General features: G+C 40.0%; 2 protein-coding genes across 2 annotated transcripts; both read right to left on the minus strand.

Moving 5' to 3' along the window:
* Positions 1-3,929: 3,929 nt before the first annotated feature.
* On the minus strand, positions 3,930-60,937 carry C7 (complement C7). The gene is made up of 18 exons (XM_069555810.1): positions 60,689-60,937; positions 54,807-54,862; positions 53,171-53,246; positions 50,286-50,427; positions 48,583-48,730; positions 47,460-47,598; positions 38,271-38,441; positions 36,758-37,001; positions 34,527-34,637; positions 30,945-31,111; positions 29,526-29,754; positions 26,763-26,934; positions 24,501-24,588; positions 19,142-19,274; positions 14,924-15,115; positions 10,550-10,640; positions 7,151-7,335; positions 3,930-5,172 (listed from the first exon to the last, which is right to left on the minus strand). Exons 1-18 carry the CDS (start codon positions 60,692-60,694, stop codon positions 4,991-4,993), a joined length of 2,532 nt encoding a protein of 843 aa, XP_069411911.1. The 5' UTR covers positions 60,695-60,937; the 3' UTR covers positions 3,930-4,990.
* Positions 60,938-83,291: 22,354 nt separating this feature from the next.
* On the minus strand, positions 83,292-98,475 carry CARD6 (caspase recruitment domain family member 6). The gene is made up of 3 exons (XM_069555811.1): positions 98,155-98,475; positions 96,033-96,581; positions 83,292-87,758 (listed from the first exon to the last, which is right to left on the minus strand). Exons 1-3 carry the CDS (start codon positions 98,435-98,437, stop codon positions 85,483-85,485), a joined length of 3,108 nt encoding a protein of 1,035 aa, XP_069411912.1. The 5' UTR covers positions 98,438-98,475; the 3' UTR covers positions 83,292-85,482.
* Positions 98,476-105,878: the final 7,403 nt, after the last annotated feature.

Consider the following 105,878-nt stretch of genomic DNA (forward strand, 5'->3'; position numbering starts at 1 on the left):
AGATCTCAGGTATTTCTGCTTCTCCTTAAGTCCTCTGCCTCATTCTGTACCACCGTTCTCAAATGCAAACATCCTCACCCTCAGTCAGTCCTCCAACAGGGGACATGAGTCAAAATTTCCTAACAATATTCCAAAAAAAAGAAGGGAGAGAATTAGGAGGCCCACACTTTTCACAGCACAAAAAGACAAAGTGTATCTACTTAAATCCAAGTATTCAGAATACCTGCCCTGTGGGTGTTATAAGAGAACACTCTCACACAGCACGTGAACCTGCCCCTGCCTGGCAAGACCCACTCAAACATGGGTTCACAGGACAGTCAAGGCACCAGCACTATATAGAAATGGACGAGTACCACTCTGGGAAGCATAAGAGCCATTTCCAGCCTAGGTCTGCCAACCAGCTATGTGACAGTAGAAAGTAACTGTAAAATGGCCATTATTGAGCATATACAGCCAGGGTCCTGAGCTGCAGGGGGCACAGAACCATATCGTCAAGTCCTTACTCTTACCGGTCCAGAGGAGACTTGGAGACAAGATCTTTCCAAATGTGACTTCCCCTCACATCTAATGAATCTGTGCACCATGTCCTTGGTAAACAGCCAATCACTGCATTTGTAAGAGACTCGAGATACTTTGGAAAGCTTCTCATCTTCCTACCGAAGTATTTAATCCTATGGGGCCACAGTGATCCCATTAGTGAGCATGTCCAGGTTTACATCACACCTGACTTCAAGATTCACGCCCCACTCCCTCGCCCCACGGTGCTCAGCGTCTGTACAAAGAAGAGTTTCTGGAGTTCAGTGGGAGCCCTTTATGAACTACCATCATGGTTCACACTTGGGTTGCATATGGTCTAGTAATACACCAATCCTGGGACCTTCATGTTAATCACTTTCTCCTGAGACTGTCTGGTAAAACTTTCCTTTGATGAGAAAATTCCACTCCACTATTATAGAAAAGCCCTTTGACCTGTCTGTATTCCCAGCCCACTTGGTCAGCAGATTCTTGCATAACACACAGTTATTCAGCAGCACATCTGATTTATTCTGTCAGTGCTTCTCAGTCGTGAGCATCATTGATCTGTTGTATACCTGAGGCCCTTCCCCTGGGATTCAGTACCAGCCCCCTCTTGTAGGTATGCACAAAAATAATAGTGATAACAGAGTAGTACTTAATGTTTGTCCTTTCTCAGGAAATTGTCCTCAGCCTATAAATCAGAAAGCACTTTATTGTTCTTTCTTCTGCCCACCCTTTCACCTTCAGCCCACCCTCTCTGAAACAACAGTCTTCTCATCTAGTCTTGTTAACCCTTGGCTAAAAAAGCAAAATTTTTTTTACATGATTGATGTTTTGAGAATCAATCTGGAGCTTTGCATAAATCTGGAGCTTTTACAGGAATAAATAAAAAGACAGATTGCAAGTGCTTCGGTTGTCACAGCAGGGACTCCTATCATGCCATCAGCTTTCTTGTCCCCAAATGTGTGAACTGCCTGAAAGACCAAGGTAATTGAAAAGCATGCATATACCTCGGGTTTCTCAGATATTAGGAGGAAATTGCCTCCTACTGCGGTTGCTTTCTGGCTCAGTGTTCTGAAAGAGAACAGGTCATTCCATTTCTAGCTAAAGTATTGAATCCACTTTAACTAGTCAGTCAAGGAAGAAAAGTCCTGGTACACTGGTAGGTAGCAGGGTTAATGTGGCGGCTCAGTTCTGCTACTCCTGTACTAAGGATGCTCCAATCTTTTTTTTTTTTCTCTCGCTCTCTCCCCCCACCCTTCCCTCTCTCTCTCCCTCTCTCTTATTTTCATTTCTCTTCTCTCCTCTTGTGTCTCCTCCTCCTAACCTATCTCAGACAAAGAAAGAGTCATAGATACAGTTGAATGCCCTAAGTATAGAGGATATTCATTTATCTTCAAGTTTATGATGACCACCTTCACTAACTATTATGCCCATCTTACAAATAATCCAAATGCCTGTGCTAGGTCAGTATGTGTGCAGGTATGAGGGCATAAGAAATATTGGTAGTACAGAAAAAAATATAGAGCAAATGATAAACTGTGGGGTCGATCCAAAAATATTGATAAATATACATACCTTAACCAAAACAAAAGTAATTAACAGTATGTGGTGCAGCTGTTTCAGGGAACACTGAAAAAACCAGCTGCTCGGTACCTGCAGCTCTGAACAGCTACTCACCAACAGGATGGTCTTGCAGGTCCCATGTGAAGCTGAGATTAGCCATGACCTGCCCTGTTGAGAGGGGGTGCCCTCAATCAAATGAGCCAGTCACCTGGCTTGTTGTTAGGAAACTCAGAGTTCCAGGGGACATTTGTCAGACATCCCCCTTGCCATTCTGCATCCCCACCATACCCCACCTGAATACCAAGAACTTTCCCTCTGTTTCACGGGGATTACAACCATCCTGGACTGTTGCTGCTGGGAGGGAAGTTCCAAACAGAGCAGTTAGGATAGGGCTCATTAAATCTCAGGGCATTGATAAACAGCACTTCTGTTGGCCAATTGTTAGGAAATGTGTGGAGTGTCGCAAGAAGACACAGTCCAGTGCAATTAGGAGAACTTCCAAAGCAGCTTCTCTGCCCAGGTGACTCACAGGGTCCACTGAAATTGTGAGTGATGGGCAGCAGGATGTGAGTGGGCTCCCATGGAGCTCCCTGCAGCGAGTTAATGCCTGAGCCAATTCCCTCCTCTCCTCTATCCCCCAGTAGGTCCAGACAACTTTCACTTCAGCATTTTCTGCCTTCTCCTCCAAGGCTAGATCCCAGCCAGGTGTCCCTCACCTGGTCTGAGGCAGAGGAAGGGGCAGACGAGGGCATTCTCCCGCTGCCTCTGTTCTCATTGTGTCAGTTTTCATGACATAAACAGTCCTTCCAGCTTTCCTAAAACCTTCTCCTTAGATGGTCAGGAACTCATTTTGGAAATCTCAAAAGATTTTTAATGTTGTATGTTACTTTCTTCCTGCAGCCCTGATGCCATGATGCTAATTCTCTCATAGAGAATTGTGAATGGCTCTGTCCAACTAGAGAAAAAGCCAAGGATAAGGATGTTCAGAAAAAAGAAAAAAAAGGATGAAGTTTAGTATTTCAAGACAGCATCTCTGTCCAATCTCATTCACTGGTCCCTGTTTAGCCACCAATTAGTCACTCATCCAGGATAGAACCTGGAGGATATTATGCTAAATGAAATAAGCCAGACACAAAAAGATAAACACAGCATGATCTCACTTATACAAGGTATCTGAAACAGTCAAACTCATGAAGCAGAGAGTAGAGTGGTGGTTGCCAAGGGCTAGGGACAGGGAAAACGGGGAGGTGACGGTCAAAGGATATCAAGGTTCAGTTATACAAGATAAAGGAGTTCTAAAGATCTCCTATACAACACAGTGTATAGCTAACCATGCTGCAATGTATATTTAAAATTTTCTAAGAGGAAAGATCTTATGTTGTGTTCTTTCTGTTCTTATCATGATAATAATTACAATGAGAGTGGGAGGGAACTTTGGGAGGTGATAGATACGTTTATGGTCTTCATGGTGGTGATGTTTTCACACACGTATGCATGCGTGCATGCTACGTCGCTTCAGTCATGTCTGACTCTTTGGACTGTAGCCCACCAGGCTCCTCTGTCCATGGGATTCTCCAGGCAAGAATACTGGAGTGGGTTGCCATGCCCTCCTCCCAGGGATCTTCCCGACCCAGGGATCGAACCCACATCTCTTATGTCTCCTGCATTGGCAGGTGGGAAGCGCCACCTGGGAAGTGTCTCACAGATGTATACTTATCCCCAAACTCCTGTACAGCTCTTTACATGTCAATCATACCTCAACAAAGCAATTTAAAATGCTTTAAATGTAAAAAAGAGCACATTAGCCATCCTTCATGGCAAGATTCTTTAAAATTAAACATAACAGATTTTTTTAATGTCAAAGAATGGTATCTTTAATGAGTTTTTAAATCATTGTCATTTAAACTAAAGTTTTATTAAAATGTATCAGAAAATACAGATATTATTTGTGTATAAATGCATGCTTAAATCCCACTGAATCCCACTCATTTAACCTCATACAGCTGCTATTTTGTTTTGATGAAAGATGAATAGGGGATAAATAGAGAGCTAATGCTTCAAACGGATCTACCTGTAGAGTCCCCGGAAAAATCTAGGTGTGTATCCGTATTAAAGAACACTCTTCACCCAAATATGCAATCATTCAATAGCTCAAACATAAATGATGCTTCCTACCAAAAAAAAAAAAGAGAGAGAGAGAGAGAGAGAAGAGGAAGGCAAATTACAGGTCTTGAATTTGGCACATACTAAAGAAAAGCTCCAGCGTGAAGCCTGAATTGTATTTGTCCTCAGACAAGAAGGTAGCCATCACAGAACGGATTCCACTTTGATGATGGGTGATTTAACCTTCTGATAAGATTAGGGATCTCCAGGTGTCCTGCCTGGGTCAACAGGGTGAAGCCTGGGATTACCACTTGGGATGGAATAATTGTATGTCTTCCTCCATTCCAGATCCCCTTCCTATTCGGTTTTACTGAGTGAAGACAGCCTCTCTAATCTTTCTGTTTTCCTAATCAATTGTAGAATGTATTCTGGCTTATGAGTGGAGTCAATCATACTTAAAAGAATCATAGAGCATTGAAATTTCTCTAGTCTAACCCTCTAATTTTCAGATTAAAAAAAAAAGAAAAAGGCAAGGTCCAGAGAAGTACAAAACATTTGCAAAGGTTCATCAATATCCTTCAGACTGACATTTTTTAGAAAGAGGAGAGAAAAAAGATCTGAATTCGGGTCTGGGAGGACAAAGGGCTGTGGGATTATGCAGGGGTACAAGTTGGGGGAAGGGGACACGGAGGGGAAGGAGAAAGAATGGGCCTGCGTGCTTGAAAGCCTACAGGGCTGGCTGTGCAGAGCTTTAGTTCAGCCACAGCGCCTGAGGGACGGCGAGCGGGCCCTCAGGCGCCGGCACCTACGCGGCCTCGGCGGCGCAGGGCCGGATGCCGGTGACGGAGATGCTCAGTCCTCTGCATCTCAGGACGCCGGCCTCGCACTCCGTCATCGTCTGCTCCCTGCCGTTCACCTCTACGCAGACGCTAAATCCTGCTTCCTCGCACTCCGAGGCGGCTCTGCAGACACATTCGCTGCCCTCGGCTGGAAAAAGAAGCGAGACAGGCCTAATGGCACCGGGTGGAGGTGGGGGAGGCCAGGCGCATCCTATCCAAAGTTATGCAAGTGGTGACTGGAGAGCTACCGGTGTTCCTGTCACCCACTAACTGCCCTGCCCCGACTGTGGGCTAAATAATACAGACGGTAAATAATCTGCCTGTTACTCAGGAGACCCGGGTTCAATCCCTGGGCCAGGAAGATCCCCTGGAGCAGGGAGTGGCAACCTGCGCCAGTAAAGGGAGGCTTTTTGCTCCAGAGTAAGCAGGTTCTGAGGCTGGTGCCCGGCTTCCTGTCAACTGGACGCCCATGGGGCGGTTCACTTCTTCAGATGCTGCCCAGGGGGGCCCCAAACATGATGTGACCCCTCAACGCCCAGACCGAAGGCGGAGACCTCAGCAAAGAGCCGGGCAGCAAGCCTTAGAGGGAGACAAAGAAAAGGAGAATTAACTTGCTTTGAGAGAGAGGAAGTGAAACCCAAAAGGCCTCATACCGCGTAAAGACCAAACAGAAACGAGTGGGAAGGAAAGCTGTGAGGGCGCTGAAGGGGTGATGCTGGAACAGGCATCCCCCGAAGGAGGGTAACCAGGTCAGCCAGCAGACTGTGATGACTGCCAAACCGAATGTGTCGCAGACATGGCCATAGAGTTGTGTGTGTCGCCTTTTCCGCTGCAAATGGGACAGGGGTGAGGGGAAAGATGCCCAGGGGGTACCAGCCAGGAGCAGGAGGCCCTGAGGAGCTGGTAGACCTTACAGATCCAGAAAGCACTATCAGGCTCCCAGATTTATAGATGGGAAAACTGAGGACCATGGCCTGGCTTGGGCAACTCAGCTCTTCCCCCTTAGAGGTGGGGCCCCTGGTGGTAGTGCTGTTAAGTGCTGCCAGGACACCAGGACAGGAGACCAGCAAGTAGTATCTCCTTTTCCATCACATCCTTCTGATTGCTTCTAGGAGAAAGTGTCAGCCTGGCACTGGTGCTTCCAACATGCCCCTTTGTTGTTGCTAAGTCAATAGGTCGTGTCTTGACTCTTTGCAACCCCATGGACCATAGCCCACCAGGCTCCTCTGTCCATGGGATTCTCCAGGCAAGAATACTGGAGTGGGTTGCCATGCCCTCTTCCAGGGGATCTCCCCAACCCAGGGATCAAACCCTTGTCTCCTGCTTGGCAGGCAGATTCTTTACCACTGAGCCACCTGGGAAGACATTTTTATGGTTACTTAATATTTATGGTAAGGGATATTTCCTATTAAAGATGTGCTATAAAGTTTCCTCTTTTAAAAATTGTTATTTTTATGTGAGGCTGTTTCTTTTTTAATGAATATATAATATGGATACTACAAGGACAGAGCAAAAATCATGAAGGTGAAATGTGATATTTTGGAGGACATTCAGGCCATCAGGTCTTCCCTGGTGGCTCAGACAGTAACAAATCTGCCTGCAATGCAGTCAACCTGGGTTCGATCCCTGGGTAAGGAAGATCCCCTGGAGAAGGAAATGGCAACCCACTCCAGCATTCTTGCTTGGAGAATTCCATGGACAGAGGAACCTGGCAGGCTACCATCCACAGGGTCTCAAACAGTCAGACACGACTGAGTGACCCAACAAGTTCAGACCACCATGGAGGGTTCTGCATCCACCACTTCCCCTCCCCAGGGAAGGCAGCGGGGGAGGATAGTGGCGATAGCAGAAGACTGGGGTTTGGTCCCTGGGTCGGGAAGATCCCCTGGAGAAGGGAATGGCTACCTGCTCCAGTTTGGAGGATCAGGCAAGGGAGGCATTTCGCTCCAGAGTAAGCAGGTTCTGAGCCTCATGGCAGGCTTCACACTCAGACCAGTCTGAGTCTTTGACATACTTAGGGATGTGCTGTCATCCATTGCTAAACATCCATAGCAAACTACATTTTTGAAAACTTCACTCCTACTACTGAAGTATTTTTATCATCACAAATATGAAATGTCCCTTACCATCACATTTTTCCCATAGTGGACACACACCACAAGCTTTTTCAGCTGAGGCAGGCAGAATGCAGCTCTCCCTACCAGCCACAGTGTAATTTCTACCCTGGCACTGGAGAACGTGCATCTTGCAAACGGTCAGAGGCAGTATTCTTTTGCTTCTCTCATCTCGAGCACATACATGCAAGGAGGACCTGAAACAAAATTTTTAAGTTACTTCCTTTACAAAATTTTCTTTCCTCAAAGCTGAAAATGAAAAGTGAAAGGTGAGGCTCTGGGCTCAGTGCCTCAGATGGTGTCTCCCACAGCCAAATGAGGGGACAGAAATTCAAATCCCCCACATTTCTAAGGCCCAATCCCCTCCAGTCTTCAAAATGAACATATTTTGCTTTTTATTTGCTCACAAGTTTTATAATCTTAGGTATCTGGTGCCGATCTAGTTTCATTTAGAACAGATCAGATACAGCAAATTAAAACAGAAGGCAATGGTCTGTTAGCAACAGGTAGATTGATGACAAAGGAAGAGACAGAAAATTAGCAAAGATCACTGGAGGAGGGCATGGCAACCCACTCCAGTATTCTTGCCTGGAGAATTCCATAGACAGAGGAACCTGGCGGGCTGCAGTCCACAGGGTTGCAAAGAGTCAGACACGACTGAAGCGACAGCACACACACACTCGCTCAGAGGGACCAAAGTCAAATGCGATCATGTGATTGGGGCAGGAGGAGAAGGGGACGACAGAGGATGAGATGGCTGGATGGCATCACCTACTCAATGGACATGGGTTTGGGTAGACTCCGGGAGTTGGTGATGGATAGGGAGGCCTGGTGTGCTGTGGCTCATGGGGTCGCAAAGGGTCGGATACAACTGACTGACTGAACTGAACTGACACCTATGGCTGATTCATGTTGAGGTTTGACAGAAGACAACTAAATTCTGTAAAGCAATTATCCTTCAGTTAAAAAATAAATAAATTTTGAAAAAGTGGGACTACTAACTGCAGAAGAAAGCAGCTCTTCCCGGCCCAGCAGTCCTGAGAGTTCACATCCACATGATGGCATTATCCGCAGCCAGTGACTAAATTCTCAAGGGAAGATGAACTCTATTTTTCAATGCTATTTTTAGAGTATCTATGTTTACAAAATAGTTTAGAAATATTTCCGTGAAATGTGTTACTTTTTTTCCTTATGCATGGGTGCTAAAAAAGTGCCAGTATTTGAAATGTCACAAATAAAAACAACTACTTATCTGAATACTGATGGGTAAGGATGCCATTACTGTAGTGAAACCTTAGACAACAAAAGGCAATTTTGAATAACAGACAGAATCTATATTTACTTACATATATTTAGCTCTAATGTTTTCTTCTCTAACCAAGAGCTAAATTTGTTTGGACAAAGAAATACAGAAATACATAACAGAAACAAATCCTTGTATCTTTTTTTTAATCTGTTTATTTAAACTTTAAATAGAACTACTTAGAACAGCTTAAATGGCAAAGCCTTACAAGCCACCTCCCTTGTTATCAGTGCACATTCAGTCGCTCAGTTGTGTCTGACTCTGTAACCCCATGGACTGCGGCTCCATGGAGGAGCCCAGAGGACAGGCTCATCTGTCCATGGAATTTTCCAGGCAAGAATACTTGAGCAGATTCCCATTTCCTACTGCAGGGGATCTTCCCCACCCAGGGATCAAACCCATGTCTCTTGCATCTCCTGCATTGGCAGGTGGATTCTTTACCACTTGGGCCATCTGGGAAGCCCATATCAGACATTTAAACTCTTCCCAAGTGTATGAACAACAGGCTGCAGATAAGCTCAATGAAGCAAAGAAATTGAAAGGAAGATGAAGGTGAATCAAGGTAAACAATGATTAACAGAATAACCGCACAGTCAGAAGATTCTGGGCTGAACTTTTTTGTGTGTTTGTTTCCTTTTTCTCCTTTTTCTTTCTTTTTTTTTTTAAGATTTCCATTTATGTTATTCAGCTATATATTCTCCTTCACACAAAAAGTTACTTCTTATAGGATACCCCTTAGTCATCACTACCCAATGTAGGTATTCAAGGAGTTGGATATATGTTTTGATGACCATACTAACTGAAAGCCAAGTAATTGGCCAATAAATTTGTGTTTTGATTGTTAACCTTAGAGGTGGTCAGTAAGCCCTAGGGACTGGATGTTTCCTATTTGCCTCTCCAGATTCACCCTCCTCTCTTCTTCACCCTGCCTGGGAAGCTGAAGCGTATGGACCACAACAATAGGCTTCCTTGTCCTCTAGCTTCAGGCATGTTTGATCATTGTGGGGTTCTGGCAGAAGAGGAGGGAGGAAAGAGAGTACAGTTGGGGTATTTATTCCCCTGGCTCACTCCTAGGCGCCTCTGAAGCCCCTAAAATGAGAGACTCAACTCCTCCTTAACTAACCCTCTGTCAACAGATTTTCATAAAAGCTCCTCTCTCACAACTTCTGACTTAGGCATGGAAAAAAATGTAAACCAGTTCAGTTCAGCTTCTACCAGTTCAGGAATACTGCCCTGTTATGTGCAGTTTTCTTTGCTCGACCCACATTTCTGTAAATAGTCCCACCAATAAATCTCCTCTGGTCCTAATTTAATCATGCCATCTGTATTCAACATGTAGTAATTACTTCAGCTATATTTCTGCAAAAGAGTGATTTCAAGTGGGATGCTGTTCTTGGAATGCAAATCCAGAAACATATTTCAAGAATTAGAAAAGCAGCTGCTTTTTCCTCTATTGGTATTGCTTTAAGAGTTTATGTCTCTGGGGCTTCCCTGGTAGCTCAGTGTAAAGAATCAGCCTGCCAATGCAAGAGAGACAGGTTCAATCTTCAATCCAGGAAGATCCCACATGCTGCGCATAACTAAGCCCGTGCACCACAACTACTGAGCTTGTGCTCTAGAGCCTGTGAGCCGAAACTACTGAGCCTGCATGCCCTAAAAGTCATGCTCTGCAACAAGAGAAGCCATGGCAAAGAGAAACATGTACACCGCAACTAGAGAGTAGCCTTCGCTTGCAGCAATGAAGACCCAGCACAGCCAAAAATAAATAAATTAAATGATTTTTTTTTAAGTTTATGTCTCAAGGGAATTTCAGCCCTAATCTCCTCAAGCTCTAAATCCTTGTGTTTTGTCATTTTGTCCCATTTTATACAGAAAACAAGCAGCCTCAAGCAATCCTTCAGCCTTTCTCACCAGCCAGACTAGAACGCTGCCTGACACCACCAATGGTCAGCCCTGGTGATCCAGGCAAAAACAGGCAGCAAATGGACTGGCCTGAAATGCAAAGGGCCTTGGTGCTTGGTCAGCAACACCTTTGACCCAACAGAGACTAGCATCTAAGAAATCATTCAATCTATTTTGAAGAAAATAGAGAAGAAAACAGAGCTTACCCACATTCATAGGGCATTTTACAAACACATCTCGAATTCTGCAGTTTCTCCCAGGGCTGACATTTAGGCACTTTCGGTGTCAAAGGTGCTTCTAAAAGAGAAGAACAATGGAGATGTGACCATTAGGAGAAGAGCGTGTTTTTAGTAAACAAGGAATGTTTCAATTGTTGAACCAGGCAATAAATTCTTATAATCAATAAATTAATAAAGCTTTAAAGCATTTTATAAGAAGTACAGTGTCACAGACCCAACAAATAACGTCTTTGGTCATAATAGCCACCATTTCTTGAGCATTGACTCTTGATCCTGCCCTTTTTATGTGATATTTAATTCTTAATAAATAGCCATTTAAGAGATGAGGAAACTAAGAGTCAGAAAAGTCAAGAAATTCATGCTAGTTAACAAATTGGCCAAGCCAGGATTTAAGTCCATGTTTGTCTGAATTGAAGTCCCATGGTGTAGGCTCCCTTTCTTCAAATAGGTGGAGTTTAAAATATCATAAGAGAGTAGCACTGAAACGTAAACATTACACATGTAAAAGAGATAGCTAGTGGGAATTTGACGATTGATGCAGGGAGCTCAACCGGGTGCTCTGCAACAACCCAGAGGTATGGGATAGTGTGGGGAGTGGGAGGGAGGTTCAGGGGGAGGGGACACGTACATACTTACGGCTGATACACATTTTTGTATGGCAGAAACCAACATATTGTAGAGCAATTATCCTCCAATTAAAAATTTTAAAAAAGAAGTTGGGGTTTAAAAACCATGGGTTATTTGGGAACGTTTTGCCTGCTGTGCCTATCACGAGACAGAAAGCATACCCCTGACCTATACAAGAACTCTCAGTATCTCAAGGATGACTATAATAATCTCTTACATGTAAATGTCCAAGTGGTCTCCCCTCAACAGTGAGTAAATGTGTGGAGGTGTTTACATTGGTAAAATCCTTTCCTTCATGTTTTCTACAAACTGATAGAAAGCCAATTATCATTCCAGTTTTGTCAGGGAAACACCTTGGTCCGACTTGCAAGAGCTTCATTTGCCATGGCCGCAGCTAGGCCTGACTGCAAGGCAGGCAGTGTTCATTTTGCCATTTCCACTTGCCTTGCCATTTCTGCTTCCAGCAGCTTCATTACAATGGAATTCTGTGGCATATACTTTTTCATCATCAAACTAGTTACCTGTTAGATACACCTATAAAGGTCATGTGTCTGAAGGTCATGTTTTTATGGATGTACAAACTGTAGAACGCTTCCTTACTTTTGGAAAACTTAAGAGCTTTAGACATGACAGGAAAGTCTCATGAACAAGGAAGGCATAAACTTGTAAAAATGGTACCAAGGTGAAGTATGTCTGTCGTGTCCAGCATTGCCTGTAGCAAGTATTTATTCTTTAAGCATTTTTCTTTAAGATGGTATTATCTTAAATGCGATGTAGTATCCTGAATTGGATCCTAGACCATGAAAACGACATCCGTGGAAAAACGTGATGAATGAAGAGTCTGTCGTTTAGTTGACAGTGTTGTACTAATTAATATTAATGCCTTGGTTTTGACCAACTAGATTGTGTCAAGATATGTGAGGTGTTAATAGTACGGGAAGATGGGTAACTTTTCTGCAACTTTGCTGAAATCATAAATGATTCCAAAATAAAATACTTTAATGGTGTTATTTAGATCAATGCTTCTCAACCAGGGACAGTTTTGCTCCCCAGGGGACATTGGGCAACGTCAAAGGACATTTTCAATTGTCACCCCGTGAGACAGCAGAGACCAGGGATTCTGCCAAACATGTTACAGTACATAGGACAGTCTCTCACAGCAAAGAATTATCAGGTTCCAAAATTCCAATAGTGTGGGGGTTGAGAAAGTCTGATCTAAATGTACCCAAGGTGAAGTTCAATGATTAAGCTGTGTAAATGAATTCTGCATTATTATTAGCAGTTTTTTGCTAATCATTCTGAAGGATGAAATGTTAGATTTTACATATTTTCTAAAAGTTCTCGTAATTGCTTTGTAAAAAAATTGCTTGTGGAATTACCTAGACAAGAGACTTGCATGTGAAAAGAACATGGCTTTGTCATCTTCATAACTTAATTAACCAAGTAAACCCACTCTTAGGGCCCACCTACAGAATGTACCTTCACTATTTTAAAATCAAATATCTTCACATCAAGTCTAAATACTGCTGGGGGTGGAGATAAATGAGAGACAAATGTTTAATGGGTAGAGTTTCAGTTTGGGAAGATGGAATGTTGGATGACAGTGATGGTTGAACAATAATGGGAATGTATTTAATGCTACTGAATTGCACATTTTTTAATGGTTCAAATGATAAATGTTGTGTGTATTTTACTACAATTAAAAAAGCAAAAGACTACCTAAACAGCAGGTATTTTAAAACTCTGGAGGCTAACAAACCTGGCTTTTTTTTTTGTTTGTTATAGGCTTATTTTAAGGGCAGTTATTATTGTTATCCACATCTTTCAAACAATACAGAGGTTTGGAAAACATCCTTAATTAGAGCCTTAATAGAATTTGCTGAGGGGAGAAAATTCATACCAAATTGTGCTATAAAGTGACTGTCACTATATGTTTTATATTTTTAGGATACCAAGAAAACAAAGAATTTCTAAAAGCTGATTTCTGGCTTCCTCCTGACTTTTTAAAAATGTACTTTTATGAAATACAGAGTTGAGATCACAATTTATATAAAATTTTGCCTATTTCATTTTTGGGTTTATAAAATATAAAGTGACAAACTTCAAAGTGAAAGTTGCTCAGTCATGTCCGACTCTTTGCAACCCCATGGACTGTAGCCCACCAGGCTCTTCTGCCCATGGGATTCTCCAAGCAAGAAGACTGGAGTGAGTTGTCATTCCCTTCTCCAGGGGATTTTCCTGATCCAGGGACTGAACAGAGACTCCTGCATTGCCAGGCGGATTCTTTATCATCTGAGTCACCAGGGAATATTATTATTACTTATGGAATTAACTATTTCATCTTTGCCATAGAAGACACACTTCAACATCAAATTAAAAATCATATACTCATGTATGGCAAAAACCAATACAACATTGTAAAGCGATTATCCTCCAGTTAAAAATATGTTTAAATCATATACTCGAGAAATAAGAATATCATATAAAATAGAATGCAAGTATGACTTCTTCCTTTTTTTCAACTGTTGCAAGCATAATATTTTCCATTTATTAAAGGGAAAGTCACTCAGTCACGTCCAACTCTTTGCAACCCCAGGGACTATACAGTCCAAGGAATTCTCCAGGCCAGAATACTGGAGTGGGTAGCCGTTTCCTTCTCCAGGGGATTTTCCCAACCCAGAGATCAAATCCAGGTCACCCACATTGCAAGCAGATTCTTTACCAGCTGAGCTACCAGGGAAGTCCATTTATTAAAAAATGTAAACTAAAAAGAGAGAGTTTATTTTGAAAACAAATCTTAATCTCTGAACAGAAATAGTTTGGACCATTTTATACAAGTGGACTTATTCACAGAACAGAAATGGAATCACAGGTGTAGAAAACAAGCTTATGGTTACCAGAAGGGAAGAGGGGAAGAGTTAAATTGGGAGGTTGGGATGGACATATACACATTATGATATATAAAATAGGTACTAGTAAGGACTCACTGTATAGTACAGAAACTGTACTTAATACTCTATAAAGGCCTACATGGGCAAAGACTCTAAAAAAGAGTGGATACATGTATGTGTATAACTGATTCACTTTGTTGTGTACCTAAAACTAACATAACATTGTAAATCAACATTCTCCAATAAAAATTAAAAACATTTTAAAAGGCCATTTAAATTTGCCATGTGTTCAAAATACTGGCTATTTGGATTTCTACTATTAAGAATAATTTCACAAACCACAATACTTTTCCTTTCATAACTTCTGTTTTGTAGGCTTAAATGTAAATGCTTTTAAATATTCAATTTCAATAACACTAATAAACTAATAAATACTAATAAACCCAAAAATGAAATAGGCAGAATTTTATATAAATTGTGATCTCAACTCTGTATTTCATAAAAGTACATTTTTAAAAAGTCAGGAGGAAGCCAGAAATCAGCTTTTAGAAATTCTTTGTTTTCTTGGTGTCCTAAAAATATAAAGCTAATCTTGGATATGAAGGATTTAAGTTAAAATTTGAGAATCACCTATTCTTGCCTTTCCTTGAATTCTGTGAGTCTATATGTTATGTGCAAAAAAGTCTAGTTACCCAGTCTAGACCTCCTTCTCATAGTGGGGTCTGGATGGAGGGAGTGATTCCATTACAGCAGTTCGGAACGGCCACAGGGACTCTCACTCCCTGAGTCCGTGTGTCCTTGGACAGACCCAGGAGCCACTCACCTTTCTGCACACACTGGACATTCTTTACCTCAGGGCTCCACTTAAGGCTGGAACTACAGAGAAATGTCGAGGGACCTTCTAAGGATCTGCTGCCTGAACAGGAAATGGTCACCTTCTCGCCAATGGTGTAGAAAGGTTTGTGGGGATGACTCTGTATGCCATCCATCAGTGCAGGCAGAATGCAGGCAATTTCTAAAGAGAAAAGAGAGCAGAATACAAGGTTCCTTGCTTTCCTAGACCATTTTTTTTTAAATGACAGCCCTGAATGGTGCTGATACACTTGCTCTGCTTTTTCAAATTAGAGGACAAGGTAGAAAAGGTGAGTTCACTCTTAGGAGGCCCTGAAAGACATGTCCCACCACGCCTGTCATGTAGTGATGCGAACGACTGAAAACCAAAACAGTTCCCACCCTCTTACCCCTGCCCTCAAAGTTATATGACAACTTGAAATGAATAAGCATTATCAGGTCCCCGAATCCAGCCTGCTGTCAAAACCAGACTTTTCACAGCTGCCACTTCTCTCTCTCATCTGGTGAAGTCTCACCAAAATTTTCCCAAGAGCTGTATTTATTTGCATATCATTGCATATATCCAATTAGATATTTTGCTATCCGAAATTTTTAAAGAACCACCTTTAACCTTGCAACCATAAAAGTGTTAAATCTTTCTTGGTTTCCCAGTCTATCTTTCCTTATTCCATTGCAGTTATTAGTTCATATCTTCTACTTAAAAAAAAAAGGAAAAAAATGAAAAACATGCATAATGGTAGAAAGCAAGCCAGAATTCATGACTTCAAAAAAATCTTTCTAGTGGGATTTTGGACAATATCCTACAAAGTCCTGCTCTATTTCTGCACCATTTTTATCAGAAAATCCATTCATTCATTCAAAATCAGCATTTATTGAGGGCCTACATTTGGCCAAGTATGTTGAATGCTGCTACAGACACAAAATATTGGTCACATACTCTGCTTTCAAATAACTAATAATCTAGCATCAGAACTGTTTATTTCTGGCCATGATATATTTGCCAGTTTCACATTAATGCTCCCACTAGGACATATAGGAAGGCTGTAAAAGTTACAAGAAAAACTATTTCTGAGAGCATCAGAGAACAATCAGAGCAGTGGAAATCCCAAGGTATAAGACTCTAGAAAAAGGAAAGTCTAAAGCAGTGATTACAACATTTGATAATGCTTCTGTCCTTGAGGCTATTTGTAAATTTGAAAAAAGAAAATTTCTTCTAATGTGCTGAAGGGCTGCTAAACTGAGAAAGCTGCAGCTCAGAAGCTGAATAGCTACAGAGAGTTTTTAGCAGTCTCACAGGGCTAGGAGTTCAAAAATTAAAGTCCAGCCCTGTTACAAAAGAGGAGCCTCAGTAGAAATCCAATACTTTCCCTTATGATCCCTTAATGGTTATAACCTAGGATAAAGGTAAACGATATAAATCAGCCTTGTTCTTGCCAGAAACAAACCTAATTTTTTTCTAGAAAAGAATAACATCATGCAAAGTCTCAAATTATTTATTTTTTTATAAATAAAGTCTGGCATTCAATCAAAACTAATCTAATATTCAAAAATACAATAGAAACAGATCTACAGCAGATCCAGATGATGGGGCTAACAGACACGAACCATGAAATCACTATGATTAGTATGTTGGAAAAAATTAAATTAGAAGAGGGAGAGTTTCAACAGAGAATTAGAAAGCATAGAAAAGTGGACAAATGGTTTATCTGGAATTAGAAAATGAAATTAAGAATTCAGTAGAGTTCTTGAAAGCAGATTATAACAAGAATACCAAGAATTAATAAACTAGAATATAGATCAACAGAACATACTTAGAATGAAACAGAAAGAGAAAAATTGATGTAAAGCAAAGAAATACAGGGCATTCCCTCATGGTCCAGTGGTTGAGACTCAGCGCTTTCATTGCCATGGGCCTGGATTTGATCCCTGGTCAGGGAACTAAGGGGCTTCGGCTTCCCTGGTGTTTCAGATGGTAAAGAATCTGCCTGCAATGCGGGAGATCCAGGTTTGATCCATGGGTCAGGAAGATCCCCTGGAGAAGGGAATGGCAACCCACTCCAATATTCTTGCCTGGAAAATCCCATGGACAGAGGAGCCTGGCGGGCTACAGTCCGTGGGGTCGCAAAGAGTCGGACACAACTGAGTGACTAACATTTTCACTTTCAAGTAACTAAGATCCAAAATAAGCAAAAAAAGAAAGAAATGTAGCACACACACACACACACATATATATACACGTATGTATATGTATATACATTGTAAAAAATGTCTCATCTATGTCTCATGAGCAGAGATGGGCAAGAATTAAACAGCAATATTTAAGGAAAAAGGTGAATAGTTTTCTAAAATTGACAAAAAACATTAAAGGATAGGTTAAAAACTGCTTTGAAGATCAACCAGGACAAAGAAAATCACACTTAGGCACATCAGAGTAGAGTTGCTTCTAAAAAAAAAAAAAATTCTTAGAAACATCTAGACCAAAATAGTATATGATTTCCAAAGGAGAAATAATAAACCTAAAAGTTGACTTCTCACTAGAAAATAGTGAAGTCAGAAGGCAATGTAAAAAAATCTTTAAAGGGTTTAAAGACAATAATTCCTTACCCAGTAGAAATATCCTTCAAAAGTAAAGTTAAAACAAGAATGTTTCAGATGAACAAAGAGTGGGACAATTCCTCACCAGTAGATACACAATAAAGAAAAAGAAGTTCTTAAAGCAAAGTAATCTTTTCAAAGAATCGACTTTTAGCTTTAATACTCCTAGCTAGGGGATATTTATTAATACATTCTATTCAGTAGTATTGATATCCTATTTCTTCTGAAAGACTCAAGGGTGGAGAGACAGAGAGACAGAGACAAAGAAAACAGGAGAATTTCCAAGTCATTAAGACTAACAAACTGCCAGAAAAAAATGCCCAAAAGATTAGACAGCCATTTCATCATAAAAAAAGTATCCAAATGGCAATAAATACATGAAAACAGGCTTAACAACATTAGTAATCAGAAGAAATACAAATTTTAAAACACAAATTAAAAAACAAGATACTGCTACACATTCACCACTATAGCTAAAAAAAATTTTTTAAGATAGATGTTATCAAGTGTAGGTGAGGATACAGAGCAATCTTGACTTCTTGGATTCTGTCCAATATGTAAATTGGTACAACCACTTAGAAAACTGGTGTGGTGGCTTAGTCCCTAAGTAATGTCTAACTCTTGCAACCCCATGGACTGTAGTCCGCCAGGATCCTGTATCCACGGGATTTCCCAGGCAAGAATACTGGAGTGGGTTGCCGTTTCCCTCTCCAGGGGATCTTTCTGACCCAGGGATTGAATTCACATTGCCTGCATTGCAAGCAGTCTCCTGCCCTGCAAGTGGATTCTTCACCAAAACTGATAGCATACCAAATCTAAATGTGCATGCGCCTGACAGCTCAGATATTTCACTAATAGGTATGTACCCAAGAGAGTAAAATGCATGTGCGTGCGCTCAGACTTTCCTCACACAGCACAGAAGAATCAATACAGGAAAAATACATCACAGTAGTGCTGTCTATCCATCTGCTGCAGAATCTTATGTTGTAGTACAGCTGAGATGGAAACCCGGGAACAGTGTTAGGGGGATATGACATCCAGAAGCAGTTACTCAGATGCTACATCTAAACAGACTAGGATCCAAAGCATCTGAGGAAGTAGACTGTAGTACATCCCTGCTAACTGAACTCTGAAGAATGTCTTGACTAGAACTGAGAACTGGCTAGAACTGAGCTCCCTGACCTACTCTGATTTACCCCCAGAAACTTTAAAATTGCAATTAGGATTTCCCTGGTGGTCCAGTAGTTAAAATTCCAGGAGTCACATGCTGCCAATGCAAGGGATACTGGATTAGATCCCACATGCCATGTGGAACAGCCAAAAAAAGAGTTAAAAAAAAAAGGGAATTTAAAAAAAAAAAGGGAATAAAAATGTAGTAAAATGTGCCTCATCTAACAAGACCACTAGCAACTACAGAAAGCTGAGGATTTTTTCAAGGTACTCCTGAAACTTGATTGGGATCATATGAGCCTTTCAGGAAAAAAAAAAAGAGAGAGACAGAGATCAAGACAGGAGCATATGATAAGTAGCTATTTATTCTGATTTATTCCCTTCCACTCCTCTTAAATGAAATACCACAACCAAGGCCACTCACTCTGACAATGCATTTTCCCAACAAGCCATTGCAAATCTTCTCCACATCTGGCAACAGGGTCTCCAACCAGAGAGTATCCTTCATTGCAAGTATACATTATGTTTTTCCCAACAGGAAATATGGCACCTTCATCCTAAATAGAAACAAAAGAGGGAGAGAGAAAGAATACATCTCTTTTGCATTAATAAATTGTTTCTTTAGGTGTATTCAGCCTATAAACCATGACTTCTGTAATCATTAGGCAACCTATATTCAAATAGCTCACTTTGAAAACTGGCCATAAAATCATTTTTTCCTGTACAGTCCTAATTAACAACACTGATACCATCATCATTAAGCCATGCCCGTGGGGCCACTGAAGACGGGCGGGTCATGGTGGAAAGGTCTGCAGAATGTGGACCACTGGAGAAGGGAATGGCAAACCACTTCAATATTCTTGCCTTGAGAACCCCATGAACAGTATGAAAAGGCAAAATGATAGGATACTGAAAGAGGAAATCCCCAGGTCGGTAGGTGCCCAATATGCTACTGGAGATCAGTGGAGAAATAACTATAGAAAGAATGAAGGGATGGAGCCAAAGCAAAAACAATAACCAGTTGTGGATGTGACTGGTGATAGAAGCAAGGTCCAATGCTGTAAAGAGCAATATTGCATAGGAACCTGGAATGTCAGCTCCATGAATCAAGGCAAATTGGAAGTGGTCAAACAGGAGATGGTAAGAGTGAACGTCGACATTCTAGGAATCAGCAAACTAAAATGGACTGGAATGGGTGAATTTAACTCAGATGACCATTTTATCTACTACTGCAGGCAGGAATCCCTTAGAAGAAATGGAGTAGCCATCATGGTCAACAAAAGAGTCTGAAATGCAGTACTTTGATGCAATCTCAAAAACGACAGAATGATCTGTTTGTTTCCAAAAAAACCATTCAATATCACAGTAATCCAAGTCTATGTCCCAACCAGTAACGCTGAAGAAGCTGAAGTTGAACGGTTCTATGAAGACCTACAAGACCTTTTAGAACTAACACCCCAAAAAAATGTCCTTTTCATTATAGGAGACTGGAATGCAAAAGTAGGAAGTCAGGAAACACCTGGAGTAACAGGCACATTTGGCCTTGGAGTACAGGATGAAGCAAGGCAAAGACTAATAGAGTTTTGCCAAGAAAATGCACTGGTCATAGTAAACACCCTCTTCCAACAACACAAGAGAAGATTCTACACATGGACATCACCAGATGGTCAACACCGAAATCAGATTGATTATATTCTTTGCAGCCAAATATGGAGAAGCTTTATACAGTCAATAAAAACAAGACCAGGAGCTGATGTGGCTCAGATCATGAACTCTTTATTGCCAAATTCAGACTAAAATTGAAGAAAGTGGGGAAAACCACTAGACCATTCAGGTATGACCTAAATCAAATCCCTTATGATTATACAGTGAAAGTGAGAAATAGATTTAAGGGATTAGATCTGATAGATAGAGTACCTGATGAACTATGGACTGAGGTTCGTGACATTGTACCAGAGACAGGGATCAAGACCGTCCCCATGGAAAAGAAATGCAAAAAAGCAAAATGGCTGTCTGGGGAGGCCTTACAAATAGCTTTGAAAAGAAGAGAAGTGAAAAGCAAAGGAGAAAAGGAAAGATATAAGCATCTGAATGCAGAGTTCCAAAGAATAGCAAGAAGAGATAAGAAAGCCCTCCTCAACGATCAATGTAAAGAAATAGAGGAAAACAACAGAATGGGAAAGACTAGAGATCTCTTCAAGAAAATTCAAGATACCATCATCTCTAATTTCATGCAAACATTTCATGCAAAGATGGGCTCGATTGAGGACAGAAATGGTATGGACCTAACAGAAGCAGAAGATATTAAGAAGAGGTGGCAAGAATACACAGAAGAACTGTACAAAAAAGATCTTCAAGACCAAGATAATCACGATGGTGTGATCACTCACCTAGGACCAGACATCCTGGAATGTGAAGTCAAGTGGGCCTTAAGAAACATCACTACGAACAAAGCTAGTGGAGGTGATGGAATTCCAGTTGAGCTATTTCAAATCCTGAAAGATGATGCTGTGAAAGTGCTGCACTCAATATGCCAGCAAACTTGGAAAACTCAGCAGTGGCCACAGGACTGGAAAAGGTCAGTTTTCATTCCCATCCCAAAGAAAGGCAATGCCAAAGAATGCTCAAACTACTGCACAATTGCACTCATTTCACACGCTAGTAAAGTAATGCTCAAAATTCTCCAAGCCAGGCTTCAGCATTACGTGAACTGTGAACTTCCTGATGTTCAAGCTGGTTTTAGAAAAGGCAGAGGAAGCAGAGATCAAATTGTCAACATCCACTGGATCATCGAAAAAGCAAGAGAGTTCCAGAAAAACATCTATTTCTGCTTTATTGACTATGCCAAAGCCTTTGACTGTGTGGATCACGAGAAACTGTGGAAAATTCTGAAAGAGATGATAATACCTGACCACCTGACCTGCCTCTTGAGAAACCTATATGCAGGTCAGGAAGCAACAGTTAGAACTGGACATGGAACAACAGACTGGTTCCAAATAGGAAAAGAAGTACATCAAGGCTGTATATTGTCATCCTGCTTATTTAACTTATATGCAGAGGACATCATGAGAAATGCTGGACTGGAAGAAACACAAGCTGGAATCAAGATTGCTAGGAGAAATATCAATAACCTCAGATATGCAGATGACACCACCCTTATGGCAGAAAGTGAAGAAGAGCTAAAAAGCCTCTTGATGAAAGTGAAAGAGGAGAGTGAAAAAGTTGCCTTAAAGCTCAACATTCAGAAAACAAAGATCATGGCATCCGGTCCCATCACTTCATGGGAAATAGATGGGGAAACAGTGGAAATAGTGTCAGACTTTATTTTGGGGGCTTCAAAATCACTGCAGATGGTGACTGCAGCCATGAAATTAAGAGACAGTTACTCTTTGGAAGAAAAGTTATGACCAACCTAGATAACATATTCAAAAGCAGAGACATCACTTTGCCAACAAAGGTCCGTCTAGTCAAGGCTATGGTTTTTCCTGTGGTCATGTATGGATATGAGAGTTGGACTGTGAAGAAAGCTGAGCACTGAAGAACTGATGCTTTTGAACTGTGGTGTTGGAGAAGACTCTTGAGAGTCCCTTGGACTGCAAGGAGATCCAACCAGTCCATTCTGAAGGAGATCATCCCTGGGATTTCTTTGGAAGGAATGATGCTAAAGCTGAAACTCCAGTAGTACTTTGGCCACCTCATGAGAAGAGTTGACTCATTGGAAAAGACTCTGATGCTGGGAGGCATTGGGGGCAGGAGGAGAAGGGGACGACAGAGGATGAGATGGCTGGATGGCATCACGGACTCGATGCACATGAGTTTGGGTGAACTCCGGGAGTTGGTGATGGACAGGGAGGCCTGGCGTGCTGCGGTTCATGGAGTCACAAAGAGTTGGACACAACTGAGTGACTGTACTGACTGAACTGACTGATACCATCATTAATTGAAATAAAGATATTAATGCCACTGTACTATAATTTATTGACTGCTCCCCAAATGAAGCACTGTACTAAACATTTTATCAAAATTATTTTAGTGGATACTGCCCAAGTAACTCCTCTTTTACTTTCAGGAAAGTCTGTTATCAGATTTTAGAAATGTCTTTGTTAGTCAGCTCTTCCTAGTGAGGTGTCATGGGCTGTTCACTGGCAATCACACCCAACAAAAGCCATTATGGAACAGGGAGAAACATTTACATCTTATCAGCATGTTCATGGAAGTCTGAGTTTCCCACTGATGACTTTTAAGAGAAGCATAATGTTGCTCTTCGCCCACCACCCTCCCCTGCCCCATCATGTAAGGGAAGTGTTGCTGGAGCTGAGTCAGATTTGAGGACATGTCATTAGCCTATAATGCCAAGAGGTAAGATTTCATGGTGAAGCAAGGAAGAATCTGAAGTCTGAGCCTTGAGGGAGTCATCATGCTTGTTTGGCTTCTCTATTGGTGCCTTTCCTTATCTTTTTGGTTCTCTGCTACTCAAAGGGATGGTGAAGAAAATCGGCCTGGAAGAGGACTTGCAGCTGGAACAGCTCTGCGTTGGCATTAGAACAAAATTCTATGGAGCCTGCTTCTCAAAGTCCTACTCATCCTGGTCCATTCTGCCTCCATTATGGGAATTGGTAGGAAACACAGCACCCAGATTGGCGTTGAGATTTGCAGAAAATAGGGAAAGATATTTAATCTGCTTTGATTCTAGTCCCTAAGCCTTTTTCCTGCAGAAGGGACCTCTATATGAGAAAGTCTAACTCAACAGTGTCTAAACCTAGCCATCTCTGTCAGAATCACTAGCAGCAATTTTAAAACAAAGAAAAAAGATTCTCAGGCTCTACCCCAAACTTACAAAATGAGGGGGAGGGGGGTGGAAAAAGAAGAAAGGTCAAGTAATAATCCATTGTTCAGTTCTCTGGGTGCCTGTGAGGTAGCCAGTCCACAGGAGTGTTTAGAACCTCCAGTCCTTTACAGGTCACCACATGCACTGCAGCTGAAGACAGCACACACACCTCTGCATAGTACCCACATCCGGGGACATTTCAGCCGACACTCAGCGAGTATATGTTCAAGGGCCTGGCATTTGAGAGACAGAAGCTGTCATGGAGCAAGCACTGCTGGTGGCGTTGAGAACATCCTGATGAACAGTAACTCCTATGTGAGCACAAAGAGACACTTACTGGGGTTCGGAGCCAAAGTTTCATCATATCACGGAGTGAGAAGAGCACGAATTAATACGGTCCCAAAGGCAAGAAAGTTCTCCCGAATGACAGTGGCAGATGACTCGTGTTGCTTCCTGAGCAAGAAAATTGCTCAAAGTACAATGACCCATATCTCACCAGACACTGGCTAAATGTCTCACTGGCTCCTGGAATAAACAGAATGCCTCACCCCAGCCCTGGTAGTTACGAAAAACCTTAAACGACTCCTTTCAATGGAAAAAATGTGGACAGTTCTCTATATTGAAAACCTTGCTTATAGATTCCGACTTTCATGTTCAGAATGGAAATGTTTAGCAGCCCTCTGGCATGATTACATTTCTAATTCATTGGGTGGTGATATCGATTTCCCTTACCATAGGAGATACACTGCCTTCTGCAGAATTCTAATCACCTTGGGCCAAAGAAGAGAAGTCACAAACTAAACCCCTCGCTGATTAAAAACTAAAATGCACACAAAAAACATTTTTTAGCACTGCTTCATCACAGGAGGAGGAAATAGATTATGAACATCAGTAGAGAGCTAGGACTTAGAGCAAAGAGGATATGTAAAGAAAAAAAATCTCTTTCATAACCAACTTGAACAAATCCGTCCTTCAAGGCAGGAGGTGATGAGCAGAATTTTGTTGGAACCAAAGACAAGGGAAAACAATGTGGTTCAAGCAATCTGAAAGGAAAAGGAAATAAAACATAATTAATGTGATGGATTTTCTACTGTTAATATTTTACACTACAGTGAATGTTTCATTTGCGTCTGAAGGGACTCCACCATGTGATGTGATGTTTTTGTCCTTCTCAGAACCAAACATCTGATCACATCCATGACACAAACACAAACTTGAGCTTCCAAAAGAGAACAACCAGGTCAGTAGTGCAGAAAATAAGCATAAACGAAGAAGAAAGAAAGAAAAGTGATTGGACAACACACATCCTTATATGACTTCTAGAGGACATCCATGTAACACTACCTTTTCTCCTACTGTCTGTCTCTTAAATACTTTAAACACAGAATTAATTCTCTATTGACAATAAGGTAATTCAAGTTCGTGATCGTGGAAGAGAGATAACACAAAATAACCACTTTTGACTGAGCGCTAACTATGTGCTAAGCACCATGGCAGATGCTCTACAAATGTGCCTCAGCTCAATTCACATGCAGAGTAACCCCCTGAGATATGCGGGAAAAGTCTCAGAAAGTCTGAGTAACTTGTCCAAGGTTATAGAGGAAAACATACCAGGACTAGATTCTCATCCTCAGTCAGTTGTTGTTCAATCACTCAGTCATGTCAGACTCTCTGCAACCCCATGGACTGCAGCACGCCAGGCATCCCTGTCCTTCACCCTCTCCTGAGGTTTGCCCACTGATGCCATGCACCCACCTCAGCCTCTGTAAGCTCCTTGAACTTACGCTCTTTCTAGCTCTCACAAGGCAATCTCTAGTGGAGCTCAAAATAATTTAATTCAAACAGGTCCCTGTGGGGGTTCCCAGGCAGGGAGGCCTATTTTTGTCCCCTGATTCTTATAGGCAAGACTCCAGCCTCCATGACCTTCCCTAAAGGCAAATTTAAATAGTTGCTAATCAGGGGAGAAGCAACCAAGAAAACAGCTGAGGCAAGACTAAGGAGACCCATCATCACCTGAGAGGAGATGAAGACAGTGTAAGCCAAGTACACACCCTGATCTTGTCAGAGACCCCACCCTTGGACGTTTGTTACAAAACCCCCTCAGCAGATCCTCTGGGCTTGGGACACATAGTTTCTTGAGGCAGGAGCCTGCTATGTCCTCCTTTGCCTGGCACAGTAATAAAGCTATCCTTTTCTGCTGCTGCTGCTGCTGCTGCTGCTGCTGCTGCTGCTGCTGCTGCTGCTGCTGCTGCTGCTGCTGCTGCTGCTGCTGCTGAGTCGAAAACACTGTCTGCAAGATTTAATTCGGCACTGGCACAGAGAGGCCGAGTTTTCAGCATCATAATCATGGTAACAGTGACATCCATCATCAGGCAATGATTATCAGTGGTGCCTCTGAGGTCACTCTTTCACCAATATTAACTCCACTCCAGGAACATGAAATCTGAAGGGAAGCCTTACAAATAGCCTCTGAACGTCACCTCCTTCTGAGCTAAGTTCCTTATATTCTTGTCACAACTGACGAAACTCAGAAATGTGAAGCAGTAAGCATAGTTTTCCTTTTTGTACTAAGGAGGAAGAGGATATTTTCTCTCTGAGCACCAAGAGTGAGAATTCTCTCAAAGCTTCCTTAGGAGGCTCCTGTCCATCCAGCTTTATGTCTGTGGATGAGGAAATACACCCTCTAGGGCCAAGGCTCCCTCAGAGACCCTCATCTTCCCAGAAATCTGTGCCCTGAATGCAGCTTTCTCCTCCTTCCAGATTTCATATGTTTGCCAGCTGATTTCCCAGGTGGCACTAGTGGTAAAGAACCTGCCTGCCAATGCAGGAGATGTAAGAGGCGCAGGTTCAATCCCTGGGTCGGGAAGATCCCCTGGAGGAGGACATGGCCACACACGCCAGTGTTCTTGCCTGGAGAATCCCCATGGACAGAGGGCTATACTCCATAAGGTTGCAAAGAGTCAGACACAACTGAGTGACTTGAGCACATCTAGACCAAAGAATAGAGGAATGGCATCTAGATGTCAAGGCACTCTCAGTGATTCTTACTTCCCACATGCCTCTCCCGTTCAGCTGACCCCAGTGTTAAAAACTAAGCACTCCCTGATAAAATCATCATGTAGGGTTTAAATGTTTCAATAGCAGCCATCATGCATTCCACGCTTGTGCAGAGGGCATTGAGTTTTATGTAATTGCCAGGAGGTCTGGACTCCATTACCGCAAATGCTCCAGCTCCTCATCTTCGCATTGCCTGGTTTCTGAGGTTTCTCCAATGCAGGATTTCCCACCCGCCCTGGGAGAGGGGTTATTGCATTCTCGGCTTCTTGTTTTCTTCCCTTGAACACAGGGACCCCAAGAGGACCAGCAGTTCCACCCTCCATCCACCCCTCCTGCAAATAAAGAGAGATATTTTGGAGAGCACTTGGAGAGAAAGATTTCTGAGCTTAATACTAAGCCTTCTGCTAAGTGGTTATTGAGGAAGGGGACAATCCGGAGTGTACTCCCTTCACTCTGTTCACTGAGGTCTTCCACGATGGCCAGACTGTCCCTGCACACTGACTAGGACTGTCCACATTAAGACTGCATTAACAAATTTCTTGCAACAATATCTTAAATTTGTGTATTATTTTACATTTTCAGAGCACTTCCACGTGCATTTTTTCATTCATTTACTTCTCACAAGAATGGATGGAGGTGGCCAAGAGGTCTGTGAACATTTTCATTTGATAGGCATGGAATCTAAAACCAAACAGTTAAATGCTCTGTCCAGTGCTGTACTGTCAGCCGGGTGCCACATCCCAACAGTAACTCGGTCTTACAGCTGAATCCAGGCTCTTTTTTTAATCACCTCACAGTCTCTCAATAAAGGCACATAAGGTCCTATTGTTAAAACCGTGATTGGGCCTCAGAAGAACATAATCTGTTGGGTATCCAGGTTGCCCACCCTAGGGTTGGAGCTGTATAACACGAGGAAATATGCAAGTAGGAGAAATGTGTCTACCTCCTGTCAGCATCCTGCTTAATCTGCAGGTACCTCCTCACTCACCCTGGCCACCTTCCACCTCAGGGCTGGTTCCTGTCTCACAGTTTTTAGTATTTTCCCCATCATGTTCCTTGGGGGAGGTATGAGAGAATTTGAAGCATATACTAAGAACTTTGCTTTCCAAGTTAGAAACTAATCTCAGGAACCACTCCCTCAAAGCATTATTTTCTGCTAATAGAAGAGGGTGTTTACTGCTTCTTAGCTATTTCTGTTGGAGAAGGCAATGGTACCCCACTCCAGTACTCTTTTGCCTGGAGAATCCCATGGACGGAGGAGCCTGGCAGGCTTCAGTCCATGGGGTCTCTGAGTCGGACATGACTGAGCAACTTCACTTTCACTTTTCACTTCCGTGCATTGGAGAATGAAATGGCAACCCACTCCAGTGTTCTTGCCTGGAGAGTCCCAGGGACGGGGGAGCGTGGTGGGCTGCCATCTATGGGGTCGCACAGAGTTGGACATGACTGAAGTGATTTAGCAGCAGCAGCAGCAGCTATTTCTACTGCATGACCTAAATCCCTCTTCCCGTCTCTCCCCCAACTCTCATTCCTCAGTATTGTGGACACCGAAACTAAAATAATTTGTATAATAATTTTCCCCAATCTTCCTTACTCTTTCCTCCACAATTAGAAATTGAGTTGTGTGCATGTGTGTGCTTAGTTGCTCAGTCATATCTGACTCTTTGCGACCCCATGGACTGTAGCCCGCCAGTCTCCTCAGTCCATGGGGATTCTCCAGGCAAGAATACTGGAGTGCGTTGCCATGCCCTCATCCTTCCCAATCCAGGGATCGAGCCCAGTCTTCCGCATTCCAGGCAGATTCTTTACCATCTGAGCCATCAGTATTAATAGTAGGTAATAAGAGCTTGATGTTTTATGATTGCTACTCCATTCCTCACCAGCAGGGGGAGCTTCCAGTTTAGCAAATATCTGTAAATCAACCCTTCAAAAGAATGAATCATAGAGGTGGTATTTTAATTTATCAGGCCTGGTCACTTGGGAAGATATTAAAAGGCAAAGATGCTTTCTTGATGTTTGTCTATAAGCAACCATGGTTTATTCATCTATTCATTCATTTATCAAACATTTATTTATTAAGTGACTTTATGAATCAAGCCCTATGTCAGGCTCCAGGAATAAAGGAAGCAAACAGTTCTGACCTTAAGAAATGAGTTTCGAGATGAAAGAGCCACATAAATAAATATAAAAACAAATATACACAAATCGTCTCATACTTTGCCTACTCATAAAGTCAACTTCATGTGCTAAATACTTAAAGCACCAAATGCTCTGTTGAGTACACAGCTGTTGTTCAACAAATATTTGTGAATGAATGATTAATTGGTGGGACATAATGGAAAATAAAAACAGCGGTGTTTCCAAAGGCTTGCCACCAGAAAGGTTAGTCAGTGCCGACGAAAGCTCTGCAGACCTAAGTTAAGACAAAACTTTACTGAGATGACCACGGAAGGACGCAACATGTTTCAGGCAATAAATCTATTCTAACGGAGAGTGGAGGATTGAAGGCAGGTCTGTTAGTTCAGCACCTTCCCTGGTGGCTCAAACGGTAAAGAATCTGCCTGCAATGCAGAAGACGAGGGTTCGTTCCCTGGATCAGGAAGACCCCCTGGAGAAGGGAATTGGCAAGCCACTCCAGTATTCTTGCCTGGAGAATCCCATGGACAGAGGAGCCCGGCGGGCTACAGTCCACGGGATCACAAAGAATCAGACACAACTGAAGCAACTAATACTTTCTGTTAGTTCAGATGGGGAAATCAGTGAGACAGCAAAGGGCCCTGACCCTTAGCTACAATCTGGGGGTGGCATAGAGAGGAAGAGTCAGATTCAAAGCCTGATGGGACTTCCCCCTATATCCATACATGAAGAAGCACAATCTCAGAGGCCAGAGGGAAAGTGGCCTCCATAAATGCAGCACACTGACCTGCTTGATCCCCTAGGAGGACTCCTTGCTCACACGCCACACCAAACGTGTTTGGTCTGCAGTAGCACTGGCACTGGCTTCCCTGAACTGTGGCCAGGCCACCATTTTGACAAGGCCGGCAATGGCAGGGGTCAAATTCATCCAGATACTCCTCGATGGCCCATTTCAGGTATAGCTTTTTCACAGAGGCACAGGGAACTTCCTTGACCAGTTCATACAAAGGTGTAAGCTACACAGATAAAGACATCACATGGTCAGTAATCAGAGTTTTAATAAGAAGATTTTCCTTTCAGCATTTTGGCTCAACCCCATTAAAATAAAATCAAAAGCCACTCATCTTCATTCCAACTATTTCTTTTTCAAACAAAAAAAGAAAGCAGCCCACTTCTTTATAAGACAAACCTAGGGAAAACTAGAACCAGATAAGGAAGGAATATTTTTTGCATCTTGTGTGAATGCATAAATTTTTTTTAAAACCAATAGGACCTTCATTTTCTAGTTATTAAAAGATTATTTTGAAGACCACACATTTCCACCCTTGCAAGATTCAGGTTCTCTTCAAGGTGATGCACCACATTTGTTGCAGACTATGCATTTCTTAACAAGTTAACATGTATAAATCTGAAGCTGTTTTTATTGGTGCCTGTCTTTTTTTTTTTTTATGAGTGTCACAGATCAAGTTTTTGTGTGTTGTGTTCCTAACACCATTTTCCCCATAAGCCCTGTGGTCTTTATTGCAGTTTTGCCTCACTCTGAATTTTAGGAACACATATGTTGTGTTATACAAGAACTGACTGTACCAATAAAACATCCTAAAATTCTGCCAGCCAGATTGATTCTATCTTTTTAGAACTAACCTGCATGACTCCAGGAACCAATAAACCTTGGGTATAGGAAGAAAGATGATCTGCCAAACGTAATACTAGACAAGCCTAAGTACCTTCCTATTGAAAGAATCTATAACTCCTCTGAATCAGGGACCAGGAAAGCATAACCAAACTTAGATCAAATGCTAGAAATGCAAATTTTAGCATTAATTTCTCTCGGGATTTGCAAGACATTTAACCTTTACAACTGAAATATGGACATACAAGATAATGAACCTTCTGTTTCCTATTATGTATGCATTCATTTCACTATACAAACCATAATTGGGATACAGAAAACGCTAATTACAGCCTTCTCTGTTTAACCACCTTGATTTAATCTCACTCTCCCAGTGCAAATAAACATGACTGCTTTCTGGTGCTTTCTTCCTTTTTTTTTTTTTTTAAGTTTTTATTGGAGTACAGCTGATTAACAATGTTGTAACAGTTTCAGATGCACAGCAAAGGGTCTCAGCCATACATAAACATGTTTCCATTCTCCTCCAAACTCCCCTCCCATCCAGGCCGCTATATAGCACTGAACATCACATACCTTTTGTTTTATGACTTCAGGAAGATCAGTTACAGATCCTGCCCACTGAGAATATCGACGTTTGTTTCCAGCAGGATTGTTCAGCTCCAGGTAACTAAGGCCAGCCGAGAAGCCAGGACGTCCTCCTCTGACAGATGGGACCCCTCGCAACAAATTGCCCTCATTTTCTACTCAAGGAAAAATCAAATAAGTTCAGATGTACAAATGAAATGAGAATGAGAAAATGAAATTGAAAGTCTATCAAGTATTTTAACACAATCCATTTAATTGTAAGACATTCTGGGAAAGGAAAAACTATGGAGACAGTAAAAATACCTGTGGTTGCCAAGTATGAGGGATTTTTAGTGGATTTTTAAGATCCTTAAAGGGCTTCTAGAGCAGTGAAATTGCTGTATATGAAACTATAACGGATTGTTGTTGAGTTGCCAAGTCGTGTCTGACTCTTTTTCAATCCCATGGACTGCAGCCCATCAGTCTCCTCTGTTCATGGGATTTCCCAGGCAAATATACTGAAGTGGGTTGCCATCGCCTACTCCAGGGGATCGTCCCGATCCAGGGATGGAACCTACATCTCCTGCATTGGCATGGAGATTGTTTACCACTGAGTCATCAGGGAAGCCCACTATAACGTTTACAGGTCATTATGTGTTTGTCCAAACCCACTGAATATACAGAAAGTGAAAGTGAATTTGCTCAGTCATGTCCGACTCTTTGTGACCCTATGGACTGCAGCCCACCAGGCCCCTCTGTCCATGGGATTTTCCAAGCAAGAATGCTGGAGTGGGTTGCCATTTCCTTCTCCAGAATATACAGAACCCTCATGTAAACTATGGACTCTGAGTGATTATTCTGTGTCAGTATGGGTTCATCAGTTGTAACAAATGGACCACTGTGGCCTGGATGTTGATAGTGGAGGAGGCTGTGCCTGTGGTTGGGGATATAGGGACTCTCTGTCCTTTTTGCTCAATCACTTAGTGAACCTAAAATTACTCTAAAAACAATATCTATTAAGAAAGAAAATAAAAGACACAATCATTACCTAACAATAGATGATTATTAAGAGATTATTACTCATATTCTTAATGTTCTTACTATAATAAGAATATTTGTTATACAGGAGACTGTCTTTCTCCTTAGAAAATACATGTACATACTTAGGGATGAAACATTATGTTGTTTGAAACTTCCAAGTGATTCAGCAAATATTATAAATATGTTAAATACATATTTTTGTATTGCTAAACAGTCAACATTATAAATACTATACATAGATATATATGCAAACATATCAAAATAATAATTATTACATATAAGGTATGTGTACATGGGTGTTTATTACTATGTTCTTTCAACATTTCTGTATGTTAGAAATTTTTCATAAGAAAATGTTGGGAGGGAAAGTTCATTGCATCTGGAATACTATAGTAAACAAAATGCTTTTAATTAACAGGCATACATTAACACATAAAAAGTGTTTTTAAAAACTCAAATACTAATCAAATCCCTTTTTTTCATAACTGTACCTTATAATTTCAGAAATTTTTTCATCTCCATGTGTAGCTGATTCTACACTGATCATGACTGGAAATTCCTAACTTGCTGATCAGAGCTTGATTTTCATTTCCTTTTTTTAATCAAATTTTATAATTTGATCCAATTTTACAAATTTAAAAATTACAGTTTTATAATCAGAATATTAAGAAATACTAAGTCTCATATTTTTAATAAAAATACCTGAATGTGTCCTCATCTTGTTAGTTACATCTTTAATATGCAAATAGAACCACTTTTAAAGCAGTGTATTGCGAAGTTCAGTCCCTGAACTACCAGAATCACCTGGAACGACTGCAGATTTCTGATATCAGATGGATATCTAGAAGGAAATAGCTGGGAGAAAAGCCGTGGACTGAGCAGCTGAACAGGCTAACCAGGTAATCCTCATGCACACCGAAGTGTGAGAATTACCACCTTAACTGATAAACTTGTTTACAAAATACAGAGTCTAAGAAATCAGCTTTCATATTTATTTTTAAGCCTGTAGCCTCTCTCTCTACACCTCAGTAAGCTCTCTGCTCAACTGGCCCTCTTCCCCTAGACAACAGCCCAGGACAACAGCGAAGGGTCCAGCCTATGAAGCCAGACATTGGAATCTCAAGCTTGACACCAACTGTAGTCTTAGGTAACCTCTCTGTGGCTCAATGCCCTTGTCAGTAAAATGGAAATATGGAATAATATCCAGCTCTTAGGTGGGAGTATATTGGCTAATTCTTGTAAATCACTTAAAATGGTGCTGGGCACATTGTAAGTGCTACCTGTTTGTTAAGCCCAAAAGAAAAAATAACACAAAATAAAATTGATGAGCCACTTCTAATCACCAACCCAGCTGATAGCTGATGTCAACACCTTTCCAAAGCTCCCACTTTCATTTCTATTTCCAGATCGTTGTATGTCCACGTTGTTCAACTACTTGTCCTTCCCCTTTGTCCTGTCAGCTCTAAGAAGACAGGCTCTTTCTCTAGCGTGTTCACTGCTGCCTCACCAGGGCCTCGAACAACTCCTTCAGACACTATAGGTTCCATAAGTAGTTGATGAATACAGTAAGTAAATGAGGAATTAAAGCTTGGCTTAACAGTGTCTCCCTCCTCCTTGCATTTATCTGCTAAAGAATCCTCACTTCCTTGATGAGGACCTTAGTACCTGCATCAGTCTTCTCCTTCATCCCAATTTCTGCCATCATCCCAAGAGAACTTGAGCCCCAATATCACTCCATGGCCTTACACATTTCACGGCACAGGCTCATTTCCATCCCTACACACTAAAAATCTCTTCCTGTTAGGCAATTAAGTCTTAGCACAAAATCCAATAAAGAATCTTCAGACGTTCTCTTACTTAACTTCACTCTAGCACTTCTCGCTATCAGCCTCTTCTCCTCTGACTTCCATTTTACTCATCTCTTCTGGTTTTTATCCTATTGGATTATTCCCTTTCAATCCCTCCTGTTTCACTACAACTTTGTATTTGTCATCTTTCGTTTATTCGCTCCCTGTATTGAATCTTTTAATAGCATCCCTTGCCATCAGGATGAAACCCAAACTCCCTGACACAGTGTCTAAACAGTCTGAATCAGCTTACCCTTCCAGTTCATTTCTCAATCACTCAAAGACTAACACACCACCTCCCCTACTCTGCCACCACCATCACCACCACCACCATGCACCAAAATCTTTGCCTGCACTGAGCATCCACGTTACAGAATGAAACTGGAGCTTCCCCTTTCGGTGTCATTTATCTAGACTGGTTTGCCAACCATCCTCACAGGAGACAGTGGTGGTGTACACGGAGGACATAGTTACGGAGCACAGGACATACTCAGTGAACCTTCTGTTCTGCATGATGGATGGATGCATGGATGCAGATGGATGTCCATGACATCCGACAGAGAGATCACAGGTAAGATAGCCAAGTATTTGAAAGACGTAAAATAGAACGCCTGCTGAAATGTCAAAGTCCCTGGGAGACCACGAATTAACCATAAGGGGATGGAGGTAAACATGTAATGAAAATGACCCCCTTCTCATTTACCTGAAACCGATTTTAAGGCCTCTTCCATCGTTGTGCATTTTTGCTTTGATGATGTAAACAAAAACTGGAAATGTGAGGAAGCACATTTCCTCTTGTCCTCTGAATGGAAATCTGGAGGGAAAAATTTTTAATGTGCTTAGTTTGCACATTGGTTGAAAATCTTCTTTGAGATGCCAGGTGTGAGAGTGGGAGAAGAGGTTGTTTCCTACCACTGTGGCCATATAATCAAACATGATATGATGTGTGTATTTTCAAGTGCTCTAGACGGATCAAGGGTCAGAAAAAGCAATATTTGATCTTTGTTATAAACAAAATAAGATACATGCATATATTTAGGGATAAGGCATCAAGTGTCTGTCTTACTTTCAAACGATTCAGCTGATATTGGCTTCTAATATCTTTGACCAGAGGGTGGGGTTACAGTGGAGGGAACTAAAATTGAACACCCCAAAGTTTGATATCTTTCACCCAACCACAGTCAGCTTCTCAGGCACAAGGCAAATAGGTAAAAGTTAATATGCAATGGCCTCCAGCCCACCTACTGGAGACACCAAAAACTGGGTTCTGGTTCTATAATAATTAAGTCCCAAAACCCTAGTTCTAGTGCCTCAGTCTCTCCATCTTTAACATCTCTGGTTTCTACATTTTTTTCCAATTACATCTTAGTTGGTTATAATTTCTGCTCACTATCAATTGGAATTTTGCCAATGTAATTTTAAAAAAGAGGATAGAAAATAATAAGGAGTCGAAATACATTTTAATATAATTTTACTAACAATATTATAATAAACTCAATATTTCTTAAAGAACATTTGTATGTATCATATCCCAGGAGCCTTGATTAATTTCAATTAAAACTTTTGGGAAGAACAGAAACTACTCAAGTAAAATTTTTACTCATAATTTTTAACAACTCAGATGGCTTTTTAAAAAATCCTCTTCATTTCTTTTAAGTGTTAAAGAAAAAAAAAATGACCATGAAACTGAGTTTAGATCAAGCCATTTTCTGGATTAATTCCCCAAAGAAATATTGCCTCTGTTGTTGCTACAAAAACCTATACTTGTGCATTCATTTCCAACCTGTTGAGGTTGGAGAAGTTAACATTCTAATTGAACGATAATTGGTAAAAAAAAAAAAAAAAAATTAAGCTCAAGGTGGGAAAATAGTCAATGGAAACAGAAAATATTGTGGTTTACCCATAAGAGAAGGCTATATTCCTCCTCTGAATCTCATCTGAAAAGTCTTACTCTCCTCCAAAATGGTAAGAAAGTGTTGACTGAAGAATAAGGTGCTGAAGAGGTGAACTGGGATAGAGAAGCAAGTGTGGCCATGGGCTTCAGGACAAAACTGGGAAGAAGTCTGGACTTGGCCCATAAATAAGCCAGGGCCAAAAAGTCTTTGGAGAGGAGGAATGGATCCTAAGACTCACGTGCTCCTCCAACATGGCAGTAGCTGGTGAGGAACATCCTCTCACCGTGGAATCGACCAAGCATGAACTCAGTAGCGTGCCCAGTTTCTAACAAGAATCAGGCAATTCCAGCAACAACATAACATAAGGATAGAGCTAAGCTGATGCTGGAGCCCGCTAGACCTCCCTACAATCTGTATGCCTTGAGAAGAGTCTCTTCACAGCACTGAGTCTCCATTTCTCAGTCTGTGGGGCAGAAGCCATAATGGGCATCTCACTGAGCAGCAGTGAGGATCCTTGCTGACATAGACAACTCACCTGTTGAGGAGGAATCAATAAATTTAAGCTATTGTTACAAGTCTTAGGTAGTAAGCAAACCTGTGATATTCAGAGCAGATTTGTTTTCAAAGGCATGTGAATGGTAAAGAACAGAGGCAAATAAAAAAAAATACTTCATTGAAACATCTTGATTTCTGCAATATTAGTAAAATCCTCATCAGTTTTCCTCAAGGAATATTACTTAATCTGAGAAATGGGGAGATCAAAAAGTATTATAAAAATCCAATCAACACCCTCTAGAGATAACAACAATGATAATGACTTAACTCTCATTTCAGGATACTAACCAAAAGAGTAAGCAAGCTTTTTCTTAAGGCCTGGAAGATTTTGTGTAGAGTATAACGGACTCACAATTTTGGATTCCTTTGCAATTTAACCACTATTTCTTCTATTTTAAAGCTCTAAAGTTTATGTTAACTACAAGTTATTCCCCCATTAAAATCCTTGCAATGCTTATATATAGCAATGTTTTTAATACTCTACCAAATTTTTTGACTTTTTCTGAGTCCATATGAAAGAAAACTTTGTATTCTCCTCCTAAGGACCCAGACTGAAGATAATGTGTCCCATACTGGTCAATCAATCTTCGGTAGGCGCTGTAGTCATACAGAGAGGGAAGGTAAGAGAGTTCCTTCCAGAATGACTCAGCCAGTTGTAAAAATTCCGGATTGTTATTGATAAACTGAGCCACTTCAACAGTGTTCTGAAGAACCAACAATTGATAACTCTATAGGAAGAAGAAAGAGTAAAAGGCATTTTAGATTGAAGATTAAAAGGCAACAGAAATAGTTTCTAGTCCAATGTCTCCATCAACAGTCACCTACATTAATGCAGGCTTTATGAATTTTTGTCTTTGATGCATAATGAGGTCTCCTCTGAGCTCACCCACTTGAAGCAATCTAAGGAATTTTTGGAATCTCAAACAAGAATAACATCTGAGTGATGACTTCATAACTTGTATTATAGCTAACTTTTAAAACCCCAAGACAAAATTGTTATGCCCTCCTCAACTAGCAAAAAGGAATCAGCATCATTAACTACTAAATAATCTCACAAATAGGGCTATAATGTCCCTAGAGTCCACATCTTGACAATGACTTATCAGTAGGGTGACCATCTAATTTGTTTTTCATACTGGGGTATTTGCAGGGTAAGCCACTAAATAATGAGATCTTTTAAACCCTTCCTAAGCATCTTTTCATGATATCCAAGACAGAGTTAACTTACACTAAATTCTCACTTATATGAATAATATAATATGGATATGATAAATGTTTTTACATTCATATTTCCACTTAGTCATAAAATAAACAATATCTATATTCCTTTATACCTTGCTTATGTGATTTAGTTATCCAGTTACTGACTTTAAGAATGAGATGAATTGTGCATATTATGAATGATAATCAGCCTGAAAAATCCTTCAGCACTAAGTATGTATCAATTAGTACAATTCATCTCAACTGTTCAAGTTGCCCGTGATGAAAGTCTTAGTATCTCAAAACAACAGAATATCTAAAGTTAAGTCTTTTAACTCCTCAGATGAAAATGTTTGTCTCTCCAAAGTAATAAGGTATTTTAACATCTTTTATTGTAATACATCTTCTTTGAAAAACTCTAGTATTAGTGTTTCAAAAGCACCTCTTTATTGGATTTTTGAAATTGTAAATAGCACCTATAGTACCATCAGTAATCATGAATTAGGAATTTATGCTAGTTTTAACTAGAAGATTTTAAGGTTATAAGTATTTTTTAGATTTTTAAATAAGAACAAATAATGAGAAAATAAAAAATGTAAATAAATACAATATGAAAGAGAATTAACAAGACAAAAGCTATACATCTTAAAGAAGTATATTGGATTATCTCTTTGAAGAAGGTACTATGCCCTAATTAAAAAATGATGGCTGATTATTTTGGTAAATACAGTTTTGTTAATGTTAGAAATATTTAAACCAGCAAAATATAGAAAAGTTAATGAATATTTCACACTAACCTTTTTCTTAACGAGTATATTCGTATTTGAAGAGTAACCATATGAAGAAGATGAGGAATGAAAAAAGAGGATACGTCCTTGACTAGATGATGAATGTTCTGTTGATGTATCTTTTACATAAGCCCAGGTACTATTGTAAAATTCATGATTAAAATCATTATTTATTTTCACCTATAAACAAAATGGAAATATTTGCTATGAGCAAATTAAGGTCTTAGATGTAACCAAGAATAACTTGTCATGGCTTCCCTGTGGCACAGAGGCTAAAGGATTTTCCTGCAATGCAGGAGATCTGGGTTTGATCCCTGAATTGGGAAGATCCCCTGGAGAAGGAAATGACAATCCACTCTAGTACTCTGGCCTAGGAAATTTCATGGACAGAGGAGCCTGGCAGGCTACAATTCCTGGGGTTGTAAAAGTCAGACATGACTTAGTGACTAAACTACAACCACCACACCTTAAATATGTACCATAAAGAAAATGAAAATTTTGCTATGATCAAATTAAGGCCTTAGATGGAACCAAGAATCTTTCATCATGGACCCCTTATCATGGACACTTTCTTCGCATGATCTTCTCCAAAAGACAAAGCTCTTCATTAATGTAAAACAACAGTGATTCTAAGACCAGGCCTATATGACTGTAAAGAATAGAGTTCATTATAATAATTAAAGACAAAGCTCTTCATTAATGTAAAACAACAGTGATTCTAAGACCAGGCCTATATGACTGTAAAGAATAGAGTTCATTATAATAATTACTTAGTCCATATTATAACAATTAGTGCATTATTAGAATTACTCATTGTCAAGCAGGAGACATAGTATTAATAACAGCAATCCCATGGGATTCACAAAATATGTTTGTGTACTAACATCTTGCATTTTCCTTTAATGCCAGCATTTAGCCCAAAAGTGAGCAAATTACCAGAGTTACACTAACGGAGACCTACAAAGCAGCTGGCTCTTGACTTTTCATCCAATAGAGGGACACAGAGATGCAAACAGGTGATATGAACTAGTTAGATCTCTGGGGCTTTGTTTCTGAAATGTTCTATATGATCAGTAGTGGATTTAAATTTCTAATTCTGTTAGACTTAAATAAATGCTAGGATTGGAATTGTCTTTCCTTTGCTAGATGGTAGAAGAAAAAGCCATCCCAGAAGAATTTTAAAACAGACAACAGGATAGTCACATGTGGCTGAGAAGTGACAGCTCCAGCATTCATGGAGAAAACTATCATTTCTTTATCCTTTATTTTGTCCTAGATTAAGTGTCAAAATGAGGGCTGTAAAGTAATATAAATGTTGGAAGCATCCAGTGGAAGGTAGGGTAATGAAGAAGTGAGCATACATCCCATCTAAGAGAGTCTAAACATTCAAACCCATCAGACAGCTTGTATGTTACTATAAGTTCTAGCATTGATAGATATCTGATGTTTCAGGAAAATAAATATATATATATATCTAAATCTTCATTAAAAAACTTTACTTTTTTAAATCATAGGCAACTAACTTGCTCAAAATGTGAGTCACCAGGAGAATAAAACAAAACATGCAATATGACTCTCAGTCTGTTCTGTATGAATATTCAAACCAGTAACTCTCCTTTCACAAGTATTTGTCTTTTATTATATGTTTATATACCTCTGTATTTAAAATCAAGGTATAAAAAATGCATAGAAAACTTAAACGATGAATATGATACACTTTTTGGAGAAGGAAACAGCAACCCACTCCAGTACTCTTGCCTGGAAAATCCCATGGATGGAGGAGTCTGGCAGGCCACAGTCCATGGGGTTGCAAAGAGTGAGAAACGACTAAGCTACTTCACTTCCACTTTTCATGATACATTTTTAAAATAAAGCTAAAAAATAAAGTACAGTATTATGCAGCCATCGTAAATGATGCTTGTGAGGACAAACTATTCATGTTAAATGAAAAAGCAAGTATAAATGTGATATTTAGATATCCTATTAATTATAAATATGCAAGTATATGCTCAGTCCAAAAAAAAAAAAAAGACTAGAAAGAAATTCAACAGCAGAATGCCAGGAAATATTATAATACTTTTGTCACTACTCATGTTAAAAATTAGGCATGCCTTCTGAAAACATGCCAGGAGAGAAGAAAAAATGGATTTAGCTATACCTTTTATTTCAGCATTATTTTCAATATGTTATGCAATTGACTTGCTTAAAATTCAAGTGCAAAAATTCAGCTCAAGTCAAAATGAAGGCTACACTATTATCCTTGACTACAAAGAGGACATTATTGCTTTTGGCTGCACCATTGGCATTGGCGTGTGAGAGCTTAGTTCCCTGGCCAGGGATGGAACCTGAGGCCCTGCAGTGGAAGCACTCAGAGTCTTAACAACTGGACCTCCAGGCAAGTCTCAAAAAGGACAGTATTAAAAATGTATTAGAGATTTCTAGAGTCATTAGATAGTGTCTCAGTCATATTTGGTCTTGGATAGACACAGAAGTTAGTTTTTCCTTTCTTAAGAAAGAAAAGTTATCTACCTTCCTGTCAAAGCAAAAAAAAAAAAACTCTTTTTTTCTTATCTTCAAATGCACAATTCAAATACTTGATTCGTGATTTATGCACATAAGCCTCTTCAGAACATGAATTCAGCATCTCCTCACTCCTGTGAACTCTCCACATTGCCACAGGAATCTTTTCTCCAGGTAGTGTGATCTTAAATTTGCTTCAATTAATACCCTCTTCATTCTGGCTAAGATCCTGAATTCCCCCAGACTGAGTCTTCCTCTGAAATCACAATTCAAACATCCTACACTCTGACTTTTTTACTCTTTTAACTCTCATTCTACTATTGCCAGAGCTTATTATTCAACTTCATAGAAAGAAGCTCTGCAAGTTACTTTCCCTTCTCTTTCCCTATCAGCACCTTCATTTTTTCACTTCCTTCCTGTTGTGGGTAAGCTTCATGGTTCATGACTTCAACCATTCTCATGCCAATGAACCTAACTCTTGCCAATGAGCCTTGTCTAGGTATGTCCTGCCACAGTATTTGCCAAGCAAAAACTCAACTCTAGTTCAGTCCTCACAGCCAAGCAGCTTAGCACTACTACAGAAAAATCACACAACTATCAGCTGGTGTTATGATAAGTTCATTCATGATGTCTAATTTCAGGGGAACCCTCAGTACATGCCAGCAATCCTAAATCTCTAGCCAATTCTTCCTCCCATTCCCTACAGTATCAGTTTCAAAAGTTCTGCACCCATCTCAACCCCTGACCCTTACAGCCATTTCTTTCACTCTTAGAAGATAACCTTAATCTCTTTCTTTACAAATATTCCCTCTGTCAGACAAGAGACTTCTCGTACTTCTGGCTAACAAATCTAAAACCTTATGAACACCCTCACTTCCTTTCTGCACACGTGTTCCTCTTCCTATCTAAGGCTAATTTCTCTGACTTCTTTCTATATCGCATTTGTTCCCACCTCTCCAAAGGACCAATTAAATCGATAACTCCCTGTCTTACAGCTTCAAGTTTTCTTTCTCTACTGGCTCGTTTCTATTAACACTTACACATATTCTGGGGCTTCCCAGGTGATGCTAGTGATAGAGAACTTGCCTGCCAGTACAGGAGACATAAGAGACACAGGTTAGATCCCTGGGTCGGGAAGATCCCCTGGAGGAAGGCATGGCAACCCACTGCGGTATTCTTGCCTGGAGAAGCCCATGAACAGAGGAGCCTAGCAGACTACAGTCCATGGGGTCGCAAAGAATTGGACACGACTGAAGTGACTTAGCGCACAGACACACACACTCTAATCCTGCCAAAGTAAAAGGCACTACAGTGACTCCAAAGTCACACTTCTGGCCTTCACACCCTATAGCTGTCATCTCCTAAAATAGTAGATGATACTACCTACTTACTTAGGTTATTATAAAGAAAAATAAAGGTACATTTAAAGCACTTGAAGCAGTGCTTAGTATACAGAGGGCTCTTAATATATGTGAGCTATTTTTATCATTATTCAAATTATTTTTTTGTTAACAAAGTAGATTTTGAAATCTTGGACAACTAGACTCATACCTTCAGAGGATGCAGAGGATCAGATAACTAAGCATTAGTTAAAATTTCCTTTAGAATATGTTTTTGCTATTAATTTGACAGACATATCTGATCTCTAAATAACAAAGTGAAGTAAATCAAAGACAAATATCACATATCACTTATATGTGGAATCTAAAAAACTGACACAAATGAACTTGTTTACAAGATAGGAACGGACTCACAGACATAGAAAACAAACTTATAGCTACAAAGGGTAGGGAGAGGGATGGTAAATTAACTGGGGATTAGCAGATGTCAGCTACTAAATATTAAAATAGATAACCATCAAAGTCCAACTGCATAGCACAGATAACTATATTCAATATTTTGTAATAAACTATAATGGAAAAGAATCTGAAAAGAATATACATACATATATATATTTAAAGACTCACTTTGCTATACACCAAAAACTAACACAACGTTGCAAATCAGTTATATTTCAGTAAAAATTTTAATATTATGAAGTACATCCAAGACCAAAACAGGAGGATCCAAAAAGTTATTTTCTCCACCCTGATCTTTGCTCACTCCCATCTGCAACTCATTACATGCTGAGAATAAACAGGACTGTCTTTCAGCATCTTCCAAGCTGCACTAAGCAGGGTGGCACCTTCCCAAGTGACCAGGGAGCAGGAATGTGCTTGAATTTCAAAGGCTTCCTTGCAGTAGGAAAAACATGAGCAAACAGAGAACAAGCATAGCTTCAAAGTAAGCGGCCTACGTGGTACGAAACGGGGTTTGTCCTGGATAAGCTATCAAGCTGATTTCGAAAACAGAGAGTCGAAGAGAGACTGACCGATTCTGTTTTCTTTTTATTCACTGATGTTTATGTTCCAACAAGCCAAAAGTCATGTTCTACCTGAAGAGGGCTGAATCTGCAGTGGCCCCCAGTCTGTCTGAACTGAGGAGAACATCGACCACCTCCATATTGGCACCTGGGTTTCGCACTTGCCTGACTGACTCACTGCCTGCTGCTCCCACCTCACTTCCCTCGGGCTGAATTCTCAAAACATCTCTACTCTTCACTCAATAACAGGCTGTAATTTCCCTCTACCTCTGACAAACGTTCCTTCAAATTCAGTGACTGGAAAGGCATTTCAGATGTCAATCCAAAAACCAAGCCACGCTGTGAAAAATGAATGGCAGGATTATGCTGTTATTAAATTATTTTTCTTCTTCGGAAGTAGCAGGCTTCAACATGTCTTCCTTCCAATCATGTCAAAAGTCCTCTCCCTCATTATTTCCTCTGTTCTATAAGTGTATGTACACACACACACATACACGCACGCACGTGTGCGCACGTGCACACACACACACACACACACACTTCTCCCCCTTATAATAATGAAAGAATTATCAACACATTACCCTAGGAATAAGAGGAGAAAAATCTCTGTGCATATACCTAGCTCACATTCTCCCTTTAGGCCAAAGGATAAATTACATGTTTTTCACCATGTTAGAATCTAGAGTTGAAAAAGCATTTAATACAATACATTGGGAGAGTAAAATGAGCTTCCCTGGAAGATCAGCTGGTAAAGAATATACCTGCAATGCAGGAGACCCCAGTTCGATTCCTGGGTCGGGAAGATCCTCTGGAGAATGGATAGGCTACCCACTCCAGTATTCTTGGGCTTCCCTGGTGGCTCAGATGGTAAAGAATCTGCAGTGTGGGAGACCTGGGTTCGATCCCTGGGTTGGAAAGATCCCCTGGAGGAGGGCATGGCACCCCACTCCAGTATTCTTGCCTGGAGAATCCCCAAGGACAGAGGAACCACATGGGCTACAGTCCATGAGGTCACAAAGAGCAACTAAGCACAGCACAGGGAAAGTAAAATATACTAGAAAAATGAAGGGCTGTGAAGTCTGACATACTGGCGTGTGTGCTAAATCACTTCAGCCATGTCCAACTCTGTGCAACCCTATGGACTGGAGCCTGGCAATCTCCTCCGTTCAAGGGACTCTCCAAGCCAGAATACTGAAGTGGGTTACCATACCCTCCTCCGGGGGATCTTCCCAACCCAGGGAGCAAACCCATGTCCCTTAGACCTCCTGCATTAGCAGGCCAATTCTTTACCACTAGCACCACCTGGGACACGCTGGAACCGAGCCCTAAGCCTTACCACGTATTAATTTAGTGACTTAGAGCAAGTCAGTTGAAGTCCTCTGAGCCTTGATTTCTACTTATATAAAACAGTAAAATATTATTTACCTTCCACAGATATTGTGAAGATATTGTGATTAAAATTATACAAATTTCTTAAAATAGTACGGATGCCACCAGAGGTATTCAAAACTTGGTAGCCATGATCATTTTTCAGATCTGTTCCACTTTCCATTTTCATGATTCAATAATTTTTAAGTGTAACTTAATTCCATTATAAGTTGGAGGTTTGTGGGTTTGCTCCTTATAATCAGAACTGCTTTCTGAAGATGGTTAATTTTGGTAAACTAAAGGCCCTTCCCTTTGAACATTCTAATAGTTTTGCTTTACAAATTTGGGAGTAATCAGTAAGCAGGGTTGAACTGGAAAATTTTGAGTTCTTGGAAGATGAAAGGAAAAGCATGAGAGAGGAAACCTTGGAAGAGAAGAGCAAGAAACAGGCTAAAACAGGATGAGACCAGAAACTTCTTTTTGTTGTGGTTGTGGAAGGACAGACAATTTAAGATGGAAGATCGCAACTGTTTTTGTTGAATGAGTTGGCATTGCTACAGCAGACAATCTCTATGTTCCCTTTAAATCTTCAGGAATTTCCCCTAAAGCCATTACGCTTTTGTCTGAGTAGATTTAGGTAGTGTATATGACAGAAACAGCCCACAAGAAGCAGAGGAGACCTCAAGATCATAAATGAAGTTTAAAAGCCTGGAATACAGATGCTGGCAATGATGTGGAGCACAGGTCACTCTTCCACACTGCTGGTGGGGTATAGATGGACCATATATATATATCCATTTTGGAAACTTTGGTAAAATATAACCTGCACATAACCTACAAGGCAGCCATTCGAGTTCCAGGTGTTTGTCCTAGAGAAACTCTAGCTCATTGGCATGGAACAACTCATGCACAAGAACTTTCAAGGCATTTTCATAAGAAAAAAAAAAAAAAGCAAACTAGTAAAAATGCCATCTATGTCAGCATGAATAAATCTCAAAACTAATCTTGAATGAAAGAACGATTCACAGAAGAAAACATACTATATGATTTATCTGTGTAAGTGGCAAAGAATAAGCAAAACTAAATCACAAATTTTTCTTTAGGACAAAAACATATGGGATAAACATATACAGGAAAACAAGGAAGTGATTAATATCAATGCAAAATGTAAGATAGTGGCTACACGGTCTGTACAGGTGGAGAGGATGCGACAGAGAGGGGTAGATAGAAGCCTTTAAGTCACTGGCAATACTCTATTTCTTAAGGTGGGTGCTGGGCATACATGAGTCCTGTTTGTATAATTGTTTTGTTGTCCAATTGCTAAATCATGTCCAACTCTTTGGAACCCCATGGACTGCAGCACACCAAACTTTCCTGTCCTTCACTATCTCCTGGAGTTTGCTCAAACTCATGTCCATTGAGTCGGTGATCCAACCATTTCATCCTCTGTTGTCCCCTTCTCCTCCTGACCTCAGTCTTTCCCAGCATCAGGTTCTTTTCCAATGAGTCAGCTCCTTGCATCAGGTGGCCAAAGTATTTGAGCTTCAGCATCAGTCCTTCCAATGAATATTCAAGATTGATTTCCTTTAGTATTGACTGGTTTGATCTTTTTAGTTTTCTCCAAACTGCAACTATATGTTATTCACACACTTCTGTACATATGAAATATTTCATAATTGCTGCCACCAGAGGGAGACTCTGTGGCCAGCAGAGGCCTCGTTGTGATAGTGCTGCTTCCTGACCCACTTGTCTTCAGGAGTTATTACATTAGTGACATCCTGGAGCGTGTGCTCTGTTTTGGAGGGGATATCCTGAATATTACAGGGAACGTGCTCCTGGCACTCCGAACAGTGGAAAAGAATCCACTGGGTGACATCATTACCCTGGTGGCCAAATGGAGGCTGCAGATACAGAAGGAATTTGGGATCTGCCATATCAGAGCTAAAGATAGTTCCCTGCAGCTAAAGATAATTCCCCCACCAAGGACTGATCTCCCCTCAACCTCCACAGTGAAAGCATGGAGTCCCAACCACTGGACCACCAGAGAATTCCTTATTTTGCGTTTTTAAGTAATGTTATATAAGTGATATCATACAGTATGTACTTGTGGGCTACTTTAATTCAGCATAACTTGCGATTCATCCATGTTGTAGTGCGTATGAGTAGCTCATTCCTTTGCATTGCTGGGTAGTATTGTATTGTGTGGATGTAATATCTATTCACTTTTGATCTATAATTGGATTGTTGTCAGTTTTTAGCTATCACAAATAAAGCTGCTATGAACATCTGTGTAAAAAAAATAAAAAATAAATGCATTTTTAACCTTGGCAGTGGTTAGGAAATTATCACAATCAGTTATGACCAGAGTCTTGAGTTTTAACACCCACACAGGAACAGACCATCAGGTTCTGGGAGCATGGAATTGAAAATGAGACAATAGATATTTCAGCGCGAATGACACAAATTAAAAGTATTATGGCCCTGTACCCCAGAGTTAAAGAATCCTGTTCTTAACAAACTAGAGACTATAATATAAAAGAAGTAGACTCACAGATAAGGACAACAAACTGAGGGTTACCAGTGGAGGGGGTGGGGGAGGGGGCAAAACCAGAGGGGGAGAGGAGGGGGCACAAACTAGGAGGAGGTGTAAGATAGGCTCAAGGACGTATTGTAAAACCGGGAATACAGCCAGTATTTTTTTTAACAACTGTAAATGGAAAGTAACCTTTAGAAACTGTATAGAATGTTTTAAATGTTTATGAATAAATAAAACATTTTTAAAAGGAAAATGTATTCTTTTTACGCTCATATAAGACATTTATAAGAATTGATCGCATATAAGGCTACAAGTAAACTCTCAACAAAATATCAAAAAGCTCAATATCATAAATAATGACCTCTGGCAACAATTTACAGACTAGAAAGAAATTAAATCCATAATTCAGTACCTGGAATGTGTAGGAGAGGATATTTCCACTCAGTCTGTAGAAATCTCTCCCATCCCCACTATACACCTTTCTGCATTGACCACCAAAACTTTTGGTATTGAGGACTTGGTTTCTAAACTGGCCTGTTAGCACATTGTAACTGTTAAAAAAAAAAAGAAAAAGCAAGAAGAAAAGGCTGTTAAGCAGTTGTTGAAACAGGCATCATTAGTGAACTCTGGATATTCTTGAAACACATTACAGTTAAGCATCTCTGGGCAATCTCAAATAAAACCTCCTAAAGCATACCATACATTACCAACTCCCCTTGATTGGTATAATGGCTAACACCAATAAATGGGGAAACCCAAGATCTTTTTAGCCCTAAGAACAGATTTAGGAAACACACAGCTCTTTTGTATCTATGGCAACAGCTGGTTTTGAATTGCATCTTTAGATAAAACCAATACAATTAAGATTACTCTTGAGGAGATAGAACTCTCTACAAATGAATTTCAACTAATTGGCCCCTTAGCATGCTAACTGGTATACTCTTTGGCGTAATTTTACCACTTTTCTGTTAACAAATTTCACATCTATCAGTCTCAGAGATTATCTTAAAACCTTGAAACCGTAACTTGAGCCTGACCTTTAAAAGTTTTTCAGAATTCTTTTTGAAAAGGCAAACAGGATCATTCTAACTTCATTTGAAAGTTCCCAGCTAGCTGAGACAATTACTTTTCATCCCAACACACTTTCTCTTTTCTTCCGCTGCTCTCATTCTGTGCTCTCTCACTTCCTTCGAATAGCCCCACATCATTGAATTAGTTCTCCACCCCATCTCCCTCTCCCATAGGGTGACTGGCTGGCCAGGTTTCCCCAGGTCTGAGGGGTTTCCTTGGATGCAGGATTCTCAGTGTTAAACCCAGGACACTCCAGGGACAACTGGTCCTTCTGTGCTTTACCGCATATACTTACAGGTGTATATGTAGGAATTTTTTTAATGTTTCAGGATGTGGCAAAGAGTTCTAAGCAAAGGTTGACTGTTAGTTAATTTGCTATTATATTTACCAAACCACAGAATAAAACACAACAAAATGAAAACTACAGCTCTTAGATGTATACAGGAAGCCACCCAGCACCTTACCCACGTCCAGTAAGCTCTATGTTGGGAGGAGGTTTAACAACGTCACAGGCGGGTCTGCTCTCTGCATCCTCGCATCTGTCTTCATCAGCACTATCCTCTTCACAGTCAGAATCCCCATTGCAAACCAAAGATTTGCTGATGCACTGACCTGAACACAAGACCATCCACCACACAAAAATACAAGAGGAAAAAAGGAAAACACTACCTGGGGTCAAAAGGTTTCAGCCTGAGCTCCCAACACAGTACTGATACTCTAGTGTGAATTTAAGATAAATCCTCACTGCCCAAGGAATGAGTGCTGATTATTTTGGTCCTCATTTTGCAACATGCAAAATTGATTCTGACCTTGCATGAACAATAAAATTGAAAATAGAACCCAAATTCAAATTCCAGGCTCTTATCCATAACCATCAAGCATTTTGGTCTCCAAAATCATACAAGGTCAACCATTGGGAAGACAGAGTGACTTCCTACTCTTCAACTTTTGATTTCTTTTCTGAAATCACTGATGAAGATGCCAAAGTCCTGCCTTTCTTGATATTTTAAATATATATGCTTTGAGAAAATGGGGACTGGATTAAAAAAATAAAATCCAACATTTATTTAGCATCTTCTTTGTTCTAGACACTCTTAGGTGTTGGGATGCAAGTAAAAAGGAATTCACCAGGCTTTTCATACACTCTACAATCTAATAGGAAAGAGTGTGACGATAGATCATTGCAATTCAGCAGTATAACTGTCATGATAGATACAAGCTGAGAGTACCAGAAGCACAAGAGGAAACACTAGAGATACCAGATGATCTAGCCCCTGCCCCCCTCCCCAGTATCATCTCCAGCCATTCTCTTACCAGTTGCTTACACCCTAGTCATACTGGATCACTTACATAAATCAAAGGTCAATCTTTTGGCCACCTCCACTGACTTTGCAGATAGTTTTCTCAACCTCAAAGGGGTTTCTCTACCTCTCGCCTACTTGTCCTTCAAAAATCAGATCATATATTATCTTCTCTCAAAAACCACCACTCCCCCACAAACTATGATATATGTCCTTCATCTGTGTCTTTATAGCAAGCATGGCACAAAACTGTCCTGCTAGCCCATCCCACTATGCTGTCATTTGACCCAATGCAACAAACATTTGTTGTGTGTCTACTATGTACTACACACTCCAGATGAAAAAAACAAAGGAAATAGAATCCACATCTTCAAGGAATTCACAGTCTACCAAGAGACACCTGGGAGACCCAAGACAAGAGGTCAAATAATATCCAATCCAAAATTATGTTTCAGTCCCCTAGGGATGACCTGTATCACTCCTTAATTAACTAATTAGAGTTGTTTTTCTTGTAAACATAAAAATAATTTGGGCAGTCATATTGTTTTTGCCTGACTTCAGTCTTTATTCCAGTCTCCTTCTACATCTTAACCAAAAATGCAATGTCAAGAACTGTTTGGGTCTGTCAATAGCCATGTTTCTTTTCAAAGAGTATCCCCATCTTTATTACCGGATGCCACCCATGCATTTGAAAGAATGATAGCTGAATATGCAAATAATATGCCAATAAAAATCCAACTGATTTGGGGGGAAACTGGTATAGGCTAGTATAAGTGCAATAGAACTCAACAGGTATATACTGAGCAAGTTAAACAAATAACATCTGAATTCACCCTCTGCATGCTGAGCCTATGAGAAGCAAATACCTGAGAAACACCTGAAACGTTCTCCACATCCTTCTTCTGTGGGACATCCTCGAGTAGGTTTACATGGTTGTGTTTCAAAAGCACTTCCCACACAGGAATGGCCACCATACTGTCCATAAACAGCAATCGACCGCCTGCGAGTCTAAATACAAAACAAACACATCTCCAGTATCTCCAGGTTCCTTTATCTGAGAAATAAAATCTGAGATAAATGAATACATTTGGAGAAATGACATTCATAAAATTTTTCTGGTGTACTACAGAAGTAAAACGTCCGAAATCAATGAATCCAGAAACCCACTTGTCTTTGAGTCTGGTGACACTTGGGTTATTATTTCTAGAGCACTCCCAGTTTATAATTATGCTTAGGGTTGAGTGAAAAAAAAAATAGTGAATCTTTAAGAAAGAATTCTGGGTAGAACTATAAGCAAATAGATCACAATACAGAATGATTCATTTTTCACCAAAGCAATGTACCAAGGGTTAACTAGAAAAGGTGAAGTGAATTTGGCTGGAGGAAGAGTAAGGGTACTAGAAAGGGGAGCTAAGATGAAGTGGAGTTAGGGAAACCTTTAGAAAAGTGGTGGAAATTGATTTGAGCTGAACCTTAAGCCTTCTTCAGGAAGGCAAAACAGTCCAGAGAGAGATATAGGCTACCATGAAAGTCAAATTTACAAAACAGAACCCTAAGTGGTCTACAGATGAAGGTACATCTACACTGAAACTTCACTAGAAATCCAAAATCAGTGATCTGTGAAATTAGAAATATATCAAATGCACCTGCTGGGGGTAGGGGTAAAAAAAATTAGGGGAAATCACTAAGCCAAGTGTGAAAACTAATTCATCCTAAACTTCATTCATTCAATATGAAGACATGTATCTAGTGTTTAAACAAAAAGAAAGATCTACAAAATCCTTTTCCTCTCCAAAGGCAATCAAAGGTACATCTTTTAAGCCTCTTATCCATTTATTAATCTTACCCATTAATAACAATGGGCAAAATCTGAGATTCCAGAAAGTTTAAACCTTGAGCAAAGACCAACAGGGAAGACTATATATATATATAAACCAAGGTTGCATCTATTCATTCATCCTAAATTGAGATTACATGTAATTTGAACTTTGAGCAAGTTTGCATCAGCCTGGGCCTGGTTCTGGCACATTTCATTGCACCTAAGCAGAGAAGTCATAGAGGAATGAGTGAGGAATGGAGCTCAGTACACTTTCTCAGTTAAGTTTTTAGTTTCTGTGTTTAGTAGAAGACATCTCTTATATGTGGCTTAGAAATGTGTGCTTTTCTGAAGTTCCAGAGCACAGATTGTGTTGGTGTGTAAGTAATGTTTTCCTTCTCCACAGATACCAGCGTGACCTTGATGGCTGGCTACTCTCAGCGTCTCGTTCTCACCTGTCAAATTCTGATCCCATGACCTCATTTTCATTTTCACTTGTCTCCTTCCGGATGAAAATTCTGTTTTTATAATCTGAGCATGATGACCTTCCCTCAAAACAATTACTCATATGAAAAGTACCTTCTATCCACCTCTATTTAATGTTCTTTCTTAACTTGTTTTTAAATTCTAAAAGTGTTTTCTGAGATTGGTGTTTGTTTGAATTTTGTCTTGTTATTCATGTACCTGTTTGCCTGTAATCAGAATTGTCATCTATTATATTTGCCAGAAGCCAAATTCAACACTTGTGTAATTTATTTTGTAAATACCCTTCATGTAGATACTAACTAAATGCTTGAAAATTGTGATAATGGTGATGCTCCCAAACATAAATTATCTTCTATAATATGGTTCTTTTAGTACTTCTAAATGATTTTTAAACACACATTTTTATCTAAACTGAACCACTTTTCAAATGCTTTATGAATATCAAATCATGCTGTATACCTGAAATTAATGTTATATGTCACTGTGTCTCAGTAAAAAAAAATTTAGTCATTCAAATGTTCAGAACCTTTGAAACAGCATTATATTTTTTAAATTATCCTAAGACGATTATCAGAAAAAAGACATATCTATATACAAAAATGTTCATTAAAGTTTCATTCATAATTACAAAGTATGTAAGTAAACTAAATCTCAAACAATAAGAAAATGGATAAAGAAGACTGGTATATTCATATAATGGAATATAATACAGCTGTTAAAATGCACACTGATAGCATAATATTAAGTTAAAATAGTAGAATACAAAATCATGAACAAATGATCCTATTTTAAAAATCATTAGCACACAGAAAGAATAAATACTAAAATACTAATATATTGATTTCTTCTAAATGGTAGAATTATGAGTAGCATTTTCTTTATACTCTTCTGTGTTCTCTCCAGTGAATAATTTATAATAAGGAAAAAGTAGACATTTTAAAGGTGCTCTATAAGCTAAAAGTCAAGTCAGGTTTTTTATTTATATTACTTTTGTATTAAACTTTAAAACAGTGAAAAATGTTTGACTTTTCATGGTCGTTCACTATTTGTTAGGTAAAATTAAGCAACGATTTTGCTACTCTTAGTGTTTGTTTCAACTGAAAAGCTGAATGCAAGAAATATGAAATTTTGGATTATTTACTGACTTCATTTCAAGCTATTCCATTTCTCTGATAATGAAAGAATAAGTGAGTAGCTTTTAGCTTCTCTCCCATGTATATTTCTAGGCTCAAATGTAAGATTTAGAAAAGTTCTTCAAGAAAAATGAGAATGCAAAAAATTTTTACTACAATATTAATTAGTAAATAAATCATACTTTTCCCCTTCAGAATTACTAATTACATTTTCAAAAACCATACAAAGTAACATTCAAAAGTTAATGTCATTTTGTTCATACCTAAGCTATTTTGGCATATGAATAAAAAATACAAAGTTTTCATGTGGTCCTACCTGAGTCTTGGTACAACCATTGCATTCTGACCAAGGAGCATAGGAACCCCACTGGCAGTTGACTGGCGAGGAGGCACTGCCATAGTGTTGAATTGTCCATTATAAAGCCGACAGAAAGGTAAGAGAGAAGACATAAACAATAGTCAAGAATAGTCAAAAGCAGTCAAAAATTGTGAAGCAATTTTTGCTTCACCAAAAGGATCTCAAAATACATTTAAAAATACATAGGAAGGGCTCACTTTTTCAGAGGTTTATTAAATATCATTTATAAGATATCTAGAATGTTCCAGGCACTATTTAGACCCTAGAGCTATAGACATAAGAGATAGGATAGGACATCCCTGATGGGACAGTGGATAAGAACCCACCTGCCCATGCAGGGGAAGCAGCTTCCACCGCTGCTCCAGGAAGATTCCATTTGCCTCTGAGCCACTAAGCCTGCAAGAGGCAACTACTGAGCCCACAAGCCACAACACTGAGCCCGAGCGTTGCAACTACTGAAGCCCGAGGGCCTAGAGCCTGTGCTCGGAAACAAGAGAAGCCCCCAAAATGAGAAGCCCAAGCACGCCAGCGAAGAGTAGCTCCTGCTCACCCCTAGAGGAAGCCTGTGTGCAGCAACGAAGACCCAGAGCAGACAGAAATAATAAATAAATAGACGATGTTTTAAAATGAGATAGTATACTGATCATTGATGGAGGAAAGGAAGAAGACATAGATGTGCAAACGAATAATTAGAACACAATAATATGGTCACAACGTGACTGTGACCAGCACATTCTCAGTCGCTAAGCCATGTCCCACTCTTTGCCACCTCATGGACTACAGCCTGCCAGGCTTCTCTGTCCATGGGATTTCTCAGTCAGGAATACCCGAGTGGGTTGCCATTTCCTTCTCCAGGGAATCTCCCCAACCCAGGGATCGAACCCGGGTCTCCTGCCTTGACAGATGGACTCTTTACCACAGAGCCACCAGGGAAGCCCCATGATCACAATACAATACAGCTAATTAGATAAATTTACTAACAGAATTGTGTACTTTATGATGTGTTGTGGAAATACAGATAAGAGAGGGTCCAGAAGAGGGGTAAAAGTGAGAACACATGGAAGGAAGGTGTTACGGCCTTTAAGTGATTCTGGATGATGAAGAGTTATACAGAAATTTAACTGAGAGACAATAAGCTGTAAAATGACCATATAAGAGGTAGGAAACCAGAATCTGGCAGCGGCTAAATGGATGAGAACTTAGTTCTACATGCTCCCCCTGTTTATTGAGGCTACTTTCTCAAGCACACACCCAAGTACAACAGGGGCAAGTTGAGCTCAAATAATTCCACTCAGATAATAAAATACACGTGGAAAATGGTGAGCTGACTCTTTCACAATGCTTACAACGCAGAAAATCTTGAGGTGTTTTTAATCTTCGGGTTTCTTCCTCACAGTGAATAAAATAAAGTAAAGTAAGAATAAAAATAAAACATGCTTATTCTATCATTGTCTTTCCTGAAAATGTGGAAAGAAACAAAGTGTGTGAGGGAAAAACATGCTCACACTGCAATGTAAAAATCAGACCACAGTTTCCTCAAAATAAATGAAACAACTGTTAATGATTTCCACACACAATCCAAAAAAATTCTCACCTTGAAAAAACTTGAAACTCTCCTATAAATCCCACCAAGAAGAATAAAGTTATTGCCTAGGAGGGAAAAAAAAACAATAAAGCAATATTTGAACTCGCATTGCTTTAATGAGTCAAAAGTGAATACATTTGTACAAATCAAGATTTGTGAGTTGGGAATAAAAAGAGTGAAAGAATCATGGAGAAGCTCAATGATTCTGCTCATCTTACAATTTTTCATTTTAAATAAAAGTTTAACACAAAAATCTTGAGCTCACCTCCCACGGTTCATTTCTGTAAAGACTACTAGGCATTAGATGATATCACAGACAAATAAATTGGAAAGACTCCCCAGAAGTTAAATAGTCACAAACATTTTTCTAGAGTCCCATCATCTTTTATTCCTTAATCCACACTCCTCTCTAACTTTGGTACCATGAGAATGCTGGAGTAGAGAAAGCCTAGAAAGAGCAGTTCCAAGGGTTGAGAAGGTAAAAAGGAACCAGTTTCGTAAATGGAGAAATCAAAAGTGGAGGTGGCATCGCTAGCCAGAGGAACCAAGATGCTCATCACAATCCCTGGTTCTATAGGGGGTACCCAAACACGACAGAGGCCTTTTATAATCATCTTTATGTGATAGGGCAGCCTAAATACTGAGCATCTGACAGGCTACAAACTTGTATGCAAAATGTAATTATATTTCATTTGAAAATCAAATGTGTCTTAAAAACAAATCTAGAAAGAAACATTATAAAGGAAAATAGTTTATTTCTGGTTGTGAAATTATAGGTGACTTTCATTACCTCATTTTTACTTTTATGTATTTTCCTACTTTGACAACTGAAAGTGTAAGGGAATACAATTCACATTTGTACTAGAGACTCTAAGAATATTAAACACATTCAATTCATAACCTAATATGTGCTGTGCTGTGCTCAGTTGCTTCTGTTGTGTCTGACTCTGTGTGACCCAATGGACTGTAGTCAGCCCAGGCTCCTCTGTCCACGGAATTCTCCAGGCAATAATACTGGAGTGGGTTGCCACGCCCTCCTCCAGGGGATCTTCCCAACCCAAGGATCAAACCCACGTCTCCTGCATTGTAGGCAGATTCTTTACCCTTGAGCCACTGGGGAGGTCCATATCCTGGGATAAAAGTCCTTAAATCATCTCACCCCACATTTTAACAGGCCAGTATTATTTCTCTTCTCTTGACCTCTCCAAACCTCTTTTCTCTCAGTAGTTGTGGAATGGCTTCTCATCATTTCTTCCAGACCCTTCCACTCACCTTCTTAAATCACTCATCCTCTTATTAGGTATCTCCCTTTCAGTTATAAAATCCTAGTTGCCTACTTCTGCCTTTTATAGTTCTACAAACCTTTTAGCTTATATTCTGATTAGCATACCATAAGGGCTGAGAAGTAACATAGCCGTGAGCACTCCAGAAATGTGAACAACGGTGGGAAAGGCTATAAACTTTTCTGATTTTTCAACAAATATGTGAAGCACATAATGTAAAGCAACAACTTTAAAAGGTTCTTTTGTTCTTAATTTTAAACTATAACTTTTTTTCTTTTTCAACACTACAGCTTTACTTGTGCTGTGTCAACTCATTTTTCCTGCCCTTGGGCAAGCCTATCTCACAACTTTATTAGTCACTCCCAGTCCCTAAAAGGGGCTTCCTTGGTGGTTCAGACAGCAAAGAATCTGCCTGCAATGCAAGAGACCCGGGTTTGATCCCTGAGTCAGAAAGGTCCAGTACTTTTGTCTGGAGAATTCCATGGACAGAAGAGCCTGGTGGGGTAGCAAAGAGTCAGACACAACAAAGCAACTAACACTTTCAGTCTTTAACATCATCACATTTTCAGAAAATAAAAATTCTGAAACAATCTAAGAGTAAAATTTCAATTTATCATCCAATTTTAAATATCTCTCCTATTCCCCAGTTCCTGTGGGAGGGGTGGTGTCCACTTCAAAATCTCTCCCTTTTATTTTCCTGCTTCCCTTCCCCACCTCCCCAGGACGCCTCTGTCTTCTTCAGAGTCAGAGTAGCAGGAGTAAGAGGGCAAGAGCAAAAAGGCTCTTGCTTGATCAATGCAGCTGCAGTCTGGTGATTGTAAATCAGACTGTGCTGGACGTTTGAATGCCAGCTATCTGTCCCTCACAATATTTTCGTCATTCTTTGAATATCACTCTTTTGGACATCTACAACCACTGTCCTCTGCCACAAATGATTCATCTCTTTGTTCATCTCTATTGACTCTCACCATTGCCTGCTTACTGATGCTATGTATTGGGGTTGCTTCATCCTGCAAGTGTCCCTCAGGGAGTCCCTGACAACCCAAGCCAAGCCCTTCTGCAAAAATCCACATCTGATCCATGGGATACCTGCATATCTTCTTGTCCTGTCAGGATGTAACTGATACTGCTCTGTTGACTTTGCTAAACACAGGGCAGTCAACCAGTCTGTTCTTTTAGATTTTCTCAAATGTGAGACTAGGGTGTACGTCCCCCTCCTCCAATGGACATAAACTTGCCTACTCTTGAGGATGGAGATGGCCAAAGGGTCACCAAACAAATTTAGGGCTACTTTTTGGTAACATTGCATTGAATGTGCAATATTTCACTTTAAAATGTGAGGCTACTAAGCACTTCTTATTCTTGGCCTTTGCCTCTCAGCCAAAACAGGCATCATGAAAAAAATCCATCTTAACATTCTACCGCATATTTTTTTTAATGTCAGTGGAGTTTTAGGGTATTCACTTTCACCAGAACTAATTTTGCTACTATTTTCCACATGTACCATGTGCTCTGGCATGTCTGACTCTTTGTGACCCCATGGTCTGCAGTCTGCCAGGCTCCTCTGTCCATAGGGATTCTCCAGGCAAGAATACTGGAGTGGGTTGCCATGCCCTCCTCCAGGGGATCTTTCCAGCCCAGGGATCAAACCCAGTTCTCCCACGTTGAAGGCAGATTCTTCACCAACTGAACCACCAGGGAAACTAATTTCCTCATATGCATATTATAATCCATGAAGATCTGCTTATCAGTAGTTCATGAGTTATACAAGCTGAATCTCTTAACCAAAAGAATTTCTTGAAAATTGGCTAGCTGGGTACCTGAAAATGAAGCAGTTATCATTCCCTGCCTTTGGGAAGAGTATCTCATCAAATGGACATGACAAAACAGTTACAAATTAATAAATTAATGACAAATAGACATACATCCGAGTTAACTCTATAAAAGAATTCCTTAGTTGAAAAGATACAGGACTTCGCTGGTGGTCCAGTGGTTAAGAATCTGCCTGCCAAAGCAGGGGACACGAATTCGATCCCTGCTCTGGGAAGATCCCCCATGCTAACGGGCAGTTAAGCCAGAGCACCACAACTAGAGAAAGCCCTCACGCAGCAACGAAGACCCAGCACAGCCATAAATAAATAAATAAAATTAAAAAGATATGGTATCTTGGCAGTGTGTAATGTAGCTAAGCTGGGGCCACATTTCACAGAATTCTCTTCTCTTCTTCTTTATGACTAAATGAGCATTAGCTCTGCCTCCTTCCTCTAACATTTTCCAGCTAACCACTGTTTCTCTGCTTCTAATTTCTCCACATCTGGCCTTTTACATTTGTCTGTTGAACCATGAACCCATCTAGGGTAAAAATAAAACACTAATTTCTGTAGCATGCACTGGGTTCCAAATGTCCAAATTCCAGAGGGAAAAAACCATGGAAAAATCCAATCTAATTTCTTAGCATACCCTAATTAGTATCTTGATCAGTAAATTTAGAACATAGGGCACCATACAGATGAAGAAGGAGGTAGATTTTAAAATAAATCTTCTTACATCTTTATTAGAAATGAACATCAATTTGTAACACTAGCAATAAAGAAATGCACAATGACATAATAATATGATTGAGTACTGAGTAGCCATTCGAAGCATGTTATAGCTTGATCAATGACAGGAGAACATGCTTATGATACAATGAGTAAAAAGATTCAGGTATAGATTGATAAAAATGTCATAAAATATATCTTATACATACTCATTTTAAAGTCTGAAAAGAAATAGATTAAAATGTTAACAATGGCTGTCTCTGAGTGGAGAAATAATAGATACTATCTTCTTTTTGAACTTAATTACCAAGATGGTAGTGCTATAATCTAGATAGGGACATTTTTAAAAGACACAAAGACCATCACAGTATAGTTGGTAGAAGATGGTGATAATGTCAGGTCAGCTTTGGGTGTGGTGAGGGAGCAGAGAGACCATCATCTGAGATATCATTGTGCTTGACCACATCCCAGCCCCATGAGAATCATGCTTCAGGTTTACAAACCCCAGGGACGAGGTTTCATCTCAGTCCAGGGACGAGAGAGTGAAGGTCTGGACCACAGTTAGATCAAAGCGAAACCCTTTTTGCTCTAAAGTCCTGAAACACTTCAGATCCAATTATATCCTATCCAAGGGATACAAAAAGTACCAGTGGAATCCTGGGACCACCTCTCTGAATTCAGTTCACATGTTATCAGGGAAAAGACAAAAGAATAGTCCTTCTTAAAGGCCAGACTTGGAAACCACAGTATATCACAAAAGCATACCCTTCAGATTAACTGTAAAAATATGAGTCTCTACTCTCAAATATAGGTGAGAACTCTGAATCCAGCTCACAAAGAAATCATTTATTTGTTGATATTTTATCAACCAACTGAAAGATAAAAGTAAATATATTACCCCAGTAGAAAAATATCATAATAATCAATGACTATGAACCCATCTTCAAATACAAAACAATTATTAAGATGTCTCATCATAAAATAATAAGGAAATTGACTGATAGTTAATACAAATATTAGGAGAAAGTATACTAGCTGCATGACTCTAGGAAAGGCATCCTATTCTAAGTTATCAAATGTTCTAAATTTTTAAATAAAAATACAAAACAGACAGAGATTAGATTATATCATAATTCTAACTTTGTACAGTTACTTGGCATTCTAGCATTATAACGTTAGACAAATTAACTTTGTGATTTGTATTTAATTTTCAATGACTTAATGAAGTGCAATTTCGCACATAAAATACTCAAGACCCATGTTTCCATCCTCCTCCATCCCCCTGGAAAGTGAGCACGGAGTCCCTACTGTACTCAGGCAGCATAGTTACAGCAAAAGAAATCTAGCAGCTGACAGGGCTGAGAAATTACTGCTCCAGCATTAGAATGTAAAATTTTAAAAGTTTAAATACAAAACTTTGCAATGATAAAATTGCAGTAGCAGGTTCAACTTATGTTTACATCCCAGAAATATAGTTTATGATAGTTACATCTATCTTTGGTCCTACATTTTTTTTTTCTTAACATTCGGCCATTTTGCATTAGGCCACTATGTGTTTTTGGTAACTCTTTATTGTCATTCCATTTATCTGTATCTTCTGCTCTTACAATCCTGATCCTTTCATCCAGATTCCAAATTCTAAAGTTCCAAGTTTCCAAATTCTCTCTTCTATAAAGCTGTTAGATAAGTCAAATCACAGGGATTCATTGCATGACTCCAAATCAAACAAACAAAATACATTGGAGGGAATTTTTCCCTAAGAAATAACAGTTGTGTTATTGTATTTCTTAACAGCTTTCTTGGGACTTTCATAAATACTGCTTCCAATCTCCGATTCCCAGACCTCTAAACCAATAAAATAAACTACAAGAAAAGAAAAAGAAATTCACTTCAGCTGAATTGTTAAATATATTTAATTAAGGATTTCTTAAAAGTCACCCTCATAACTTTCTATTTTCTATTTTCCCATGTCTTTTCTTTTTTTTTTTAATTTATTTGTTACTTAAGTGAAACCTTACTCCCTTTAGAGTTAGCTCTGTTCACAAAAGTAATGAAGTTATTATCTTACCTTCATGTTTGGGAAAACATTCAGGGCAGCAGAGAGAAGGAAAATGTCCTCCTCCAGCGCCCAGTGAATTTTCAGCAGTGGGAAGAGGCCAGCAGTCTACTCCCCGCCTGTCTCTCCCTGCTGGGGATTCACTTGGCATTCATATATAGAGCAAGCAGTTCCGAAACTTTGCTCTGACCCCAACTGGGTTCTCTGGGGACACTGAGAACCTGCCCTGTACTTAGTCTGTGTCTTGAGACCAGATGCATCTTATCAATTTGCACAGGCCTTAGAGACAGTCAGCTGGGACTGTTTGGAAACGTAGTTCTGAGGAAACATCTGTAACTCAAGAAAAGCAGAAAATATTCTCACTTCAATGTTTAAGTGGTTTTCAACCAAAGGAGACTGTGTAAGGCGAGGAATAAGCATCCTTCCTGTTTCAATTTATCACACAAAGCAAATGTTTTCATGATTCTCTAAAAGGGGGTTATACAGCAGACTCTGAGATTAGACGCTGTGGAAGAAAAAACTTACATGCCATTCTGTCACTCAAAATGGAAATGGAAATTCTGGAATGGAATTGTGTGTGTGTGTGTGTGTGTGTGTGTGTGTGTGGCCTAACACAATATAATATACATTTCCTCATGTGAAGAATGATCAAAAAGAGCACTGTGTTTTGCAAACATATTTAAAGGCATCACTAATTGCTCCCAAGAATCCCCCTTAACGCTGTGATATCCAGAAATCCTTTGATATCCTTTGGAAAGCTCTTGTCACGGTCACCGTTTCTGTCCAGTCTGTCTTCGGCTGTCTTGTCTTATTGTGCCAGATCCTCACTTTCCATGGCTTTGCATAGATTCTAGCAGTTCTCCAACATCATTTTCACAGATTTCATGAAAGGCTGCACTTTTGCAAGATTTCAGATTTTCTATTGAAGTTGAGCTAGTTTTATTTGTATGATTTAGCCAAATATTCTGATACTTGCTGTTAGGACATTATGGGGAGGAGAGACAGAAGCATGAAGTGGGAAAGGAAATTTGAATTTAGAGTAATTTTATAATTAAACATTCCATTAGTGACTATTTTTCAGTTTTAATATTTTTTATATCTAAAATGTCTGAATAATAAAGAATGACCCCACACACATTCTCCCTTTATAAATTAATGGTGATCTTCCAGAGACAAAACTTTCCCATCTTTCGTTCAAGCCATTAGTGATTTGTGTGGAAACAAATTTTTACCACAGAGAACAGGATGCTGATTCCTGAAAGATCTTTTTTTCATTCAGCTCCAAGTGCATGAATTCCAAATGTTGTGGACTCTCCTTAAGCACGCAGTGTGCATTTCCAAGTTCAGTGGCTGTCTTAGTTTGAGTTTTCCCAGAAGCGGATTCTGAGACAAGAATTCAATTGCAAGGGACTTGGGGATTTTTCTGCTTTGGGGGTTTTGTTGTGTTTGGGGAGGTTGTTTTGCTTTATGAAGTGAAGTGATCCTAGAAAGCACTGCTGAAGGATGAGAAAGTGAGAGTGAGAAGGAAAGGCAGTCAATAAAAGATATTTCAGCATGCAAGGTGCATGTGTGTGCTAAGTTGCGTCAGTCATGTCCAACTCTGTGTGACCCTATGAACTATAGCCGCCACGTTCTTCTGTCCACGGGATGGATTCTCCAGGCAAGTGTACTGGAGTGGGTTGCCATGCAGGGGATCTTCGCACCCCAGGGACTGAACCCACATCTCTTCTGTCCCCCGCATTGGCAGGCGGGTTCTTTATCACTAGTGCCACCTGGGAAGCCCAGCATGCAAGATCCTGAGACAATTACAGCTCAGTCCCAGTGAGGAAATCTGGGAACCACTGAAGAGCACGTTTCAGTTATTCCAACGAAGGGGTTAGGCTATATATACCAACACTCTGTTCATCACTGGTTAAGGGTGGCTCCTGGACTCACTGAATCTCTGACACTTCCAGTTTGAACTAAGTGTAGGTTGAACATACATCTCTAGCCAGGGGAAAAAAAAGACTTCCAGTAGAAAGTTTCAGGTATTTTCAGTATTTTCCGGTATTTGCAGAATATCAACAGCACCTGCCAAAGTAGTTTTCCCATTCACTCGCTCACGCATTCATTCATTTATTCTAAATTCAACAAATATTTACAAAGCGTGCATAATACGATAGGCTAGGGGCTTTGACAGATGGAAGCCTTGAGTAACATCCTTCTTTATCTTCATAACGTATCCTCAGTACAGAGGATGAGTCATAAGTACAAATGCAACTGCAATAATTTAGAATTTGCATTGTTCAGCTTCCAGAGACCGTATTGCAGAAATTAAATCTAAAAACTTTACAAAAACTTCCATTCACCAAGGGCTTTGCACTCACCCATTTCCACAGCTTTGCTGTCATATGAACAGTGTTTTTTCTTTCTAGAATTTCAGTGGAGAGCCACTGGAACAAAAGTTTCAAGTATAGGTGGAAGCCACACTGTGGGAAATTTGATTACCAGCAAAAGTTGTGTGGACTTTATTCAAAGGATAATGGGAACTCACCCTTTGCAAGTTTTAAGGAAAGAATCAAAGTGATGTTTTAGGATGATTTAAACACTGGTAGTGTGCAGGCTACATGGAAAGGATATGGAGGGGAAGCAGAAAATGTGATTTGGAATTTATTTCAGTAATCAGACAAGGGGCAATCGAGGCCTCTTTTGAGAAGAGAAAGACAAAGGACCAGAGGTTTCATAGGGTTTAGTGATTGAAAGTAATCTCGTGTCTGATTGACTGACAAAATTGGAAGAATTTAAGAACAAATTAATGAAGGAGGGAAATAGGAAATTGAAGAGAAAAAAAGTGGTTTTAGAAAAGGGACATTTTTTATTTTGGAGAAAATATCCAACACAGAACTGGAAATGTAGACGTCTTTGGGAAAAAAGTATCTTGGCAGAGGGCACATAACGAAAGTCATAGGAAACTCATCACAGCGAAGACTAAAACCACAAGAAATGCCCCTATTCTGGAGCAGGAAGAAGGAGAAAAGCCAAAAACGGAGGGAGAGAGGTTACAGAAGGAGAAGGAAAACCAAACAATTCATGGTCAAGCCAGCTGAGGGAGATTTCAAGGCCAGGCCAGCCAATGAAGATAAGTGCCTTATGGAGGTGAAAGAGAAGGACTATTAAGGGAAGACCACACTGCTCAGCAATTAAAACATAATGTAAACATTGCGGATAAACTGCAGGCAGAGTTTCCCCACACATTTTCCACTCTAGTGCTACAAAACACATTCAGAAAAAACAATTTTGCAAGCTGTGTATATTATGAGCTTCCCAGGAGGCGCTAGTGGTAAAGAAACCACCTGGCAATGCAGATTAGATGTAAGAGACGTGGGTTCCATCCCTGGGTGGGGAAGATCCCCTGGAGTAAGGAACAGCAAACCACTCCGGTATTCTTGCCTGGAGAATTCCATGGGCAGAGGAGCCTGGCAGTCTGCAGTCCATAGAGTCACACAGAGTCAGACAAGACTAAAGCAGCTTGTCACTCACATGTCTATTATAGAGCATGGCTTCTCAATCTCTAAATTGCTGACCTTTGGAGCTTGATCATTCTTTGTTGGTGGAGGGAGGTGAGGGATCTGTCTTGTGCATTGGAAGACAGCAGCTAACCTGGTCTCTTCCCACTCAGTGGTCATAACACCCTTCCCCAGTCATGACAATCAAAAATGTCTCCAGACAATGTCAGATGTCCCCAGGAGGCAAAACCACGACCCTCCACTGAGAACCACTGTTAGTGTCTACCCCTAGTAAATGCTCAGCCCTAGATTCACAAAGTGCCGTGCACAGGGCAATGTCAATTAAGTGTTCTGAAAGTCTGACACCAAGTAAAACTTTTTAAAACTTTTTCAAACTAGAATTTCCCATATTCATGTGACCACAGAACGTGTATTTCTAACAACGCTCAAAGCTGGTAAATGTGACAGGCTTTGGCAAAACTGTGTCTAAGCCAACACTGAATTGATAGAAGGGAAAGCAGATTTTTGCCAGTCTGTGGAAGAGCCTGAAAGTCACGCTTGCAGACTTCTCTCCCCTTCTCCTGCTAGACACAAAAGTTAGCTTGCGTTCTGTTCCCCACTAGCCCCCAGTTTCTGAGGTGGCATTTTAAAATCTGTTACTATCCCCAAACCCTCATGAAACTATTAATATTAGACCACTGACGATATCAAGAAGCGGTTCGGCTCCATCTCAGAGAGATACTGGAAAACATTTTAACAAGCATGTTTCATTTACTAGCCATTCTGTTTTGTTCTGAATTGTTCCAACAGATTCCACTTACTCTGGGGAGCAAACTCACTGGGGAAGAATAAAGCCTCCTTTTTTCTGTTAAGCCTGATAAGGTCAGAATGGAAACTGCCAGAGGTGGGCATAAAGAAGCAACAGCACCCCCTAGTGGCAAGCATGCTCCAGTCTCTGGAGTTGAACAATAACATTAGGCTCGGGAGTTAAACCATTCACGGGGAATGAGAAACTGAATCTTCTTAGGCTCTAAGTCAGCGGCTTGTGAAGCCTAATAAGTACTCCTACTAGGAGCCTAATAAAATCTAATAAAGCCTAATAAAATCTCTTTTTCCATTACAATTTTACTATGTGAATACTTTGAGAATGGAAAATGATTGCTAGCCAATGCCCTAGCTAGAGGAGGATTTCAGCAAAATATTTACTGTTAAATGCTTTATCATTACATCTAAATACTGTGATTTGTTCATAAAAGTGAGGTCACTAGATAATATCCTCTGTTGGTATCAAGTCCTTCATAAGGATGTTAAGGTTTAAGTAGATTAAGAGTATGAACAGGGCTTCACACCTCCCCTTTGGAAGAGAGGTTCTGACCCTATAACTGGACACATCTTTGCTCTGGTGGTCCCAGTGACTGCAGGAGGTGATGAGACATTTTGTCATAATGGTTTTCAGCGCTTGCTGAATTTAGAAGCGCTTGCTGTATCTCTCTGACTTCTAGTAGTCATCTGGGGTTTTCAGTTCTCCGCAGTATGTGGCAGGAGCCTGTAAGTCTAAAAAACATTTCATTCAGTTTAAATTTGAATTAAATCAAACAGCGCTAAGAAAGATGATATGAAATGCAAAGATCTCCGTGAGCAACAGCTAATCAACAGCTGCTAATATCACAAAAGACAAATTAGGCATGAGGTGCCTCTGAAGGAAGGAACATACCACTGCCATCCATGTTCCTGCCAGAGGGACCAAACCTGAATCTGATCAAGCCTCTCAATGAGTTTGCAGAAAGCTCTGAGGACAGAGAAGCAGGCAAAACAGCACCACAATATGCAAATAGCAACATGCAGACTAGGAGAAACCGCAAGTCAGACACCCAGGACCCAGAGACTGTTTGAGCTTCCTGAGCCATACAGCAACTGTAAAAACCTAGAGAGGTGTATCAACCTAGGCTGTATCAACCTAGAGAAGGGAGATGGGAGGGAGTTTCAATCATGTTGAGGTTTGAAAAAAACAGCAAAATTCTGTAAAGCAATTATCCTTCAATAAAAAATAAATTAATTAAAAAAAACACCCAGGACCTTTAATAGATTATGAATCGTACAATGCAGGAAGAATGAGACTGAATCATAATGTCCTGGGATGCCCTTTAAGTGATAAAGCTATAGAGAAATGCAGGTGAGATTGTTATGAAATCAGCTGGAGGTTGCATTGGCGGATGAGGCAGGTATGACTGAGATGGACACAGGGAGTGGATATTGGATGACTGAGTTTTTTTGCCCGGATGGAGGTTATAGGGTAACAATTCATAAAATGTATTATGTCATATGTTGATTTTCTGGACATGCATTTCACTTAACAATAAAAGTAATTTCAAAAAAAAAATTTTAAAGAAAAGAAAAAGATTTCCGTGGCTCTATTGTGTAAAATCCTGCAGAGGAAGGGTGAATATCAAAGGGCAAGGTCATTTTTTGATCTTCACTTTAAACTTGTGGTGCCCAAGTAAAAAAAGTGATTTTTTTTTTCAGACCAAGAGTTCAGCATATTATGCCTTAAAGTGAAAGTCAATCACTTTCAGAAAATGTCAGTTTATCCCATAATTTTAAACATTACATCCTTAAACTGTCTTTATTTTCTTAATATTTATTCATTTATCTGGATAGAATGAGTCTTAGTTGTGGCCTGCTGGATGTGGGATCTAGTTCCCTGACCAGGGATCAAACATTGAAGTCTTAACCACTGGACCATCAGGCAAGTCCTTTAAACGCTCTTTAAACAGTCTTTAAAAAGATATAATTTTATATCAGAGTCATCATTACATACTCCACAGGTTAAGAAAGAATAAAAGGATGAGTGATGAAAAGGAATAAAATCCTGAATTATACAAATTTTTCAAATGTTTGCAGTAAAATCTTAGAAACCAATGGAAAACAGTTGTAAACATATAACTAGAGACTCAAAAAGTAGGAATTTTCCTGAAAGCAATAAAAGGTACTTATTTGTGTTTCTCTAGTACAAGTATGTGCTCTAAAGGCTGACAGTCTGTGTTCAAATCTTGAGCAAGTTGTTTAGCCTCCTTGATCCTCTTTCTTCCTTATCCAAAAAGGGGAAACAATATCATCTAACTCAAAGGGTTGCTGTATTAAATGAATCCAAATGAAACAATCAGCACTGCATCTGGAATATAGTAAACTGAGTCCATACAAATGTAAGCTAGTATACAAAAGATTAGAACCAAGCCAAATATTCATCAGCAGTGGATTTGTTAAATAACTCATAGCATACATATTAAATGCAATATTTTGTAGCTATTAAAGAAGTTTCCTATGCAACGATATGGAAAGATCTACAAAACGCACAAGAAGAAAAAGAAAGATACAGAACAATAAGTTACTTTGGGGTTAAAAGGAGGAAGGAGAGTAAGAATATATTGGGAAGGGTGGGGTCTCTACACATTCCCAGGGCAATGCTGCTCTCTGGGTGTGTGAGGCTCACTGAGTGCCCAAGGAGAGGCAGGGGCAGAGCTCTGCACCACTGCGGAAGTGGACTGTGCTTCAGTTTAGTCTGTGTACCCAGATGATTTCCATCCACCTTGGGTGGTTACCCCCTTCGATCATCAACACTACTGCTTGCTATATATGAAAGTTGTTAAGAAAGTAAATCCTAAGAGTTCTCATCACTAGGGAAAAAATATATTTTCTACTTCTTTACTTTTTATCTATACGAGATGAGGGATGTTCACTAAATTTATTGTGATAATCATTTCATGATGTATGCAAATCAAATCATGTGCTATATTCCTTAAACCCATACGCTGTGTGTGCTCAGTCGCTCAGTCGTGTCCAGCTCTCTGCCACCCAATGGACTGTAGCCCACCAGGCTCCTCTGTCCGTGGCATTCTCCAGGCAAGGATACTGGAGTGGATTGCCATTTCCTCCTCCAGAGGATCTTCTCCACCCAGAGATGGTACCTGTGTCTCCTTGCATTGGCAAGTGGATTCTTTACCACTGAGCATCCTTTACCACCTGGGAACCCCTAAACTTATGCAGTGCTTTATATCAATTATATCTTAATAAAACAGAAGAAAAAAGACATTTTAAACAACTAATTAATTTTAAAAGAATATTTTTTTAAAAAATGAATATATTTATATACATGTTTGTATTTGCATGAAGAAACTCTGAAAAGATATACAAGAAACTAATAAAAATTATGATCTGACCAGGGATGCATAGAAACAGGGACTGAGTTGTCAACTGAAAAAAAAAATACAAAACCTACAATTTGAGAATTATGTTCTATTCAGAGGATTTTCTATGGACCTAAGCCTGGAAGGCAGCTCTCAGATGGCTCTGAGGAACTGCCCCAAAGAGGCTGGGGAGGATATATAGGAGTTCTGCAACATAAACCAGGTAGCTAGATCATAAAAAGATTACTGTTAAAGAAAACCAGGCATCTCAAGTTATTGAATTTAGCACTGTTCTGTGTATGGAAAGATTCAAAAGTCTGGGCTCATTGAAATCATTCCTTTGATATACACCTAGCTATCTAGAGCCTGCATTTTGCTTTTCTCCATCCTGAATCCCTCAGGGTGCACAGCTCGGGGTGACTGCAGGGGCTGCTGGCTTCTAGCTGCAGAATCCTGTTTTACTGATATGGCAGGCAACGTTTTTTATCCACAAAATGAAAAGATGGAAACAGGTTACACTGAAAAAGAGATGGGACTAAGGCTTTATACCTTACATTAGTATATATTTTTTATATGTTGATGAATGTATTACCTATTCACAAAAGAAATTTTAAATTATTTAATTTTATTTTGTTAGCTTCTATTACTTTTTCATTCATGGGTGCATGCTAAGTCACTTCAGTTTTGTCCAACTCTTTGCAACCACGTGGACTATAGCCCACCAGTTCCTTTGTCCATGGGATTCTTCAGGCAAGAATACAGAAGTGGGTTGCCATGCCCTCATTCAGGGGATCTTTCTGACCCAGGGACTGAAGCCATGTCTCTTAAGTCTCCTGCATTGGTAGGCAAGTTCTTTACCACCAGCGCCACACTTGTTTGTTCATTCATTTGGTTGAAGGAACTGGGGTACATGGTGGGGATACACACAGCCATGACAGAAACAGGAATCTTACTGAAATGGTTCACCGGCACCAGGGCCAAAAGGATGATCTGGATCCCAGGCAGATCTAGTGATTTCTAGATCTCCACTTTAGTGCACTGCTGGTATATTTCCTTAATATTGACGTGGCCATGTTTCCAGTTTATGCTCTTTAACAGGGAGCACATGCAGGAAGGGCAATGACTGTATGTATTTAAATATACATATGGGGACTTTCCTGGTGATCCAATGGCTAAGACTCTGAGCTCGCAATGCAGGGGCTCCAGATTCAATCCTTGCTTTGGGAACTAGAGCCACAACCAAGAATTTGCAGGTCACAACTAAAACCCAACACAGCCAAATAAACAAATATACTTACACACACACACATATATATAATAAGTTACTCATATTCATAAAGAAATCAGTTACACTCTCTTCCTGCTCGTTTTTCAGCTTCTACTGGTATGGGCCTGCTTCTTGGGAGAAAATGTGGCTTACCAGAAAATCAGTCAAATTTTGTGTCAAATGTAGGCTTTATCTTAGCTATCTGTGTTATTCTGTTAAGCCTCAATTTTCTTACTTAAAGGATAGTGAAACTTCTTTACAGGGTCGATGAAATTCAGGATGTATAAAATACACACTGCAGCATCTTGAACACACATAGGCAATGGGCAATAAGTGAGTTTTTTTAAATATACATGGGGCTTCCCTGGTGGCTCAGATAGTAACGAATCTGTCTGCAGTGCAGGAGGCCCGGGTTTGACCCCTGGATAGGGAAGATCCCCTGGAGAAGGAAATGGCAACCTACTCCAGAATTCTTACCTGGAGAATTCCATGGACAGAGGAGCCTGGTGGACTGCAGTTGATGGGGTCACAAAGAGTTGGACACGACTGCAGGACTAACACTTTCTTTTCTTAAATATATGCATAAGCAAATGTGAGCCAAAGATATTTAGCAAAACAGTTGATCCAAAGATATTCCTCCAATAATATCAAGTTTGGGTGCCAAATTTTCTGAGAACAATCAAATCAACTCAGTTCAATAGGAATCTGATTAACAATTTCCAGGGAGATTACCAGCTATCTGACATTAGATTCTTATAGGTCTGTGAAAATAGTCATTGGGGAACCTAGTGCTATTTTACAGGTCTAAGTTGATATGATTTAAAATAAGAATGTACAGGCTTAACCAAGTATCGAGATCCTTTCCTTTAGATTCAAATTAAAGCAACAAGCATTGTGATAGTGATGGTACAGCTCACCCAATGAGAAAGTCCAGTTGACAGTTGCATTATTATAACTTTGATGAGGCAAAAAGTGAAACCAATTATGTTAGTAAGTGCTTTTATTGTCCAAAAGAATTTTCAAAACATGTGGCTCAATGCAGGGTGAAATGAAGAGGGCACCTCATATGTAAAAACATCAGGAAGAACTGGGCAGAACATTTAGCACTTAAAGTCAATAAAGGTTAGTGGTTTTTCCCATCAAGCCTATAAGGTGTGTGTGTGTGTGTGTGTGTGTGTGTGTGTTACTCAGTTGTGTCCAACTCTTTGCAACCCCATGGACTATAGCCTGTTCCTTTGTACAAGGGATTCTCCAGGTAAGAATGGTGGAGAGGGTAGCAATTCCCTCCTCCAGAGGATCTTCCCAACCCATGGAACAAACCCAGGTCTCCTGCATTTCAGGCAGATTCTTTACCATCTGTGCTACCAGGGAAGCCCAAAGACAAAAGTGGGGAAACCTCAAATTAAGAAGTAGCCTTTCAACACTGTGCCAACACAGAAAGTAACCTCTCAGTTCACTGGGGAAATTGTGTAACACTCTTCAACTGTATAAAACAGACTCATGAAAATGGGCATACAGTTGATTTTTATCTAAAGTGTGTCCCTTACTTCTCCTTCCCCAGAATAGACCTTGTGTTTTTGGCCGCAGTAGTTTGAGAAACACATATTTTAATGGGTGCCAGAGTAGTCTGAGAAATACATATCAGTGCAATTCAAGGTGATAAGGCACCCCTGAATCATTCTAGACTTTCTCTTCCTTCTCACTGTCTCCCACATCCAATTAGTCAACAAGTTCTATAGAATGCGCTTCTGGGTTATACACTGCTTCATTCCTTTCTATTGTTAATGTATAGCTAAGCCCTCCATTTCTCTTACTCCATATTCTTGTCTGGTACTCTTACTTGAAAGTGTTAGTCACTTAGTCATGTCTACTCTTTGTGACCCCGTGGACTGCAGCCCATCAGGCTCCTCTGTACATGGGATTCTCCAGGTAAAAATACTGGAGTGGGTAGCCATTCCCTTCTCCAGGGGATCTTCCCTGACCCAAGGATCAAACTCGAGTCTCCACATTGCAGGCAGATTCTTTACCATCTGAACTACAACTCACCCTTTCAAAGTGTATAATTTAGTGGTTTAAAAATATTCACTTGCGTGTGAAACCATCACCACTGTTTTAGAAGTTCTGTAACCATTAGCATTCACTTCCCATTCTTCACAACCTCTAGCTCCTAGAAACCACTAATATATTTTCTGCCTCCATGGATTTGTTTTTCTGATATTTTATATAAATAGAATCATACAATATGTGGCTTTTTTGTCTCACTTTTTCACTTAGCATAATGTTTTTCATATTCACCCATGTTATGCTATGTATCAGTACTTTATTCCTTTTTATGGATGAATAATATTCTATGGCTGTGATATATTTTGTTTATCCATTCATCAGCTGATGGACATTTGAGTTGTTTTACTTTCAGGCTGTTCTAAATAATGCTGCTGTGAACAATCCTATAAAAGTTTTTATATGGACACATGTCTCTAAGTCTTTTGAAATTACTCCTAAGTATAGAATTACTGGGTCATATGGTAACTCTTTGCTTAACATTTTGAAGAACTACCAAACTGTTTTTAAAAACAGCTGCATCATTTTACATTCCCACCGACAATGTTTGAAAGTTTTCATTTCTCCACATCCTCAAAAGCTTTTTATGCATCTGTTGAGAAGATTGTGGGTTATCCTTTATTCATTTAATATGATCTATTACCTTGATTGATGTTCATATGTTGAACTAACCTTGCATTCCTGAATAAACTCTCATTTGGCCATGGTATGTAATCCTTTTTATGTTTGGTAGATTCAGTATACTAATATTTTCTTGAGGAAACTTGTGTCTATACTGGTAAGGGATACAGCTCTGTAGCTTTCTTCTCTTGTTATATCTTTTCTCTGCTTTTCATATCAGAGTAACACTGGCCTCCTAGAGAGAGGAACATGTTCCCTCCTTTTCTATTTTTGGGAAAAGTTTGTGAAGGATTGGAAAGACTTCATCTCTGTCTCCTTACCCTCCTATTAATAAGCGTTTGTATAAGTAACAATTTCTATTTGCTTGGGCTGTCCTTTCAATGTTTCTTTTATGCAACTATAAGAAAGACAAATATATGTTCTTATGATTGGACAGAAGGAACAGTTATCCACATGTCTTTCGCTGTAAGAATTCTTGGATTCCTACAATCAAAACTACCCTTGCCAATTCTCCATTCCGCCCCATCGGTTATCCCTGAAATATATGTCAAAATCACAGCCCTTGTTAAACTCACTCTGCCTGTTTTTTCCCCCTGTACCCTGCGATTGGTCTTACTTTAATTGATGACCGTGAACCTCAGGGCTAAATGGTAATCATACTGCTTTTCCTAGTCCTATCCCCCCTATTTCACACTTCTTTTTCTAAACTTTTTTTTTTTTTTTTTTCACAAACTCAGTATCTGGTAATATCTTTCTTCTTTACCTCACTGAGACAATGAAACTTCCACATACCCTCACTGAACCAAAGTATTCTGCTTTCTCCCTGGTTATGCTTTATTGCTTCTTTATACTCCTAATTCAGTACCTAGAAATTCTACCTCACGTTTCTCTACTAGAAGCCCTGAAGAGAAAGAAAATAACTTTGGACACATACTGAGTCTGTTTGATCTCCAGAATCCCTGGATGCCTATCACAGTAAATTAGTTCAGAATACTCTCAGGCTGGCCTTCTAGACAAGAACAGAGCCTCTGTCTCAACCCTCAGCCCTGAAACTGAGGGCACTGGGATGGATGTAAAGATTGGTGAGATGATGCTAACAAGATTTTAAGTGGCAGAAACAGAGCTCTCTCTTAGCTTCACAGAGCTTAGCAGAATCAACACTGAGCTTAACCAGTGTTTGTCTTGCATGTCAGTCCCCTATGACATTCGTCTCTTGTTCAGCTTGTCTTGAATCTTTCTATACTGGTTTCTATTGAATATTGATCTTTGGGATGCTAGAGATAGATACGAGGTACAGTGGGGAAAACTGATAAGTGTAATTAAGGCTGAAAGAATCCAAGAATTCTTCCACTGAAAGACTAATGGATAACTATTTCATCCTTACTTTCCCACTCATACTTTCAACAACTACTATCTCACATCTGTTGTTAATCAATGGCCTCCTTATTTCATTGAAAAAAAAATCCATTTAAAAGGACTTCTACACACTCCCACTGTGAATCCACGCACTTACCAGCATCCATGCCCAAATAGCCTCGCTGTCCTTTGTTACCACAGGTGAGCTCTGCAAGCTTCTAACCGAGCCATCTCCACCAACCGTCAACCAAACTCTAACTTGTTCACTCACAGCTAGAACCTGAGGAGCCAACCTTCATTAATCTTAAAAACTCTGCTTAGAAAAAATCCTGCACTCCATGAGAGCGCATCCCCAATAAAGCGCTGCGTAGTGGAGTGATTATGCGGCCCTTGTTCCAGCAGAGATATTTACATGGGCCCCAAACAAGTACATTTTCAGGACCCAGCAGCGCTTTGCATTTGAGCCCATGGAAGGTGCTCAGAGCGTTTGCAGAATAAATAGCATTCATAGACACAACCCTAGATCCCAGGGTTCAGCTCCAACCAGAGAGTTTCTAACTCTCTCAGGAAAAGTTTTGCCTAGTGTTTGATTCATTATTGATGAATGAACCCAATAAAGTAAAATAAAGTAGATTGATAAGGCCTATTTCAAGAAGAAAGCTTACTATCCTTTCTAATCCAACAAGTTCCCCACACCTCATGCTGGAGGAACTTTTTTTCGCTCTCATAACAACTAAGCACTGTGCTGAGTGAAGTGCACTTTTGGTTAAAAAAAAAAAAAGTGATGAACTCGACCCTCCATTTACCCTAAGTTTCTTCAGCAAAAGTATAGAAAATATGATGCTGCTCATAAATAAAATTGAATTTCTAAACCATTTTATATTCCATATGAGAACATCTTTCAAAAATATATGGAAAAAAAAAATGCCACTGATGATGTAAGCTCCCAGGCATTGAAAGGAGCTATTGAGCCTGATTCTTCAAAGATAGATTCAATGCATTAAAGCAGTGTTTTTGTGAATTAGTGGCAACATCAGGTCACTGCCTAGACTTTTCCATGTGCCCCAGCCTCTGTCATCTGCCTTTTTGTTTTTCACTTCTCTTTCAACCAAAAAGAATTCCCCCATGTCAATTTTCAGGCATATTTTCCATATACCCTTAATCCCAATATTCATCTCTCGTGACACCTGAAATTATGGCTTTAACAATCTATTCTTTGCTTCAAACCATCCACCCCTAATCTGGGCAATTTAAAAGTCCTGCTTGAAAAGAATACTGACTATATGAAAGGCAAGAGAAAAGAAGGGAAAGAAAAAGATATGAAAAAGAAATGAAGCAACATATTAGCTTTTCAGTTTGTGCCAGGATTGAGCCAGTGATACCAACAATCCTGGGTCTCGAAGCTCCCACTATGACCTCACCTCCTCCTCCATCCCACCATTATGCCATGATTAAACAGATCATTCACTATCTTCATATAGTGACAGTTGAACAGATGGGAATTAAACTTGTAGTGGTATTGATTTTGAAATGTATAGAATATCAAATCACGTGCTGTATACCAGGAAGTAACAAAGGTAAATTATACTTCAAGAACAAACTACAAGAGAACTCATAGAAAAAGAGATCAAATTTGTAGTTACCAGAGTTAGGGGGTGGGGGAAGGAGGAATTAGATGAAGGTTGTAAAAAGGTACAAACTTCCAGTTAAAAGATAAATAAGTATCAGAGATGTGATATACAATATGATTAATATAATTAACAGCTGTATATTATATATGAAGGTTGTTAAAAGAGTAAATTTCAAGAGTTTCGGTTACAAGAAGAAAATGTTTTTTCTTACTCTTTCATTTTGTATCTGTAGGAGATGATGAGTGTTCACTATATTTTTTGTGATAATCATTTCATAATGGGTATAAGTCAATTATGCTTTACATCTTAAATTTATATAGTAACTTATATCAGTTGTGTCTGAATAATAAAGGTTAAAAATTGGAACTTCCCTGGCAGTCCATTGGTTACGACTTCAGGCTTCTACTGCAGGGGGTGTGGGTTCAATCCCTGGTGGGAAATAAGGTCATGCATGATGTGTGGTGTGGCAAAAAAAAAAAGATTAAGACTCCATGCTTCCAATGCAGGGGGCCTGGGTCAAAACCCTAGTCAGGGAATTAGACCTCACATGCTCAAAATAAAGATCCTGCATGCCCTAACGGAGCTCTAAGATCCCATATGCCACTAACTAAGACCTGGTGCAGCCAAATAAATGAATAAACATTTTAAAACAAACCAGGACTTTCTTGACTGCAGCATCACCACTGGTCTTCAAGACTGCCGTGTGGTTTAGTCAAGTGAATGAAGCTACAACGCATGAGCAGACAGATGACTGCTGACTCCTTGTACAAAGGCAGAGGGGATTGTATATTCTATCTTCTCAAAGAACAGGAGATACGTTCCTTCTGCAAGGACAGCATGACAAGCGTCAACAGATATCTCCATGCTTGAGCCCTTCACCATGCCTAAAGGATAACTGCAAGCAGGGGTTTTCTTAGCAAGAACACAAGTACACACAGCACCAGAGGCATTTTGCTAGCAAAGTGGTCCCTGGTGAAACAGCTGTAGCCACTTGACTCATCTTCATCCACTCATCAGGTTTTCCCAGAGCACACTGTAGCCCAACTGAGACTATTTGGACTCAGTTCCTGATTTGACCAAGTGCTTAACTTAACTCACTTAACTTTCTTCACTCGGGATTTCATTAAATAAAGATATTATCTGTATACTGTCTTTCCAGAGTCATGAAGAAAATAAACTGACTTCTCACATGATAACATTTGGGACACTTAACACATACAAAAGACTTGATAAATCCCAGTCATGAGTACTATGCTTAGTCAATATCTTATTATTAAATAATAAAGGTAAGTAAAAAGACATTACCCCGTAAACTTAGCTTCATTGTATGGACTTCACAGAACACTAAGTTTTCCTTTCTGTTGCTTTAAATTTTGGGGTAGAAACCACAAAATATAACTTACACTCAAATTACCTTTATCTTATTTATTGTACCCTAGATTATGAAACTAATATTGAGGACTTTATTGCTTCATGTTCCATTTTTTAAAAGGTGAGTGTATCACTCTTCTAGGGTCAGAAATCCAAACATAATTTTTGGTTTGGTTTGCTACATAAACATCTGTTTAAAAACAAATATATGAAAGAGTACTTAATTTGCATTGAATCTTCCAGTTCTAGGCCAAAATATTTTATATAAACCTCTTATAATATCAGTTATTATAACTGGTATATTTAGAACTACACCATTGTTTATTCTTTAGTTTTTACTTTTTCGCCACACCATTCAGCACATGGGAACTTAGCTCCCCGATCAGGGATCAAACTCACATCCCCTGCATTGGAAACAAGAAGTCTTAATCACTGAATCACCAGGAAAGTCCTGCTACCCTATTATCTTTAAACACTTTCATAGAACCACATTGCCTAGGTGTAGTAGAATCATTTAAAGACTATGAGGTTTTTTTAGTACTTTATAAACAAGATTTTATACATCTGATGTATACATCTTTGCATATATTAACAAGAATATGCGTAGGATGAATTCCCAAAGTAAATTTACTGGTTCAAAAGTTACAGATAGAGGGAGGTGGGAGACATGTTCAAGTGGGAGGGGACATGGGTAAACCTATGGCTGATTCATGTTGATGTTTGGTAGAAACCCACACAATACTGTAAAGCAATTATCCTTCAATTAAAACTAAATAAATTTAATGTTGATATTTGGCATAGAATGACAAAATTCCGTGAAGAAATTATCCTTCAATTAAAAATAAATAAAATCAAAGTCAATGAATAAATTTTTTTTAAGTTATGGACATTTTTACATATGCAATCAAATTGCCTTCCCGAAAGACTGATAATTTATACTGTCACCAGCAACGGAATTGCTTTTCTATCCAATATCTCTATTAATGTTAATTTTAAAAACTGTTTTTGGAAAAGGTTGAAATTAATGCCCAAAGGTGGAGGTTGAGTAAGTTGTAAATTTTAACTATGTACATTTGCCTCCATCCTCTACAAACAAAACTAACTTACCTCTACTACACCTACTTTTTAGCTTCTATATTCACTATGTATTAAGTTTTTTAAAAAAGTTTCCAATTAGCTAAAGAAATAATTTTAATTATACAAAGTTTAATACATCGGCCCTAGAATACAAAGAGTTGGGCAGACTTTAATGCATTGGAGAAGGAAATGGCAACCCACTCCAGTGTTCTTGCCTGGAGAATCCCAGGGATGGGGGAGCCTGGTGGGCTGCCGTCTATGGGGTCACACAGAGTCGGACAGGACTGAAGTGACTTAGCAGCAGCAGCAGCAGCAGCAGACCTGGTTTTAAGTATCTGTATTGTCGTAGATGTGTTAGCATTAAAAAGATCCAGAAGATGGCAGTATAATGATGTTTTTCTTAAATTCCAGAGAAAAATTTAAGCGGATAAAATCTGAAACTGCAGATTGTTGGCATTTTTATTTTCTTTTTTCTTAAAATGGTGCAAGATCACGAGTAGTAAGGCAATAAGGAATCAGTAGAGGAGCCTTCACCCTTAGGAAAGAGAAGTCGTGGTGGATGGACAGGGAATTTGAGAACTCTTGCTTCAAATGTCAGCCCTTTGGGCCAGTATACTCTAAATCTACATTTATCTGTAGGTGAAATCATCAGTAATGCCCTCCCTGCAAGACTATTATGAAGATCAAATAAAATAAAATGTATAAATGTGTGCAGCCCTGAGAATATCATGGGCATTCTGGTTTTAGTTTTTAAAACCCTCCTCTGTTAGAGATATCTACTGAAATATACATGCCTGAAATAATGTGGCATCTTAAATTTACTTTTAAATGCTTCATTTAAAAAAGAAAAACTGAGGTAGAGAGAGAGATAAAGCAAAACTGACAAGTTATTGCTAATTCTTGGAGCTGCTGTAAGATTAAGGGGATTGGTGGTGCTCCTCTATGTGTGCGTATGTTTTAAAGTGCCGTGTATATGTACACATGCATCAATCTGGATGAAATGCAGAGACTGGGTTGCAGGGCAGCAGCAGTAGAAGCAGAGAGGGCAGGCAGAATGATACTGCAGTAGTCCACAGAGAGGTGATGGTGGCTTAGATGGGACTGGTGGGAGTGGAGATCTTAGAAAACCAGATGGGCTCAGAATACTATGGTGGTGATTTGGGAGGGGAGGGGTGATTTGGGGCGGAGGGAAGATGGAGTACCACAAGTTCTAGGTTTTGGCAGTATTACAATTGGGGGATGGGACTGTGGGGGCTGCAAATTTGGGGAGAGTTCTAAGTTTGAGATTTCTATCAGGAAATGTTGAATAAACGACTGGATGTAGTTCACAAAACAGGTTGGGACTAGAAATGTAGATGGGGGTGGGTGTGCAGACACGGTCGTTAGATATCATCTGCTGTCAGGGAACTAAGTGATGTCAACAAAGGAGTGGAGAAACAGAGAGGTAGCCTCAGGATAGGTGTAGAGAGACTGAACAAAGGAGAAGCCTGCAGAGTAGTGCTGTCCCCTCTGTAGAACAGGACTGGCATAGGGCAGACTCAATATGCTCCGGTATATAAGCCACTTAGCGACTAAACCACAACAACCCCTTGTGGCACATAGCAGGGCTTCAACAGTCATTATCCCTTTTCGGCTGCTTTGTTCCTCACAGATGGCCTCTCCTCTCACTTCCCTGGGGAAAGCATGAGAAAAGGCCCTCAGGAGCCAGCACATCAACAACTTCCTTCTTCCCTCCCAACTCAAACCTACCATCCACTCCCGCTTCCTTCCCATCCCAAGAAGACAGACTCCCTTTTCAAAGTTCATTGTTCACCCACAGCCTGCCAACTCTCTCTGCTTCTGGGACATTGCCCTACCAATTACGACATTTGTCTTGCACTTTCTATTCTTTCCCTTGTGTAGATTCTTCCTCTCAGTCTGTAAGCATGAGTTCATCCCACCTTTTTAAAAAAAGTCTTCCTTTAGTGATTTTTCTCTAAAAAGTGCTACTCAGTTTTTATTGTGCGTATGAAATATAAACGAATGTATTTACAGAACAGAAACAGATACGCAGGCATAGAAACAAACTTGGTTACCAAAGGGGAAAGGGGAGGAAGGGATAAATTAGGTTGGGATTAACACACACACTGCTATATATAAAATAGGTAAACAACAGGGATCTTCTTATAGTACAGGGAACTATACTCAATATTCTGTAATAACTTATAATGGAAAAGAATATATATATATATATATATATATATACACATATATATGGGGCTTCCCTGGTGGCTCAGAGGTTAAAGCCTCTGCCCGCAATGCAGGAAACTGGGTTCAATCCCTGGGTCAGAAAGATCTCCTGGGGAAGAAAATGGCAACCCACCCCAGTATTCTTGCCTGGAGAATCCTATGGTCGGAGGAGCCTGGTGGGCTACAGTCCACGGAGTCGCAAAGAGTCGGACACGACTGAGTGACTTCACTTTATACATACATATATATATATATATATATATATATATATATATATATATATATATGAATCACTGCTGTATACCAGAAACTGACACAACATTGTAAATCAACTATATTTCAATTTTTAAAAATTAACTATATTTTTTACATTTACCATAAATGTCAAAAAAAAAAATTATGCATGTGAAATATAAAGGGATATTGCTAGCTTGTAGATCAGCATTCAGTAGGTAGAGAGGCTGCAGAGCTGAGGTTCTCCTGAATGCTGAGGCTGATGCCACAAGTTCACAGACCACACCTGTAGCAACGGTTCTCAACCTTAACTGTGTGTTACCTAGAGAGCTTTAAAGAATGCTAGTATCTGGGTGCCACTCCCAGAAATCTTGGTACCCTTGACACAGAATATGGGGTCAACACTGGGCTTCCCTGGTGACTCAGTCGGTAAAGAATCCCCTGGCAATGCATGGAAAAAGGAGCCTGGCGGGCTGTAGTCCACGGGATCACAAAGAGTCAGACTTGACTGAGCAACTAAGCACACACACGTACATGGGCTCAGCATTAGAATTTTTTAAAACCTTCCCTGGTGATTCTAATGTGCAGACAATATTGAGAACTCTTACTAGCCAGGGGGTGGAATTACAAGGGACTTTCTACATCATACATTTCTATAGTGTTTGAACTTTTTGCCAAATATTACATTGTTGCTGTTGTTTAGTAACTAAGTCTTTTGCAACCCCATGGACCGTATGTAGCCTGCCAGGCTCCTCTGTTCTTGGGATTTCCCAGGCAAGAATACTGGGATGGGCTGCCACTTCCTTCTCTAGGGGATCTTCCCGACCCAGGGATCAAACCCACATCTCCTACATTGGCAGATAGGCTTATTTTGAGCCATCAGGGAAGCCCAAATATTATATTACCTTGGACTTTAAAAAAAAAAGTGAATTGGAAGAAGAATGAGGAGGAAAAGGAAAAAGAAGGGAGAAGAGAAGAAAGTGGGGAGGGGAGAAAGAATAGAGGAAGAAAACATTTTCTTGACCTAGTAGATACAGCACTTTCCTTTTCAATCAAATTTCTTGAAGAGTCCACTTCCTCGCTTTCCATTCACATCTGACCCTCCCCAGTCTGGCTTCTGTGCTTTTTTCTCCTTAAAGCTGTACTGACAATAACCACACGATGCAAGGGGCCATGTCTCAGTTCTTACCTTACTGATCTTTGACAGATGTTGCAAGAGGTCTTGGGAAACTAAAGCAATTTTCCAGCATGCAACATGTCTTTAATTTTTTTTTTCTTCTTTCTTGTTGACTACAAATTAGAATAGTAAATTATGAACCATTCTGTTTTGTCATCAAGCTAGGAAGAGTGTTTATTGACACTTAGCAACAGATAAAACGTATATGCATGCAAAGTTCTTGTTTTAAAAAAATCTCTCAAAAAATAAATAAAAATTTTAAAATCTCTCCATATCCAAAATTAATGTCCACTAAAGTCCTAAGTAGGTAAAAGAGTCAAAACAGTTTTCCCTTTTGAAGCCGACTCTCAAGCACTGTAGAGAAGTTTCCCTGGGTCTGCTCTCTCACAAAAGGAGACGGGGGAAGTAGGGGTGTCCAAGAGAGCTTGAACATTGAAGGAAAAAAAAGGAAAATTTTTACAAATATTTCATAGCTTGTGTCAGTTCAGGTCCAGGAAGCAGATGCTAAGATGAAATTCAAGTCCATGAGAAGTCTGTGACACAGAAAGGGAGAAGGGAGCAGGAGGAGATGGGGAGAGCCTCTCACTGCAAGGAAAGATAGAAGGAAGGGGGACTGAGGAGGAAGAGCATCAGACGAGAGTGCAATTGGGATAAAGTCTCAGCCAGGCCAATTGCCCAGCGGAGGCTCCCACACGTGGGAAGGACTGGCCCAGCTCTGAACCCCTACCGTGCTGAGTCCCTGGCTCCAAGCAGCCTGTCCAGAGTGGGGTTTCTGGACCACTACAGTGGGTCCCCACAGAGGGCTGCTGGCCCTTGACTTTACACATATTGACAAATGGTTCTGAATTTTTGCATTTGACTGAAAATAATCAGACTTGTGCATTATACAATAATACCCTTCAACTATATTATATGTCCTGAATGCAGACTTTCTTAAGACATCTGGTAAACCAGTAATTCATGCTGTTTATATTGCCTGCCCCTAACACTGTGTTTGACTTTGCCACCTCAACCCTGGTGCAGACTCAAAAATGAAATAGAATGCTGCCTGTAAATACACAGACATAGGAAAAGTACATGAAAATATTACTAGTGAGTTAGAGGACTATTCTACTAGTTATTCTGAGTCATGAGGTTACAGGTTACTTTTATGTTCCTTTCTTCTTTGTCTATTTTTGAAGTTTCAAAATCATGTATAATGAGCTGACTGTTTCACAATAGGGAGGAAACACAGATTTATAGGATTTCACAACTATAGTAGAAGTCTCATTCTGTTTTCATGTCTTCTCAGCTCTGAGTCCAGTGACTCACAGATCATAGATTCTTGATAAATAAATTTCAGAGAAGAATGTAAACAAGAGGAAAAAAGGAAGAACGGAACAGGAAAGGTATCTTTTGAGTACCTTCTATTTGCCCCTCTGTATCCATCCTCCACCCTGCTCTGAACCCTAAAAGACTGACCTACATGAATAGCCTAGATGAGCTCCTTGTTCTGTTTTCTTGTTAGGCTGGTCAAGGGGGAGAACACTAGCACATCAGAAGTAGGAACAGATATTCATCACCTCAGATACCTCCCCATGGATCGCTGCAACACCCCAGACCCAAGACCCTTCCCACACAGCTCTTCTGCTGTGGAAAGAACACCCTCCCATTCCCCTTCAGATCTCGGAGTAATGACGTGTCTTTCTTTTACTAGATCCAGTCCTTTGTGCTGTTTTTACATCTGGCCTACCCCTTTATAAATAGTCCCTTTATTATACTCTCCTCAGATTGTCCAGTTTGAATGTACCCTATACGTATCATTAACCCCAGATAGATACACAGTCTGTTGGTGACAATTACCCAACAAGTTCTATTCTACAGGAACTAATCTTAAAGAAGGATATGGAGAAAAGTTTTTAAAAACAGTACTTTTCTGCTCATTTTAGATGTTTAAACAACAAAAAATTTATTTTCAGTGAGAAACTTCACTTTTACACCAAATATTTTGTAATTATGAATTAGTTATGCTTTTTTGCCTGCCAAAAGACAAAAATTCATATGCACGGTCCTCTGTTTCTTTCTTCACTTTTGCAGAAATCTTGAGAGAGGTTAAACACACTCTAAATACACCATGTTGATTATTTAATACATGCACAAACAAATGAAGGATACCTACTGCAGTATGAGAATATTCTCAGAGATTATTTCTTTTAAAAGATCATTTCTCATCTGTTTGTTAGTAGGATTTCTTTGTAGGTGTCTCTGAAGACAATTTTTTTTTCCCCCAGAAAAGACAAGAGGCTATTTTAATACTTATAACTAATATTAATTTTATAAAGGTACAAATTCAAAAATCAGGGCTCTTAATTCAACTTATAAAACTCATTATTTTATTTCTAAGTTTAAGTAGATTTTAAAATACCCAATTTAAAATTTAAGTAGATTTAAAATTAATCTACTGAATTTTAACAGTTTCCTTTAAACTGGCCTTTTATTAATATTTAGTGTCGCTCATAAACTTAATTAAACTTCACTTAGATTTTATTTTTAATTATATAGCTAATCCACAGTGCTGTGTTAGTTTCAGGCATGCAGCGAAGTGAATCAGTTACACATATACATTTATTCACTCTTTTTTTAGATTATTTTCCCATATAGGCTATTACAGAGTATTGAGAGTTCCTTGTACTATACAACAGGTTCTTGTTATTTATTTATTTTATACATAGTAATATGTATATGTCAATCCCAATTTCCCAATTTATTCCCCGTTATCCCCTGATAACTGTAACTTTGTTTTCTACAACTGTGACTCTTACTGTTTTGTAACTAAGTTCACTTGTACTCATTTTTTTAGGTTTCACATATAACAGAAATCATATATTTGTCTTTCTGTGCCCTTACTTCACTCAGTATGACAATCTCTAGGTCAATCCATGGCACTGCAATTAAATATTTTAAATTTAACATTCCTTCTACTTAATGCTTCTAACTAGTAGAACTTAACCTAATGTTTAGACAATGATGAATCTAATAAATTAAAACTGAAAATTCTGCAACTCTTAAGTTCTCTTATACATTTCAGTGCTTTTTACAAACTTTGTAAACCTATCTTAAGCTTTTCAATTTAATAAAATTACTACTCTAAAATTAAAAATTCAGTTTTACAGTCTATGGAGTCATGAGGTTAATATATCAGATCCTCAAATTAGTCAAATTATCTTAACTATGACAAATATTAAATATTTAAAATATGAAACATACACAATCACTCCAAAAGTTTAGGCAAAGTAATTAACTTTATTGGTTGTTAGTTCATTATTTCTATATGTAAGGGGCAAATAAGCTTTATCATCCAAGCAATTTGGGGCTATTATTGCAAGCAAGTTGATTTAAAAATTCCAAACAAACAGGGTTATCTGCTTAGTGACTGATATCAAACATAAAATTTTCGACCAAAACATCCCCAGAGCAGCCAACATCTAGGACAATTTTTCTTGCAACACTGAGGTTATTTGTGCCCTATTTTATGATCACTTTGAAACTAAAGGCTTCATCCTTACTTTCCTCCAAGTGAAAGAGTTTTATAGCCTCTATCCCCTAGGTTCAAGTTGTGCATGCTTAATCGCTTAGTCATGTCTGACTCTTCACGGTTGCCATGCCATCTTCCAGGGGGTCCTCCCAACCCAGGGGTCAACACAGGTCTCCTGCATTGCATGCAGATTCTTTACCGTCTGAGCCACCAGGGAAACCCAAGAATACTGGAGTAGGTAGCCTATCCCTTCTCCAGGGGCTCTTCCCGACCCAGAAATTGAACCAGGGTCTGAATTCTTTACCAGCTAAGCTACCAGGGGTTCAAGTTATATATTGCCAAATAGTCAAGGTTGTATTCAATTTATTATTTACTGCTTGATTCTATTTTTTATTCTTTTCATATTTTTCCCTTTTCTTTAAGGACATAATTCTCATAGATATTTTTATAATATCCAGTTATGCTGTGTACATCTTGTTTCCTGTGTCATGCTAATGATAGTACATTTTTACCATCACTGCCACTCTCCTCCAGGTTCTATATATGATAGCAAAGGCCTGGGCAAAGAATACATTTCATAAGTCCCTACAGTAAACATTTTAATGCTTCCCTCCCTTCTTGGGCCCTGCTCTTGGGTGATATGCCTTAGCCTGTGAAGGAGCAGTATGAGATGACTTGGGTTGAGTGGGTTTGGGCTGAAAAGGTTTAGATTGGGAGGACTGGGGCTGGCATGGCTTGGGCTGAGTGGGTTTGGATGGAGAACTTTCAGCTCGGGGGGTCTGGTGCTGAGTGGGTTTGGTTTGAGTGGGTTTGGGTTGAAAGGGCACAGGTTGGGAGGGTTTGTGCTGGGACTGTTTGACCTGGGGTGACTTGGGCTGATTAGATTTGAATTGAGAGCTGGGCAAATACATGCTGTAGGACATAGGATGGAATCCTGTTTGGGAAGATGAATTTGAAGGCCCACCTTGTGTCTTCAGCTTAGCTCCTCGCTGAGAGGCAGTCCTTCTTGGGTTTTGTGTGGCTCCTGCTGCTTGAAAGGCCTGATGGTGAGGATTTTCAATATGGGGTTTCGTTCTCATGAATGTTCTAATTGTCTCTGTTGGCCTTGTTCCCCAGGCACTGACTTGCCCAGGCTTTCCAACTGCTCCTCTTGGCCGTGAACCCAGGGAATGGAGGTGACCTCCCTGGGAGTCCTCTTTCCCAGACCTTTCAAGGGTTCCCATTGTTTGTGGTCTCTGAGGCCAGGGCGGTATAGGCTGAGAAATGGGTCTTGGTGGTCTCCCAAAAGCTCTACCCATGTGATGTCTCCAAGGAGTTCCTGAAAATCTCATAAATGTTTCACCTGAATAAAATCTCTGGGGCTGGAAATATTGAATTCCAAAATGTTTGCCTGGACTGTGTGCCCTTGTATTCTGAAAGGGCAAAGGATGGAATCTCTTAGGCCTCTGCTGTAACCAAAAGCGGGAGCCCATAGCCCAAGGGGTTGTCAAAGAACCACGGTTAAAGTTACCTCCAATTCTGGCTGGTGAAGGACGGAAGTTTCTCAGAGGAGGCATGAATATTGGGGTGAGATGGAAATTCTGACGATTTTGGCTGATCTGACAACTAATCTCAGACATCTTAGCGGGGCTTTCAGATGAGTTTTTTGGCGGACTGTGTCTTTGTGACCCCTCATCTTCAGCTGTTCCAGCCAAGTCTTCACTAGGGGAAACTTGAATCCCCTGAATGTTCTCAAAGTCTTGGTCTACCTGTATCCCCAACTCTCTGGCCAGGGGGGCCATGTCTTCCACAGACACACATCTGAGTGACGAGGACATCACTTCTTGGAGGGCAGCTTGAAGACCCTCCATGTTCCTTCCTCTCTGCCCCACTTCCTCCTCCTCCCAAAACAGTAGCTGTGATGGCTTCAACTTCAGGACCCTCTGGAAAACCTGAGCCTCTTCACTCTCCCTGGCCTGGGGACTGAGGACAAAGTAACATCTTTCAATGGCAGCTTCTCCTAAAAACATTAGCAAGTGCCATTCCTTCTCACCTAGGCAGTCAGTGAAAAAAAACACAGCCGAGGAAACCTCCATCAAGAAACCAAACTGTGTCCAAAAACTTTCTAGATCTCCACGAAGGTTGGCCACAGCAACAGGCTTCTGGGGGAAACTGGGGTTTTCACTTAAACCGCTGCCATCAGGAAAACACCATGTTATCTCAACCAGGCCATCAGAGATCTGCCGGGGAAGCACCTGAACAGGCAAGTCCTGATGAAGAAAGATTTTGTGTGATTTCAGATGGGCAGGGCTGAGCAGGGCATTGAGGATTCTGGACTTGGAAAAGCTACAGTATCCTAGACGCGCAAAAGAAATGACAGGCATCTTCATGAGAGTCAAAACCTTTTCTGTATCCCCTGTAGGTCCTCCTGAAGACTGTGTTGACTGCTCCTTCACAATGTCCTTCATGGCCCCTAGCATTAAAATACTTCTGTTGTTTTCTGCATCTGGCAGGAGCAGGGGAAGAGCAAACCGGCAATGATACATGTTTGACATGACTTCACGTTGCAAAGAGCTGTGTGAAGACAGCAAGGAGGCACAAAGGACATCCAGGGGGTGAATGGTTTCTGTTTCTCTAATTTCCAAGTTCTCTACTCCAGTCAGCAGTTCCCCTTTGCTCTCTTCACCCAGAACCTTGGGTCTGAGGACTGAATCTCTGGCTGTCGCATCCAGAGCTTGAACTTTCATCAGGAAGTTCCAAGCCAAGTCACCCGGAGTCTCAGGCACCCACGTACATCCTCGGTCTAAGGAGAATTGCTTCACGAAGTCTGGCAGAAGCTTTCTGCTTGTGTCCAGGTTTAAGCAGGACATGACATCTTTAAACACATTTTTTCTTTCTGTAGGAAAAAAAAGATATAGTCAGTGAATGTCATGCTCAGCATCTAAGCTTCCTTCACTGACTTTTAAAATTAAGTAATTGATATTTTCTTCAGAAAAAAGATAATCCACCATCTGTCTGTTCTTTTTGTGGTTGAGTAATATTCCATTGTATATATGTTTCACAACTTCTTTACTGATTAATCTGTGGACGGAGGAGGGATGGAATGGTGTAGGAGATGGGAGGGTGGTTCAGAAGGGAGGGGACATATGTACATGTGGCTCTTTCCTGTAGATGTATGGTAGAAACCAGCACAATATGGTAAAGTAATTATGCTCCAACTTAAAATAAATTTTTCAAAAGATGAAACAAGTAAAGTGAAAGTACTGTTTCATCACCCTGCCAAGTGTACTTTCCTTCTAAGAGATATGTCAATATGGTATATGGTACGTTTCCTTCTCTTCCTTTTTCAATACCTATGTAGAAGTACATATGTAGAAGTAGATGTGTATACGTACTTGCATACGTAGAAGTACACAGTTTGGTATAATGGATGCTATTTTATTCGATAAATGATATTATACCAAATGATTTTCCAACTTCTTTTCACTCAGTGGTATTCCTTGCAAATTCTTCCAAGAAAGTATATACAGAGAACTACTTTATTCATTTTATGAATCCATTGTACTTAATGGTTTGGAAGAACCACTATTTACTTAACCATTGTCTACTGATGATCATTCAAGTTTTTGAGTTTTTTGGCTATGTTCATATGCAGTAATGAAAAAGCCTGTTAATGCTTCTTTATACATATGTATAAGGAACTCTCTAGGTAGATACTGATTTATTTATTAAATGTTAACTCTTGCTAAAGTTTGGAGAAATGAAAGATTTTGTCTTCTCAGAATTTACATGTTGTATATAATTTCTCCTGATGTCATTTTCTAATTTATCTTCTAGCCACTTATTGAGAAGACAGAGATAGTGCTAAGTAGAGAAAGAATATCAGAGAGCATTTTCTGCTCCCGATGGATAGTAATATGGCATAAGCTTCTTGGATCCCTTGTAAAAATAGCCTAGAAGAAACAGTAGACATGAGAGAAAGTGTAGGTTTCAAGAATTAACAAAAGGAACTCTAAGAAATCCTTCGACAGTCTGAAAGTTGCTTGAACTGGTATATCTGATGGGTAAGAAGGTGAGGGAGGAGTTGAGGTCAGCATGAAGGATCCCCAACGGAGGAAGAGAGAAGTGAGGAAGTGAGAAGAGGGATTGCAGAAAACATATAAGTTCTGCTCTGGCCTCTCCCCTGCCTCTCCCCCACTTTTCCTTAGGACAACCATCCTCTGTTTCTTCAGCACAGAAATTGGTACCCACATAGCCCAAGCCAGATGCCAAATGTTGACAAGGTAATATTAGGCTACAGTGGAATAATACAGTGATATGTCTAACAAGCACAGAGATGAATGAAAAATTAAGAAGCAATAATTTCTAGAACCCAGTATCATTTTGTAAATTAAAAATTCATGAAAATAGCCCAAGTAAGGCAAAAAGAAATGATTGGAGATTTTAGCTGCCACCCACTGAAACAAGACAGAGTTTTTCATTTGAATCCCATAGTTGATCAATGGAGACCCACTCCAAGATGACCCAGATGTTGGACATAGAAAATAAGAATTTTAAAGTAGCTATCTTAACTATTTTCAAGAATGTACAATAACATAAACTCATAATGAATAATTTAATAGATATTATCAGGAAAAAAGAAGAAAGCATTTAAAAATGCAAATTTTTGAACTGAAAAGCATAATATCTGAATTTTTTCAAAAATCAGTAGATGGACTTTAAAAAAGACTGGAAATGACAGAAGAAAAATTCAGTGTACTTAGAGATATAGTAATAGAAATGATCCAATCTAAAGAATAAGAATAAAAATACTTAAAAAGAAAATGAACAGAGCCTCAGGGACCTTGGGAAAAATGTCAGAAACTCTAACATACATGTACTTGGAGTCTCAAAAAGAGAAGGGGGAGCAAGTGGGACAAAAAACATTTGGATAAATAACGGCTGAAAAATTTCCAAATTTGGCAGCGGGGAGGAGATTCCAAATTTGGAGTTGATAAACCCTACGTAAGATGAAGACAAGAGAATCACATCTAGACACACCAGAGTTAATCACAGAAAACATTTTAAGGAAAACATCTTGAAATCAACCAGAAGAAAAATAGCACAACATAAGAGGGAACAATGATAAAATGACAAGAATTGCACTCATCTCACATGCTAGTAAAGTAATGCTCAAAATTCTCCAAGCCAGGCTTCAGCAATATGAATCGTGAACTTCTAGATGTTCAGGCTGGTTTTAGAAAAGGCAGAGGAACCAGAGATCAAATTGCCAACATCTGCTGGATCATCGAAAAGGCAAGAGAGTTCCAGAAAAACATCTATTTCTGCTTTATTGACTATGCCAAAGCCTTTGACTGTATGGATCACAAGAAACTGTGGAAAATTCTGAAACAGATGGGAATACCAGACCACCTGACCTGCTTCTTGAGAAACCTGTATGCAAGTCAGGAGGCAGACCTGGACATTGAAAAACAGACTGGTTCCAAATAGGAAAAGGAGTATGTCAAGGCTGTATATTGTCACACTGCTTATTTAACTTATATGCAGAGTACATCATGAGGAATGCTGGACTGGAGGACGCACAAGCTGGAATCAAGATTGCCAGGAGAAATATCAATAACCTCAGATATGCAGATAACACCACCCTTATGGCAGAAAGTGAAGAAGAACTAAAGAGTCTCTTGATGAAAGTGAAAGAGGAGAGTGAAAAAGTTGGCTTAAAGCTCAACATCCAGAAAACTAAGATCATGGCATCTGGTTCCATCACTTCATGGGAAACAGATGGGGAAACAATGGAAACTGTCAGACTATTTTTCTGGGCTCTAAAATCACTGTGGATGGTGATAGCAGCCATAAAATTAAAAGACATTTGATCCGTGGAAGGAAAGTTATGACCAATCTAGACAGCATATTAAAAAGCAGAGCCATTACTTTGCCAGCAAAGGTCTGTCTAGTCAAGGCTATGGTTTTCCCAGTACTCATGTATGGATGTACTCATGAGAGTTGGACTATAAAGAAAGCTGAGCACAGAAGAATTGATGCTTTTGAACTGTGGTATTAGAGAAGACTCTTCAGAGTCCCTTGGACTGCAAAGAGATCCAACCAGTCCATTCTAAAGGAAATCAGTCCTGGGTGTTCACTGGAGGGACTGATTTTGAAGCTGAAACTCCAACACTTTGGCCACCTAAAGACCCTGATGCTGGGAAAGATTGAGGGCAGGAGGAGAAGGGGATGACAGAGGATGAGATGGTTGGATGGCATCACCGACACGATGGACATGGATTTGGGTGGACTCCGGGAGTTGGTGATGGACAGGGAGGCCTGGCATGCCGCAGTTCATGGGGTCGCAGGGAGTTGGACACGACTGAGCAACTGGACTGAACTGAACTGAGCATCAGAAAGAATGGAAGCCAAATAACGGAAACGATATCCATCATTTCTGAAGGCAAAAAGGCACCAGTCTAAAATTCTTTACAGGAAAAATATTCTTCTGGATTGAAGACAAAATGAAGACATGTTTCAATAAACAAAAAATGAATAAAATTCTTCAGGCTAACAGGGAATAACATCAAACAAAAACCTGAATCTTCGGGAAGAAGACAGAGCAGAGAAAATGATAAATTTATGGGTTCCTGGACTTCCCCTGGTGGCGCTAGTGGTAAAGCACCCACCTGCTAATGCAGGAGACATAAGAGACCTGGGTTTGATCATTGACTGATCCCAAATAGTATAAACTAGAAGGGAGAGTGAAAGTGCAGCCGCTCAGTCGTGTCCAACTCTTTGTAATGCCATGGACTGTAGCCTACCAGGAAGAGAGTTGATTACATAACCTATATCCGAATTGACTCTACATTGCTCTACATTGCAGAGCAGACAGGCAATGCCTTAAGTCTTCCTGAGACTTCCATATGAGATGCAATGATGGGGTGAGGAGAGGGGGGAAGAGAGTGGCCTAACATTTAACATGACAAAAAACATTAAGATCCTTCTTCTTTGAATCAGATGTATTTGATTTTTTCCCCCAGTTCTCAGCTGCATAGACAAATATTACAGAGGAAAGAGACAGAGCATAGCCATAAATTTTTATTTAAAAAAATTTTTTATCCTCCAGTCAACTAGAGTGGATTGGAAACCATTAGAATCATATACAGTCGTAACTGTATTATTATTGAAACTTTTCTTCTGGTTTCCTAAGGCTGTGTCAAATACAAATTGGCACTTGCCAAGGGCATTTTTCCATCCGCCTCTTTGGAGATTGAGTCCTGTGCTGCTGCAGGTATTGACCTTCCACATGCCCTGAAGGGGGTTCAGGGTGGAGAATGAGGGACTTTGTTGCTGCAGGAAAACTGGTGCAACAAGCCTTTAGATGGTTAGCTATTTTCAGGAACTGATTTCATTATCCCAATCCTTATACTTTCTCATATCCAGAAAAGCACTCAGTCCCTTCACAGTGACATCAGCTCCTGGTGGCTAGCAGAAAACTTTTTGTAAAATAAGTGCTTGATTGTATGAACTCCTCCTTCACCAAAAATCCCATATATTGGCCTTCCCCCACTACTCCTTTGGAGCAGTTTCTCAGAGCTATCTTAAGTGCTGTCTACCCAACTGCCATCCTCATTTTAACTCAAATAAAACTTAACTTGCAACTCTCATGTTGTGCATCTTTTTTTAGTCAACAACTGTTAGATTGGTTGCAAAACTAGCCCCAAGTAATGGCTTTCCTGGGTTTCCCTGGTGGCTCAGATGGTAAAGAATCTGCCTGCAAAGCAGGAAAACCAGGTTTGATCCCTGGTTTGGGAATACCCCCTGGAGGAGGGCATGGTAATCCAGTCCAGTATTCTTGCCTGGAGAATTCTATGGATGGAGGAGCCTCACAGGCTACAGTCCATGGGGTTGCAAACAGTCGGACATGACTGAGAGACTAACACACAATGGCTTTCTGGTATCCACACGTTTTGTAATATTACTTTGCAAGAGATGCAGCCTATTCTTCCCCAACCCTTAAAGCTTTGTGACTTGCTTTTGCCAACAGAATGTGGCAGAAGTCAAACAGTGTTATGGATTTAATTGTATCCCCTACAAAAAGATGCTAATTCTCCCAGTACTTCAGAATGTGGCCTTATTTGTGAATAGGGTCATTACAGAGGTCATCAACTTAAAATGAGGTTGTTAGGGTGGGCCCTAATGCAATTTGATCAGTGTCCTAATTAAAAGAAGAAATTTGAAAACAGACACACGCACCAAAGGAAATGACTTGAATACACAAGAAAGATGGTCTTCAAGGCAAAGAATTCCAGAGGCTCCTGGAAGCTGGGGGAGAGAACTGGAACAGGTCCTTCCCTAATGTCTTCAGAAAGAGTATAACCCTGCTAACACCTTGGTTTCAGTCTCCACCTCCATATCTGTAAAACAATATATTTCCCATTGTTCTAAGCCACCTTTTTGTAGTATCTTACCATGGCGGCCCTAGGAAACCTATCATACAGATGGCGTGATAGTTCTGAGTCTAAGCCTCAAAATGCCTTCAGGACTCTGTCTCTGTCTCTCTGACTCCTCTGCTCTCACTCTAAGAACATGCCTGACATAGTCTGAGAGTTAGCCAAACTAGCTTGTTAGAGGGCATGGCAATCCACTCCAATATTCTTGCCTGGAGAATCCCATGGGTAGAGAAGCCTGGTGGTCTACAGTTCACGGCATTGCAGAGAGTCAACTGAATCAACTGACCATGCATGCACAGCTTGCTAGAAAATAAGAAATGAGCCAGTAGCTAGCTGACCACTGATACAGAAGTTAACCCAGAGAAGACCAGAAGAATGCCTGCCAACTATAGACACATAAACAATTATACACTCTTATTGTTTTAAGTGACCCTAATTTTGAGGTGCCTATTAATTTATTATGGCAAATAAATAACACAGAAAAAAACATGCAAAACAAAAGCCAAAACAATATCATGCAAGAAACATATAATATTAGAGTGTTACCTATGGAAGATGGTGAATAAGGAATGGAGAAAAAAGTCAAGTAGAGTAAACAAAAGGAGGGGGTTGCAGAATAATGCTGATGGTATGCAATGAAAAAGTAATTCAACCCTATGTAACTACTGTAATATATTTAAAAAATTAAGAATGAGGTCTAAAAGCAACTATGAATTGGGAAGGTATAAGGAGTAGGGCAAGAATTGTGTTATAGGTTGAATTATGTACCCCTCAAATTCATAGGTTGAAATTCTAAGACCCAGTATCTCAGAATGTAATGGTATTTAGAAATGGAGTCATGGTAGATGTATAATTAGTTAAGATGAGGTCATTACAGTGAGCCCTGGTCCTATGACTGTTATCCTAATAAAATAAGAAAATTGGGAATTCCTTGGTGTTCCAGTGGTTGGGATTCTGAGCTTCTCCTGCAGGGGGCTTGGGTTCCATCCCTCGTCAGTTCAGTTCAGTTCAGTCATTCAGTCATGTCCAATGCATTGTGACTGCAGCACAGGGAACTATTAATAAGACTCTGCAAACTGCATGGTGCGGCCAAAAAAATAAAAGAAAAAGGGGAAATGTGAACATAGAGACATGAACCCAGGAAGACATCCATGTGAAGATAAAGGCAGATTGTAGGGGATGGGGGGCAGAGTGCTTCCACAAGCCACAGAATTCTAAAGATTTCCAGCAAAGTACCAGAAGCTAGGAACAGATACTTTCTACAATCTTCAGAAGGAACCAACCCTATATACACCTCCAGACTTCCTGCCTGCAAACTGTGAGACAACGTATTTCTATTGTTTTTTGTCTTGCAGCCATGAAATTAAAAGATGCTTGCTCCTTGAAAGATAAGTTATGACCAACCTAGACAGCATATTAAAAAGCAGAGACATTACTTTGCCAACAAATGTCTGTCTAGTCAAAGCTATGGTTTTTCCAGTAGTCATGTATGGATGTGAGAGTTGGACCATAAAGAAAGATGAGAGCTGAAGAACTGATGCTTTTGAACTGTGGTGTTGGAGAAGACTCTTGAGAGTCCCTAATATTCATTGGAAGGACTGATGCTGAAGCTGAAGCTCCAATACTTTGGCCACCTGATGCGAAGAACTGACTCACTGGAAAAAACCCTGAGGCAGGGAAAGATTAAATGCAAGAGGAGAAAGGGACTACAGAGGATGAGATGGTTGGATGGCATCACTGACTCGATGGACATGAGTTTGAGCAAGCTCTAGGAGTTGGTGATGGACAGGGAAGCTTGATGGGAAGCAGTCCATGGGGTTGCAAAGAGTCAGACATGACTGAACGACTGAACTGAACTGATTGTTTAAGCTACCAAGTTTGTGGTACCACTGTTACAGCATCCTAGTAACCAGGTCAAGGTGTGCAGAGGAGGAAATTACTCTTTTCAGACCCATAATTGGATTATGGATTTGGGCTGAATGTGAGTTGGTAGTTACCTTCCCTTTCTACATTCAGAACTTGGTGGTGTTTATTTTCCCAGACAATATCTCTCCAAATTAAGCATTTCTCATATTTTGAATTTTCATTAAGAAATATTCAAATTCAAGGTACTGGTATAATCTTCCTCACTGAAATGGCATATTTGGATAGCTCAAGCCAAGCATTATTTTGGAACCTTATCCATTTACAACAAATTTCTCTCCTGTTTCTGCTTCAGTAGTTAGGTCTATAATCTCCATATTCTATTGGTCACAAAGGTTCTAAAATGATTTAACAGACTTAATCTGAGGTATAGAAGGGAACAGCTCAAATTAGTGGTTAGCAACTTGTTATATGTGTGATGGAGGTGACTGCAGAAGCCTAATACTTACTTTATCTTATACTGTCCACTTGGAGAAGGGCATGGCAACCCACTCCAGTATTCTTACCTGGAGAATCCCCATGGACAGAGGAGCCTGGCGGGCTACAGTTCATAGGGTCACAAAGAGTTGGACACGACTGAACGAACTTTGCACACACGCACATACTGTCCACTATTTCTAGGTCCAGGGTTTTCCTCCCTGTCAACACCCACCTCTGAGGAAACTCCAAGTTAGAGAAGTTCAAGGAATTTCTGAGGAGCGGCTTTTCTGCTTCTATGTGGTGCCCTTCCTCAGTCCCCTCCCTGTTATGATACTGCAATCAAGATTTAAGTTTTTGCCTAAGTAACTCTACACACATGATTCCCATACCTTCCATACTTTTCTCCTCTTCCTCCTCCAATGACATGCCAGTTTCTGGATCCTCATAATTCTGTTCTTCATCAGAGAACTCTGTGGTTTCAAGGTACACAGAATCCTCTCTGCCATCATAGAGGCCTCCTGGGTCACTATAAGCCTCCTCTTCCAAGGTGATGTTTGCATCTTCAGAGTACCCCACAGATTCTAGATAGTCCTCTTGTCCTAAGTATAAAGAATCATCTGGCTCCTCATATCTCTGTCCATCCTGTAAATACTGAATAGTTGCTGGAAATTCATACTCAATGATCTCAACTGACTGTGGCGATGTGCATTTTGATGTGTTATCTTCCTTCTCATTTTCCTTTGAGGACCAAGCAGTTTCCTGATAACTAGTTTTCTTGTCTGCGAAAGACTCAGAGGTTTCTAAATCCAAGCATTCTTTCTCTTTGAAGGACGTGGTGATCTCAGGGTTCTCAGGCTGTTTCTCTCCAGGAAGGAAAACAGCTTCCTTGCTTGCACCTATCGGTAGAGGTGGCTCTATATACTCATGTTTCAAAACTTCTGGAAAGAATAAAAAAGTTTGAGAGATTTTTATTTTCTCTCTCGAAATTAACAGATGTTATATTAGGAGTTTCCATGACCTCAAAGCATCATCTATTTCACTAGATGCTAGGAATACCTACATAAATGGCAATAAATCAGCTCAGAACTTTCTTTCTCCCACTGAAAAATATCAGATCACACTCCTGCCCAGCTCAAAAGTTTGAGTGTTTCACAGCAAACTCAAAGGGTAAGTGGATGAAATAGAAAACTTGAATCCTTTGTTTACTTGTGGATTTACTGTAACCCAAAATCAGGCTTCCCTGGTAGCTCAAATGGTAAAGAATCTGCTGGCAATGCAGGAGATTTGAGCTCGAGCCCCGGGTTGGGAGGTTCCTTTAGAGAAGCACACAGTAATCCACTCCAGTATTCTTGCCTAGAAAGTCCCATGGACAGAGGAGCCTGGTGTGCTGCAGTCCATGGGGTTGCAAAGAGTCAGAAACGACTGGGTGACTAACACTTTCAACACCAGCTGAGACTTCCTAGGGTCATTACTAATGAAATTTGAACCAATAATTTCTAATGAAGAATTGAAAAGCTCTTATTTAGAATAAATCCTGGAAATACTAAGACCTATATCTCTAAGCATATGGGTCCTGTACTGCATTAGAAACCATTAGCATTAATATTTTTATCTTAGCCTCTGCCTCTCTGTGCTGTGCTTAGTTGTTCAGCTGTGTCTGACTTTTTGCAACTCCATGGACCACCAGGGGCCCACCAGGCTCCTCTGTCCATGGAGGTTATCCAGGCAAGAATACTGGAGTGGGTTGCCATGCCGTCCTCCAGGGGATCTTTTCAACCCAGGGATAGAACACAGGTTTCCTGCTTTGCAGGCAGATTCTTTACCATCTGAGTCACCAGGGAAACCCAAGAATACTGGAGTGGGTAGCCTATCCATTCTCCAGGGGATCTTCCCAACCCAGGAATCAACCAGGGTCTCCTGCATTGCAGGCGGATTCTTTACCAGCTGAGCTACCAGGGAAGCCCTAAATGCTCCCTATTTGCCACTAATTATCATTGAACATTGAAAAATTAGCATTTGACTTGGTCCAGAAAATGAGGATTCTGCTGGCATTCTACTTAGAGAGAAAATGAAATTGCTAATACACCACATATGTGTGTCAAAAGTTATTTTCCCTCTATTTTCAAAATGGCCATACTAAGTGAAAGACGCATCTTTTGGCCTTAAGGTTGTTAATACCTATGAATTCACTTACTTGATGAAGAAATCCCAATGTATCACTAACAGTAGTCTCTTTCCACTGTATTTCGGGATGTCACTGTCAGAACAGTAAGACATTTACACCAGCAAGAAAACTGCTGGCTTTGGATTGTGTTTGAATAAAAAAGTTATAAATCCTCCAGAACAATAACATACATCATTCCCTGCTTTTTAAATCTTGGACACTTTTCCCTTTTATCATATTTCACTGAAAATTATCTCCAGGAGAATGACAAATGAAAATAAAGAGTAGTCATTTTCTTTTTTTTTTCAGGAAAACTGCCTCCTCCCTCTTGGCCCAATTCAACCTACCGTGATTTAAGTTGCAAATGGTAGCTGACTGGGAAAAAGTATTAAACAAACAGTTGAGAAAAAGCTGACAGCTCATTTCTCCCTTTTTCTGTACCAAAATCAACAGCTTCCGACTTTTCTTCAGGGGATCTGTAATAGTCTCCAGAATCTCATACTCTTCCTCAGAAATCAGCTTCCGAGAGGTTAACGTATCTAAGACACAATCAGGATCCTGTTGTAAGACTTCTAGCAACTTTTTTCTTTCTTTTTCTATGATCTGGGATGGAACACTGCCGGTAGCCATTGTTCCTGTTTTCTGCAGACCAGGAAATGAACTACGAAACTGTTTCGATGCAGAAACACAAGTTAGGTTTTGCTTTTTTTTTTTTAAAGGCAGAGTAATGCTTTTTGGCAAAGATTAACCATGTCAGTGACCTTTAGTGTTGGAGAGAGCAGATAGAAACAAGCCAAACAGTTCGGGGGAATCCAGCCATGAGCCCCCACAGATCCTGGATCCCTATAGATTATTTACCCTTTTTTTTTTTTAATGACTTGTCTCAGTTTCATATGGTTCAGCCTCCAAGAACTCTTTCTCTGAGAAGCACCTCTTAAACTTCAGACTCCTTGCTCTGCAATAACAAGATTATGAATTGATTAACCCTTTTGGAGAGAAATCTGTCAATACGCAGCAATAAATAAATAAATGTGACAGATAAAAATAAAAATTAAACCATTCAATGCAGCAGTTCCACTTCTAGGAAATTATCTTTAAAAATAATGAGACAAATGACCAAAGATGGATATGCAACAATCTGCACTTTCATATTTTTATAATAGTATAAAAATGAAAGTAACTCAAATTTCCACAAATTGGGATTTATGCAACAGATGTTGATACATCAACAATGGTGTTACCAAGTGAAGTCTGGCTGCTCATCGCTCAAAAACCAGTAAGTGAAAGTCACTCAGTCGTGTCTGACTCTTTGCGACTCCTTGGGCTATACAGCCCATGGAATTTTCCAGGCCAGAACACTGGAGTGGGTATCCCTCTCCAGGGATATCCGTTCCCTTCTCCAGGGTATCTTAACCCAGGGATTGAACCCAGGTCTCCAGCATTGAAGGAGGATTCTTTACCAGCTGAGCCACCAAGGGAGCACTGGAAAGACAAATATTGGTAGAAAGGAAAGTTGTTTTAATCAGAATGCCAGCAGTCCGGGGAGATGGTGGACTCGGTGTCCTCCAAAAACTGCTCGGAGGATTCTGGTTGGCCACGAAATTTTTATAAGAAAGAGGGGAAGTAATCTCAGTTAACCATTGAAATAGGGGGTCAGAGTTGTTGCCACCTCCCTCTGTGTGCAGACTTGTGGGCAGACCAGTCAACTTCTTAGATTTTTCTTTAGAGGTTATCTTGTTCACACAGTGTATTTGCAAGATTATACTAAACAGGAAGCTAGCCAAGAGATCTGGTCTTCTGTTAACTACTTATTCTTCATTTCAACATCTTTGATGTACGGAAAGAACCAATAGATTAGGCAAGGTATGGAGTGATCAAGATTTGAAAGGCATGCTAGGGCCAGAGGCATGTAGAGTGTGGAGTGCCAGGTTTAAGGCTAGTGACAAGGCAAAAGGGGTCTCCTGCAGAGAGCTCTTTCCTAAAAAGAGCCCTTTCCTGCCAAAAGGTGCTTACAAATCTCCACTTGTCAGAACATCATTCTGAAACTGTTTGGTACCATTTTGGAGGGCTCCGACAAGCTCCAGTACTGGAGTACTTTCTGTCCCAGCAGAGTAAGAATTCAGACAGAACCAAAGTGATAGGTTGCCGGGGTCCAGCCCCGGTGGATCCAGGGAATTCAAAGCGGGGACGGCGTTGGTGAGGGAAAAACTTATTTATTTATTACCATAAGATTAGATAAGGAAGAAATAGTATAGTAGGAAAATTAAGTGGAGAGAAGAGGCTGATTAACTTGGGTTACGTGGAAAACCAATAAAGTTCCAGACAAGGAGCTTGCACCATCTACGTTAGGCCGCAGGCGCCCGTTTGAATATCGGAGAGTGCCCCGCCTTGGGCTCTCTCTCTTGCAGATCTTAAAAGTCGGGACAAGTAAGTATACATGGTGAGCCTCCATGCCCCAGATGGGAATTCAGCCTGAAATTAGAGTAAAGAGGAGACACGGGGGAAACCAGTTCTTCCAATGACTGCCCCCCCTCTTCATTGTCCTTCAAGGCCTTTTATACTTTTGATTATACATAGAGATCAATGGGCAACACAAAATTATGTAGCATTAGCAGCCCAGACTCTTTCTGTATATCTTTTGGTATACAAAAGGTCTCAGGTGATTTACATTATTTCTGGCCAAGAGGCTTGCTAACACTTTTTGGCTCTCTTCCTTAATGAATGTTAATTTCGTTTCCCCTGAAGTGTTTTTCTTTCATCTGCATCTCCTTAAAGCACTAAAGTTGCATCTCTATAGAACAAAGGTGCAGTGGGTTATAACAAAGAAGGTACTTAACTCAAAGACCTAATGTTGCTAATACCAGGTCTACTACTTGTTTTTCTATATACCAACTATATCTAAAAATAAAGGATATCAAAATTTGGCAGCAAGTATTGGCTCAACAATGAAACGCTTAATCAGTTTTATTCTAATGATCTTGACACCTCGGAAGCCCCTGCATTCCTAGGATGTTTTAAGCTTCCTGTGCCTCTCGAGGATGGAAGACTGTAAACAATCACATGCGCAGCTGTATGAGTCCTGCAGGCAGGCTAGAAAGCCATCAAAGGGGTTTTTGGATTGAAACACTCGTATTATGCCCAGGAGATTTGTTATCTAAAAGCTCTAAATTAATTTTTTTTTCCATAAAAATGTGGTGGGGGGACAGCCCCCTGTTAATGACAGAAGAGTAGGTGGAAAGCATAACACAGTAAAGCAGGCAGACTCTGGTCTTGGGGGGTGGATGCTCAGGAAATTCCAGGGGGAACCCCTGAAGTCTGATCACGTCCTTGCATTTTGTCAGGGTTCCTTCTGCATGACCTTGTCACGGGTGGGATTCCTCACACTGGCCCCCGGCAATAGGTAACAAGTGATTTATTAGGTAAGGATGCCTATGAGGCTTACAAGTGGAAAGGAAAGCGTGGCATGCTCTGAGAACTTAGTGGGCTATAGTTTTATTTATTTATTTATTTTGGGGTCTCTGTTGCTGCATTCGGGTTTTCTCTAGTTGTGGGAACGGGGGACAACTCCCTAGTTGTTGTGCATGGGCTTCTCATTGTGGTGGCTTCTCTTGTTGCAGAGCACAGGCTCCAAGCACACAGGTTTAGCAGTGGCGGCTCCCAGGCTCTAGAGTAGGGGCTCAGTAGCTGTGGCATATGGGCTTCGTTGCTCCAAGCCATGTGGAATCTTTCCAGACAAGGGATTGAACCCATGTCTCCTGCCTTGGTAGGTGGATTCTTACCCACTATACCACCAGGGAAGTCCTATAGTTTTCTAGTCAAAGGAAAAGTGGGGAGGGGGAAAGACCAATTTCCTCCTCATTTTTGAGTAGACATTATGCTTGCATCATCAACTCCTCCAGGTTGGGCAGTTTTCTTGCCCCTACACGGTCAAACCAGAATTGTCATGACACTATGGAAATGGTCTCAGTACAATGAGGGTCTTTACTTTGAAATGTCACCTTTTCATAAATTATTGTTCTTCATGTGTGTAGAGAGCATGCCATCGCTGGGCAGAACAGCATTGTTTTATAGTTTTAGGGCATGACCCATGCTTCTGCATGATTTTGTTGCTAAGCAATCCACTTGGGATTGTGGTTACGCTGACCTGTTTTCTTAAGTGATCATTAACTTATGGGGGTCTCCCATACTTTTTTCTTTATATACAGTCCTCTAGTGGGATTAACTCTGACCCTATCAATTCTGTTTCTATGGGATTATGGGCCAAAGGCTGTCTTTTGTAACTTCTTCATACTGACAGAGGGTGCCGTATTTTTAGAGTGGAAGATGTCAGATGGGTTTGTAGCATCTCTTTGCCTACAGTTTTAGTTGCCCACTTACATATGCAGACAGAACAAGCTACAATTATTTTTCTTTTAAATATAATGTATATCTACATATACATATCATATACATGCACTATATATATTGACATTTTAAACAAAATTGGGATCTATAACTTGCTGTTTTCCATAATAACGTATCATGGATATCACTACTTGTCAATATGTGTAGATTTACTTCATCCTACAATTATTTCATGTCCACCAAGATATAGATTATTATTGAAACAGGGAACCAAATTCTGTTCACAGAGCCAAAGAATGGAATTCACAAACTGGAAAACACTCATGCAGGCAAAGTTTATTTTAAAGGACAGAGATACAAAGCCCTCAGCATAGACACTGAGAAGGGATGAAGAGACCCCAAAGACAGGAATAACAGCAGTTTTTATATCTTTATTAGAATTGATCTATTCATTTTTGGTTGGCTCTGGGCCAAAAGCATATAATTTCTGACCAATCAGTTTAAATGTTGCAATGTCCAATTTGCCATTTTTATGGTTTGTTTTTTTTTTTTTGGTTTCCAGTTTCTCTAGACATTGTGACACCATCCCTTGACCCTTTCTCAAGACCCCAGACTATTACTTAGAGACCAAATGTATGTTTAGGAGCTAATGGTCCACCTGCAGTTTTTCTCCTTGATAAACTGGACAGCAATTAACGATTGTCTTGTCCTGGGTCTGAATGTTTTATGACCCTCCAGGCAAGGGAGGCATTCCTTGGAATGCCTAGAAACTGAAGCAGTAAATATAGCTCGGAGCTAACAGAGCAAAACGCTTATGTGAGAGAATTAAAACTGAAATTTAAAAGAGAAACAAGGCTCTGACTCTACACTGACTGCCTAACAATTTCTGCCTCATTATGAGCCATAGAGTTAATCCCATTCTCTTAAGGCCAGTTCTTGGAATTGTACTGGCCATAGATTCAGTATTGCTCAAGATGGAACAGTTTATATTATGGCTACAGTCGGCTCGTCATGCTGATGGCTTTTTCCCACTGGTGGCAGTTACAGTATCTGTAAAACAACTCAGGAATGTGCATCAGACACCGAGTCTGTGACTCTGCTGTCCTAATCATTAATGGCTTGAGTTTGCTCTTTTGTGACTCAGGGAAGCCTGGAAGACTTCAGTTTTCCTATAAACAAGAGGCAGGAGACATGGAGGGGCCTTGGTGATTGGGATGGGATGGGGCAAGCTGAGTTCTGCTCAGTTCCAATGGAATACCAAAATGAAGTTAAAAACGATAAAGTAAATCTACACATATTGACAAGTAGTGATAGAAATGATACATTATTAAGGAAAATAGCAAGTTATAGATCCCATTTTTGTTTAAAAAGTTAATATGTATAGTGTATATATACTATTTGTATATATAGATATACATTATATTTAAGACAGCCAGGAGAGAGATAGCACAGATGTACCTCTGGTATCTCTGATTGATCTCAGAGAGGCAGCAGTGAGTGGTGGTATAAAACGAGATCTAAATTCCCCACCCAGGAATTGAACCTGGGTAGCCTGGATGAAAATCAGGATTCCTAGCCACCAGACCAGCAAGGACTAGAGGGTAGAAGCTATTTTTCCCTGGTTTTACCCCAGTGAAAAAAGCATTTCTCATGCAGGCAAAAACTATAAATGCAGGTACAAAGTTTGTTATTAGAGATATACATAGCACAACAACACACAGGACAGCACACAGACAAATAGTTTGTTAAGACAGAAGCAAGGCAGAGACACACCTGGAGAGAAAGGTTGTGAGCTTCCCCACTAGTGAGGAGGAGCTCAGTAAAGAAGCAGTTAAGTTACTTATATAGAACATTTCTTCCAGGTCTTTTTTTTACCCTTGGCCAATTGTTCTTTTTCTTTTTCCACACCTGACCCACCCTTGGACCCTCCCAGACATGCATGTGCAACTTGTTTCCAAGATGGATTCCAGTCCAGAGGCCTATGGGATCACATGTTAGCATCACATATTATGGGGTGGCATCCCCTCCTTTTTGACCCTGAAGGAGCCTTTCTGGCCACATGAAATGTCTCCCTTGCCCCAAGGATGGGAAATATATGACTTCCTGATTCTTTGCTTAAGCAAGGTTTAGCCCTTCTCTGTTGCTACCATGACCGTTGTCTTAAGGTGTCCACTGGATACAAAGCCTGACTGCTCACCCTGTATCTGTTGTTACTTCCATTTTGGGAGGGCACACAGGAGGATGGCTGTAAGTAACTAACCTGGAGCCCACCTGTCCTGTTTCAGGAAATGCAAACAGGAGACTAGTTGCAAGTGTCTAGCCTGAAGCCCACTTTTTTCCTGCCCAGAGATATGTAAACAGGAGGCCAGCTGTAAATGCCTAGACTGGGGCCTATCTGTCTCCTGCCTCATGGTGATATGATAACAGCAGGATTAAAACTTCTACTTTAAACATTTCTATTTATTTTAACACTTTTTGTTATCAACAGAATTTAATTTTCTAAAAAGTTATATGGTTGGTTTTTATTTTCAGTTATAGATCTGCAGCAATCTTCTTCTGAGGATGGCAAGAAAAATAGACATTTCAACTGTGCCTTTAGATTTGCAATCAGGTTGATGAAAACAAATAGTCCCAGGTCATTCACCTTAAAACCTAAGTAAAGAAACAAACAGTCAGCCAACCAGAGGTGCAGAATTGGTATAGAATTTAAAGGCTCAAGAGACAGTTTTCTATGGCAGTTAACCTGGGGTATCCTCTAATGCACCTTAATGAAGTCTCCTTTACGTACAGTTGGGAAGGTCCCCTAGAGGAGGAAATGGCAACCCACTCCAGTATTTTTGCCTAGAGAATCCCATGGACAGAGGAGCCTGGGGGGCTACAGTCCATGGGGTCGCAAAAAGTCGGACACGACTGAGCGACTAATATTTTATATATATAATATATATAGTTCACAAGAACCTGAAAACAATATAAATATCAACAGAATACTGGATGAGCAAACTGTAGTATTTCACATAATGTAAAAGACAGTATTCAAAAAGAATGAATTTCAGTGACCCACAGTATAGATAAATCATCATAGCATTAAGGGGAAATTTTAAGTCCCCAAATATTATATGCAGCATAGCACTCTCCTAAAAGGCTCAAAATAATGGAAATACAGACACATAGAGATTTTAGAAATTCACATGAAATCAATGGAAACAGTGAGAGACTGTTTTCTTGGGCTCCAAAATCACTGCAGATGGTGATTATAGTCTTGAAATTAAAAGACACTTGCTCCTTGGAAATCAAGATTGGTGTGAGAAACATCAATAACCTCAGATATGCAGATGACACCACCTTTCTGGCAGAAAGTGAAGAACTAAAAAGCCTCTTGATGAAAGTGAAACAACAGAGTGAAAAAGTTGGCTTAAAACTCAACATTCAGAAAACTAAGATCATGGCATTCGGTCCCATCACTTCATGGCAAATAGATGGGGAAACAGGGGAAACAGTGACAGACTTTATTTGGGGAGCTCCAAAATCACTGCACCCCAAACCAGTACTCTTGCCTGGCAAGTCCCATGGATGGAGGAGCTTGGTGGGCTGCAGTCCATGGAGTTGCTAAGAGTCAGGCATGACTGAGCAACTTCACTTTCACTTTTCACTTTCATTCATTGGAGAGAGAAATGGCAACCCACTCCAGTGTTCTTGCCTGGAGAATCCCAGGGACGGGGGAGCCTGG

Source organism: Ovis canadensis, chromosome 16 (genome assembly GCF_042477335.2).
Source record: "Ovis canadensis isolate MfBH-ARS-UI-01 breed Bighorn chromosome 16, ARS-UI_OviCan_v2, whole genome shotgun sequence".
Lineage (NCBI taxonomy): Eukaryota > Metazoa > Chordata > Mammalia > Artiodactyla > Bovidae > Ovis > Ovis canadensis.

Bases quoted from the DNA above. Each gene is read 5' to 3' on its own strand.
- C7 (XM_069555810.1), bottom strand. The intron at 31,112-34,526 runs GTAAATGAGAAG...TTCCTTGAGTAG, and splicing joins GGCCTTAAAATCGGTTTCAG to AAAATGAGGGCAATTTGTTG. The intron at 7,336-10,549 runs GTAAGCTCTGTT...ATTTTGTTTCAG, and splicing joins AAAATGCCCTATGAATGTGG to GTCCTCCTTGCATGTATGTG.
- CARD6 (XM_069555811.1), bottom strand. From the start codon at position 98,437: ATGGCTACCGGCAGTGTTCCATCCCAGATCATAGAAAAAGAAAGAAAA. The intron at 96,582-98,154 runs GTAGGTTGAATT...TATTCTTTCCAG, and splicing joins CATTTGCAACTTAAATCACG to AAGTTTTGAAACATGAGTAT. The intron at 87,759-96,032 runs GTATGGGAATCA...TTTTTCCTACAG, and splicing joins AGAGGAGAAAAGTATGGAAG to AAAGAAAAAATGTGTTTAAA.